Source organism: Mustela erminea, chromosome 12, assembly GCF_009829155.1.
Source record: "Mustela erminea isolate mMusErm1 chromosome 12, mMusErm1.Pri, whole genome shotgun sequence".
NCBI lineage: Eukaryota > Metazoa > Chordata > Mammalia > Carnivora > Mustelidae > Mustela > Mustela erminea.
In genome coordinates this window covers 70,669,184-70,813,362 of record NC_045625.1, presented here as the reverse complement: position 1 = coordinate 70,813,362, position 144,179 = coordinate 70,669,184, and the positions used below count along the sequence as shown (strand labels likewise).

Sequence of the window (144,179 nt, the reverse complement as noted above, 5' to 3'; positions counted from 1 at the left end):
AAAGATCCTCTTATGGTGAGATTAAAGAAAGCCCAAGAAATACTGCGCCTGCTTAGTAACCCAAACGAAAAAAGACCTTCTTTTCCGAACAATTTTAGCAAAAAGTCACGGCACTCATTCCTAATGAAATGTCTTGGGCAAGTTGCATGAATTGTGCCATCACCATACAAGTTACTAGGGCCAGAAGAAGGTAATACACTGGCCAGTCTAAGTCACGTGCCCACTGCCAGAGTCTGGGAAGGATCTAAAGCACATGACTGAGAGCTGTAGAGGGGAGAGTCCCCAAAGAAAAGCCAGAATCCAGTTACCATAGGAAAGTGAAACATTTCCCAGACAAAACTAACACCACATGCCCACCAGAAAAAGTACTCAGCAAATATTTGTTCATTGATGTATTGATTTGTAAGCCTGAGATAAGTGAGATGATGGTCAAGGTGATGTGTGAAGGGCAACATGCCAAGATAAAATGAGAAATGAAGCCACAGAGGTGGGCAGAATCCTGCAAGGCCCCTTGGAAATACATCAACAAAAAGGAGCTAGTCTTGACCATTTGCCCTATTTAAGAATTAATGGAGTCTAGGTAGGTAAATAATCCTGAGGGCTTGCTAAGTTCTGCTGCCTCCTAGGATATGAAAATGGTATCAGAAGGTGAACATGGTCTGCAATTGCCAAGAAACAAAAAGAAAAATAAATAAATGAAATACAAATCTTAAAATCAGTTCTTGGATCTCAACAGCTACAATTATGAAAACTAGACTATACATTAACAAGACTTCCATGTGCTACATAAAAAAAAAAACAAAACCTCCCTAAAAAGTCACAAGGAAAAACTACGTCTTGTTTGAACTATGAAATGATCTTAATTAGCAATAATATACCAATGCTTCAAAAGAAAAGAAATCGGTTTAGTCTTGTGAAAACAACGTCTATAAAGATATGCTTAGGGGCGCCTGGGTGGCTCAGTCAGTTAAGCATCTGCTTTCAGCGCAGGTCATGATCCCAAGGTCTTGGGATAGAGCTTGGCATTGGGCACCCTGCTCAGTGGGGAGTCTACTTTTCCCCCCATCCCTACTCATGTTCTCTCACACCCTCTCGTGCTCCGCTTTCTCAAGTGAATAAATAAAATCTTTAATAAAATATGCTTCAGCTTTGATAATAATTATATTTGCAAAGTAGGGGAACCTTTAAAAATGTGCCGATATATTTTTATTTTTCTGTTAAATGACTTCATTCACATGTTGTTAACAAACAATTTCTAATTAATGTGTATTAAAAGCTTGGAGAAGCTCATGGGACTAGAATCCAACCAGGGACTAGAATAAGTTTCAAGAGGGCTTCAAGTCCTACATGCCTCTGGGAAAGGCTACACCTACACAATCACCAACAACCTCACACGGCAGTCTTGGCTCTCACAATTCATGCCACTTGCCCAACTCCAAGACAAAGTCTATTTTTAGACTTTTAAAATAACTATAAAGCCATAATTTTTCACTTATTCATCTAGAAATTATTTTTAGTTCATACACACTCTGTGGTAGGAAATGGGATAGAAACATAAATGAAAAATGCCTTCAGCTCCTAAAGAGCTCACAGACTAAAGAGGACACAGGAACAAAAACTGTTTCCATGTAGTATGATGAGCACTGCACATGCAGTGTAAGAGGGGCTACAAACCCCTCGGACACCTGATCACACCATTAAGAAAGTTGGCCATTCCCAAATAATTCTGAATACATCAACTCCAAGAGTGTGTACATTCCTAATTGTTGTGTCATTTCCACTTGTAGAGATTCTCTAATGTACCAAAAGCAAAGAAAATTATGTTTTTTTATGGGAAAACTGCTACAGGCCAATCATTAACAGTGATTTACTATATCTGATGTCAAACCAAAGAAACCACTCTTTGCCATGGTAACACGGCCTGGACCTAAACATTTTTCAAACTATGAGGAGCAGTAGGACTGAAATGAATCTAGTCATGAACAAAAACAAAATGATTGAATGGAAACAGTTTGTACAAAAGCATACACTTGACATTTCCACTCTAGAAATACAGATTAAGAGGCTGTCTATCAGTGTAAATCCATTCAAAAGTTGAGACTGCCTTTCTCCTCCCTCGAGAAATGATTTGTAGGCATTTGTGGTGTTTCATTTTGGTTTGACTATTATTTCACATTTTACTTGTAATTTTCTTATGGAACACCAAAAACAGTTATTTGTTTTTCAGTCAGGTTTATTGAGGTATAATTTACAGCCAGTAAAATTCTCCCTTTCTAGGATATAGTTGTAGGAGTTTTAACAAATGGATACAGTCATGCAACCACCACCATAATGAAAATAAAGAATAGTTTATTCTATCTGAAAAATTTTCCCTGCCCTTGGAGGTCAATTTCTTGCCCCTGGTACATGTAAAATGTTTCCTGTCCCAACAGTTCTTACTTTTTCCATAAGTCACATAAATGTAATAAAAAAATTATGTAACCTTTTGAGTTTGGCTTCTTTCACTTAGCACAAGGCTCTGAGATGTATCCATTGCTGTATGTCAGTCGTTGGGGAAATGTTGACTGGGATATGCAAATATGCAAAGCCTGGCTCACTCACTGCTTATCACTTTGTCCATGGTTAAAAAGGAACAGACGTAAGTACAACTGTTCTCTGGCAGAGCAGCCAAAGGATGGACTCTCTTAAGGGATAATCATAATCTGCGATTACTATAGGCTCTAAATCATATATGTTCCTAAGACCCAAACCTTTGTTAGTCACATGACTGGGCATGAGAATTAATAAGGAGACACAAGGCAGAACTTGGGTGTGGGGTTTTTTTGTTTGTTTGTTTGTTTGTTTTATTGCAACAGTAGCGGCATACATATTTGTGACTTAACAGTACAACTTCGTTCTCTTATCGGACCAACCTTTTGCAAAATAGAATTAATGTTGATGCAAACACATTAAGTGACCTCTTAACAGGATCAGGAGACAATGGGAAGAGGCCCATTTCCCCAAACTTTAGTCCTCCAGTTCTACCTTCGTGATGTTGACTCTATCTGCCCATCACCCGTATCACTGTTTAGCAACTTATTATAGAGTCCATAGTTTTACTACGATTAAATTTACTAATAAATTTACTATTATTTACTAAGGTTAAATAAATTTATTAAAATTTATTTTCAAAAGGAACTTTTTTCCTACCATTTTTAGTGGAAAGGTTTTGCCATAAATAAAACTATGAAAAATATCTAAAACTTTAACTCTACCTCTGTAAGTCAGTGCACCACCCCAAATCATCCCGAGCTCTTGAGTACCACCAGTGGAACCCATGTGCACACCCAGAGATATTTGGAAACCAAGCAATGGCATTTCCTATCCCATGCTTTTATACGCTTTCTCCTTGAAAGGCAAAATCAGCTGAGAGCTCTAGTAAAGCTTTAAAAACAATTTTGAATTGCAAAACATGTTTTTCTACAATATCAGGCATTGGAGGTCACCAGGGCTGGTTTTTATGGACATATGGACCAAATGCATCTTCTTCGTTTCTTCAAAGTGGCCCTTCTGAGCAAGACCCAGGCCAGTATAATTCAGCAACACATCCCTCTCCACTAGTTTACAGCTGGCATGTGGTCTGTCTCCCAATTCTACACTAAAAAATGCAACATAACCTTGGCTCCAAAAGATTTAACAAGTTTATTCACCAAAGGGCATATTCATATCTTCATGCTGGTATACCCTTCTCATATATTTGATGATTGCTATAGGAATCTATATAAAGAATCACTGTTTTTGTAAGGAAACACATTACTGAAATCTCTTCTGACCCTGGTCACTATGCCCTTTGACAAGAAAGTTGACCTTCACATGTTAGTCATCTCATCTTTCTGAAAGGGACTAAAATGTTTGTCCTGCTTCCTGTTTAATAAAGTTATCAAAAGGATTAATGAGAAAAAATCTCTAGAATATCCCAAGCTTTTTCCAAAAAGGCAGCAGTAAAACAGCAGGTGCCTCTTGTGAACATACATTTGTCTTCTTCCTGTAAACTCGTCCTGAAGGACATCAGACTTCCAGCTTATATTTAATTGGCTGATTATGTTGTCATTCCTGAGCTCCTTGCCAAGTTACAGGGAAGAGTTTTCTTGGAAACCGTAGTTTCCAAACTTTCTCCAGCTATGCAGTTTAATTACATCTAGCAAAATGACAACAGAGCTCATAATTAGCCTGGAGATTAATTACTGCTGAATCAGTCCAAACACCACAGCTACCAAATTCAACACAGGTGCTTAGGCAAAGAGAAAAGAGTTTTCTCAATACCCAACAGAAGGTGGACATGGAAGATATGCTTTATGACTCTCTTCCCGTGAGCTTAAACATGCAACCTGTGCAAAATGCCTGTCTCTACAGCCAGGATGTCCCTGAGTATTTTAAAAAGAACCAGACTCACAAACATTCCAAACACTGGTACCATATATTCCGAAATGTACAAGGACTAGAGGCAAACCTTGTTTCTATGCAAATTTCTGCCACTTAGAGCTCTCTTTCCCCTTCTTATTTTACTGACGACTCTAAAGATCCTACATAATTCATCTGTGGTTTTTAAAACTATGAATGAGAGAATGATCTAGAAAAAGTTAACAAGCAAGCAAAAACTCATGCTGTGCCTGATGTTCATCCTGACTGCTGAAAGTGCCTATAAGCCCATAGGGTGGGCTACCATACTTTTAGACAGTGATCCACTGTGCATTGTCATATCATATTCGAAAGCCAACAACCATCCACTTGGAACTTCCTATTTCCTATCAGAGAATCACTGAAAGAGGTAAGGGATAGATTAACTAGGTAGAGGAAAGAAGGGGTTGATCCCATTTACAAATGCTATCAATTTCTTTTTCCCCTTTACCTATAAGACACTTGGGTAACCTTTAAATATGTGTATCCCTAGAGCAACACAAATTAAATTCCCCAGGTGATTCTAACATGAGTTAGAGTTGAGAATGAGTGATCTTGAGTAACTCAGAGGTTGACCAGATGGTACAATTGTACCTGACTCAGGGAATAGACAGAACATGGTAGTAGAGAAGGAAGAATTAGGTGGGAAAGAATGAAGTTACAAATTAGAATCCCAGAGGCCTGGATCTAAAGAAGATAAAGGTATGTGACAAGAGAGGAACATTTGATTCTTAAACCATGTCCTAATTAAAAGCTGATATGGTCATACTTAAGATGGACTTTTAATGGGTTTGTAGGAGGCATATATTTTGTGTTTTGATTTTCTCTTTGCTTATTTGTGTTTGGAGAAGTTTTTTTTGTTTTGGGGGGTTTTTGTTTTTTTTTTTTTGGTTTGTTTTTTAATCAATGTGTTCATACAACCCAAGGGGAAAGCCATGGAAAAGAAGAGGGAAATTAAATCTGGAAGCCTTGTGGAAAGATTCAAATAAGTAAAATGCATACAAATTCATAGGCTTAATGCTTGTTCCTAGCTTACACGGGGACTAAGGGAAACTGCTGCAAAGCCATTTGCTTGCACAAGACTGGAGGAGAGAGTACATGGCTGCCAGGAGAGGAATGTTGTCAGAGTGACTTCGGAATGAGCACAGCCGTGCTCTCCAGCACTGGGAGGCCCGACCACTGTGCAACCAGCCGCACCACCATCTGTACAGGGCTGCTTCTCGGGGCTGGGCCAAACCAGAGCTATTCCCCCAACCCCTGCCACCTGAGAGACTGGAGCAGGTAACACTCTAGAACACAGTTCTGTCCGCAGGGGTAGAGAGGTGTGAGGCCTAGGAGACAGACCTCAGGACAGCCTCCTGAGTGGAGGCACACATGCCGCTTCCACACATGTCCTGGATGTGGTAGGAGGTTGTGCTCAGTGAAGATATGCCCCCTTCACGCTCAGCTTCTGAGGCGACATTGCTCAGGACAGCTTGGTATAACTGATATTTGAAATCTAAAGAAATGGCTCAATTCTAGACTTTCCTTCCTACAAAGGCCATCAGCAAATCATTCATTTCTATGAGCTCTATTGTCTTCGTTTTGTAAATGGAGGTAATGTAGAATGTTAGAGTTCACCTAGTCCTACCGCATCATTTCAAAGCTGAAGAAATCGAGAATGAGAGTCTATAAAGTGAATTCCCAACTTCATCCAGCTAACAGATAGGGCTATGTAGGAGTCACACTCTAATTTCCCAGTTTGGGTCCAGGTTTCTTCCACAACTGCTCCATTCTGTCCCAATATTTCTCCTAACCCACAGGATGGGTTTAAGAAAGGACCTGGGGAGAGAATAACAGCTTCTGATTCAAGATGGTGGATTGAGTGCAAATGCTTTCCACTGCCTCCCAAAAGCCTACTGTAATCATGGAAAATATTTCAAAAGAAAGGGAAAGGGGAAGAATAGGACAGAATAGGACAAGAAGTGGGGAAAAGACATCAGCAATGAACTATGAGGTGTGAATAAATCCTGGAAAATTTGGATTGGATTGGTGGATAAAACTTTTCAAAAATAAAGAAACCAGGGGGGTGGAGTCAAGATGGCGGTGAAGTAGCAGACTGAGACTACTTCAGCTAGCAGGAGATCGGCTAGATAGCTTATCTAAAGATTGCAAACACCTACAAATCCATCGGCAGATCGAAGAGAAGAAGAACTGCAATTCTAGAAACAGAAAAACAACCACTTTCTGAAAGCATATTTTCCTGGGGTTGTTGCCATCCTTTTAGTGTTTTACTTACTACTTCATATACTCTTATCTGGACAAAATGACAAGGCGTAAAAATTCACCACAAAAAAAAGAACAAGAAGGCAGTACCAAAGGCTAGGGACCTAATCAATACAGACATTGGTAATATGTCAGATCTAGAGTTCAGAATGACAATTCTCAAGGATCTAGCCGGGCTCGAAAAAGGCATGGGAGATATTAGAGAAACCCTCTCAGGAGATATAAAAGCCCTTTCTGGAGAAATAAAAGAACTAAAATCTAAACAAGTTGAAATCAAAAAAGCTATTAATGAGGTGCAATAAAAAATGGAGGCTCTCACTGCTAGGATAAATGAGGCAGAAGAAAGAATTAACCATATAGAAGACCAAATGACAGAGAATAAAGAAGCTGAACAAAAGAGGGACAAACAGCTACTGGACCACAAGGGGAGAATTCGAGAGATAAGTGACACCATAAGACAAAACAACATTAGAATAATTGGGATTCCAGAAGAAGAAGAAAGAGAGAGGGGAGCAGAAGGTATACTGGAGAGAATTATTGGGGAGAATTTCCCCAATATGGCAAAGGGAACAAGCATCAAAATTCAGGAGGTGCAGAGACTGCCCCTCAAAATCAATAAGAATAGGCCCACACCCTGTCACCTAATAGTAAAATTTACAAGCCTTAGTGACAAAGAAAATCCTGAAAGCAGCCCAGGAAAAGAAGTCTGTAATATACAATGGTAAAAATACTAGATTGGCAGCAGACTTATCCACGAGACCTGGCAGGCCAGAAAGAGCTGGCATGATATATTCAGAGCACTAAATGAGAAAAACATGCAGCCAAGAATACTATATCCAGCTAGGCTATCATTGAAAATAGAAGGAGATATTAAAAGCTTCCAGGACAAACAAAAACTGAAAGAATTTGCAAACACCAAACCAGCTCTACAGGAAATATTGAAAGGGGTCCTCTAAGCAAAGAGAGAGCCTACAAGTGGTAGATCAGAAAGGAACAGAGACAATATACAGTAACACAGTCACCTTAAAGGCAATAAAATGGCACTAAATTCATATCTCTCAATAGTTACCCTGAATGTTAATGGGCTAAATGCCCCAATCAAAAGACACAGGGTATCAGAATGGATAAAAAAACAAAACCCATCTATATGTTGCCTATAAGAAACACATTTTAAGCCCGAAGACACCTCCAGATTTAAAGTGAGGGGGTGGAAAAGAATTTACCATGCTAATGGACATCAGAAGAAAGCAGGAGTGGCAATCCTTATATCAGATCAAGTAGATTTTAAGCCAAATACTATAATAAGAGATGAGGAAGGACACTATATCATACACAAAGGATCTGTCCAACAAGAAGATCTAACAATTTTAAATGTCTATGCCCCCAATGTGGGAGCAGCCAACTATATAAACCAATTAATAACAAAATCAAAGAAACATATTAACAATAATACAATAATAGTAGGGGACTTTAACACTCCCCTCACTGAAACGGACAGATCATCCAAGCAAAAGATCAAAAAGGAAATAAAGGCCTTAAATGACACACTGGACCAGATGGACATCACAGATATATTCAGAACATTTCATCCCAAAGCAACAGAATACACATTCTTCTCTAGTGCACATGGAACATTCTCCAGAATAGATCATATCCTTGTCCTAAATCAGGACTCAACCAGTATCAAAAGATTGGGATCATTCCCTGCATATTTTCAGACCACAGTGCTCTGAAGCTAGAACTCAACCACAAGAGGAAGTTTGGAAAGAACCCAAATACATGGAGACTAAACAGCATCCTTCTAAAGAATGAATGGGTCAACCAGGAAATTAAAGAAGAACTGAAAAAAATCATGGAAACAAATGATAATGAAAACACAATGGTTCCAAATCTGTGGGACACAGCAAAGGCAGTCCTGAGAGGAAAATATATAGCGGTATAAGCCTTTCTCAAGAAACAAGAAAGGTCTCAGGTACACAACCTAACCCTACACCTAAAGGAGCTGGAGAAACAAGAAAGAAACCCTAAACCCAGCAGGAGAAGAGAAATCATAAAGATCAGAGCAGAAATCAATGAAATAGAAACCAAAAAAACAAAAGAACAAATCAACAAAACTAGGAGCTGGTTCTTTGAAAGAATTAATAAAATTGATAAACCCCTGGCCAGACTTATCAAAAAGAAAAGAGAAAGGACCCAAATAAATAAAATCATGAATGAAAGAGGAGAGATCACAACTAACACCAAAGAAATACAGACAATTATAAGAACATGCTATGAGCAACTCTACGCCAACAAATTTGACAATCTGGAAGAAATGGATGCATTCCTAGAGACATATAAACTACCACAACTGAACCAGGAAGAAATAGAAAGCCTGAACAGACCCATAACCAGTAAGGAGATTGAAACAGTCATCAAAAATCTCCAAACAAACAAAAGCCCAGGGCCAGACAGCTTCCCGGTAGAATTCTACCAAACATTTAAAGAAGAACTAATTCCTATTCTCCTGAAACTGTTCCAAAAAATAGAAATGAAAGGAAAACTTCCAAACTCATTTTATGAGGCCAACATCACCTTGATCCCAAAACCAGACAAGGATCCCATCAAAAAAGAGAGCTATAGACCAATATCCTTGATGAACACAGATGCGAAAATTCTCACCAAAATACTAGCCAATAGGATTCAACAGTACATTAAAAGGATTATTCACCACGACCAAGTGGGATTTATGCCAGGGCTGCAAGGTTGGTTCAACATCCGCAAATCAATCAATGTGATACAACACATTAATAAAAGAAAGAACGAGAACCATATGATACTCTCAATAGATGCTGAAAAAACATTTGACAAAGTACAGCATCCCTTCCTGATCAAAACTCTTCAAAGTGTAGGGATAGAGGGCACATACCTCAATATCATCAAAGCCATCTATGAAAAACCCACCGCAAATATCATTCTCAATGGAGAAAAACTGAAAGCTTTTCCGCTAAGGTCAGGAACACGGCAGGGATGTCCATTATCACCACTGCTATTCAACATAGTACTAGAGGTCCTAGCCTCAGCAATCAGACAACAAAAGGAAATTAAAGGCATCCAAATCGGCAAAGAAGAAGTCAAATTATCACTCTTCGCAGATGATATGATACTATATGTGGAAAACCCAAAAGACTCCACTCCAAAACTGCTAGAACTTGTACAGGAATTCAGTAAACTGTCAGGATATAAAATCAATGCACAGAAATCAGTTGCATTTCTCTACACCAACAGAGATAGAAGAAAGAGAAATTAAGGAGTCAATCCCATTTACAATTGCACCCAAAACCATAAGATACCTAGGAATAAACCTAACCAAAGAGGCACAGAATCTATACTCAGAAAACTATAAAGTACTCATGAAAGACACTGAGGAAGACACAAAGAAATGGAAAAATGTTCCATGCTCCTGGATTGGAAAAATAAATATTGTGAAAATGTCTATGCCACCTAAAGCAATCTACACATTTAATGCAATTCCTATCAAAGTACCATCCATCTTTTTCAAAGAAATGGAACAAATAATCCTAAAATTTATATGGAACCAGAAAAGACCTCGAATAGCCAAAGGAATATTGAAAAAGAAATCCAAAGTTGGTGGCATCACAATTCCGGACTTCAAGCTCTATTTTTTTTTTTTAAAGATTTTATTTATTTATTTGACAGACAGAGTTCACAAGTAGGCAGAGAGGCAGTGAGAGAGAGGAGGAAGCAGGCTCCCTGCTGAGCAGAGAGCTCGATGTGGGGCTGGATTCCAGGACCCTGGGATCATGACCTGAGCCAAAGGCAGAGGCTTTAACCCACTGAGCCACCCAGGCGCCCCGACTTCAAGCTCTATTACAAAGCTGTCATCATCAAGACAGCATGGTACTGGCACAAAAACAGACATGTAGATCAATGGAACAGAATAGAGAGCCCAGAAATAGACCCTCAACTCTATGGTCAACTAATCTTCGACAAAGCAGGAAAGAATGTCCAATGGAAAAAAGACAGCCTCTTCAATAAATTGTGTTGGGAAAATTGTACAGCCACATGCAGAAAAATGAAATTGGACCATTTCCTTACACCACACATGAAAATAGACTCAAAATGGATGAAGGACCTCAATGTGAGAGAGAACTCCATCAAAATCCTTGAGAACACAGGCTGCAACCTCTTCGACCTCAACCGTAGCAACATCTTCCTAGGAACATCGCCAAAGGCAAGGGAAGCAAGGGCAAAAATGAAGTATTGGGATTTTATCAAGATCAAAAGCTTTTGCACAGCAAAGGAAACAGTTAACAAAATCAAAAGACAACTGACAGAATGGGAGAAGATATTTGCAAACGACATATCAGATAAAGGACTAGTGTCCAAAATCTATAAAGAACTTAGCAAACTCAACACCCAAAGAACAAATAATCCAGTCAAGAAATGGGCAGAGGACATGAACAGACATTTCTGCAAAGAAGACATCCAGATGGCCAACAGACACATGAAAAAGTGCTCCATATCACTCTGCATCAGGGAAATACAAATCAAAACCACAATGAGGTATCACCTCACACCAGTCAGAATGGCTAAAAATAACAAGTCAGGAAATGACAGATGCTGGAGAGGATGCGGAGAAAGGGGAACCCTCCTACACTGTTGGTGGGAATGCAAGCTGGTGCAACCTCTCTGGAAAACAACTTGGAGGTTCCTCAAAATGTTGAAAATAGAACTACCCTATGACCCAACAATAGCACTACTGGGTATTTACCCTAAAGATACAAACGTAGTGATCCGAAGGGGCACGTGCACCCGAATGTTTATAGCAGCAATGTCCACAATAGCCAAACATGGAAAGAACCTAGATGTCCATCAACAGATGAATGGATAAAGAAGATGTGGTATATATATACAATGGAATACTATGCAGTCATCAAAAGAAATGAAATCTTGCCATTTGCGACAACGTGGATGGAACTAGAGCATATCATGCTTAGCGAAATAAGTCAAGCGGAGAAAGACAACTATCATATGATCTCCCTGATATGAGGAAGTGGTGATGCAACATGGGGGCTTAAGGGGGTTAGAGAAGAGTAAATGAAACAAGATGGCATTGGGAGGGAGACAAACCATAAGAACCATAAGTGATTCTTAATCTCACAAAACAAACTGAGGGTTGCTGGGGGGAGGGGGGTTGGGAGAAGGGGGGTGGGGTTATGGACATTGGGGAGGGTATGTGCTTTGGTGAGTACTGTGACGTGTGTAAGCCGGGCGATTCACAGACCTGTACCCCTGGGGATAAAAATATATTATATGTTTATAAAAAACAAAAAATTAAAAAATTAAAAATAAAGAAAGAAAGAAACCAGTTTAAGAGAGTGCCTTCATCCATAAGAACATTATTAAATATATATTTAAGCAAAATATAGAATATAAAATTAATATTAAATGTATTAGATATATTTTATATAATGTAATATTATATATAATTTTTCATATGATAAACTACTATGGAGTCTTTGGAACTCATAGAGGTAGGCAAGATCTTTATATACAGACTTGGAAAGAGGTTAACATAATGTGAAAGGAACAAAGGACAGCATCAAAAGTATTTAAATAATACAAATCTTTTATGATGCATGTAATAAGTATGTGTAGTAAAAATGCAAACACAAGTGCTTGTTATATAAATACCTACAAACAGCTATAAGAAGCATTTTGTAGATAAAGAAATAGACACAGAGAGGTTAAGTAATGTGTCCAAGGTCACAGAGCTACAATGAGTAAGTGGAGGAGCTGGACACAAATTGAGACCATGTGGCTCCTGCACTGATGTGTAGGACACTAAGCCGGTCAGGATGGCATAGAGAGCTATTAAGGAACACAGACCCAGGTATGAATTAGGGAGTTGAGGAATGAAGACCTTCTATTTTACCTTTGTTTCCCTATTGTCTAGTAGTTTTCAATAAGAATGTATTATTTTTTTGTTTACAAAACTATCACACTATAAAATTAGTTTTTTGATGTAGGATTTTATGGATTATAGTACACATATGGATTCATGGAACCACCAGCACAACTGGGATACAGGACAGTCCCGTAACATCCAAAAAACTCCCCCTTTATTCTCACTTAGTTGCACACTCTCCCCCCCCAAACCCCTGGCAACCATGGATCTACCCTCCATCACTATGGTTTTTGACTCCTTGAGAATGTTATGCAGTACACAGTCTTTCGAGGTCAGCTTTGTTCACTCAGCATAATGCCTGTGAGATTTATTTAAGCAGTTGCATGCAACAGTCCTATGTTCCTTTATATCACTGAATAGTGTCCTATCACATAGACAAAGTGTCTTAACCCATTTGTCCACTGAAGCATATTTAGTGTGTTTCTAGTTTGGGGCAATTATGAAAAGAGATACTATAGACATTTGTGTACAGATTTTTTAAAGATTTTATTTATTTATTTGACAGAGAGTGATCACAAGTAGGCAGAGAGGCAGGCAGAGAGAGAGAGGGAAGCAGGCACCCTGCTGAGCAGAGAGTCTGATGTGGGGCTCAATCCCAGGACCCTGGGATCATGACCAGGGCTGAAGGCAGAGGCTTAACCCACTGAGCCAACCAGGTGCCCTTGTGTACAGATTTTTATGGAAACACAAACTTTCATTTCTCTTAGACAGATACCTAAAAGTGTTTGCTGAGTCTTACTATAAGTATATACTTAATTTTATGTGAAACTGCCAAACTGTTTGCCAAGGTTGCTGCACAATTTTGAATTCCAACCAGCAATGAATGAGAGCTCCTATCGGTTTACACTCCCACCAGCATTTGGGATTTTCAGTATTTTTATTTTAACCATTCTCATAGCTGCATAGTAAGAATATATTAGTTTTAAATTTAAGAAATGAAAAGAACTGAACAGCATTGGCAAGTATAAGGCAAATAGATGATCTCTTAATCTGCTGGTAGGTAGAAAAAAAGAACTATTTTCCAAATATTCCACTCCTACATCAAATATTTCCTGAGCACCTGTGTCTGCTGTGTTCCTCATGGGCATGTTCCAAAGCCTTAAGAATGTTTATGTACTTTATGATTTTACTTTTCATTTTGTCTACCCTATTTTCTACTTGTCTATAATGACCATGGTTTGTTTTTGTAAAAACACTAAAATGTAATAAAAGTAGAGCTCAAAAAAGATAACATAACTCTAAATAATTACTATTGATAGTAATAACTTGTTATTAGGAAAATATTGTCCCCTACGCACACAGAAGAGGAAGTCCAGATGGAGGGCTCTCGCTTACAGCACTGGGCCTGATGTTCCACCCTTCATCTCTGCTTTGTCATCCATCAAAATCAGGTAGAACAGTTTACTGCCTACAAATGCCTTGTGAGTACTTGACAATGAGAAATTAATTAGAGGAGATATAAGAGCCAATTGATTTTCTGGCTGCCAATTGTCCACTTTGCAGATTACTTATGGGAGCCAGAAAGAAAATAGAAAAAAGGCAAAGAAGTGTGCCTGGGCTGGAAGGCAACAAGGGGCTGCCCAGGAATTCAATTACAGTAATCCCTGCTGGCTCAGAACTTCCCTGCAGCTTTGCCATGTCCTTCTTGCCAAGCCAAACCGGGGCCACCTGGGCCAAGACTAGGTGTGTAATGCATTAGCATCCCAAAGACCTCTTTCTCCTGATTTTGCAGAGATTGTCAACATCTTCAATGGCACCGAGAAAGCAGATACAAGGAAGTCTCCTTTGAAAACAGAAATCCATATAACGAAAAGGCTGACCTACATGGCCCCAGACTGAAGGAAAATCAGAAATTATTCTCAGGAATTATATTTAACCCAGGAAACTGGTATATTTAAAGGAAGGCTTGCATTTCTCCCCAGGGCGGTCTTATGTTGGCTCCTGACCCTAATTCTCTTAAATGAGGTGAAATTTAACTAATTGTTTAGAAATGCTTTTGGTAATTCTTTTGTGCAGGGTTCTAATCATAGAGGCCTATGATTTGAGGTTTGGTTGAATATATGGTTTTATATTTTAGTCCCTATTTCACACTTAGGACACAGAGGGCTAGAAAAGGAAAGGACAAGAAATGACAATGTCAGACCAGAATCACAACCAGAAAGAATAGTTTCAGACATCCAGTCTATAACATGGGTCAAATTTATTTATTTCACACATTTTTTTATGTCCTCTAAGGGCAGCTATTCAAATGCATTGCTTTCTGAGATTATTGCCCTCACCTTCAACAAATTGTGTTTTTAATGACATTTCCTTGCAGAAATGCCCTTTAAGAAAAGAGAAGAAATAGGAAAGGAAGGGGAGAAAACATGTCATCTGCCGCGAAGTAGGTGGGGGAAACACTTTTTCATTAAAGCTGTTTTAAAGAACAAACATCTCATTCTTACTGAGTTCCAGCTGATCCTAAATATTTCACAGTTCTACCATATCTTAATTGTATTCTAGTACTCCTGTTATATAATACAGGTGCACATTAACTTCAATTCTTCAATTTTTAAAGAATCAAATTCAGCCACACTACTTTGACTACTAGTATTTACCCAAAAACTACTAATGTGGGTTTGGCTTTCAAAGTAAGTGAAACTAGAGGCCCCTGTGTGGCTCAGTGGTTAAGTGTCTGCCTTCAGCTCAGGTCATGATCCCAGGGTCCTGGGAATGAACCCCAAGTCAGGCTCCCTGCTCGGTGGGAAGCCCGTTTCTCCCTCTCCCACACCCCCTGCTTGTGTTCCCTCTCCGCTGTGTCTCTGTCAAATAAATAAAAAAAAATAAAATCTATAAAAAAAAGAAGTGAACGGGTCCAAGAAAATAGATGAGATTTCCAGAAGGATGGATTTTTCTAATTTCCAAGGAGTTCAATCTTGGCTATATGAAAATACATTTAAGTCCATTTATGACTACTTAAAATCCTATTTAATTTTTATATTATTACCTACATTTAAGGTAGGGAGCACCTTAAAATAATAGGTCTGACTGATGGGACCTGTCTTCCTTGAGTACTAGCAGAGTGACTTCCATGCTGAATAAATCCTCCTGGTTTCCCTACCTTTCCTTAAAATACCTGAATAAATACTTTTATCTGAGGACTTCATAAACAGTAATCATAACCAATAATTATTATGCCCTCACTACATGTCAGGCACTTTTTTAAGAGAGTAACATGTACTAATTCATTTAATTCTCAAACAAGCCTATGAGGGGATCACGGTTATCCTCATTTTACAGCTGAAGAAACCTAGGCAAAATGAGGCTCCTAGATACAGGATGTCAAAGTCACACAGCCGATAAAAGTGGAGCTGGAAAACCGACCCCATGCTTGAGAAACAAAACCCACTTGTGAGCAAATTATGTACAGCTTATGAAAGAGTTAATTTAAGGACACACGTAAACAGAGAAGGACACTCAGTGAACGACAAAGAATTGACATGGATAACCAGGATCTGGATTTCTTGTGCACTCCACCTCCCTGACAGCTTTTGTTAAAGCTATTAGCAAAAAGCGATCAGGAACCAGTCTTTGTCCTGAGCCACACTCCTGTCTTGTAGCTCTTCACCTCTGCAAGCTCCACATCGGACACTCATTTGTGCCGCTCTTATTTGGGCCACCCAGCACCTTTTTCTTGATAAGCAGTAGATCTACTGCAAGGAGTTTTAACTCCTTTCTACACTGCACAGATTTCAGTCATTAGAGGAAAGAGCTCGATTGCCCTGACTACAACAACTTCGTGTAACTTGCTAGTGTTGTAGCTATTGATTTCTACCTTAACAGCACTGAATGTGTGATTCCTTCAATGGCCATGCCTTTTGCGAATGCTTCTGAGAACCTGTGACTGTCCTCTGGGTTTTAAAGATCTCCCTAGCTTTGATAACACCCAGGTCAAGGGATGCCCATAGACCAGAGCTTCTTAAACACTAATAATGTTCAAAAGAATCACCGGAGATCTCATGAAAATGCAGATTCTGACTTCGTACCTCTGGGGTAAGGCCTGAGATTCTGCATTTCTAACAAGCTTCTAGGTAATATTTAGGCTGCTTCAAAGACCACACTGTACAGTAGGACTATCCATTTCTTTCTCAGTAGTTCCTTTTATCCAGCTATTAATGCCCCAATAGCCTCCTTCCATCTCCCACCCTGGCTACAATATAGAGACTACAGGATTTTCACATGCAAAATATGCTGTCTCATCAGAGCCCCTCACCCCCACCCATTTCTGTGGCCACCAACATGTATTGTTTCTAGGACCAAATAATCTAGAAATTTTCTCAGGGTAGTAATTCAGGGCAAATGAAAGACTGAGAAAACCACCATGACGATTACCCTTAGAAATACTTAATCCATAAACAGGCTGGGAGGCTGCCCTCTCCTCGGCTCATATTTATTCTTTTCTAGCAGCTGAAAGTATAACCAGGAGGAAATGGAAAATAGATGGGAGGAGGGCTTTGCCCAAGAGAGCTTTCATCAGTGAAGTACCAAAGTAATTACTGCACCTGACAAATTTCTACTCCTTGTTTTAGCCCAGTTTTAATAAAAGAAAGATTCAACAATGGTTTATATTACCTGGCATTGCCTTTAATTTCATCAAGCTCCAATATGAAGAACTGCCACATTTACGCTAAACTGCTTTTTTCTCCTGAAGTTCATTTGTGAAGGCAGCCACTGGGGCTTTAATCATCTTTTCTGCAATCTTTCATTTCTAACGCTCGGTGATTGACCATGGCTCTCCCAGGAACCCCCCAAAAGTAGGCAAATTCTCCTTTGCCTCAGTTCCAGGTAGTCAAAGGTAGAGAAAGCATCTACTAATTAATGAACTGAAAGGCCATTTCAAATTCTCTGGCTGTAAAGATTAAGCATTTCACATTCATTCACTGTGGGCCACATCCGAAAGGTAAGGTCCTCCGACCTGCTGGACCAGCCTATATTTCACGGAGGCTGGGAACAGCAGGCAAACTCTTGGCATTTCAGAAGTTCTGCTGAAATCTGGGGTAATGAAATGCTGCTCATGTTTGAGAGCACAAAGCCCTTAGAATAACCTTGTCAGTATTAAAGCAGATCACAAGAGTTCAAATCTCGATCACTGAGGTGCCATTGTCTCAAGAAGCACTTAGGAAAACCCTGAAAAATGTCTCATGCCTCTAGGATAACATCTTAGCATTGATGGTACTTTAAAAGTTCATTTCCTAGGACGTTCTCTAAAACCCTGTAGGCAGCAGGCCCATTGCTTTTGCATGATTTTAAGAGTGTATAAAACTCTAAGTTCTGGTTCAAGATGGTGAGGTAGGAAGATCCTGAGCTCACCTCCTCCCACGGACACACTCAGTAGGCGGCTGGGTATGGACAAATTTCCTCTTAAAATTACCTAAAGAGGACGCCTAGGTGTCACAATCAGTTAAGCGACTGATCTTGTTTTCTCAGAGTCTTGAGATCGAGCGCCGCCACAGGCTCCAGGCTCAGCAGAGTCCGCTTAAGACTGCCTCCTCTCCCTTTGCCCCTCCCCCCTAAAAAAATAAGTCTTTAAAAACAACAACAACAACCTAAAGGCTGGCTGAGTAAACCACACACCAGACAAAGCAGAAGAAAACCACATGGAAGTGGGTAGGAGAGACTGGGTGGGACACATCTGGTCCTAAACCTCACCCCGGTGTACAGACCCATAATCAGGAAAAACAAACAAACAAACAAACAAACCTAGAGCTTCTAGAGAGCAAAGGGTTTGAGCCCCACGTTGCCTACCTCAACTTTTAGGAGCTGCCCCCGTGAAAGGCGCCCCCAAGACATCTAACTTTAAAAATCAATGGGGGCTCACATGCCAAGTCTCTGAAGACGAAGCGATCTGAGGAACTTCTCCCGGAGCGCTGGCGCCCTGGGACCCACGCGACCCAGCACCCAGCTCGGAGGCAGTGTCTCGCGCCCAGACTTAGGCTCACCTGCTTACCTCGATGCCTCGGCCGGAGGGGCAGGCGTCTCACTGACCACACAGGTCCCAGACCCGAGGAACCGGAAGGGCCACGGGGGTGAGGGGCAGACCTGAGGGCGCCATGTTGGCGCTCCTCCTTGCCCGGGAGCGCGAGTGCGCCTGAGGGGAGCTGTACGCACAGTCGTGCCTCCGACGTTTGCGGCTGCCACCTAGGGGATGCCTCTTGATGGCCTGGCGCTGGAGGTCCCAGTTCCCGGGGCGATTGTGAGGACCCCAGAAAGGAGTCCATACCTCTGTCTGGCACCTTGATTTTTGCAGGGGCTGCCAGGGGACACCTGTACTTCCCTCTGGCTCCGGTGGCCAGTGGGGCTTATGCTCATGGGTAGAAAGTTTGTGAACAGCTACCAGCCCCACGACACACAGCATAGCCAGAAGTAGCCGGTCCAGGAGCTCATTTTTTAAGGCCTACGAGCTAATCATCATGACTGCAACCTGGGGGGCTGGCGTCTAATTAAACACGCAGCTGGGAGCTGATTGTCAGCCTTTCCAGAGGCCTCAGAGCGTGGGCGCTATCCTGGCGCTTTCTCTCCGTCTTGCTCCATAGGGGCAGTGTCTCCTGAAGTGGAGATTTACACACAGCTGGTGCCCTGGTTTTTACACAAGGCACCCCAGTTTTTGCAGTGGCCACTCAAGGAACACCTCTTAAAAGCCTAGATCAGGTCACTGGGGGCCTTGCATTCCTGGGTCCTATAGGACTGTAGCAACTGGAGAGATACTTCTTGGCAAACTGCCACCCCAAGACACTGCACAGACAACAGACTGTCTTTCCATAAAGACAGCCTCTTGGTCTGTCCTGGAGCTTCAGCCTGAGGGGCAGGCCTCAGACTTGCCACACATTTAGTGGATAATCAAGTTGCTTCCATGGAGCCAAGGAGCTTCCTTTGAGCACACACTCATCAGAGAACGGTTTGGACGAGGCCAAGAAGCAACAGCTGCTATTCATATATACTTGGCCAAATGTATCTGTCAGTTTACAAGTGACCTGAATTCTTTGGCCACACCTATTTATGGATATAATGTTCTAAATAGGTTAGGAAGCCAAAAATCACTGGTTTACAGCTCTTGCAACATGGAAGTCTCCTTCCGTACACACGAACTCAGTCTTCCCAGTACTTTCTGGGCATCCTCAGAGATGTCTTGCATGGGTTCCCAAAACATGTCCCATTTTTCTTCCACTTTGGCAGCCACCAGAATGTCAGGTGTCAGCCAAAATATCCAAGGATGATTCTGCTGCAGTGATACCACCATGTGCCCCATTAGAGAGCCGCCTTTTCTAGTGCCCAGTCCAGATCCTGAAGACGGCGTGATAGCCCCGTGTGCCCCTTGCTCTCCTTTGGGCCTTGTTCCAGGCAGAAATGCAGAGATGATCTCTCTTTCCTTATAACACAAACCTAGTGTGGTGGGCTGAACTGCGGGGTCAAAGCTTCTCGCCTCCATTTCTCCATCTGTGATCCATGTATTTGAATCAAAATCATTGCAAAAATCCAAAAACATTTGTGAAATTATGATAAATAATTTGGGGCCTGGTAGTAATAAAGTGGATTAAAGGTCTCGCTTAAGAGCTTAAATTTTGAGAGAGATTCCCAGAATGGTGACCGAGATATAGACTCAGTGACTATGTTTTCAAGGTGTACTGGGCACTTCCTATATCAAGCAGTCTGCCTGATAACCATGCTCACCCTTGAGCAATGAAGGCAATACTGTGAAGCAAGGAGAACAGGAAGGCGCAGCAGGGTCATATCATAACAAGGCAGAAAGGACATAGAGTTTATTTGTTGGTTTGTTTGTTTGTTTGTTTGTTTTTAACATTTCTTTTCCTTTCCTTTATGGAAAAATTTGCTGAAGAATATGAACTTATAAGGGCTCCTTCAAACCAAAGTACTATATATGCTCATATTTGAATTTGATATTAAATGCATTGCGTACTTAAATTCTTTCCTAGAAAATTGAATTTCTAGGAAATTCATACCCATGCCCATACAAAATTATGGGTTAATTTTGGGGCTAGCCATTTGTAGCCTCTTTTCCCCAAATACTGACCGGTCAGACATCCAGATGGAGAAGGGGGGGGTGGGGTGGGGGTGGGGAGGATTCAGGGGATGACAGCTCTCTCTCTCCTCTCCAAGACAGGAAGGGCGTACGGATATTATGGACTTTTAAACAACAGACGCCTACGTATTTTCGAAAAGGTATTTAGTGACTAAATGAGGCAAAATCTAAACATTTCTTCTGCCCTAATTACACATATTCACAAACAAATCTCCAAGAAATAGGTGAGACTCTCCAGAGAGCAAATACCTACCTCATAGCACATTTTGTAATCTTCATTTGAAGTGAATTCAGTATTAATAGTTTTGACATTTATTGCTGACTTGAGAATCTGTGGGGAAGGAGGCTACAAGAAATAAAATACATCTGACACTTCTCGAGGGGGGAGTCATATGAATCACCTGAGGAGTTTGTAGGAATAGAGATTATTGGTCTTCTTGTAGTTTTAATCCCTATTTGCAATTATTATGCATGGTATAATTCTATGCATCTATGTCTTTGCAATGCAACTCAGAATTCCTGTTCTGTTGCATCCTGCAGAGCTTCACCCTGCAATCTGCAAATGAATTGTGGGTGTGGGAGACAGTGTGAGAGTTCAGGATAAAGAACTCTAGTGTTGTCACTTGTTTCCACTTGCTGTCTTGCATTCCTGTCATTTGACATTTGAAGAGCAGACTCTGGATAGCTGCTGGTTCAAGGAGGATGAGAAACTCATGGAAAAGATCCAAACCCAACCTGAACCACAGCCTGTAGTCTGCAACCGAAGCCTAGCCTCCCCCAGTCAAATTTCACCAAACCCACAAACCTGTGAACAAGTCTGGGGGATGGTCAAAATGCAACCCTGTTGCAGAAATAGCTGAGCGTACATGCCACACCCCTACTCCCACATAAGACATCCATAGTCCTTCACCCTCACAGGCTGAATCCATGGACCTTGATTGAAGTTAATTTATGATCTACCTAAAAGAGTCTAGAAGCATCTTCTCAAATTTATGCAGCAGTGGGCAACCCCTACTACTTCAATTCTACAGCACGAACTTGTAGAATGGTAGGGAAATTTACTGTATGATTGTCTATTTATAATTTCCACTTTGTGCCAGTATATAAATTCTATTCATCTCTCCATTACTAGCTCATCATGAGATTACATGATCACTTAACACATCAATTCTTCAAAGGGGACAATTTCAATTACATGGAAGCTTCCCAACATTGTCATTAAGAAGGAAGCATGGTAGGCGGCAAAATCCCAGGCTAGATGTTCACACAGAAGAACTAATGATTACCTCCAAAGTCCACATTTCCTTAATTATAGCATCAGGTTCAGTAAAGTTAAAGCTTTGTCAGCCGTCTGCTAGAATCTCTGAGCTTGAAAGGTTTACGCAGTGATGGGGGAAGGGAATTTGTACCGTTCAAATTTGATACGTTGTACAAGGGAAGGTTACCATCAATAGGGAATGAAATAGATTTGCACTACAGTCTTCTTTTTAAAATAACAAATTCTCCCAAAAGAGAGAATAAATAGAAGAGCAAATCATCTCTGTCATTACATTTTTCTAAATTCTGTTCTCTTGTGATACCCAAAAAGAATTCACTCTACAGAGTGTACACTCAAACATGAAACAGCTTGATTGCTAGTCCTGAAAAATGCATAAATTAATGACAAGTCTCTACCAAGAAAAGACCAGTTCAATGATGTTTCAAAACAATGTCTTTTTTTTTTTTTTTTTGCAGGGCTCAGATAAGATAATAATTTCATCTAGTATTTCTTGGGCTGGATGTGATAAGCTATGACCTATAGAAAAGAAATACTATGGTTTTTCTATGATTATTTCCCCTCTGAAGGATAAATAAATCTAATCTAGACTTTTACAAGATACACTATTAAGCTGGGCTCAGTTCTGCTCTATAAACTGGAGAGTGTGGGGCTGTGGGGCTGGGAGAGGGAGGATGATAGGGACCAAGAAATTACCCAAAGTCTTTTTGCATCAGTACCAGATGACCCTGTCACTCAACTGACTGTATTTTCTTTCCATATTTGGGAAGGAGAGATATCTTTTCCAGGGAAGGCATTCTGGGTAAAATATTATTAGACAGTATAGCTCAGTGGAGAGGAATGTCAGCCAGGGCTGAGGAGTCTTGCTTCCTGTCTTAGCTTCACCACTAATTTTCCCTGTAGCTTTGGAAATGCCTGAGCCCCTCTGGGTTGCCATTTTATCACCTGTAAAATGAATACCCCTAAACTACCTCCTTCTAATGAGTGTAGATAATTAGCATAAAAAGATGTATAGATAATGCTATGCAACAATATTATACTAGCCAAGTGATGCTCACCAGAACAAAAATGTGTCCTCCTCCCTATTTGTATTTATTATGTGATCATATATAATTATTAATAAGGTGGTAGGTAATACTGGCCAAAAGACAAATGAGTCACTCTAATGGTTCTAACTAACTTTTATCAGAATTGTTTTTTCAGGAACAACATCCCGTAAGTTTTACAATCTGTCTGAGTTTACCTTTCTGGAGTCACTATCCCACACTGTTCACCATCTTTCTAGTCACAACCAGCTGTCTCATACCACAACTGTGTATCTTCTATTCTGGTTCATGCTCGTTTCTCTACCTAGAACCTTTCTACATTACAGGCCCAGGCAGAAGTTCTTTGGTGAGTACTCTCCCCCGAGCCCTGGTGCACACAGATTCCTTGAATGTACTTCCTATGTCTAAATTCCGCCCCTCCCCCAATTCTTCCCATCTTCTCTGGCAGTATGCTCTCTCAGCCTTCCTCATGGTACTGGCTACCCTCCCTCAAGACACACCAAATAGCCCTCACCTTGTCACTCAATTCAGACCAGCGCATTCCAAAACCTCTACACCTGACTGCCTTTGGCTTCAGCTGCTCCCAATGGAGGCTTCTACAGAGTCAATCTGGAAGGAAAAGTGGCTCTCCTTGAGGAAAAGGGTGATTAACTCCCTTCATGGGAGGGTATCCTCCTGAGGAACCCAGAGGCAGACACAGCTGGTCTCCACTATGAGTCATCACCATTTTTTTTTAAATTTATTTATTTGACAGAGAGAGACACAGTGAGAGAGGGAACACAGGCAGGGGGAGAAGCAGGCCTCCCGCCGAGCAGAGACCCTGATGGGGGGCTCGATGCGGGGCTAGATCCCAGGACCCCAGGATCAGGACCCAAGCCGAAGGCAGACACCTAACAACTGAGTCACCCAGGTGCCCCGAGTCATCACCTTTTGGAAGTCACCTGGACTGGTGTCTCCGAAGACCATGTTCTCTACCCATACTCAACCTAGGAAGCAACTCAAAGTACTGCTCTTAGGAGCCCAACTCAAACCAGTACCCAAATAACTTCCCCCCGGCTGTATTATTCTGAAAGCACACTTGCTGCCACTGCTCTGGGTCAGTTTTTTTAATATAAAAGAAATTCATATGAACTCCTGAAGACAACTAAGATGCTAACTGGCACAAAGTTCACCCCATCTCTCTGATCACCAGGTTTCTGCCCTGGTAGAGGGGATAGGAGATTCCACCAACAAAGAATAATTGTAAGTGTGAGTGTGTGTGTTTCATAAGAAAGCACATGACTAACATCACTTGCATTTATAAACAAAATCCCCCCAAAGACCTAAAGTGGGGGAAAAAAAACTGTGAATTTTCACAAGTGCACTTACTTGATGCATTGAGAGTCCCAATAGGTTCAGCTGGGGTGTGAGTGTCTCGGGAGAGTCTGGCTAATGTGATTCACCTTATCTGACTCTTTCCCATTGAATTAATGGAGGATTTAATTTAGATTTTGAAAAACATAATTGAAATATTCTTATGCACAGAATGATCCAATAAAAACAAATTCATTGCTACATCACACAAGTGTGAGATAGGCAAATCTAAAACCCTTCTACTGTCTCTGTGCACATTTTTCTAAAAACAAAGCAGACAAAGAGAGCATTTCTGTATCTTTCTCATAGAATGGAAACAGATGGTTTATACAGGGGCATTTTTTAAGTACTACATTCGTTCCATATACGCAAATTTAGGCTCACTGGTAAGGAGTTGATTATCCTGTTAATATCCTTATTATATTTCTATTTTTCTAAGTTTTTAATTTTGTCTTTTTCCCTATTACAAAAATGGAATCTTTGGAATTCCCAAATTCCTAAATCTGTTAAGTAGACAAGTAGATGTCCTGGATTTTCAGAACTCGTTTTTAATGCAAAAGGATAGAATGAATCTGAGATAAAGCCCTCCAACCCAGGCTTTACTGTTAACAACTTTGCCACTGACCCAGTGTGTGACCCACAGCACATCACTTACCCTTTTGGTGCTGTGTTTCTTCATCTGGAAAATGAAGGTACGATAATAAGGGCTCACTGCCTCACAGGGTTGCAAGGAAAAGTCATGATTAATTCATTTCCCACACTCAAAACCAGAATCGTACAGTACAATAAAATATAAGCAATGAGGACACAGGTGTTTTAGGATTCTTAAGTTAATGAGCTAAAACATTACTTAGCTAGATTTCCAATGCAATGGCAGACATATTTCAAAACTTGGGAATCATCAACCCTTAAAGTGGAAAGAAGATTCTCAATGGAACTTCCCGTGTATGACCGTCTCATCATGCACCAACTGCCTGAGCTCGGAAAAGACACTAACCCTGCCAATATTTCATTTTCCCCATCTTCAAAATGATGTGTTGGATTTGCTGTTGCTATGTTCCCTGCCATGCCGGAAGTTCAAGGATTTCTATCATTGTGAAGCATCTAGTCCTCTCTTCAGTACACATCTGTAGAAATTGCTTCATTTTACCTTACAGCTTACTTTTTGGTGCTCACATTTTTTTTTTTTAAAGATATTATTTATTTATTTGACAGAGAACACAAGTAGGCAGAGAGGCAGGCAGAGAGAGAGGAGGAAGCAGGCTCCCCGCTGAGCAGAGAGCCCGATGCGGGACTCGATCCCAGGACCCTGAGATCACGACCCGAGCCGAAGGCAGCGGCTTAACCCACTGAGCCACCCAGGTGCTCACATTTTTAATGGTACACTAGAATTTCTTCTATATACAGTAAGTTGGGATCCTTTTTGAAGACTATTTACTACATTTTTTAAATTATAAAATCCACAAGAAAATTATATGGAAATGAATTTAAAGAGATAGTAACATATTATCTTACGTCTCTTGTGAAAACAATTTGGTGCCGTTTCCTTCACAGTGTTATGTATTATTTTTACTATTAACATTGTAATAAGAACTGGTTTATGCTATGTATTTATCGCAAATTTTTCTTTGTTTTTATGGTCAGCAAGTATAGCTCTATCTCATTCTTTCTTAGCAACTGTATCAGATTCCTCTATAAGCCTGGACGTACTTTGGATAATTTTTTTTGTCTGATTTTCCCTAATCAAAAAATCTCCTGTTCAGAACACCCCTATACACATATCTTTGTGTAAGGAAATGAGTACTACAGAATAAATAATCCAACGTGGGAGCTTGCCATCATATTTTAGAATGTGTTTTGGCTTATTAATAAACCAACATGTGAATACCCACCCTTGAGTCAAATATGGCACAACATACTGTCCTGTGAAGCAAATGAGGGGTATGCCGAATATGTTATTATATATGATAAAAGTTAATTAGCCATTCACCTCAAAACGATTATATCTTTTTAAAAATGTCTACCTCCTTTGTTTGCTATAAATATTCATTTAGATACATAAAATATACTAAGCAGCATTTTGTCTGCATCCCATCAAGCAAATTCACTGAGGCGTGAGGGCTATAGAAGCAATGGAGCGGAAGGCCATGCTATTACATGGATAAATGCTCCAGAGTCACTGAAGCAAGACAAAAACAATCACGGGAACATGGATTTCAAAATATGCTGAAGCAACCATATTTGGGGAACTGGGGGAAAGGAAAGGGATAAGTAGGAAATAGGAAATACCATAAATAGGAAAAACCCAGATCCCATGATATTCCACGAAACTGAGTGTGTTTAGTCTGATTCAGATAAACTGTTACTGTTCCGCTCTCTGCCTCTCAGATATTTTAAATTCATCAAGAAGCCATGGTCAGTTAACAGATGTATATAACGGAACATTTTATGGGATGATTTTCTTTTAATCACCCAAAGGTCTAATAGGGTGGTTGGCCTGCTTCCCTAATAAAATTTAAATAGCTTTGCCTCAGGTCAAAGTGAAGTCGGCCATCCCACGAGGAGTTCATCTGTGACATCCGTAATAGCTGCCCAGTCTCAAGAGACTATTTGAGATTACTGCTTCTGTCAGAAAATAAATAAATAATCACACACACACAGGGAGGGAGAGAGAGAAAGCACTGCAAGCAGCAGTTTCCTGACCAAACAAATTCCAGTCTGTAGTCTGTGTCTTTGCCTTATTAAGGCCTGAAAGAGCAAGGCTGCCTCCTACGTTCCCCCACCTTGGCATATCTCACGCCTCCTTCCTCATCGGGCACAGAGGCCAGCGTTCTCCCGTGGAAAACCACAGCCAGACTCCAGCAGCTCCACGACTCTCTACAGGTCCCATTCTTATTCCTTCACTTGTGGCCTTGACTCTCTAGTGTGGTCCTGTCTGTTCCATTTCCTACCTCTCTGCTTCATCCACGCCTCTGTTGTATTTTATGCTTGGCCTTGAGTTCTCGTGAATTAATCCCTCAGGCTCATTCTCCAATGCTGAGCCGTGGTCCCAGGGCCCAAGTCCCCTATCTGGGAGAAGGTTGAAACTGCAGAGTTGAAACTGGCCAGTTACACGTGGCACATGAGTGCAAGGGTGTGCACGCGCGTGCCCACACACACACGTTAATGAATGTACTTAACCACGTATGGGTGAGCCTTCCAGGTTACATTGATAAGTCAAGCTCAAAGGACTTCCTCAGGCTTTGGTTTCTCTCCGTCTGTCTTAGATCTATTTTCTCTGTGTGGGTACCTTATTATGCTCCTGGTGATAAGGTGAGCTGGCTGTGGCAGTCCAGTCCTTCAAGTTCAAGGCCAGCAGGAAAATGTCTCTGACTCTGTTCCTGTGTTCCCAAGAACACATTTGATTATACTCTACTGGTTTTCAATCTGCCTCAAGACATTCCCTGAACCAATGGTTGTGGCCAGAGAATTGTAAACACTGATGCCTCCCAAAATCACAGGCACTGAAGCACAAAGATTGAGAATTGGAGAAAATCTCCAGGGAAACTCTAGATTTATCGCTGGAGGAGAATGAATACTGGGCTGAATGATCAAGGACTTTTACATGAAGACCACCAGATCAATTGCTTCATATTTTTGTGCCAATTATATAAATTAAGAAGCAGTTCCATCAAGACCATCTAACAACTTGCGGAATCAGGTAGTACGAAGCCTTAGCAATCACCTAGTTCCTGGCTGTTCAAAATGTGCTCCCCAGACCAGCAACAGAAGCACCAGGAAGCTTGTTAGAACTGCAGAAGCTCGGGCCCCCTGGGCCTGCTGTACCTGGATCTACATTTTAGCAAGACCTCCAGTGCATAGAGTTGAAGATTAATGGTCCGAACTTAACTCTCAATTTGATATGGAAACTGGGACAAGGCAAAGGAAGAGCCTTACCCACAGTCACACAACCAGTAAGTGTAGAACCAATGTAGGAAACAGAATCCACATCTCTGGTCAGGGGTGGGAGGATTTACTTCAAGTTCACACCATTTGCAGGGTGAACTTTTCAATCTATCATAATTATGTTTTTTAAATTATTTTTTGATATTAAAACGTACAAATCAGGAGATAAGTGAGTATAGCGTAACGCTTCAGAAGTACTGCACTGTGATCAAAGAGGCCTTGATTTGAATCTCAGCTTTAGCATTTTCTACCTCATAAACTTGGGAAAGTAATTTGACTACTATAAAATGCAGTTTCCTCAGGGTGCCTGGGTGGCTCAGTTGGTTAAGTGTCTGCCTTTGGCTCGGGTCATGATCCCAGGGTTCTGGGATCAAGCCCTCAGTCAGGCACCCTGTTCAGCAGGGTGGCTGTTTCTCCCCCTGCCTGCTGGTCTCCCTGCTCAAGCTTTCCTCCCCTCTCTCTATCAAATAAATAAATAAATTCTTTAAGAAAAAAATAAAAATAAATTTTAAAATGCAGTTTCCTCATCTATCTACATTATAGAATTATTATAGGAATTGAAAGAGATGAGGCACCGATGCATATTCCACACATTTAAAACTTATTTTGAGTACACAGAGCTCAAAATATTATTTTTTCATAGACTAACTTTTTTATCCTTTTGTTTTGTTTGTGTCTTTTCAGACATCAGCAATACAAAGTTGGATAAAAATGAGTGCCTGCGGGGGCATCTGGGTGGCACAGTTGGGTAAGCGTCCGACTCAGTTTCAGCTCGAGTCATGATCTCAGGGTCTTCAAATCAAGCCCCACGTCCAGCTCCATGTTCAGCGTGGAATCTAGCTGAGATTCTCTGTCCTTCTCCCTCTGTCTTCCCTCCCACTTGTGCTCGCTCTCTTTCTCTCTAACACACACATATACAGACAAATAAATAAATAAATCTTTAAAAAAAACAAAAATGAGTGCCTGCCGTCAAGGAGATTATATTCTAGGGGTGGCTGGGTGGCTCAGTGGTTGATTGCCTGCCTTCAGGTCAGATCATGATCCGAGAGTCCAGGGATCAAACCCCACATCTGGTGGCGCCCTGGTCAGCAGGTAGCCTGCTTCTCCCTCTCCCTCTGCTCCTCCTCCCCACCCTGCTCATGCTCTCTCCCTCTCTGTCTCTCTCTCTCTCTCTCTCTCTCTATCACTCTTTCTCAAATAAATAAATAAATAATCTTAAAAAGAAAAAGGAGACTGTATTCTATCAGAATAGATAGAATAGCAACAAAATGGACTGTGGCAAATGCAAAACCATCACATGAACAAAGTGCCACGAAAGGACAGAGAAGCAGCAACTAATTTTGCCTAGAAAAGGAGAATAGGGTTCTCAGAAAAGATTCCATAACCTTATTTACCTTGATGGGGGGTTGGGAGGTCATCAAGGTATTCAATTAAATTTAGTTTTTGAGGAATTAACATGCACTTGGTATTGACCGTTGAGGGCACTAAAATATAAATAAGATAACATCCCAACAGAATTACAGAATCGGAAAATACAGAGCTGGAAGGGGCATAGGCTGGAGGCTGAGATGCTGTCCTAGTACTTTCCCCACTCCGTTGCTACTGAGTGTATCCACAAAACTAGTTGTAAGCGATGAATGGGGCAGAAGTGATGTGAACTTTCCAGAACAGAGTATAGAAAAGAAAGCCTAAGGGCACATATTCCCCTGGTGCAGGTACAAGATGGTAGAATTTCCGTGATAATGTGTCACCCAAGTTACACCACTGTACAAGCTGGGAATTCATTTTGGTGATAGTAAATCACTCAGACTGGGGAGTTGCTTGTTACCATACCGTAACCCAAACATCCTGACGCACTCAGGATGATAATGTTCATGGAGCATGATACCACATTTTAAAGTGGAAGAAACCACGGTGTCAGAAGGAGTAGGAGAAAGGATTGGCCTCAGATAAAGTGGGAGGTGGGGGTTGTTACGAAACCAACCGAAATGTGTAACTAAGCTGTATTTTCTAATATTTTCCCTGCTCACACGTCAGTGTTTTTCAGAATTTAATCTTAAGATCCTACTAAGGACATACACCCTCATTTGGCCAACAAAACCACAGTATGTCATGGGGTCACAGCGGATGTCAAGGTTACAAAAACAGTTGCGAATTGCCTTAAGAAAAGCAAATCCATCTGTGTGTCTTTGCGTGCTACTTCAAAGCCACTCGACCGTCTGAAATCAGACTTCTTAGGATTAAATAGGCTACAAGTTTGAGACCTAGAGAATGTCACTTTTAACCTCTAGTAAAATTCCACAGCCAAGTGGTAAACTCTTCCCAAACGACATTTCTAACGAGAGGCCGACAGACTTCTAACTAAAGCAGTTCCAATGTGCCACTATAATAACCTACTTCTTTTGATTGCATTTATTTTTAATGATTATTTTCCCTGCATGCCAATCCAACCTGTGCTGCCAACCCAGAGCGAGGGGGAGGGGAGGAAGCGAGGGACCAGGCACATTGTCTTGAGCTGCACTGCCACCTAGAGGTTGCGCTGAAGAACTGACGCATTGCTATTCAGAAAGGCCTGTGGCCGCTGTGAAAAGGGGACCTTTCTCCACTGCACTCTGCTGGCTCAAGGAACTGAAACAAAATACCTGGTTGGGGAGGGGGGCGGGGGGCGGGGGGCGGAGCATGACCCTGTGGGCTTTCAGTGAAAAATTATTGCTTGAAGAGGGAGCCCCTTTAAGTCATATTTGCAACTTGCACTTGGGAAATGCTTTTCTCTCAACAGTTATTTTTAGCACAACGGTTACATTTGATTTGCAACTTGAACTGAATTGACAGAAAATCATTTGGAAGTGGATTGTTACAGAGTCTGAATAGGTCCATATGGTCGGAACTACAATTCAATTGCAAAAATAAAATTTATTCAGAACTTATTCAGGCTTGACTCAGAAGCCAGGAGGTGTACTGAGGGGATGGAAAGGACAACGCCAATGATGACTTGGTGACAGCCTAAATTCAGCAAATGAGAGTTTGACGGGAATATTCTTAATTGTTATGATTTTGAAGACAAACTGGAAATTCTTTCTCCTCAGGCAATGTCAACTTATATACAATGCTAAACATTTTGAATAAATGTTGGAAGTTATTTTCAACTGATTAATACAAGGAACACACAGATTCAGGGAAAAGATCATTTTGACAGGATTGGGGAAAGATAATGATTTAGTCAACATTATCAATGACACTGTCTGTTTTTTTTTTTAAGATTTTATTTATTAGCTTGAGAGAGTGCAAGAGAGCAAAGGGAGGGGAAAGGGAGGGGGAGAAACAGACTCCTTGCTGAGCAGGGAGCCCAACGTGGGGCTCCATCTCAGGACCCCAGGATCATGAGGTGAGCTGAAGTTAGACATTAAACTGACTGAGCCACCCAGGCGCCCCTCAATGATACTTTCCATATGAGACAGGCAGAAACAAAGACAAATCATTCAAGAGCTCACGAATTTTCAGTTGCAACCCCTTTGTGACATTTTAAGCCAATAATGATGGCACCTCTTAGAATTTAAGAGACACATCTATGTTCTAATTCTGGGGACGACCCATTTATATCCATTTATATACATTTATATCCATTTATATCATCATATGCCATTTATATCATCTGCCTGAGATCAAAAAGTGATGTCAAAAGGACAACAGAGAAAAGCCACAAAAGGGGGGAAAATGTATTTTACAACACAAAAAGCTTATTACCCCTACAAGTACAAAATTCAAAATTAGGCAAATTAATAATTCCACTCATTGGAAGACATGGTCATTTTCAGAAGGGCACAGTTAAAATAACTGTTTCCATTTTCAAGTACTTTAACTATTTTAGCACTTGACTCATTTAGCCCTCAAACAAGCCTACATGGTGCGGACTCTCACATCCCCATTTTACAGATGAAGACAGTAAGGTCCTGAGAAGTAAAGCAAACTTACAGGGAGAGCCTGAAAACAAACCCAGGTAATTGGTCTGTCCTCAGAGTCTGTACTATACTATTAAACTAACTCAATAAAGAACACTTTCTATAGGGCAGGCAACTCAAGAAACCTGCTGCTTTTTTCTGTGAGGTTGTTCAACATGGTTCCTCCACTCATGAAAGCCATTGACTTCCTGAGGTCCATTCTGGCTGCCACTCTGGAGCTTTCCTTTACTGCCTGGATGACCATTCAGATCAGAACACCTCTGATAACAGCAGCGATAAGCCTTATCAGTGTCCGGGCACCTAATGGTTTTTACCACTGGATCCTTCCCTGGAGCTAAGCCAGCCCATTCTTCAGTCACCCCACCAGGAATTTCCCTTTCCTGCCCCGTGTACGTGTGTGCCTTCCCCTCTCGGGCCTTGGGCAAAGGTGACTTTTCTGAGGTGAATTAGTATACCCTGTCTGAGGGAGATGTTCAATAAATATTTGAATAGGATCAATGAAGGTATTTCCGAAGCTTAATCAAGCCAGAGGCATTTTCAATATTGATGGAGTTCCTGGCAGCACTTCTAACCTCACCCAGGATCCCTGGTGGCTGAAGATGGAAAGTGGTCAATTGCCTACAGGCATTCACTGTTCTCCCTAAGATGTCCTCTGGGAGAACTGGAACACTAAAAAGCTTCAATAAAAAGGATTTTACTGGTTCAAAAAAAAAATTTTTTTTTTTCAGCCAAGGGAAATAAGGCTCATCTGCAAATGTCATTAAACTAAATGTCTCTTTGTTGTACCTTTTAGATCCTTTCTGGTGAGGGTGAAAGGGAGGTCATTTAATTGTAATTCCCAAAAGCTGCCAGTCTGCATACAACATGTTCAGTTGCTTTAATTATTAAATCTCATGCTATGAAGACATAATAAAATCTAAATTATCCATGGGGTTGGAGGAAAGGAAAGTAAAGGGCTATGAAATCTTTCCCCTGGCACACCCCTAATATTATCTATCAGGTTCAGAAGTATTGAATAAACAAAAGAATGAACAAAAGAACCCACAAATCAACCAATGAGGAAATAAGTGAATGAAGGAACCACATATTCTGGGTCAACCGAAGGGTGACATGTCATTAGAGGCAGCTGCTCTACTACACCCAGACAATGGACAACCAACCATGGAGACCATTCCCTTCTCGTACCTAGGTAGTGTCTGCAGCCAGGTACATGCTGTCTAGTGACCTGGCTGGCCTGACCAGGAGTTGGCGGGCTCCAGCAAGCTGAGCTCCAGCAAGCCAGAGAGCATTAACGGCACCATGCCCAGGAGAAGTGCCAGAGATAGAAGCCAGAGGAGTCTGTCTAAAGTGGGTTGTCAGGACAAAGGAGGCTGGTGGTGGGTATTGGGAGTCAAGAGAGCCAGAGTGAGGATCCAAAATGCCAACAAGCCAAAGGAGATAAGCCAAGCAGATTGGAATTGTTGGGCAGAAGGGCCATTTTTGCCAACACCAAGACCACCAGTATTTTGTTAGGATGAGTTTTCTTTTTGCTTTGTGATTTTTTTTTTTTTTAAAGATTTTATTTATTTATTTGACAGAGAGAAATCACAAGTAGATGGAGAGGCAGGCAGAGAGAGAGAGAGAGGGAAGCAGGCTCCCTGCCGAGCAGAGAGCCCGATGCGGGACTCGATCCCAGGACCCTGAGATCATGACCTGAGCTGAAGGCAGCGGCTTAACCCACTGAGCCACCCAGGCGCCCGTGATTTTTTTTTTTTTTAATGGGTAATGTAATGCCCATGAAGCAAACCTCAAAATGCTCCAAAGGGTATACTGAGGGGTAAGCTCATTCTCACCCATGTCTCCTAGCTCCCCAATTTTCTTCTGCTGATTTTCTTCTGGATCTTTCCACAGGTAGCCTGTACCTATTTAAGCATGTGTGTATATATCACAAACCATATATATGTATCAGTCTCTTTCTTTTTCACTTAAAGATGTCTTAGAAATGGTTCAAGGCTGTATATGCAGAGCTGGGTCATTCTTCTAGAAGGCTACGTAATATTCCATTGTACAGGCACTCCATAATTTATTTCCCCATTTTTAAAATGTGTATTTAGTTCCCATTCCAAACTTCGCTACAGCAGATATTGTCACAATGGTAGGCATTCTGCAGGAGTGTGGACAGATTTGTAAAAGGGAAACTTTCACGTCAAAGAGTATGTATATTCAGGTCCTTGAGAGCCAATGATCTCTGCACCATATTTTCCTCTTGAATCCTGACTAGAAGTATTTCAGAGAACTTTCCTACCTTCTTCTGTTTGATTTATTCAGTTTTATTCACCTTGGCCACAGACCCCAAAATAACCCAAAACAGAACACTCAATATCACAATCATTCTTTTAATAATTTAAAATTTTGGCGTTCAGCTCTCTGACGCCAATTGAAATTACTGCTTGATTCTAAAGACTTACTCACATTTCCTCTCCTCACAGTTTTCCCTGGGATCAATCCCCTGCATTGAAAGTGTAACACAAAGATGTCACCATAGGTATCACCTGTCCTTGATGGCGTCTTCTGAAAAGTGGATATCCTTGTGGGTTGGATGGGGCCATGACAAAGCTTCCTAACTTCACTGCTAGACTGTGAGTTCCTAGAGGCTAAAAAATTGTATCATATTCACCTGTTTCTTTCTCTCCTCCCCATCACATACCCCACTCAATGCTGCTGGCTATAGCAGGAATTCTAGAAATGTTTGGTGACTACATTATTTTCCTAGGGCAACTGTAATAAATTGCCATAACTAGGTGACTTAAAACAATATAAGTTTATTCTCTTACAGTTCTGGAGACCAGAAGTTCAAAATCAAGGTGTTGGTAGGGACATGTTTTCTCTAAAGTTTCTAGGGGAGAATTTGTCCTGTACTTTCTTCTTAGCTTCTGGTGTTGCTGGAAATGTTTGGTGTTCCTTGGTTTGTAGACACATCTCTATAATCTCAGACTGCATAATCACACTATGTTTTCCCTGTGTTTCTCTTTCTCTTCTTATAAGGACACCAGACACATTGGATTAGGGACCAGCCTCACCAAGCATGATGTCATCTTAATCTGAGTACCCCTGTAGAGACCCTATTTCCAAGTAAGGTCATATTCACTATACCAAAGCTTAGGATTTTAACATATATTTTAGGGGGATACAATTTAACCCACAACAGTGACTTAATGAGAAAAAATAAGTAAACCCATCCTTCATAGAAAAAAGAAGAGTAGGAAGGAAATTAAAAAGGAAGGGAAGGAAAAAAAGAAGGGACAATCTGGATTTTTCTTAAGACTTGAAGTATCATGTCAGTGGGGAAAAAGCCACATGGAGTAGGTTTTCTGATGAGTCACTACGTGATTTGTACTCCTTCATAGAACAGGTTCACACGCACAGTCCTTTCCGCCAAGATCAGTAGTTCATTTCCTAAGTCTTTGCCATTACATGGCTTACTATTAAAAAATTACCTGATGGTGAGTACTTTGCCTTAAATACCCAGAGTACGGTAGGTTAGGGTCCTATTTACTTGTTTGTTTTTGAGGGAAAGAATTTTACTTCTGTGCCTAACAGGGGAGTCACTAATAACCAGACCATATGCCTCCAGTTCTTCTCTCCTCTTTGCCTTGAAGCAGAGCCCCACACCCTCACACCCTGATCTCTGCACCCAACAGAAAGAAGAAGAAAAGAAAAAAAGAGAGAAGGGAAAGAAAGGGAAGGGAAGAAGGGATAAAGGAAAGAGAAGAAGACATGAAGAAAGAATTTCTCAGTTCCCATTCCTAAAAAGCAGGAGGAAGTGTGGAATCTTGAACTGTTGGCCTGAAGAGAGGAGACCTGGACTCTGTGCCCTGCTCTGAATCCACACAGATAATCACAGGCTATCCCTGAACACCAGTTACCTCACCAATTAAAAACAAAGTGTCGCCAGCTAGACCCCACACACGAACTTCACTGCCCACCTGCTAGTACTCATTGACCTTGGTTCCACATTTTTCCTTAAGCTCATCTCTCTAGTGTATCTCTTAGGCAGACATAAAGTGACGTTGCCCCTGGAGAGAAGGCGACGGCCAGGACAGAACCTCCAGCGGGTCCAGACCACTCAGACCAGTCTGAGCTTAACCCCTGACTCGCGCCTGTGCAGGTAGACCATGGAGTGACCTCTAGAAAGACCAACAACTACCTTTACCTCATTGTAATGCTAAAATCTCTGCCCAAGGAGGAGCAAAAGCCGCATTTACGTAACATACTATGTGTGTGCAGGAATGTTTCCTTAAGGGGCACGCATGACCTTATGCCTGCCTCTCCATATGATGACAAGGCTGCTCTATCTAAATATTCATCCTAACCCTAAATAAAAGGAATCCATCCACCCTTGCTCAGGGAATCACAGATTTGGAAATCATTCTCATTCTCCTTGATCTCCTTATTTGCTACAAATAGAATCTTTGTGTAACAACTCAACCTGGCACAGTTTCTGACTCACCAAGGAGTGAAATCACGTTGGTTTGGTTACAGAGGCGCTTAGCATGGATAAGCTCTAAAATCCCTCTCAGCACTGGCATTAATTCTATCCTGGACATCCACTCAATGGATTGGGTCCAGAGAGGATAGTGTTTCTTCTGGTATCCAGTTGGGAAATCAAGAACCAGTTCTAATGGGAATTTGAAGGCTTCCAATACTCAAGACTAAGGGAGAAAAACCTTATACAAACCATCCTCATTCTAAAACAAGAACTTTAAATGTCCTGGCCTGCCACAGGGAAAAAGGCATTCAGGTGGCTTCTTGAATTTGAATCAGAACAGTAGCCCCAGTAGTACAATGTGATCTGTTCTTTCTGGGCTCAGTGAGTCAAGACAATAGAAAGAAAAGATGTTTCCTGTTCCTGTGCAGTTTTTTTTTTTTTTTTTTTTTTTAAGTGAGATATTTTCTTCTTCAAGACCATTTAGACTCAATAAATTTGGGTGACCTTTGAGACGTACATTGTCTGAGATAGGGCACTATCACGGAAAGACTCAAACTGACCTGGGTTAAAAGCCCAACTCTGCCACTTAGGCCCTAGATCCATTTAGCTAAGTCACTGGGCTTAGTTACACCCCTTTCCTCATCTGCTAAAACAGGAGTTACTGTCAAGGATAACATGAGAAAACATGTAGAAAGCTTGTAGGACACAGAAAACACTTGGGAAATATGAATTTTCCTATCAACAATAAGAAATATACACCCTCTCTGTGACTTGCCCATATATGAGCAGACCACAGGTCTGGTTTATGCTCTATTGGTATGCTCTGGTAAATATCTCACACCCCTTAGGATAGACCATCTTCACAAGGTCATGCTATGATATATGTTTTTAGTAATTGATCTGTGTACTTGCTCAGTGCTCCCACTGAAATTCCATCAAGTCTACAATCTCGGGAGTTTTAAACTCCTCAAAGGGCCGTATATGTTTACAGCCATTTGAATAGCCTCTAAAATGGTAAGAGGACAGAGTACACATCAACCCAGTAGCTGATGGAGAAACCTGTGGGAATGCACATTACCTTTGCTACACGGCTGGAATTTCCAATGGCTCCATTTTCTCCAGTACTAAGGGGATGGCCTCTTTTGTGATCTTGCCAACTAAATGATACATTCTTCAGGAAGAGGGAATATACCTTTTTGTTTTTCTTTCTGCCCAGACTTTCAGAAAGTACTCCCCCCTAATCAGTGCTATATCAATGTTTAATTGGCCAACTTTATGTCAAGTTGTGGTCATTTACATAAACGTAATGTTTGAAATGATAAATGTTCATTTCTTATTTTCAGAGAGCATTTTGGAATTTTTTTTAAATCACCCACATTTTTTTTAGTGAAAATTTTGGGTTGTGTACTTATTTATTTAGGTTTTCCAAATTATAAGATTAAAAGGCAATTTATTCAGGAGTCAAGCATTCTTTTTTTTTTTTTAAGTCACCTTATACTTGCAAACTGTGAAAAGAAAAAGATAATTGTGTAAAATTATTGTGGATGTTGCAGTAGATAGAATTATGGTCCACCAAAGCACTGATCCACAGAACCTGTAAATATGTCACTTTATTGGCAAAGCTGGAAAAGACGATGAATGGATTATCCCCTAGAGCTACTAGAAGGAATGACATCCTACTGACAGCTTGATTTTAGTCCCTGGAACCTATTTTTATACTTAGGGCCTACAGAACTATGAGAATAAGTTAGTGTTCTTTTCAGTCATAAAGTTGGTGGTAATTTGTCAGATGGAGTAGGAAAACAGGACATTATATATATATATATATATATATATTTCAAAGATGCTTGTTGTATATATATACAACAAATTATTATATATATATAAACTAATTATTTTCTATATATATTTCAAAGATGCTTGTATATATATACAACAAACTAATTATTTTATATATATATATTTTATATATATATACAACAAACTATTTTATATATATATATAATAATTAGTTTGTTGTATATATATACAACAAACTAATTATTTCCGAGTTTGAGATCAAAATTTAGAGATGCCACATGTAAGCAAACTAGAAAGACTTATGAATTAATTGCATTTTACATTCTTTTTAAGTTTTGAAACGTAGCAGAAATGATCTTATCCAAAGGTCATGGGTAACAAGCATCAATAAGAAGGCTCAAGAACTCAGTGGAGATTATAGATAATAAGCAGAAACCAAGGGTAGCGAGGCCCTGGGGACTGTGGCCAAGGGTATGCCCTACAGGGTCTGGGATCCATTACTGTGGTGTGAGGAGTTTCTTAACCACTCTCAGTCTAGGTCACTCCTTTAGAGCACAGGGCTGGGTGGGAAGACAGTGAGAAGACTAAAACCCTGGGTTTTAGGTCATGGGGAGAGGGAACATTTGTTCCTTTCAGCTTCTCTCAGGATCCATGGGGTTTTGTTTCTCACTAACATTCATATGGTATGGGATTCCTGGTAAAGAAGGGGTGTTCAGATGTTGGTAGGAAAGGAAAAGACAAATGTCTAACCCTGCTTCTGATTGTCTGAATCATCCAGCATAGTATTTAATCAAGAAATTTAAAATAGTGTTGTTAAGACCCTTTTGTCTGTAGTCATAAAAACACAAATAAGTAACTGAAAACTTAAATAACTGAAAACATAATAAAATAAAACTTAAATAAGTAACTGAAAACATAAATAAGTAACTGAAAACTTAATGAAATTCAAATATTTAGAGAATGTTTTAAAATTGTGTTCCATATTACAGTAACATTCCTCTTTCCTCTTTTTCTCTCTCCTTCCATCCTTCTTACCTCTATCCCTCCAACCTTCTAGGTATATCATTTGAAAATTTGATGAGTTGGTTTCTGGAAAGAGGGTTTACCAAATATTGACAATCTGGGAGGATATAGTGTGAGCTGTGTACCGGATGTCTACAGCAAATATACACAAGGAAGGTGTACAGCTCGTGCGCTCGCTCTCTCTCTGTCTCTCCCCCTCCTTCCCTTCCCCCCTGCCCCCAGCTACCTATGGCCTCCCACTATCTCCCAAGAGAGGAAAAAAAAGAGAACACTCCTATGGAATGGGCAGTAGTCCAAGCAACAGGGAATGAAGCAGCAAGCAGGAACTCCACCAGCATAAGGCAAGGACAGGAGTACACAGATCAGGATCAGGGCCGGATTTACCCTACCATTCTGTCCTCAGTTAAAAAGATGATGTAATGGCACTCTGTGGTGACAGCTCTCTTAAGTCACACTGTTCCAATCGGGACCAGTATCCTCTACTACTACTGGTGACGTCTCTCAGACAGGGATCTTCCTTCACTGTCTCCCTGGGTATCGGACTTTACACCATCCTATGCTGAATGTCTTAACTCTTGTATTCTGCATCGCATACTTTTCCTTGGTTGGAGCAAGTTCTCCTCAAGCATCTTTGAAAAGGTATTTAGTGTATAAAAGAGAAGGTTTTTGAGACCCTGAATGTCTTGAAAATGTCATTATTACTGACCTAGTTTAGCTAGGTATAAAATTACAGTTTGGAAATAATTTTCCTTTGGAAACTATGGGTATTGCTACATTGTCATTTTGCTTCTGGTATTTCTGTTGAAAAATGTATAACCATTCTAATTCCTGTTTCCTATTTTTTTTTTCCTCCCTGCAAACTTGGAAAGTTTTTGCTCAGGGCAAAGAACCCTAATGACAGCATGCTCTATGTCCATCCATTCTTCTGGGTTTTAGATAGGCTTTTCCAATCTAGCAAGTCATGCCTTTCAGTTCTGGAAATTTGTCTTGAATTATTTGACCATGTCACCTTGTTTTCTCTGATGTCTCCTTGTGGAACAGCTGTTTTTGGACATTGGACTTCTTTCCACTCCTGGTTTCTGTGTGTTTCTTTCTGAATGACTCCTCAAATTTATCTTTCAATCTCTATACTTTTTCTTATACTTCTGCTCCCATGTTTTTCATTTTGAAGAGCTTACTTTTGTTCTTGAAATGTTCTTTATTGATAGTAACTTATTCTTATTTCATGGTTGCAAATAGTTTTGTCTCTCTCTCTCTCTCTAAATATATTCATGTTTTTTTTCTTTTTCTGCATGTACTCCATTTCCCTAAGTTGCTATTTTTCTGTCTTATTTGTTCTCCATTTTCTAAGCTAGAGACTTGCCACAAATATCCAGTGATCCTTGGATTGTTCAGGGGAGCTAAAATCCTGATGGAAAGTGTGTGGTGTGACTTGCCAAATTTGAACTTTACTATAGGGTGATGGGGGAGGGTTGTATTTTCTGGAATGATGTCTAACCTGAGACATCATAAGTTCTTCCCCTGTGGCTGGTCATACTCCAGGGAAAAGTCTTTCAGTCTTGGAAAGATAAAGGTTGTCACTGTCCTGAAAGCAGAGTGGGCTTTTGGCACCAAGTACCCAGAATATGTAGTATCACTTAATTCCCTCATTTTTTGAATAGTACCAACACTCAACTGTGTCTGGCATCCATCCCCCCAATCTAGCAGCTTTTTTTACTCCAAAGTCGCTGGACTTTGGTATGGATAGTAGTGGCACAGCATGGGAGAAAAATACTTAAGGATAGAACTGCTTCTCAAACTACTTTTATCCCACCTGCCCTCCTCCCACCAGTTATAGAGGCATATGCTTCCCTAGGTCCTCAGCCTTTTGGGAAATTCACAATGTAAATATAGATTATTCTCAGCCTTCTCCCATTCCTGGTTTAGGATTCAGCTTCCTTAGTTGTTAATTCAGCTCCCAATTTTCCTTCTACTTTGCAGCTTCATAGTTTTGTTGTAATTGTCCTCTGTTCTTGTTGGTCTAACTATCTAAAAGAAAATCTGTATGACTCTAATTTTAATGGTATTTTAGAGAGAAGAAAATTTAAATGATATCTTTCTCCAGAAAACGTTCAATATTTCTGATTCTTAACCCAATCTTATCCTCAATCTGGGGAGGTTTTTTCATCAACTTATTTTATTTTTGCTTTTGAAGGTTTAAGGGCTTTATACCTTCCTTACCTCCTCAGCCAGTATTCACAGCTATAACAGGAATCATTAAATCAGGCTAGTTTCAGAACTGCAGTTTTGAGGCAGGAGGTGGGCTCTAACACATTTCTTCAAGGGTCATATATTTTCCTTAAACTTCAGTGCACCTGATAGTCAAGAATGGCTGGCCACATGCATCCCTTTTCTTCTGTGATATTTATCTTGCTAATGCATAAAACAGTATCTAAGGTGTAAGCACCATGCTTTCCTTGCCTGGAGCCTTGGAGAGTGTATCAGTAGTAAGTAGTACATTAGGGATGCAGGACAGACCAGGGCAACCAAGCCTCTTATCCCATTTCCAGTTTCCAGGATGAAGCAGGCCTGAGCTGGAGCAGTGAGAAGACTAACACTACTAAGTCAAACTTGGACTTCTGATTACTTTATGGGAATTCTCATCTGAGCATACCTTCTTACCCACAGCCAGAGGTTCTTACTGAGGGTCATGGGCCCATTGCCAATGTCCAAATGGGCACATTTACACTATGCCCATATTTCTAATTTGGGACAAAAATTACATGTTTATTTTCACTAACTAAACTCTTAACTGAAATTTAGCATTTCATTTCACATAAAGTGCAACAAAATGCAGTAATATCACTGGTACCTATGACTGTACCACCAACAAAACCATGGATATTCAAAATTTACTCTAGATTGGTGTAGACATCTCAAAATACAGCTTACATTCATGACTACATCATAAGTACAGTGCTTGTTAGCTCTATCAACAGATCTTATGCCAATAAAACAATGCAAATACCGCATTATTGCAAAATTTTGAAATATCTTGAAAATAGTCTTTCAACAACATTGGTTTCCTTTATTAGAAACATTAATCTGAGTGGATCCTGGGCTTCAGAGGAGTCTGTGGTGTAGGAAAGCTGAGACCCTGACCCAGAGGACCCAGAAGAGTCATGAGCCTGCTGAAGTATGCTCCAGGGTGGAGAAAGTTTACTTGACTCAGTTAAGGTTAAAGGGCTGCAGGAGGCAGAAATCAACCAGTATGGCAAGTACACAAGTCAGCTGATCATTGCAACCACTGATGAAATGTTATGACGGGCACTACAGGGAGACATCATGGAGGAGAGGCTCTAGCTCAAACTTCAGGGTCTGAGGAACCTGCTGGGAGGAACTGAGACACCCAGGGTGGACAGGAATTAGGTCGGCAAATGGACACGAGCAGACAGACAGTGCTCCAGGCAGAAAGCAGAGCCTGAGTAAAGGGTGGGGGAGAGAGCGTAAGGCATGTCTGAGAACAGAGTTCCCCAAGCCGAAATGTAGACTCTGAGGTAGAGAAAGGGGAGGAGGAAGCAGAATGTGGATCCTCTTTATTTGTTCACAAATTTGTTGTCAACACCCACCAGAATATAATCTGCTTGAGAGTCTACCTTATTCCCCCTCCATTCCCGGTGTCTAGAATCATTGTGAGCAAACAGGTAGGAGAAGCCAGATCACAGAGGGTCTTAGAGATCATGGAAAGTGTGGGGATTTCATCTAAGAGGGAAAACATCTGTTTCTGGAATGACTGATCAAGAAAAGAAAATAGATGTGGTGAATGAAAGAACCCCTAAAATGACACTGGAACTATTCATGAGATGCCCCCTGAAGGGATCTTTATCCAGCTCTTAAGTTCTGCCCTACTGCACAGCAATGGGAGTGCCAGAAAACCTGCATGGAAAGTTTTTCAGAAAGCCAAAATCCAAAGGTACAGAGAAATCCTACAAATTTATATGTCAAATGCTATGAAATATGGCTCATGAACTGCCAGCCTGAGAGGTCACAAGTTAAAGGACATTACAACTAAACCCCTATTCTACTAAAATATAAGAAATATAAATTCACAAATAAATCTGATACAGATGCAGAAAAAAATAAAGGAAATTAGTTAACTATTTCTAGAATTTTGCATTTGAGAATCCACTTGACCCTGTAATTTTGAGTTGAGACATTTTTGCCCGTTTTCCATTTTCAGCTATGAAAACACATTTTAATATCTAGATATGGAAAGAAAAGTTGTAATTTTTACTTTAAAGCTTGCAAAATAATTTGCTTTCCTGGGAATTAATTCCCCTCTTGTGGATAGTTGGATATACCCCACTGGAGATCCTTCTCAACAGGTACCTGTCATGGTATAAACATAAAGGTTACTTTTTATTTAGTTCAAGAGCCCCCTTACCCACTACCATGTCTACCGTCATTTGCATTCACACTCTCAATCAGAGCTCTGGTGTTTTAATTCACCTTCAACTACTTGATCCAATAGACCTTAATAAATGGCGGTCCTTATACCTGGAAAGGAATCCCTTCACGATTTCCCATTTTAACTTTCAGACCTTCACTTCTCTCTCAATTATTTCCCCCTCTTTCAATCCATCTATACAATATTCTATGTCATGTGATACCCAATTTCATGTCCATTGAAATATCAAGAATATATATGGGAAGTAAACAATGAACTTATGTCAAAGTGAATCTTCTACAATGCCCCATCCCCCAGGTAATCTGGTAAATTTGAGTTCTGCTACTCATCCATGGCGGTTCCTAAGGTCCCAACTAAAACCAATGCAATCAATGGTGTTTCAAAACATCTTTTTTAAAAAAAGGACATTTTCATTTATTTATTTGAGAGAGAAAAAGAGCATGAGTGGGAAGAGGGGCAGAGGGAGAGGGAGAAGCGTACTCCCCGCTGAGCAGGGTCCCTCCCCCCCAGATGTGCGGCTCATTCCAGGACCCAGGGATCATGACCTGAGCTGGAAGCAGATACTTAAGCACTGGGCCATGGTAGTGCCCCCCAAACATCTTTTTTTTAATTGAGGGTGATCCAAGTGCCAGGGAACTATTCCAAACCCTTTATATACATCCCATGAGAATGGTACTTTTAGGGGGTGCCTGGGTGGCTCAGAGGGTTAAGCCTCTGCCTTCAGCTCAGGTCATGATCTCAGGGTCCTGGAATAGAGTCCCGCATCTGGCTTTCTGCTCAGCAGGGAGTCTGCTTCCCACCCCACCTCTGCCTGCCTCTCTGCCTACTTGTGATCTCTCTGTTAAATAAATAAAATCTTTAAAAAAAAAAAAAAAGAATGGTACTTTTATCTCTATTTTACCAAAGAGGACCCTGGGGTACACAGAGGGTAAGCCCCTCATTCACTGTTACCCCAGTAGTGGGATATGAGGCTGGGTTCATACCCAGGCAGGCTGGCTGCTGAGCTCAGACCTGTGGCAATTAAAATATGCTGCCTCTTATTACACCATCCGTGACTACTGCGTATGTGCCTCTGTGTGTTTGCAGAAACTCTCTGCAAAGCCTGCATTATTTAAAGTTAATTTTTTCTCAGCCATTTCAGCACTGAATACAGCAGAAGGGAGGCAGCAGCGGAAGAAGTGCTCAGGGCTCCAGGTATACGTCTAGTTCAGTAAGTACAAGGGCAGTAAGGACGCTGTTCAGTTAAAGAGGGTGCCGCACAGGTGAGAGCAGGCAGCCTCATCCTAGTTTATAGGGGCGGAGAGGGAAGACTTCCTGAAGGAAGTGATGTTTCAGCTAAAACAGGGGGATGAGCAGGAGCTGGGGCCATGTGGGGGATGGAAGGAGCAGGATGGGTGGCAGAGAAAGGGACTAACCCCTGAGGTCCTGAGTATGGCCAGGACACGTCCTGAAATTTTTCTACAAAAGCCTCACTGTTTCTAGCTGTCACACACCAAGCTGGTCGACCTGATGCCCCGCTGGCCAAGGTGACATGGCTGGGCCACAGTACCAAACGCCACATATTCATTCTTTTCTCCAACCAGGAGCTGCCCAGGCCCGAAAAGACACTGTTTTAAAGCCATGGTTTCATGCAGGCACACCCTAGAAATAAAGTTACTTCAGGGGTGCCTGCAGTAAAGCTGAAGAGAACAGCCCGACAGACCAAAAGAAGCATGCTTTATTGAATTTACAATGCAGAAAATATTTGTAGCTCCTTAGACATTTGTATTGCTATAAAAATTATATTTTATGGTATAATTATTAATGGTTTGAAGAGAAATAAACAGTATAAACGAAATATGGCTGATACTATGAAAATGTAAACCATGTAAATCAAAATCACGAAACAATTATTCTATACTCAGAGGCCTACTTAATATATACATATGAAATTTCTTACACACATATACAATAAAAGCCCACAAAAGCCTTCACTCTGAAGCTGATCACTGTACAAATATGAAAATAAATATTTATCTTTTAACCTCAATTTTATCTTCAGCAAGAGGGTTGTGTGACTTGAGTTTATGCAAATCACATTTGGTATTAAATAATCAAATGTCACATATGTCATATAAAGCAGCAAGTGGAAAATATAAATTATGAAAATGCATGAGGCTAAAAGTTAACAGTGAAAAATGTCTCCTTATCCAACATTCTTTTCCATGATGAAATTAAAATATTACCCAGTGTGTCAGGATACATTAAAAAAAAAAAAAGGAGCAGTGTATAATAGTGATTTTAAAAGCCCTCAAAGGAAAAACTGAGTCAAGATAAATTAGTTGCACAAGACTATATGAATGTCCCACATTAATTCTAGGCTAAAAACATTATTTTTTAATCAGAAATACACTTTGAAAACACCTTCCTGAAATGAAATGTTGGTGATAATGATGATTTCCCACAAATGCAGCTGAAAGAGCTTCTAAGTAGCTTTTCTTTAAAGAAGATTACTCACCAGAGCTCTATGTCTCTGATTTGGATTTTGCTGCCAAAATATTTATCCAGGTTTGACTAAAGATGAGTGCTTTGTCTATCAAAGGCACCTATATAATCTCCATCCCAAGTCAATTTGGGTGTACTAGCCATACAAACCAGACACAAAAGCCAAAGCAAGACGTGGATATACTCTACATACAAACCCTCAGACAAATACAGAGAGACACTCTGAGGGGAAATAAAGGCAACACAGTAACAACTATACTCACAGAGTTTTGTGCAACTGCACCAAACACCTGAACAACTGTCCCATATGTCAACACACAGAACCTTTCTAAGCCAGGTTCCAAAGATGCCGCAGAGGCAACCAGCAGTGGCAAAACGTGCATCTCACGAAGGCACAGAAATAACACCTCCCCCACAGCTCAGTTTGACACTATTCGACCAGCGAGGCGCTCTTTCTGGTCAAAAATGTAAACTTGGTGCGACCTAAGCCATTGAACAGAAATGCATGGTAGAGTCGCCAGGGATAGATCAAACTTTGCCATCAAAATACCTAGATGTCAATAGAGAGAAGGCAAGCATTTGCACTTGAGGATGTTGTGGCTCTTTATAATCTTGGTGTATAACATATCTGGTCAGTTTTCACTTAAAAGAAAATGAAGCTGGGGAATTAAAGATTTGATCATAAAAACCATAAACAGGGGAAAAACTGCTCCATGGAATTGTTTTAATTCAACAAAAAGGAATGTTATTAGCTTATGTAATATAATAAATAAGTTTTTAAGGTATTTCCGGAAGACCACTTGGAAGCTGGAACTATATGAACCAAGGTAAGTTCAAACCTCTAGTTGGGGATAACTTAATTGGTTCAAGGCCACTGAGAAACAAAAGCCAAAAACAAAAAACCAGGCTTTTCTAGAGTCAGGTGTTGACTCCTTCAGCTGTTAGAGACCTTTCAGTGGGGAAATCTGGGAGGCACTGCAGATTCTAGAAGGAGAGCAAGACCCAACACATTGTTGGTGAGGAGGAGTCACTAGTCACATTAAATAAAAGACTGTGATTTCCCATTCCTAAGGACAGTACCTCTTGTGAAGAGATGAGTTTCCAAAACTATACATAACATTTTTTTCACTGTTCATTATTTTAGGTAGTAAATGCTGGCCATGACAGAGTTCAGAGATTTGTACCATATTAGGGATTATGCTTGTAAATCATGGGAAGGTCTGAAACAATCATGCACATTTTCCTTGGGCAAAATGTTAAAAGTGGTAGTATGTTTTTTTTTTTTAATGAGATATAATTCACGTCTCATAAACTTCCCCCTTTTAACAATTCAGTGTTATTTCATGTATTTACCAAGTTAGCAGCCATTATAAAAGTATATATTCCAGAACATTCTCATTCTCCAAATAAACCACATCCCCATTAGCGGTCACTCCAGCTCCTGTCTTTCCCTAGCCATGGCCATGACTGGCTGGTATATATTTTTAAGTGAAGAATGACAGCTTTCCTGGGCATTGTACTTTTACCAGTATGTGGCCTCCTATGATTTTCATTAGAATTTTTAACATGAAACTTGAACCGCAGACTTTGTGGAGATGTCAGTACCTTTTTTTTTTTTTCTTTTTGTCACACGAACATTTTTTCCTCTGTATATAAAAATAGATTTTTCTGTCTCCACTGAAGCCTACAACATTATTTTTTCTCAATTAAATTCTGTTATTTCAGAAATGAGAAAAATCAATGCCCCAATATTTAAAAAGTCCGACTAACCAGAGTCCTTATTAACTGTGTGTCATCGTGGTCTCCTTCCCACTCCTTACAGTGCACAGAATCCAAGAGGCCAAGGCTTGCAAAGCCAAGCTGCTTATTTTGCAGGTGAGGAAATAGGTTTATCGTGGGCTGCTGACACATCTGAGACCACAGACAGCAAAGCTAGGATGATCATCCCCTTTTACTAGTATTCTAGTAACAGATACTTGGAAAAAAAAATGTTGTTTTAGGTTATCTACAAAGTCAGCTACCACGTGGATCTACATCAGGAAGTTTCTTCTACAGCTTTGATCTGAGCATATGATTTTTTTAACCATTTTTTTACATGTCCTCTTTTGCGACTCTTTAAGGACAAGACAAGTACCTTCAACCATGGGGCCCAAATCATTCACTGAAACATAGCAAAGAGCCAGGCCTCCAGAAGGATCTCAGAGCACAGTTCCGAGGCCCACACTGTCAGCTTCCACCTGGCCATGTCTGGAGGACGCACGCCTCTGTGAGAAGCAAACATGTCACAGACACCCAGGACTCTGGGCCTGACCTGACAGGCCAAGGATGTTTGGGATTTAACTACTACAACAGTTCTTCATCTGCGCTGACTTTCTGGAACTGGTCCCGGTCAGATTGGTAATGGATTTGCTGTCATCTTCATCGGTCCTTTTTTTCACTTCCCTGCGGGAAAGGGGCAGGAGAGAGAGGGAGAGAGAGAGATAGAGAGAGAGAGAATGCATTACTGAGGTACAAAACTAAACCACAAATGGTTCTGTAGAAATAAAAACAAGACGGCTGAGCACTTGCTGTATGTCATCCAGACACCATTCTTGCGAGGACCATGTGAATTTGTTGGGCCTCATTTTATATGTGCAGAAACAAAGGCAAAGAAAAAAAGGTGAAGCAAGTTCCCTTAGGTCACGTGGCTGGAGAAGCCACAGAGCCGGGCCTGGAACCACGCCTGAACTCTGAGCACCAGGCCATGATCACGCATGCACGAGGCAGGCACACACGAGACACACATGCACAATAACACACACATGTGCACACACACACACACACACACACCCTACTACTGCTCTCTCCTGTGGTCTCACATGCTTTACAGTCTGTCGCACGCACAGCTCACTCCTTAGCACTCTGGAACCTGGCTTCCATCGCCGACTAGTACTTGCTGACCTTAACAAGAGCAATGATGACTTCAAGACCACTCTTTAATTATACAGGATCATGGAGATAATGATGAATGCTTAAAATCCAGGGAAAAAAATCTTCCTTCCACCTCTTCCTAACTTTCCTTTAGAATTAAGAGCTAGAGGCTACAATGACAAAAGATCTTCACTTTCACAAGTGAAAACCTCCTAGGGATAGTATCTTTCCAAGTGTGTTCCCAGGGATGCCTGTGAAACATGCAGACCCTGAATGGCACTCCTGACTCTGACAGCGCATCCCCAGGAGGCCCCCAAACAATCCTTCCTTCCCCATCAAGCCTGGGGAGCTCCCACTATGGGCTGTCCCTTCACAATACTGGCTCTGTGACTGCTTATATCAATAGAATGCAGGGGAAATGGTGGGCTGGGACTCCAAGCCAAGCATTAATAAGGCCTAGCTGCTCTCAGTTGCCAGGGTCCTCAATGGAGAGGGCCAGCAGAGTGGCCAGAAGGACAAGGACCCTGGTGGCAGACACCCAGCCTCAGCTTTACCCCCATGGCCGCCTGACCGCAAATGCATGAGACACCCCAAGCAAGAACCTTCCAAGTAGAGGAACCTTCCATCTGAGATCTAGCCAATTCTGATAATTTCAAGAAACTAAAAAGTGGTAGTTGTTTCAGGCAACCACGTTTTGGTTTATTACAGAGCAGCAGATAACTGAACCTACTAAAAACATGCATATTCCTAGTACAACAACACTGTTCAATCAAAGTATAATGCAATCCACATGTACCTTAAAGTTTTTTAGCAGCCATATTAAAAAAATGTAAAAAGAAACAGGTAAATTTAATTTTATTAATATATTTTAACTCAGTATAGCAAATATATTATCATTCTATCATTTTATCAGTGAAAATAATAATGAAGTATTTTATGATTTTATACTGTCTTCAAAGTCTAGTGCATACTCAGTACCTACAGCACATCTCAATTTGGGTTCGCCACATTCAGGTGGCCCATGGAGGCCAAACTGGTCAGCAGGACTCTAGAATGTGCTGATATGTGCTAACTTTTGAAAACCTCTATACTATGAGTTGGAAAGAAGGTATCTCAGGAGAAGGAGAAAAAAAAAGGGAGGAATTAATTCTTGCTGAAGGCCAGCTAATAAATGCTATACTATATGTTTTCACATTTTTCTTTTTTTTTTTAGATTTTTTTTTTTTAAAGATTTTATTTATTTGTCAGACAGAGATCACAAGTAGACGGAGAGGCAGGCAGAGAGAGAGAGAGAGAGAGAGAAGCAGGCTCCCTGCTGAGCAGAGAGGCCGATGCGGGACTCGATCCCAGGACCCTGAGATCATGACCTGAGCCGAAGGCAGTGGCTTAACCCACTGAGCCACCCAGGCGCCCCTCACATTTTTCTTATTTAATGCACATAAACAATCACACAACACAAACAAACATGCAACCCTGACAGGTGACAGGGTAGTAGTATTATCCTCACTTCACAGACGAGGAAACAAAGACCCAGGAGAAGAAGGAAGGTACATGATCCAACCTAGAACACCCCATAAGACTCGTTCCAGACTCCTGACTTCCAGAACTGAAACGTAATACACGTGCGTTGCTGAAGCAATAACACTTGTGGGAATTTGTTACAGCAACAACAGAGAACTCATACAACTTCCAACTGCATCATCTCGGACATTTGGTCATTCAACAAATGCTCAATTTATGCCAAACGCTGGGACCCTCTATTAGTGAGCGCTGAAGGAGAGAAGGCTAAACAAATCATTCCCAGGTCCCGAGACAGCTGCTAAAACACAAGCACGGTACACCAGTCGTACTGGTCTGCGGGGAAGGAAAGCGTTGTAGAGATGGGGCTGCGTGGACACTTTGACACAGGAGGGACCTCTTGAAAGAACAGGAATTGACCTTCGCTTAATGAGGAAAGGAGATTCTAGGTGCAAGGAACAGCATGCATAAAGGCAACGAGACATAAAGAGCTTGGCCATAAGTGGAATTAAGTTTTCTGTGTCTACAGATTATCATTCCTTTGGGAAGTAAGTTAAGAAATGCAACCAGAAAGGTGGGTGAGGCCAGGCTGTGAGGGTTTGCACATGTTGGATACAGTCACGCCTCTGGAATTTCCTCTAGGTGGTGGGTGGGGATGTGGTTATGGAATTTTAAAAAGAGGTGGAGGTAAAAAATACAGAAATTAGAGAAGTCGAGCTAGAGACAGTTCTAGAAGCCCCGGGGATAGACGACATTAGGCAGAGAGAGAGTAAAGAAGAAGAGAATGTGGAATGCAATCCTGAGATTGCTGACAGGGAAGCAACAAGCTGATACGCTAGAGTGGTGGTAACAAGTCCCAATGTTGCCACTTAGTAGCTGTGTCACTTTGAGCAGGCTGATTAAGCATTCTAGTCCTCCACTTTTTTTATCTGTGCAATGGGTATACTAATCATAGCGCCTTCACGAGACAACTCACATCTCTCCCTTCTAGGTGGTCCAAAAGCCTCTACCAGCTACAATCATCTGATTGTCTGGTCAAATGTTTTCTCTCTCTCTCTCTCTCTCTCTTTTGTGCCCCCTTCTCATTACACTGCATGGCCTGCAAATATTCATTTCCTTGATACTGCTAATGAACCATGTATGGGGCCTCCACAGGCTGAGAGCTCACAATAATGCAGACATTTTACTGAACCTGAAAGCAAGTATTAGGGAGGAAAAATATGTACCCACATGGTCCATCTGGCCTTTGGTTTCTCTAATCCACCATAAGTACAGACATATCCTTCCCACTTCAAGGAAATCAGATATTTCAAACACCTACAATAGGCGTAAGCCTGGGAAAACTACACTTTCTCACCAAAACTACCATATGCTTGGCAAGTGCATGTAAGGTGACTCTGTCTCATTGGCAGATTTCCTCCCAACGGGCTGTTTCTGGGCTGAATGGAAATATCAGCCTGAGCACTTCTTGTTTTGTTTTTTTTTTTTTCTTTCAAATATCAGACCATTGATCAATTAAACACTTTGGAACTTGAATCTACTGCAAAATGTACAAAGCTTGTGGTTCTGATGCTGGCAAGCTCACTTGCCAATGGACAATGATTGCAATAAATGTCCTGTCAGCGAGGAAACTGCATTTCTAGGAAACACTTTTCTTGGGATTGAGAGGTTTCCAGAAAAAAGCAACACTAGTAGTTCAGGGTGTTAACCAAACATTCATGGCCTCCCCTCAAAACAGAATTCTGTTTCAGACAGTGCAAATCCATAAACTCGTCTAGCTCACGTTTTATGACATGAGACAGCATGAAAGCGGCCTGATGGTAATTGTCTTGCAAGATCTAAATTGAGAACATAACATATTTACATTATACGTAACTTTCTAAAGGATGTAAAACCTTTTTTTTGGATGATTTTATTTATTTATTTGAGAGAGAGAGAGAGCATGAACAGTGGGGAGAGGGAGAAGCAGACTCCCCGCTAAGAAGGGAACTCCATGTGGGACTCGATCCCAGGACTCTTGGATCATGACCTGAGCTGAAGGCAGACCCTCAACGGACTGAGCCACCCAGGTGCCTCAGGATGTAAAACTTTAAAAACGATAATTTCACCTGTGGCAACTCTACCATTTCCATGTAAGACTTAGGCACTTTAATAAGCAAATCTGAAGGCAGGATATAAAGCAAATTAAAATTTTTAAATACTTGCTTTATTTATAATTTTCATATTTAACACATTGCTAACATAACAAAACCAGGGAACTCACACCAGGCCATAATGCAACAACAACAATAAAATAACTCCCTGCTGAGTGATTCCCAAGGACGGACCTCGTGATCAAAAGGCCTCTGTGCACAGGTGTGCTGGATAAGGAAGCCCAAGGCTGTGTGGCGGCAGCAGAGAAAGCATAGGCAGCTCACAGCCTGGCCCACCTTTACGATACAATAAAGAGCATGGATTCAGCACTCTGGGTGTGACCTGGCAATCTGGAGTCACTTTAACTGTAATATGATCCTGCAAGATAATTAATTCAGCACAAAGTAGCGACTGGTATTCCGTGGCATACCGGCGGTTCTGTGTAGAACCACAGACTGGCAGAATCAGAGAGGACCTTGGGGGTCACTTCTCCAGCCCCCTCCCTCATTTTACAGACTAGAGATGCCGAGAGGGGGGAAGGACTCGTCCGACTCCACAGCTGTTTGAGGGGAGATTTAAGACCATACTTTGAACCTCCTGCACCGTGGTCCTCCATTAAGCGGGGCCGGAGGCAACAGCCTGGCAGGAGGCCTGTGCACAGCATCCTTCTCTGCTGGGCTGACCAACAGGTCAGCACCCCGCTGCCAAAGCTAGGGGCCCCATCCCTGCCCGCTGCGGTTCAGCTTTGGGCCCAGCGAAGCTTTACAGACCTGCAGGTCCTCCCCAAAACCCCCTAGCCCAGCAAGCAGAGCACTTCCACCCAGGAATCCCCGGGTATGTTGTAGCGAAGCGCCAGCACGAACACCTGAGAAAGGACCAACACCTACCAGTTCAGCAGTGAGTCCACTGTCAGTGCATCTCACCCAGTCTCCCCACCTCCGCCCCCACCACCTCTACTGAATGAGCCTTCCCTGGTCAAAATGGCCAGCAGCCCCTTCTCACCCACAGGTACATGGAATCCATTATTTCACCCAGCTTAGTTTACCTGGGCTCTTGTTTGACAAATGTGGTATGAGCCCATGATTCTCCTACTAATCACAGGCAGAAAACCATGTCATTCCCTTGAATCTACACATGCTTAAGTGTGTGCTTTTCTTCCACCCGATCTAGGTCACACTCAGAGTTAGCACTGTCTTTGCTTCACACAAAGATGATTTCCAGCATGGTGTGGGCAGGTGGCTCTCTCTCAGATTGATATCAAAGGAAATAATGTTCAGACTCAGTTCGAGCCCAAGGTATCTGCCAAGGCCTGCCACAGACTAATGTCAAGCAGACCATTTAAACTCCTGGGGCCCACTTCCTGATTTTCTCAAGTGAGGGCAAGAATCTTGCCCAAGGCCCCAGTCTAAGCAGCTGGTAAGCATTTTAAACACCGAATCATCAATAGAAAAGCAGCATTGGAACACTGCGATGTATTTTACTTGTCACTGAATAGGAGCAGAAGAAGCCATCTACCATACTAAAGCTAAGATTCTTATAAAATTTCACATATGATCAGAAAAAAACCTACACACTCCAAATTATGGCTTCACTTCATCAGTAATTAAAGATCACTGGCCTGATTTTGTTCATGCTCATTTTCTTTTCTTTTTTTTTTTCCTTTCTTTTTTCTTTTGGATATTTAATCTCTTCAGGCCAGTAAAGAATCATCTTTTCAATTGTGGCAGAAAACCAGGCAGAAGACATAAATTTAAAAGATAATGTTGTTATTTCTTAAAATTCAAATTTACTCCAAGGATTAAAAAACACTCACATTTATATCCAAGTTCCTCAAGGATGTAATTTTCATTCTAATCTAAATCCCAAAATGTTATTTATTATTAACACCACTGACTGAGCTTAATAATTACCTGAGTAATTATTTTAATAAAGTGCTTCCAACTGGCATGACACACAATTTGCTTTGTTGAGTTGCTTTTTTTCTCCTTTATCCCAGAAAATGTCATAATAGGTAGTTAATTTCATAATAGTCTCTTGTGTTTAAAATCTGGTTCCTGGAAATGATTCATACAAGTCAACTATTAGCTTTGTGGTGACATTTTGCAGAAATGTCAGCAACACCTCAGATGCACCTGCTTTGTTTGGCAGTAAAGGTACTTTGCCAGCGTTCACAGTGAATAAGCAGCACTACCAGTTTTTCTAAAATCCATGTTCAATTGTTTCTCTAACCACCAATGAAATACGAGACAGTGTTTTCCAATGTATATTCACATTACGGTCCAGAAATTGGGCATATGTACCAACTACGTGAAAATACAATCCTGCGTTCAGTTTTCCAAATATAAGACAACATTTTACCGAGCAAGATGGAGAACAGCTTCCACTATATTCGAGCCATCTTTGGCACTGGTTTCACAGAATAATGCCCCATAGGTCTGTAGAAAAGAAAGAAACACAATTAAATGAAGCCTTTACTTAAGGCTCCTGGAATTTTAGCTTTTGAAACCAACAAATAAAATAAACATATTCTCCTGTTGAGTATTCTAATGGCTAAGAAATAGGATTCATGGTTTTGATACTTTAAAAATAGTGAATTTGGGTCTAGTTATTCCAGACACAACAGCTCCGAGTCAGGGGACTTTTTATTTTGCCTTAAAAGCAAGCACAATAGGGGCGCCTGGGTGGCTCAGTGGGTTAAGCCGCTGCCTTCGGCTCAGGTCATGATCTCAGGGTCCTGGGATCGAGTCCCGCATCGGGCTCTCTGCTCAGCGGGGAGCCTGCTTCCCTCTCTCTCTCTCTGCCTGCCTCTCCGACTACTTGTGATTTCTCTCTGTCAAATAAATAAATAAAATCTTTAAAAAAAAAAAAAAAAAGCAAGCACAATACACCATTTCATGTTTTATTCTCCACAGTCCTACCAGTTGCTACAAATGTTCTCTATCGGATAATCTGAGAGAGGTAAAAATGGTAGCTTAAGGTAACCACTCACAAGTTAAATGTCCATCAAAAGTAGGTCTCCTTTGGGCCGGCAGCTAACTCGCATCCCTTCACACTATCATCTTTGCCTTCAAGATTCGGCAACCTCCATGTTGTTAAACCCAATGGACGCTGTCTAGGGCTCTGTTTTTCTATCTCCCAGAGGTTATGGATATGACCACTGATCACATCACTCTCCTGCTTCACACCTTTCAGTGTTTCCCATTCCTCTTCAAGTAACGCTCAGATGCTTCCCCATGGCTGACAAGGCCTCGTGTCCAGGTAGTCCCGGCCCAACTCCTAGCTTTACCCGCCACCCTCTTCCCTCGCCCTCAACGCTCTGGTTACTCTAATCTTCCCTCTCTTTCTCCAATGTTCCAAATTCCCCCTCACCTCACAATCTTTGCACCTGCTGTTCCCATTACCTGGGTTATGCCCATCAACCCCCTTTTCCAGGCTGACTCCTACCTACTTTTTGAATTTTTCCATAATCCTCCCCAGAAATCAAGATTCAGTGTTGTCTAAGCCTGGCATGTCTCTGTCAGGTCTTGCTATTAGGAAGCCTCACAGCCCTCTGTGTTTTCTCTGTACTGCACTTGCCACAATTGTAATTGATAAAGTTGTTTTTGTGCATCTTTGCCTGGAGACAATGTCCTTTCAGGAAGGAGAATTGCAGGGGCCTTGGGCCTGGGTGTAGGTGACACAATTCTGTGTGGGATAAGGGGAGGATGTCATGGCTGCTCTGGAGCATGGAGAGAGAGAACAAAAGGAGGGGGTAAGAGTCCACAGTGAGACATTTCCCCATGAGCCTGGGGAAAATCTATGAAAATTCCACAGAAAATCTATAAAAATTCTACAATGAATGTGAATGAATTTCTAGTGGTAATGCATAGCGCTGTTTCCAAGTTTAATGGCTAGGATGCTATGGGGTGACATGCAGGGTCTCTCCGAGGCTACGGGAGGGTAGGGGTCACAAGATGCGTAAGTGAGCAAACCTTGGGAACTCTGAAATCGTGAGGAAGGGATAAACCTGGCATGTGGTGGAGGATCACATGCTCTCTAAGGGGGCTTGTGGGACAAAGAGGCACGTGGATTACACACATTGCCCGCGTATCCACCAGAAATGAACTACATGAAGACATGGACTGTCTGTTGTGTGCTCCAGTCTTTCTTCCACACATAATCAAGTACATACGGTTAAACACGTTGAATGAATCTCTTCTGTGCTTCGCTGCCTAGCTCTGATGTTTAGCATGTTTGGTTCATAGTTTTAAAACTTAAAACAAGAAAGATTTTCCAACTTAAAACAGTGGCACTGACCCTTGTTTTTACAGTCCACGGGCCATACTACAGCGCAGGCTGTCCATGGGCTGAAGCAGAGCACAGAGGCAGCCGTATCAAATCCGACTGCAACGGCTTGGACTTAGCCACCCGCAGGTGCCTCTGATGCCATGTTTGGGAAAGACAGGTCCTACGGGGGTCCTGGAGCAGCCTCACACACTGGTAATAATGGGAGAATAAATGCTGCCCCTAGTAATAAACTGGATCGAAATGAGCCTCATGTTCTATACAAGCGCACAACCAAAAATAATTTTAGACTATTCAACTAAGCACAAATCTTAGAGAAAAAAAAAAAAAAAAAAAAGAACTTTCCAAATTCTCTTCCAGCCAGGTAACACACTGCCCTTTGGCACAGTAGCCTTCTGGAACTAAACCATGTTTTCTAAACAGGACACCCATTATTTTTCCTTGACGTGGATTCCAGAACTAGGAGGAGTCCAGGAACTGGCCGAGGGTGAGGAGGAAGGCAGGACACTTCTGGTTCCTTTGTCAACGTTCTTCAATGGGGAAAATTGCCCAAGTGATCATTTTACCTCCATGAGAGGTTTAATCCTTGGTACAATTACTTACATTCATTAAAGTGCGTGTGGCGAGGGTGGGAGTCGGGAGGGCACCTGGGTGGCATAGTCAGTTAAGTGTCTGCCTTTGCTCAGGTCCTGGGATCAAGCCCTATGTCAGGCTCCCCATTCAGTGGTGAGCCTGTTTCTCCCTCTCCCTCTGGCCCTCCACTCCCCACCCCTGCTCATGCTCATGCTTGCTCTTTCTCTCTCTCTCAAATAAATAAATTTAAAAAAATAAAATAAAAATAAAAAAATAAAGGGCAGGGGGACACTGGGAGTTCTGCCTGGATCAGAAGGCCAGTAGTCCCATTGGAATGGGTGAAGGGATGTCAAAGAACCTTGTTAAGTGAACGTAGATGGGAGTGAAGGGTCGCCAACTGCAAAGCTCTGTTCCAATAGCCCCATTTCACCCTTACCATGGCCAGTTTTTCTCCCAAGTATCCTGGGACACACTTCTGTTCCTCTGCTGCAGCAGCATCATGGAGGTCAGCCTTGTTTCCTACCAACATGATAGGAACACTCTCCTGGGTTGCATCCTGCCAGGGGAAAAAATGCTGTGTGTTCATCAAACACTGAATGAGTTCCACTGACAACAGCAGCTTCCACTCTCCAAATGCCCCGTGGGTTCTGCATGACCTGGAGGTCATACCTTCCAGCCTCAAAATCTCTCTACAGAGAGCCAAACTTCTTCCCATCACCAAGCGAAATCACTGAAATTCTGAGAGGTTAAACAAGAATTTGCAAACCAGGGCCTCGGTGCAAACGCTCCCCAACACCCCTGCCACCATACAAACAAATATGAACTACAGCGGCATGACCACAGAGCTATATCTGGCTGTGGCACCCACACAATTTTCTGCGACTTTCATTCCAAACGGTGCTGATAACAAGTCAACTTCATTATCTCAGGCACAAAGCACACAGGGAGATCCCTCAGCCATAACGGGATAAAAACAAAACGTGAGCATTCCGCACTCACTGCAGTCTGGTTCACAACAACAGCAAAATGTGAAGGTCCTAAAGGTTAACATTTTTCTTACGAGGAGTTAATTACCGATCATTCAAAGGAATCGATTCTAAGGCTAATGCTCCCAAATCCACCTTTGCAGGTCCACGTGAAACGTGGGGAACAGAGCTGCATCGGAGGCCACCACTCCCATCACCTGGCCTCTCACCAGCTGTGGCCCTGAAATCAGGCGAAATGTTTCATGTTTCTGCCTCAGTTTCCCCACTGGTAAAATGAAGGGGTTAGTAAGGGCACATCGCACCTCCACAGGATCTAATGAGAACACAGAAAGCTAGCCTAACTGGCCCAGAAAAACAGGGTTCTGGTTCCCACTCAAGAGCAGCAGCAGCAGCCCTGACCGTGACCCTCTGCCAGGCCTCCAGGTACCAGTTGTGCTTTCGGTTTGGTGCTACACCTGCCACGGGTTCAAGAAATGAGCCTTGAAACCGATGGCATTACATCTGATTTCCCTTCCCTTCAGACCATTCTCCTCCGACCAAGGGCACCACAGTGTAGTAACAGCAGAGGGGAGATGGGAATGGAGGGCCGTCCTTGCAACTAGGTGTGGTGTCCATCGATGTGTTCATTAACCCTGTTCTTCTGCAAACTGTTCAGGTTCTAAGGGGGCAACTTTGGAAGCCGCTCAACAAATACTCACTTAAGTGAGCCAAGAACCCAAGCATCTAAGTGACTTCCCTAAGGTATGTCAGTAAATACAGGCAACTCCTTCCAGTCTTGTCTCGAACAGCACCTTCCAGGGAGGCTGCCCTGACCACACCATCAGGCCATTTACTCTGCCCTCTTGTGTCCACAATATTTATCATTGTCTATCATTCCATTTATTTTATTTACTTGTTTCTTGCTTATTATGTTTCCCCTACTTGGATACAAGCTCCCCTACTGTGGGCGTATTCCAGGCTCTGGAACCTGCACAAAGGAGGGACTCCAAAAATACTCTGGAATGTGAAAAAGTCAGAGATCTCATGTCTCAGGTGTCTCCTCAATTCAACATTCACACAAGCATTCAACCAATACATTATTCATGACAGGTAAGTAAATGGCCATCATTTACTTTTACCCATGATTTTATTGTGCAATTTTGTAACTCAGTGGTTTTTATCAAAATGTATTAATTATTAATTCACCACTGACATTCCATTACCCCTCAGCCCTTGGGCCTATCCCAACAATTACACTCTCAGTTTCCATCCGTATCTCTAGTGGCCACATAAACTGTCCCCACAGAATGTCCTCCAATTAGAAAGGGCCATGACAAAGATTTGTCATGCCCTTTTTTCCCAAAGGTAGAAGTCAAAAGCCAAGTAGTATCTAATTTTTCCCTGTGACAAATTCAAGAGTTCATCTTGAATATAGTTTTTGTCCTTTTCAGACCCTGTGAAAGGTAATCCACAGAGCTAAAAAGGTCACTTACCACGCGTAGGTGATTAGCAAATGATGGTAAATGATGGGGTCCTGGCACACCAGCTGTGGTGGTCACTAATGGCTATTTCAACACTGTGACTGACCTTGCCTTTGGGCCGCCAGTCCTTGCGCATCATGCAAAGACTTAAAATGCAGACTACATCCAAAATTTTTAACAATAAAAAGTTTTGCTGTGGATTTTAAATTTTCTGTGGGTACGAGCCCACTGGGATGATGTTATTCTCTGGACCCGGGGAGGTCCGTCTGTTCCCGTGAGTAGACGCTTCTCCTCTGTGCATGGAATGTACCTCGGAACTCCACTCTGGACACCAAAAGCTTCTTTTCTCAACCTGCTGCTTACTCTGGCTCTTTATCACAGCAGCAACCAGGGCTGACTCAGGAGATCCAAGGCCCCCTGCAACCCTTCCCCTCTAAATAACCACAAACCAGGGTCATACACTTTCTCCAACTCAGGTTTCTCATAAAAAATGAGAGTAACATTATATTTCTTACTTCTTTCCTCAGATATGTTACAAAAATGTGTATAATATGTGGAAATTTTGTGAAGTAAAAATGCTACATAAACGTCAACCCATTTGCCTCATATTTGTAATAATTTTAGGTCATGATATTCCGCTAGGACAAAATGCACATTTCTTTGTCATTTTTCAAATCATTTCTTCAGTTAGAGAATATAATTCTATTTTCTTACAGGGTATAAATTAGGCCCAATGGAAGACTCTAGAAGCTAGGCTGATATACAGCAATCAGTTCTCTGTTTAGTCATTGCTGCACTGTTCAATGCCTATCAAAAATTAGAGATAATACACTTAACTGAAAAATTCTATTAGCCACTATTTTTTTTTCCCAGGAGAGTATATTCAACCACAGCTGGAACTGAATTTTATGTTAATTAATAACCCATTGGCAGCACACTAAGTGTGGTCAAAATCATTTCCTACTTCTAGAAATTATTTACCATGAAACCAAAGGATATGAAAGCTCCTCAGATGAAAGACACTACTCATTTAACAAAAACAAAAACAAACAAACAAAAAAAAGGCAACACAGTTGTCACCATATTTAAGATTAAGATACCACTTGGTTTAAAAAAAAAAAAAGTTTTACTGATTTTTGAGACTCTATAAAAACAATACCACTTGGTATTTCAGGGGCATCCAAATTACCAGCAGAATAAGGCTGAGGACACAGGTGCTAATGGAGCTGGGCCTTGCATGTGCTCATATCTGGCACACATGGGGGCCCCGTGCACACCAGTCACATACACACCACCCCAGGCATTAAGAACTGCTTCTTCTCAGGTTGCCCACATTTGCAGTTACTTCCAGAGGGTTTCTGATTTTATCTGTAAGAAAACCAGAAGTTTTATTCCCAGAAGCTCCCTTCAGTGGTAGCCACAGCTCTGGGGAAACTCGCCCGGCCACGGAGAAAGAGACCAATACTGCCAAGTACCATGAGACACTCCCCCTCTCATACCCAGTCAGTGCTCTCTAAAGGTGTGCAGGTGAACAAAGAAGAGAAACCGCTTCTTCTAAGATGGGCCATGACGCCCGTGTAGTTTTTTGTTTGTTGCTGTGTTTTGATATCTTACCTCAATCATGTCCACCCATTCTCGAACATTGAGAAAGCTTTTCTCACACGTAACATCGTACAACAGCAGAACGCCATCTGCTCTTCTGAAGTAAGACTTGGCGATACTTCTGAACCTGGCAAAGAGGAAAGCGTGTAAATACCAGTTCTAATCAGTCTGTTGCTCAGGTGCTACCTTTTCTTCATCTCTTTTTTCTCCTTTTCTAAGATAAGCCTCCATTTAGAAGAATCTCATGGCAACCTGGCACGGGGACAGAGCCACCTCAGAGGGCTGGAACGACTCAGTGGAGGGTAACAGAATAATTTGGGGTATGATCTACGAGAGCCAAACACTTTCTCCAAGAATATCTATGAACCCAAAGTATAACCAGGGCAAGGCTGAGAGTATAATTTCTAAAAATTTCAGCCCCTGCAACAAGCTCCCAAACCCATGTGTGGGACAAGGGAAGGAGGGAGGGAGAGGCTCGAGAGAGAACATTGTGGTCTGGGGGTGGGGAGGGAGTACTTGGGGGGAGGTGGCATGGAAGAGGGCCTAACGATGCAGAGTGCCACAGCATGCCAGCTTTACACACACGGCACGTGGCCGGTTCGCTAGCGCAAGAGCACACCCCAGTGTGCATGTCCCAACTCTAAACCAACGGCAACACTTGATAGCATCTTTAAAAAGGCCATGTCGAGTACAAATGTTTTTTAAATATTGAAAGTCTCAGAGTCCTAGAGAATACGAGCTCCCTGCAAGCAGCCTTTGTGGATTTGTGTCTGTTTCCTGTTGAATTTTTGGAGCCTAAATGGTGCCTGGTACGGGCACATATGGGTATGCAGCCCATACTCGCTAGCTGAGCAACTGGAGAGATGTTTTTCTGAAGAGTTAGGCAGGAATAAAACCTACACTTGATCCTTCTGGTCATCGGCAATGCATGCAGAAGAAGGCAAGGTCACCAGACACGAGTCTTCTACTTAGTTGGTGCCTCTGCCCTTGAATGGAGGGCAGCTGACATATTCCCTTTTCTGTCTTTTATTGAGCCTGGCTAAGTGCCTCCTCACACCGACACACTGCATTCCAGGAGTGCTGCCTGGCCTACGTTCCCTCGTTGAGAAAGGGCACTCTCCTTTTCCCAACTGAACAGCGGCTCAGAGGAAGCCTGAAGACCTCCACACACAACTGACAGGTAAATGAAGGAGAAAAGAATGTGGGGACATGCAAACATTCCCAAAATCCTAATGCACTATGTAATTACACAGTGTATTATAATTATAGGATTATGAGCAACAAAAACCACCAAGCGTCCCACGAGGCTCGTCCATGCAGACCAAAGGTGAGCCCGCAACGCTGTGGGAAGCACTTGCCTCTCCTGACCAGCCGTATCCCAGAGCTGCAGGACTGTGCGCTCTCCGTCCACAAGGAGAGTTTTCATCTGAAAATCGACTCCTGAAAGGGAATTACAAGAGAACACAGGGACCGTGATGTAAATAATTTCACTGGTTTTGACTCTCAAGCCCTCTGTGGATAAGACAAAAGCCAATAAGCCAAAGCTCAATGAGGTAGAGAGGGGTGAATGCAGCCTTCAAGGAGAGCGACCTTCAAACACTAATTACAAGTCCGAACACACATGTACTCGCAGAGGAACCCTCTGCAGGTTGGCTGAGTTGGGGAAGGCTTTCGGCTACAGACAAAAGGAAAATCTACATTCTGTTTGTCCATGTGATTACACAAAGTTGGTATGTCTCTGCGTGTTTATGTGTGTGTGTTTGTGTGCATGTGGACGTGTGGACTTGTGCATGTATCTGTGTGAGGATATGTGGGAGGTGTGCATATAGACCATGCTCTTGAGCAACCAAACAAAACGTGGCAGTCTTTTCAGGAACCAAATAAAAGTGAACTTGCAATTTGTTATCTTCAGGGGTATGATGAAGGACCGTGAATTTACAAAGACGCCCACTGTAAAGAGGGTATAATCAATCTATTCTAATATCTCTCATCATCAAAATAAGAACTCTTTAGATAAAGAAGAAAGGTGAACGATAACTTGCAAACCTTCAACTCCTTTTACTGATTAGTATGCAAATTTGGGAAATCAGGACACTTCCTCTCTTGTTCTCAGAAGGGCTTACTCATGGATTCTGCTGTAAAGGAGGGGAAGGATCAGACACCCGGCTATGATTTTGACCGTGACAAAGTGGCCACCAACAATGTCACTTTGCCAAGTGACAGCTTATCAGAAAAGCTTTCCCCGGTCACCCTGTGTAGAACTGCACCTCTCTCCACACTTCATCTTTTTTTCACCCATTGCTGTCCTTTGGGGTGAAGTTTCCTTGCAGGCTGGGATTTAGTTGCCTCTGTTCATTGTGTGTCCTGAGCACTTACAGCAGTATCGTGCTCCTAGGAGAGCTCAGGAAATGTCTGTTGAATAAATGAATCTGTCATCTCTGGCTCTAAGCTTGGTCTGGCTGCTCTGACTGGCTAAGTGGATACCTCTGTCCTTTGTCAGTCTTCTTTTCCTAAAGTTGGGCCATCACCAAAACAGAAGACCGTTCTGTAGATAAGGATACACACACACATACACATAAACACACACACACACCCTTATGTATTATATATGTAAACAGAGAGATCTGTGTATATAGTTTCTATGGAAAATAAAATCCAGCTAAAAGAAGGTCATTTCCTCATCACCAACTGGAGAAGGAACCATACCCAGGGTGGCACTTGTATTTCCTCGAAATTCATTCTTGCAGAGCCTCATGAGGAAACTAGACTTTCCCACTGCAGCATCCCCAGCAAGTACAATCTTGTAAGCCTTCTGTGAGCTGGAAGATTTATGGTCGCCATCCACCATGTCTGTCTAGGGAGACAAAGCCACAGTGGGTGACAAAGGTCGGGCCATTGTCTTCCTAATAAGTTATAAGGCACTGAAAATTCACAGTGTTCGTGAATATAATATCCCAGATACTACCTACCTGTGGTGACAGAGCTGAGATGGGCTTTCTTGAAGAACTGACGACGCTGCCCTCACTAGTGGACCCCTGGGGTTTCCAGTCTAAGATGGCAGCCACACCTTCGGCACCAAACGTCTCTTCATCCCTTATATCAGGAACCTGGTTTTTGTTATTATTTTTTTTTTAGTCAGCCATTAAAAAACAAAGTCTCTCATTACACATATATATTATGGATTAAAGAGAAGAAAAATACGCAGATGAATCTATAGTCAGTTCTGTTATGGAACAGAGGAGCCCCAAATGGCAATCTGTGAAAATTTTTCCCTACCCTGATTAAGAAAAATACATTCTACTGACTATGTTTCATATTTATAACCTTTAAGTAGTATTGCCATGACAGATACAAGTCAAACAGGGTGACAGATTTCTATTGAAGGTACGGCTCAGGAGACAGTGATTTCTGGGGCTTACGTCTACGTCTGAAGCATCACCCCCAAAGCTCTCCTGCGTGCCGTGTGACCTCTGAAGTGCCCTCTGGTGCCTGTATTCCACCTCCGAGTCATATTCGTTGGAGTCTCTCAGGGTAGACAAGCCGCTGTCAAAGCAACTCTCGGGAAGGCTGTCCACCTCACAATTCATCCTCTGCATAGGGTCACAGAGGGCCAATGAGTCACAGTCCTCATCCACGTAGGAGGAGCGGGATGACCTGGTGATAAAGGAGAAGACAGCTCTACCCGAGAGATCACAAAGCTCAGGACTACACAGCAGTGGACTCAAGAAGGCCAACAACTCTCCTTTTTGCCAAGAATCATAATGTAGTCCATGAGTATGCATCAGGGGAAACAAACAGCTCATTCTATGCAACAATCAATTAAGATAAAGACACTCAAGTCTAATATTTAATAAAAATGAAGCCATTTTTAAAAGTCACATTCTGTATTTCCTAATAAGAAAGGAATTGCAGTGTCCAGAGCATAAATGCAATCTCAAGTTAAGAAAAATGTATGCAGGACATGTGAACCTTTTTACTCTAATGTGGTCAGACCATACTCCAAATAGCTCGTCCATTTCTGGATAACAGCTCTACTTTTTAAAAGGGATGCTGACAACCTAGATGGGAAACGTAACCATGATGACCGTGAGAATCAAAACCCTCAGATACAGGAAACTGTGCCATGAGCTCAACTTCAGTCTTATTGGTGTCCCTCTTCAAATCCTCAGAGAAGCTGACACATGAAGATGAAGAATACATTCTCCTAGGTTGTGCAAGACAAAGTAAGGGCCAACTGATTAACTTTTCTAGGAGTCATATTTTTTTTAAAGATTTTATTTATTTGACAGAGAGAGAGATCATAACTAGCCAGAAAGGCAGGCAGAGAGAGAGAGGAAGGGAAGCAGGCTCCCTGCTGAGCAGAGAGCCCAATACAAGGCTCAGTCCCAGGACTCTGGGATCATGACCTGAGCTGAAGGTAGAGGCTTTAACCCATTGAGCCACCCAGGCATCTCAGGAGTCATATTTCTAATCAACATGGTAAAAATGACAGGCAATTAGAAAGGTATGATACCAGAATATGACACAGGGAGTTTTCTGCCACTAGGTATTGATACATAATCTAGTAAGATGCTTGTAGAAGAAGTTTCACACAGAGGTCTCCCTGATAAAGCCTGGAACCCCTGGCTTCTATGGATGTTTCCATTTGTGAAACTCTCTAACATCTTATAAGTGAGGGAGAAATTAACACCCAACAAAAGAATCAAAAGAAACTGCATTATTTCCCTATTTACTTTTGCTTTTCCATTTGATTTTCCAAAAAACCTGTTTATACTGAAATAATGGGGCACATGAATGGCTCAGTTAAGTGTCAGACTCTTGATTTTGGCTCAGGTCATGATCTCATGGTCATTAAGACTGAGCCCCACATTGGGCTCTGTGCCCAGGGTGGAGGTTGCTTGAGATGCTCTCTCTGCACCTCCCCCCCATCATGAGTCCTAGAAGAAGAAGAAGAAGAAAGGTGGGGAGGGAGAGGAGGAACAACAAGAACAGGAAGGAAGGAAGGAAGGAAGTAGAGGGAAGGGGAGAGGAGAGGAGAGGAAAGAAAAAAAGAAAAGAAAAGAAGAAAAACAAGGGCCACAGCCTGTTTAGCCTCCACTACACTGGAGCACCATCTTGGGTCACTTGGCAAACACTGTCTCATCAGAGTGAGGAAATGGCAGAGTACATAGTCCATAGAGATAAAAACAGTAAGAGATGAATATGTTCAGAAAACAGAGGGTGATCTCAATATAAATAAGTATAAGTGACACAAGTCTGAGAAGTCAAAAATATTTTGGTGCCGGGGTGCCTGGGTAGCGCAGTCGGCTAAGTGTCGGACTCTTGGTTTCGGCTCATGTCATGATCTCAGTGTTGTGAGATGGATTCCCATGTTGGGCTCCGTGCTCAGCTCTGAGTCTGCTTGAAGCTCTCTCTCTCTCTCTCCCTCCCCCTCTTCCCCCCCTGCTCATGTGCACTCTCCCCAAAATAAATAAATAAATCTTAAAAAAAAAACAAAACTATTTTAGTACCATTAGCAAATGCTTAAAATTAACTTAAAAAGTAAGAACCACAAAACCCTCCCTATATATGTTACTTAATTACAAAGTCTTTATCCTGGGGGCACATATTCAGACCATATTGTTAACTAGCTAGCTCTGTGTGTCTGTGTGCATACATACATTTTTTTGTTGTTTCATCATTTATGAAATTATCCTTCTAAAACTTTTAGCCACGCTATAAGGAACCTAAGAAAACCATTCTCATTATAACATAGTACAAACTACTGCAGCTCCATATCATTATTAATCACAACTGTTTTTAAAAACATTCAGATTTTTGATAAGAAGGGAAGAAGGGAAATAAAGAATCGAGAAATCACTTCCCTGAATATCTAGACTCCTAATTTAAAATACAGGTACACATCAGATTTTCTCAAAGTCAACATATATATACCCTTTAAAAAAACAAACTATTCCTACCTGCCCAAAATATATTTTCATAAGTAAGTCTGTGCAAATATAGGACAAACTATATTTTTGTTACAAATCTTAGAAAAATGCTAAACTAAAACAAGTATGCAAGTTAAAATCCAGTAAGGTCACAAAAGCAACAAAATTAAATTTAAAACATGCTTTTAAGTTTTTATATTAGCATCAAAAACTTCTGATACTAAACTTCTGATATTAAAATAATGACCTTCCAAAGAGGACATCAGTCCAGACCCTGGTGGCCCGCTGGTTATTATTCACGGGGATGAGAACAAGAGTGCTCTACTTCCGTCCCTCTGAGCCACTGGGTGTGATGACTTTGTCCCTTAGAACCTACTCTTGAGGAGTTCTTAATCCAGTACCAAGAGCCTTATTCATGGTGTGTAACCTTTCCCAAAATGAACCATGGTAAAATTTCTGAAATAATTTTCAGTAATGTATCTTTTCTCCTATGTGCTTAGAATTCGTCTTAAATATCAGTCCAGAAAAATCATGTTGTGCCCACAGTTTTTTAAATGTAATGTATTTTTCTCAATAACAGAGCAAATAAGCTGCTTACATGTCTACAAACCATCAACATTTCTTATTTCACAAATCAGTGACAATAAAAACATCTGATACCTGTATAGCATTTTCCTAAAAGTGATCACCAATAAGCCCTGGTAATAAACCTTCCTGACCATTTTGCTATTGCCAGGATAGTTAAGAACATTATTCTTTATTTTTTGGTTGATTTCAAGTTTTTATTTAAATTCTAGTTAGTATCTACCATATATCTATGGTAAAATTGGTTTCAGGAGTAGAATTTAGTGATTCATGACTTACATGTAATACCCAGTGCTATTTATAGCAAGTGCCCTCCTTAATACCCATCATCCATTAAGCTCATCCCCCACTGTTTTCCATCAACCCTCAGTTTGCTCTCTGTAGTTGAGTCTTTTATGATTTGCTTTCCTCTCTCTTTTGATTGTTTTTCTTCCTCTATGTTCTTCTGTTTTGTTTCTTAAATTCCACATATGAGTGAAATCATACGGTATTTGTCTTTCTGAGTTATTTTGCTTAGCACAATACACTCTAGTTCCATCACCATTGCAGCAAATGACAAGATTCCATTCCTTCTGATGGCCAATATTTCATTGTATATATATATACCACCTCTTCTTTTTCCATTCATCAGTTGACAGACATTTGGGCTTTTTCTATAATTTGGCTATTATTGATAATGCTGCTATAAACATTGGGGAGCATATACCCCTTCAAATCAGTATTTTTGTATCCTTTGGGTAAATACCTACTAGTGTAATTGCTGGGTCACAGGGTAATTCTGTTTTGACTTTTTGAGGAGCCTCCATACGGTTTTCCACAGTGGCTGCACCAGTTTGCATTCCCACCAACAGTATAAGATGGTTCCTCTTTCTTCACATCCTCACCAACATTTGTTTCCTGTGTTGTTAGTTTCAGCCATTCTGACAAGTGTGAGGTGGTATCTCATCATGGTTTTGATTTGTAATTCCCTGATAATAAATGATCTTGAGCAACTTCTCATGTGTCGGTTAGCCATTTTGTATGTCTTCTTTGGAAAAATGTCTATTCATGACTTCTGCCCATTTCTTAACTGGATTATTTATTTTTGGGTGTTGAGTTTGATTAAGTTCCTTATAGATTTTGGATACTAATCCCTTATCAGATATGTCATTTTCAAATATCTTCTCCCATTATGTCAGCTGCCTTTTAGTTGTGTTGACTGTTTCCTTTGCTGTGTAGAAACTTTTAATCTTGATGAAGTTCCAATAGTTCATTTTTGCTTTTGTTTCTCTTGCCTCCGAAGATGTGTCTAGTTAGAAGCTGCTATGGCCAAGGTTTAAAAGGTTTCTGCCTGTGTTCTCCTCTAGAATTTTGATGGTTTCCTATCTTACATTCAGGTCTTTCATCCATTTTGAGTCTATTTTTGTGTGTGGTGTCAGGAAATGGTCCAGTTTCATTCTTCAGCATGTGGCTGTTCAGTTTTCCCAACACCATTGATTGAAGATACTTTTTTTCCACTGGACATTCTTTCCTGCTTTGTCAAAGATTAGTTGGCCACATAGTTGTGGGTCTGTTTCTGGATTTTCTATTCTTTTCCATTGATCTATGTGTCTGCTTTTGTGCCAGTACCATACTGTCTTGATGATGACAACTTTGTAATAGAGTTTGAAGTCCAGAATTACAATGCCTTCAGCTTTGGTTTTCTTTTTCTTTTTCTTCTTCTTCTTCTTTTTTTTTTTTTAAGATTTTGTTTATTTATTTGAGAAAGAGTGCACAAAAGTGAGAAAGATCATGTGAGCATGGTGGGGGAGGGGCAAAGGGAGAGGGACATGTGGATTCTCCACTGAGCAGGAAGCCCAACCAGGAGCTCAATCCCAGGATCCTGACCCAAGGCAGACAGTTAACTGACTGAGCCACCCAGGCATCCTTTTGCTTTTCTTTTTCAAGACTTTTGAATATTTGAGGCATTTTCTCTTTTTATTTATTTATTTTTATTTTTTTATTTTATTTTATTATTTTTTTTTATTTCCAGCATAACAGTATTCATTATTTTTGCACCACACCCCGTGCTCCATGCAATCCGTGCCCTCTATAATACCCACCACCTGGTACCCCAACCTCCCACCCCCCGTCCCTTCAAAACCCTCAGATTGTTTTTCAGAGTCCATAGTCTCTCATGGTTCACCTCCCCTTCCAATTTCCCCCAACTCCCTTCTCCACTCTAAGTCCCCATGTCCTCCATGCTATTTGTTATGCTCCACAAATAAGTGAAACCATATGATAATTGACTCTCTCTGCTTGACTTATTTCACTCAGCATAATCTCTTTTCATACTGTTTGTTTGAGTTCTGTGGAAAATGCTAGTGTATTTTGGTAGGAATTGTACTGAATGTGTAGATTGCTTTGGGTAGCATAAACATATTAACAATATTTGTTCTTCCAATCCAGGAGCATGGAATGTTTTTCCATTCCTTTGTGCCTTCCTCAATATATTTTATAAATGTTCTGTAGTGTTCAGAGTACAGATCTTTTACCTCTTTGGTTACGTTTATTCATATGTATCTTATGGTTTTGGTATAATTGTAAATGGGATCTATTCCTTGATTTCTCTTTCTGATGCTTCATTATTGGTGTATAGAAATGCAACAGATTTCTGTACATTGATTTTATATCCTGTGACTTTGTTGAATTTACGTTACTGGTTCTAGTAATTTCTTTAGTTAAAGTATCATGTCATCTGTGAATGTGAAAGTTTACTTCTTACTTGTTGATTGGGAGCCTTTTCTTTTTGTTGTCTGACTGCTGAGGCCAGGACTTCCAGGACTATGTTAAATAACTGTGAGAGTGGACATCCCTGTCTTATACCTGACCATAGAGGGAAAGCTCTCAGTTTTTCCCCTTTGAGGATGATATTAGCTGTGGGTCTTTCATATATGACCTTTATGATGTTGAGGTATGTTTCATCTATCCTTACTTTGTTGATGGTTTTTATCAGGAATGTATGCTTTATTTTATCAAATGTTTTTTTGGGGCATCTATTGAGGGGGATCTTATAATTCTTATCCTTTCTTTTATCAACTGATTGATTTGTGAATATTGAACCATCTCTGCAACCCAGGAATAAATCCCACTTGATCATGATGAAAAACTGTTTTACTGTACTGTTGTATTCAATTTGCTAGTATATTGTTGAGAATTTTTGCATCTGCATTCATCAGGGATATTGATTCTTCTCTTTGTGGGGGGGGTCTTTGTCTGGTTTTGGGATCAAGGTAATACTGGTCTTGTAGAATCAGTTTGGAGTTTTTATTCAATTTCTATTTTATGGAACAGTTTGAGAAGAATAGGTATTAACTCTTCTTTAAACATCTGGCAAAACCCTTTCCCTGGGTAGCCATCCGGCCCTGGGCTTTTGTTTATTGGGAGGTTTTTAATTACTGGTTCAATTTCTTTCCTGGTTATGGGTCTGCTCAAATTTTCTATTTCTTCCTGTTTCAGTTTTGGTAGTTTATATGTTTCTAGGAATTTATCCATTTCTTCAGATTGCCCAATTTGTTGGCATGCAATATATAATATACAGCATTGTCTTATAATTATTTCTATTTCTGTGGTATTAGTTGTGATCTCTCCTCTTTATTTCATGATTTAATTTATCCTTTCTCCTTTTTTTTGATAAGTCTGGATATGAGTTTATCAATTTTATTAATTCTATCAAAGAAATAGCTATTAATTTCACTGATCTGTTCTATTGCTTTTTGTTTGTTTCATATTATTGATTTCTGTTCTAATCTTTATTATTTCCCCTTTTCTTTTGGCTTTAGGCTTTATTTTCTGTTCCTTTCTAGCTCCTTTAGGAGTAAGACTGGATTGTGTATTTGGAACTTTTCTTGCTTCTTGAGGTAGGCCTGTATTGCTATTTACGTTGGTCTTATGACTGCTTTTGCTTCATCTCAAAGGTTTTAGACTAGCATGTTTTCATTTTCAGTTGCTTCCATGCATTTTTAAATTTCTTCTTTAATTTCCTGATCTTAGTGATCTTTCCAGGTTTTTTCTTGTGGTTGACTTCAAGTTGATATAGCATGGTGGTCTGAAAATATGAATGGTATGATCTCAATCCTTTTGTACTTGTTGAGGCCTGATTTGTGACCCAGTATGTGATCTATTCAGGAGAATGTTCCATTGGCACTTGAAAAGAATATATATTAACCTGCTTTATGATGAACTGTTCAGAGTATATCTGTTAAGTCCATCTGGTCTAGTGTGTCATTCAAAAACACTGTTTCCATGTTGATTTTCTGCTTAGATGAACTGCCCATTGCTGCATGAGGATTATTTTAGCATCCCCTACTGTTACTGTATTATTATCAATGAGTTTCTTTATGTTTGTTATTAACTGATTCATATATTTGGGTGTTCCTAAGTTGGGGGCATAAATATTTACAATTGTTGTATCTTCTTGTTGGATAGACCCCTTAATTATGATAGAGTGCCCTTCTTCATCTCTTGTTATAGTCTTTGGTTTAATATCTATCATATCTGATATAAGTATGGGTACTCCAGCTTTCTTTTGATGTCCATTAGCATGATAGGTGGTTCTCCATCCCCTCATTTTCACTCTGGAGGGGACTTTAGGTCTAAAATGTGTTCCTTGGAAGGAGCATATAGATGGGTCTTTTTTTTTTTTTTAATCCCTTCTGATACCCTGTATCTTTTGACTGGAGCATTTAGTCCATTTACATTCAGAGTTATTATTGATAGATAAGTATTTAGTGCCATTGTATTCCTGTAAAGTCACTGCTTCTGGAAACTCTCTGATGCTTTCTAGTCTTTATTGCTTTTGGTCTTTCTGTCCCACAGAGAGGGTCCCTTTTAGTGTTTCTTGCAGGGCTGATTTTGTGGTCAGGAACTCCTTTAGTTTTTGTTTGTCTGGGAAACTTTTTATCTCTCCTTCTACTTTGAATGCTACCTTGTTGGATAAAGTATTCTTGGCTGCATATTTTTCCCAGCATGTTGAATATGTCATGCCACTCTCCACTGGCCTGCCAGGTTTCCATGGAAAGATCTGCAGAACCATGTCTCTGCACCTTCTACCTACCACAGTGTAGCTTCTTTTCTTCCTCTAGCTCTGCATTTTGTTCTCTGAGCATTTACATCTATTCTTGAGTATTTGGAAGATCTGTTATTTATCTAGCTGTGTTTGAGGGACAAGGCAAGCATTGGGTCCCCCCACTGCTCTGCCATCTTAACTCTCAATACATTTTTATTCTTTAGAACAAAAGTTTTCAAATGCAAAGGGAATGAATAGGAATTGGAAAGTTGCATTGGAAATGGAGAGCTAGAAGCCCATAGCTTATGCCTTAACTTCTACTTTCAAGGTTTTGATATCCCCCAAATTTAACTTTTTAAGTAATAATAATGGACATAGGTATTTATACACACAAGTAGACACATGTAATCTTTCGGTCCTTGTTGCCAGATCTCAGGTTACATAGGACCAATATATCACTTCATTTGATTCAAAATAGAACTAAATTCTCACTTCTGTTAAATCTCTCTGACTCTTTCAATACAACAGCTCACAAACGTCTGCTAGTCATGTTTCTATTTGTTTTGAAAGTTTCCTCGAACACAGCTTACATAATATTGTGCTGAGCTGTTAAACATTTGTAGATCATGCCAAGAATCTCAACATCTTATCCTATGTATATGGCAACATCCAACACTATAGTTCTGCTTGTTTCCCTCTAAGAGTTTTCAGAGTTCACTTCTCAGGAACAGGATGTAACAAGAGAACGAGGTCAGGGGAAGCATACGTAAAATCAAGTCATAACAATGTCTTAAGGAAATCACTTTGCCCTCTCTGAGACATTTCTACTTTCCATCTTTACAGGTTTCAGAAATTTTAAATAAGATAGCAGAAAATAGAAATTAGTGCCCCAAATAGATTCTACTATTTTAATTCCCCTCTAAGGAAATTTACTTTCCTTTTCACTCTGATCCAGAATTCAAATGAAAAGTAAGTAGGTGTTACCATACCTGTCAAAGCCCAGAGGATGAGGAGAATGACCATTAAATTTGGGACTGCTCCTAGAAATTGTATTCCCTGGTGATATATTACTTATGCGCTAAAATACATAAAATATATAAGCAACATTTTGTTATTCCATAAACACATAATACATATACACATATATATATAACACACTAATTAACTTCTAATGTAATTAAACGTTTGGTACAGTACATGAGCAAAACACCAAGATAACTCCTGTAGTACTCTCTTTGCATTGTGTCTTAGATCCAAATCCCACTGCATGAGCCATAAAGGGCATCCTGGTTGCCTGCATTGTCTAGGACTCTGCAATAGCAACATCTTTGGATTTATCTCTTCTCAAAGCATAATTTGGCTCAGTGACTGAGCTAAAGGCTAAGGCCTAAAGCTAAGGCAAACGAACTCTAAATTTGAAGCTGACCCCCAGAAGTGGGAGAAGAGGATTTCTGACAAATGCAGTCAGGAAAATTTCCTCAAAATTCCAAGATGGGCTTAGCTTGTTTCTGTAGCGGGGTTTTAAATCCAAGGCCCCCACTCTGATCATCTCACAACCTAAAGAATACTCATTGTGTCTAAACACACTCCTCAGCCAGAAGCACCTTCTCCCTCCTCTGAAATGGGAAGTATTTTCTTCCCACTTCGATAAGATTTCCCATTTTTTCTTCTATCATTGCTATCTGTGCACATCTGAACTCCCTACTACACTATAAACTCTTCTAGGACCCAGGTCACACCTTACACATTTTTCTCTGGTTTCCTTGAACAGCTAACAGACAGTTGGTGAACATCTAGGCATTTACCTCACAGAAGGGTAGCATATTCTTTAATTTGGGAAAATGTTACCTCCTCTATTTAAATGGAATAGTTTCACATTTTTGTAAGTTCCCCCTTTAAGAAAACACGTGATCTTCATCAAAACACTACTATAAGAAAGGATAGAATGTATTATAAAATTCTACTACATACCAAAGATCTGTTGAACTTGCTGTAACTGTTTTCAAGGGCACTCCTAAGGCCGTCATTACTGTCATGTAACTTCCGGTTAGCTGTTCTACACAGCAAATAAACAAACAAACAGATAAGGGAAGTTGGGGTAAAAGCCACCTTCTTCACAGGCTGAGAAGTTCAGAATACTGAGTTACTTACCACCTCTTGCAAATTTCTACCACTCCTCTTCAAACTTCATAAACTGAGATCATAATTCTCTACTAGAACTACAACTTAGTTAATGGATTACCTCTCTTTTAAAGGTCTCAAGGCATTTCAGGAATTAGCTATGTTTTTGGAACCCGCTGTTCCCTCAGGTAGCTTCACAGTATAAATAGGTTTCTTGAAGTTCTCTGTTTTCTAAATGCCTGGACCCAGGCGGCCCCATGTGCCGCTCTCTGTCCCTGTGCATGTGTCCCAGCCAGGCGTAGATGTAATGTGTTATGTCACACTTCTTTCTCTCGGCTACTCCCATGTCTTCCCCGTGGCCTGATGCTGCCCACCGGGCACTGTCAGGTACCGATGAAATGTTCTGATGTTGACTCTGGGTTCAAATCCCATGCAGGAATGTACCTTCCACATCATTGATGGGAGTCATCTGAACTGTCAGAGCGGCGGCAACCTCTTCTAAAAACTGAGGACAATAACAGAGCCTCTGCATGAGAGTGGTCAATCTGTCTCTACTGAAGGCTGATCCATCTTCAGATCTCAGCTTGGTTGCTGCACCCTCCAGAACACTTCCTGGACCTTCCTGGTTAGGAGGAAGCTCTGCACTATATGCCCCCAGTAGGCATACCCCTTTCCCCCATCCCACTTCTTTGGCATTTTAATGTTTATTTCTATAATAAGCCATCATTTTCCATCTTCTTCCCCCAGATGAGTCCCATAAAGAGACAGAGAGACTTTTTTCTTTTCTTTTCACTTGCCATTCTATGCTCAGTTCCTGGCATACCTGACCTGGAAAAGGTGTTGAATAAAGTCTGCTGGACGAATGAATAAATGAATGAGCAGGATCACTGTAACATGTCAACTCTGTATCTGCCACAGGTGAGACCTCACAATCATTCAAAATGGGGAAAACAAACTTGCCAAGTCTGATCCTCCCTCATGTGGGGAGACAAACCAGAACTTACATGGGTAGAAGAGAGCGCTGGGGTAGAGGAGGGGGTTCTTGTGGGGAAGCCCTCAGAGGCTGGAATTACGGTAACTTGGGTGTAAAGTTAATAAGCAGGTGTAATATTTCCAGTAGGGTTAAAAAAAAACAAAACCAACTAAGAAAAATAGCCACCTCACCAAGAACAATATATTGGGCAAGAATGATTGTGGGTGTCCGGTGCTCTGACGTGAGCGAACAGGATATTCCTGACACCCACCCGGTGTGCTTAGCTGCAGAGACAGCTGCTGAGGTCTGAGCCCTGAGTCTTTATGGAGGTGTAACAACATCTCAACTGACTGGCGAGGACTTAGAATTATACTCTAGTCCCTGGATTTGAATAGTTTATTTAGGATTAAAAGCAGGGGAAGGCCAAGTGCTGAATGCACCACAGCGAGAAGAAACCCACCTGGACCTGCAAACCCAGTCTTGAGAATATGACCACTCGTGTGACATGGGGCACATGTCTCATTCACAAAACATTAGGAAAATGTAAATGTAATGAGCGTTTTATATGAGAACTTACTGGAGTATTTCAATTTGCCTCTCAAGACTATTTCGATCTTCTGTGTACTCTCGGATTATTTCCAGATCCCTGTAAAACCATATTTTATGTTTGAACCAGAATTAGGTATGCAGTCCTGCCATATACCTATCCTCCAGAACCCCCTTCACCTTTCTCAAAGATCTGTGTCCTTGGCCATGGTTTTCTATCGTTCAGTCCCTCCATGTGGTCAGCAGCCCCACACGCCTGCATATCCCCCCTCTGCTTCCTGTGCGAGGTCTTGTTCTCCCTCCCAAAGCCAGCTCCATTCCTCAAAGGACCCCGACCCTTCACCTTCTGCTAACCCCCCTCTCCCCAGGCACTCATTACCAGCCCCTTCAACCCAGCCTGCTCTCTCTACTTTGGCCCTCCCCTGCTCTTTCCCTGCTTTAGCACATTCCCAGCCCAGCTGTTTTTCTCCCTCCTTGTGATTCCTTCTCCTTTCCCTGCCTGGCTCTCCCCTCCTCACCGTAAACCAAAGAGAAGTCCATAGGACCAGGTTCTCTCCATCTTTCATAAAACCATGCTCAGTGATTCCTGTTGCTTTATCACAAAGCTCTGGCCTCCTCTTGGTAATGTCCCCTAAGAACTTCAGTCACTCACCACCAGCCCCCATTTGGCCCCCGCCTCATGTCTAAGCAGACAAACCCCATCACTAGCTTTCAAAGACTCTCAGGCCCTGAACTGTCATCCACAATAACCTGTCCACTCACTCTCTTGGTCATAAAGCGAGAAGGTTCCTGGGGTGCCTGGGTGGCTCAGTCATTAAGCGTCTGCCTTAGGCTCAGGTCATGATCCCAGGATCCTGGAATCGAGCCCCACCTCGGGCTCCCGGCTCTGCTGGGGAAGCCTGCTTCTCCCTCTTCCACTCCCCCTGCTTGTGTTCTCTCTCTCACTGTCTCTCTCTATCAAATAAATAAATAAATAGGATCTTTAAAAAAATAAAATAAAATAAAAGGTTCCCAATTGACGATAGGAATTCAAGCTCCTTAGCCAAAAATGCTGGGCCCTTGCATCATAGCCTTAAACTGGCTTTTAAATTTTTAGATTTTGTTTAACTTTCACTCTTCCATTTGAAATACCTTTTCCTATCCAGATGTCTGAGCACTGTTCCCCAAGCCAGTCTTATCTGTCCCTCTGTTCGTGCCTCTGCCTTGCTTACTGCTCACTTAGAGCAACTCTGAGACTCTTAAGAGTCTCTGAAATGGAGAGACTAAAAGTCTGTATCTCATAGGACATTCTGTGGATTGCAAGAGTTAATGCTAGGAAGGTCCTATGCACAGTGCCTGCCAGATGGCAGGGCCGCCTGCGTAACCTCACTGACATTGCCCCTGACCTCCCCACCCCGATCAGCACAGGCCAGCTCCTCCCAAGCTAACCTCAAGTGTCTCCTCTCTATTAAATCTCTTCACCTCTTCTGAATAAAAAGGACACTTTATCTACCATCACATTTCAATGGAACCAATCAGCAACACTGCTGGGATTGTTTCTGACACTGCTCAGCTCCTACGAAGCTCCAAAACCCTTCAGCTTCGTGGCTTTCTCAAAGAACCTGAACTTCTCTTACAGCAGAGACCACATCTTTGCTTTTCTTTTTCTCATATATTCCACACTCATTACTCCTTCTATAAGTCAGGAACCTGTATACAATAAGTACTTAAATGTTTCACTGCTGACCATTACAGGACCTTAATTGTGATTAAAGTTTGCAAGCAAATAAAACAAAAAGCATGACATTTTCCCCAAGTGTACAAGTTTATATAGACACAAGCACACACATGTATGAATTTTGGATGTATATATTTCCATATAGGCATTTGTATGCAAATCTGTGAATGCAAATACCCACATAAGTATCCATATATATATATATGGACATATATGGGTATATGGATATATACGGATACATAGGAAATTGCATATATATATATATACACACATATATGTATGTATATGCATACATACATACACACACATATGTGTATGTACCTCTGTGTGTGTGCACTTCAATTAGCACTGACTGCCGACATTTTAGGTATACTCTTCTGTTCCCAATAATTCAAACATCTATTAAGCCCTGCACTCTCCAAAGCAGTCAATAATTACACTAATTAATATTTTTGTTAAAAAAATTTTTAAATGCAAAAATCACCAGGCAATAGGACACTGAAAGTGAAATCTTTGGAAAGCAAAGAACATACCAGCAAGGTCAATAAATAACCTTTTATGATTATGTAGCTGACTTCATTCACATGGATGGCAATCTACACAAACAACCCACTCAAACTAAAGAATAAAATGCCAAGTTTCATACCTTTCTGAATTCAGAGTCTGATCGGCATAATCACTTTTCAAAGCATCTAATTCACTCTGGAGGAAGGCTATGTTTGTCTGTGCTTCTAAAAGATCTTTCTTAACTTTCTGATTTTCCTGAAGGAAAGGAATAGCACAAGCATTAGATTTCGGGCATCTTCCACCCGGGAGAGTTAAGGGTAATGGGACCTCACACCCCACCCCCACACCTCCACAGTCCTTCAAATCTTGGGTGTTCGAAGAACTAGTTACCAATTCAAGGTGATTTGAAAATATCATAAAGAAGTAAAGTCTCAAAAAGCTAAATCTTTGAAATTGTTCTTTTTTTTAATGTTTGACATTTGGTGCCAAAAAACTCCAGTAAAGACATGACCGTGATGCACTTTAACATGTTACTGGCAAATTTACTCAGATCAAACACATAAACATCTGTTTTACTCCATGAGAGCTATGAATCTACTGACAAATACGCTGAGGAATTAACAGTATTTATCACCGGGTAGATTGGCTAATTTTTACAATAAATCTTATCACCTAACATTTGTGATTTTTGTACTTAAAAATAGTGTGGTTTAAAAAAAGTCTATGCTTTTCTTAAAAAAGAAAAAAAAAACAAACACTGGAGGCTTCCAGTACAAAATGATGGACTGAACACTCTTCTTTCCCTTTGAAGACCCCATTCCCATGAAATACCAAATAGCATGAAATAAACCAATACAGGTTACAAGAATGTAAGAGGGGCCCCCCAACACTCAAGTGAATTAAATACATTCCTGGAAGATGGAAACTGGATGGAAATGTGCTGACAGAAGAGAAGAGAGCAGGAGCACAGTAGGTCTGGAAGAGGCGTGGGGAAGGTTGTGCTGCAGAGCAAAGGAAGAGGGAATTAGCTAGGCAGCACCCACCCCCCAACAGGTGGAAATGGAGCTTAAAAACAGAGATTAAATTTGTGTATTAAGGCATGCAGCCTGCAGCCCCCAGGCCATCCTCTCTTATACTAATAAAGAATAGCAGATAGTCAGACTCCATTCCCAAGGCAGTAAGACAGGGCTTGTCTTTTAAAAAGAATTGAAGTGGGTGCCCAGCCGGCACAGTCAGTTAAGCATCCAACTCTTGGTTTGGGCTCAAGTCCTGATTTCAGGGTCATGAGATAGAGTCCTGCCTCACGTTCAGTGCTCAGCTGGAGTCTGTTTCAGATTCTCTGCCTCTCCTTCTGCCCCCACTTGTTCTCTCTCTCTTTCAAACAAATAAATAAAATCTTTAAAAAGAAAAAGAACTGAATGACCCCTATACAGTGTCCTAAGTCCTCTTACCATATCCCACTAATTCCAGTCATAAGCGGTCCCCCATTCCAACAGCCAGCTCCACACACACAGCTCCTAGGAAGACACCCTCTCAGGGGAGGTCCCCAGGTAAACAGATGTATTTACCTAGCTGCACAGGAATCCTACACCAGCTACCTAAAATGTTCAGAAATTCCAGGACGGTGTATGGGTAGTGAGTATAAAAAACAATCAGTCCAATAAGAAGTGAAATTTTGGAGACTCCAAAATTAACATTTTCCAGGAGAAAAAACAAATTCCATGCATCAGGAAGAATAAATAAGAAGTTGGAAGGCATCAGTAAATGAAATCCTGAAGATGCCAGAGTTTCTTTTTACAAGAAACCAAAAACTCAACCAGGAAATGCAAGAAAAATTAGCAACTCTACAAGAAAGTCATGATCCAAATACAGAGCTAACTAAGATGAGGCAAAATTTGGAACCGATGGCACATTCCAACTTGACCATGAAGCTAGGAGCCTTCTCTTCTGAGTGGTATGGGGATAATGAATGGAGAGAAAGAAATGCACTGGCAGCAAGCTGGCTCACTTCTGGGCTCAGCAATGAGAATATTTAGAGTCCTAACAAAGGAAATGTTCTCTAGTGGCTTTTAGCTTTTCGAGAGTCCACCTAAAAACAAAATAAAGACAACTTAATGATGATGATAAAACAGATACAAAGGCTGTCAATTTGGCCACAGAAAGACCAAAGGCAGGGTCAGGAAGGTGGGAGAGGGACAGAAGGAGGAACTCTGGAGGAAGAAAAGGGCAATTATCCCCTCACCCCACAGAGCAGAGCTGAAGTTGCAGGAATGCAGAGTTAACTATGTGAAGTGCAAGGGCCATGCCACCATTGCTGTGAATAAGAAATAAATAAAAGCATTCACCACAGGTGGGGAATCATTGAGGATAATAGCCTGAATAACATGTTTGTTCAAAGGTACATCAAAGGCTTTCTTTCACTGCAGTATTAATTTCTCTCGATCCCCGGAACACTGATAAACAGCCCAATCATGTCTAGTCGTTGAAGAGGAAATGTATTTCTGGGAATGAAAGGTGATTCTTACCATTGATAAATCATAAATCTGCTTTTTTAAGGCAGCCACATCTTCTTTTTGACTTAGGTGTTTTGATTGTTCTTCTAGCTGAAAGAACAAATGAAAGCTGTTCATGTACAAACTCACTTTGGATAGATTCAGTTAAGTTTATTAGTATCCTTGAATATATAGCTATAGGAATTCTAAAAGTCTTCAATTTTCAACATGATACAACTTTGTAAATCATTAAGCTACATATAATCCATGAGGATTTGAAAGCTTGGTTTCAATAATTTAAGCATTTAAAAAGGGTTTTTTTGTTTGTTTGTTTGTTTGTTTTTCTTTTGGCTTAATGAATTTCCTTTGAAACAACTGAACAGTCCTTTTGGGAAGCCATTCAACTACTAAGCGACCTAACTTCACCTTTTCAGTTACGTTGCATATGAGTCTGGACCTTTATATTCTCCTAGAAATTTATCTGTACTCAACACTTTCTACCCTGTATTATAATTATTTATGAATGCCTTACCTCTCCTACCAGAGTCCAAGACTTTTAACAGCAGTGTTAGCGTCAGATTCACTTCTTTTTTTCACAGTGATGCCAGTAATTGTTTATTAGAATAACTGAAATCAGTAACATTTAAGTGTGATAGGAAGCTAGTGACATATGCACCCAGACTCTATGGATATATACCTGAGCTTGCTTTCTGGGTGACTTGTCAGTATCACCAGATTAAACCAGCTCAGGAGCATCTCTAACATGGACAACTAAAATGTCTCTCCTACAAAGAGCCGACAGTCCCTGGAAACAGTGGGGATCCGTGGGTTTCCATTAACTGAGTAGTTATGCAGTGACCAAAATGAATGCTAAATTTCATCACACTAAGTCAAAGCTTAAGTAATCTGATGCTGGACTTTCTTCATCTTACCAGATGCTTCTATTAAAAGTTTTCACACGAGACGACTCTTTCCCCTGGCCAGCTCTGAGAAGAGACCTTGATTTTTTCAGATGCATGCCAATTTCAGAGAAGAAAAATGGGAGGGAAAAACTAGGTTCTTGGGGCACCTGGGTGGCTCAGTGTGTTAAAGCCTCTGCCTGGGATGGAGCCCCGCATCGGGCTCTCTGCTCAGTGGGGAGACTGCTTCCCTTCCTCTCTCTCTGCCTGCCTCTCTGCCTACTTGTGATCTCTGTCAAATGAGTAAATAAAAATCTTAAGGAAAAAAAAAAAAACTAGGTTCCTCAGAATCCATGGCTTAGGGTAACGGCAGTCATAATCAATTTGTAATCTTTTCCATAGTTTAAGCCTTTAACATTCCCTCACGTAAATCCCCATTTGCTCTCTTATAAAAAAGCCTCCCCAGCAGGCGGGAAGTCTAGTACAAGTGAGAAAGCGCAAACTGTGCAGCAAGACCACTCCATGGCTTACTGGCTGTGTGACTCGAGCACTCCGTGTCCTCAGCGGTGAAAGCAGCATAGTCACCTCTTCTCAGAGAAAGCTTGAGAATTAAATTTAAAAATTGTGAAAAAGAGCTTATTAAACTATAAAGTCAGTAACGTCTCAGCTATTATGGTGAGGCGGGACAGTCAATTATTAATCCCATTTTACAAATGAGAAACGAAATGATAAGATAACGAAGTCAATCGTCCCAGGTGTAACTGGCAGAAATTGGCAGAGCCGCAATGAGGACTCTGGTCCCATCACTTCTGACTCTTACTGTTCAGGGCCTATGTGGTCCTCATCATATGCCTCATCGTGGCAAGAAATTGTGTGTCTTTTCTGCATAACTTGCCTTTAGCCTAAAGATGTCAGAAGACAGGAAAATAACTAAGGACCAGGGTGAGGAGATCTGTGACTCTGGCATCAACAAGACATTGGTCTGTTCAAATTGTGCAATTCAAGCATCTTATGTCTGTCTAATGGCCTCTGTCAACTAGAGAAAAGGTTTACATTGATCATAATTTCCCAAGAAGGCCACTGGGGAGAATTTTTAATAATCCCAGAGGTTTGAACTGCAATAGACTATAAAACACAGCTAATCGTCACTTAATCTCATTGACTATAAACACTGGAAAGAGCATTAAATGCGATCACATGAACAACCAGAGAAGCAAAGTGCCACAGTCCCACTTTTAGGAATGATTCTGAAAGTATCCGTTTTCACTTTAGCTAAGGTATTTCCACTCGCTACAGAGACAACCCACACCCAAGCGGTGGATCCGGTACCAAGCTGCAGACAGCCTGGGCCGGCAGCGGAGAGCCAATGGGACGTACCTCTTCCCAAACTCTGCTCTCAGTGATGTCAACTTGGCAGCTTAAAATTGTAAGCTTGATGGGAGCGTTAACACCATGGAAATCAGCAAATATTACAGATTTGTGCCTGACCCCCTCCCCTCTCTAGAGCCTGTTGTTAAGTAGCTACCAGCACATCACAGGGTGAAGAATACCTTACTCATTAGAGACCAAACACAGCAAAGGCCAAACCCAATCACACCTTTGCTCACATTTCAGCAAGTTCTCTCCTACCTCCTGCTGATCGGGGGTGCCCTACATGTGGAACTTTCTGCACAGAACAAGAATATTTACTTTATTTAATAAATATTCACCAAATACTGGCCATTGCAGTTAGCTGGGGGCAAAGATATGAGAATATGTGACCAGTAAAGACAGGATCCCTCCTGTCATGAGCAGAGTCCACTGAACATGTGGGTCCTGAGGGTACCCGAGGAAGGAAAACTGAAGTTTGATGGACAACTGTCCAAGGGGTCAGAAATATTTATTAGACCTGTGCAGAAGAAAGGCTGCCCTTGAAACAGAAAATCAGGGACCTTTAAAAAACCATCTTTCAGGAAGCCCAGTTTGACTCTGAAATCTGATTCAAACTGCTGCTTTAATATGATTCCCAATGTTTTCAGTCGCTAAAAACTTAAACACTTAGATATACTGAGGCTATTCCTAGAAGCTTCACTGCCACAAACCTACCTTTTTAAGTTTCTTTATTGTCACCTGTAGATCTCCTACTTCTGTTTCATACTGACGTCTGAGGTCACTGAGGGCTTCCTCAGCCTTACGTTTTTCCTTTAAAAAAAAGGAAAAAAGATTTTACTGATTTAAATAGGTTTTTCAAATCCCAATTGAGCAAGAAATGTATTGTGTCAAACTAAGGCTGATCCCAAGTCTCCCACACAGGAAGGGCAAGAAGGGATGGCGGAAGTAAACCAAATGACTCTCGAGGTACAGCTCTTCTGGAACTGAAACCTATGGAAGTGAAAGTCGAAGTGCACATATCACCTGGAGAGACGCCCCTAAGACTATCACTCATGTTGTGACAGAGGCCAGAGAGCATCTATTAACTAGTTTAATTAATTACTGCTGTTGTTAATTAAAAGATACAGCAAGAGCCAAGGGCCCAAGTGCTTGCCTGTACCCCATCATGTCATCAGGGCCCAGGAAGGTCCAGTGAGTGTATCCTTCTTCCAAGAGCTTACATCTTACTTGAATTCAAATCACATCACCTGCAAATTTCTACGCTAAGTGCTTCTGCATGGGCTGGCTCTTCTCAGATGTATCCTGCCTGGATCAGAGAATGCCAAGAGGCACACCAGGAGGTCAAGGGCTGCAGCTCCCAGGAGCCCAGACATCTTCAAATTTCCCTTTCCTCTTCACAAAGCATGGTACAATGTTCTAAACTATGTTTAGAACTCAAATAAATTTTTATGTTAATAACCAGTGAAATTGAGTGTTCAGATATGCACTGATAGCCTCCTATATGCCAACAGTCCGGAGCACCGAGGGACAGAGCAGGAGCAATGAAGACCAATGAAGACCACCAGGCATCCTGGTGGGAGAAGACAGGAAGCAAAGATGATCTCAGGAAGCAATAGAAGAGGAAGCTAACAATGAGATGTGACAGGAAGTGAGTTGGAAGGTAAGGTAAGGCCTCTCTGCAAGGGAGACATGACCCCACGTCTGAACACCTGCTCGGGTTACACAGTCTTACCTCCCACTTACTGGCTGTCTAGCTGAGACAACTTACTTGAAGCCTCCATTTCCTTACTGGATTAATGTGAGGAGTATATTAAATTATCCAAGTAAAATAATCTATATAAATTAAATAATCCATGTAAATTAAATCTTCTATGCTTAGGAGGAAATGTCTGGAGAAGAACAACATTTTCACCCATGGTAACCTTGTTTTAAGTGAGTCTCTTGAGTTTATTCAGCTTTACAGGTGAGGAAGCAAGTGTTTCCACCTCACAGGCAGATGAAGACATGAAGCCTTCCAATGAGCATCTACCTTGGACAGGCTTTCTGGCATCTCGGCAAGTCTTCTCACTAAAACCAGCACCATCACACTAAACATAACAACATTTACGGTGTAAAAATATTTGGTTCAGAGCTACATCACCACTATGTAGCTCTTTCCATTCCCAACCTGTCACGGGCAGACACCAAGAGATTGGATGGGGGGTCGTTACAGTAACTTAGGTAGAAATGGTGGTGCTTTAGACCAACTCATCACAAACTTCCAGGAAACTGAAAGGGAAGGAAACCTTCCCAACTCATTCTGTGAGACCAGCACTGGCCTGAGACAAAAATCAAACACATTAAGAGAAACCCACAAACCAATATCTTTCATGAATATGGATGCAAAAATAATAAACAAAATTTAACAAAATGAAATAACAAAGACACAAAAATGAAAATACATCATAACTAAGTGGGGTTTATCCCCAGACTGCAAGTGTGTTTTAATACTTGAAAATCAATGTAATTACCACATTGATGGTCAAAAAAAGAGAAAAGCCATGATCATTTCAATAGCTATAGAAAAAGCATTTGATTAAATCCAACATTCCATTCCTAATTAGAACAACAACTCTTAGCCAACCAGGAACATGCTCAAAATTCAATAAAAGGCATCCATGAACAATATGCCACTAACATCATACTTCTTGTAAGAGAGAGAATGTAGATAAGGATGTCTGCTCTCACTTTCCTTGTTCTAACCAGTGCAATAAGGACAGAAAAATGAAGTGATCATTCACGTCAGAAAGAGAGACATAAAGCTGTCTTTATTCATAGATTATATACCATTTACCTAGAAAATATGATGGAATCAACCCAAAAGGCTACTGAGTGTGAGCAATGTAAACAAATATGATAGGGTTTAAGATCTATATGTAAAAATCAAGTGTATTTCTAGATATTCACAATGGGAAACCAGAAATTGAAATTTTTAACAACATTGTTTAGAGTAGCATTAAAATATCAAATACTTAGGAATGAATCTGAGGAAAGACTTATAAGATCTGTATGTTCTATAGTACCAAACATTGCTAAGAAAATTTAAAGAAGACCTAAATAAGGGGAGAATACATCCAGTTTATGGATCAAATTACTCATTATTGTTAAGATGCCAATTCTCCCCATATTGATCTATAAATGCAATGAAATCAAATCAACCCCCAGAAGGTTTGGGTTTTGTTTTTTTTTTGTTTTTAAGAAACTGATAAGCTGATGCTGTGGAAATTAAGGGATATAAAATAGCCAAGACAACTTTGAAAAAGAACAAAGTTGAAAAACTAATATTACTTGATTTCAAGACTTATTATAAAGCAATAGTCACCAAAACAATGTAATACTGGCATAAAGCAATCAATGGAACCCACCAGAGAGCCCAGAAATAAAGCCACACAAAAGCAGTAAACCAACGTTGGACAAAGTACAAAGGCAATTCAATGGAGAACAAACAGTCTCCAAGAAATGGTGCTGGAACAACTGGATATCCACCTGCAAAAAAATATGAACTTTGACCCATATCTTGAAAATGGATCCTAAATGTAAAATCTAAAACAAACAAAACCTACAGAAGAAAACAGCAGAATAATCTTTGTGACCTAGTGTTAGGCAAAGATTTCTTAGACGCCAAAAGCATGATCCATTAAAGAAAAATTGACAAATCGGACTTCATCAAAATGAAAAATTTCTACTCTTCAAAATACACTGTTAGGAGAATGAAACGACAAGTCACCATGTGGGAGAAAATTTTTAAATCAGAATATATAAAGAGCTCTCAAAACTCGGTAACAGGGATGCTTGGATGGTGCAGTCAGCTATGTGTCTGACTCTTGGTTTTGGGTCAGATCAGATCTCAAGTCCTGGGGTTGGGCTCTGTGCAGAGTCGGCTTGAGATTCTCTCTGTCTCTGCCCCTCTTGCTTGTGCTTTCTCTCTCTAATAAATAAATCAGTCTAAAAGAAAACTGTATTAAAAAAAATAATAAACCCTGCATAATAAGAAAACCACCTAATTTTCAAAGTGAACAAAAGATTTTAACAGACATTTCATGGAAGAGGATACACAGTGGTTGCCTGGCAAGGAGGGCAGAGGAGGGAGGAAGGGAAGCATGACAAAGGGGCCTGAGGAAACTTAGATGGTGGACGGATACACCCATTATCTTGACTGTTGGTGGTGGATTCCTGAACTATGGGCACACCCAGTGTTATCGCGTTCTGTACTGTAAATATGCAGCTCCTTGTGTGTCAATTCTATTTCAAGAAAGCCATTACAGCCTAAAATACTTACCTGGAGCAATGGACTAACACTGTAGGGGCAAAAGGAGTCAAGGTCAGGAAGAGGTGGATATGACCAAGGACTGCGAGGGAACATCAAGGAGACGGGGAGACTTTCTCTAAGCTTGGCTGAGTTTGGGAAAATGGAAAGGAGGGGCAAAGAAAGCGGATGGAGAGAAGGAAGAGTGATGATCACGCCGGACCAGAGCTGTGCGGTGCAGAACCACAGGGAGCCGAGCTGAGCCAAACAAGAAGTTACAGGATGTGGGGGCCCTGGTAAGCTCCAACACCAACCACAAGTCTGCTGGTTAAGAAGCAGTGAGACTGATGGCAGGAGAACTCGTGCACTTGTAAGTGTTCAATGAAGGAATGAGCACACAGATAAAATGCACGGAGAGGGAAAAAAGGCAGAAAAAAATACATGATTCTCCTGTTTCTAGACTACAACAAATGGAGTGCTATCAGAAGAATGGGATCTCCACTGCCCTAAAGCAGGCCCACGGACTGTGAGCCACTGGCTCTGTTGAACATGACATCCCAACAGTTACTCAACTTGCCAATAAGAGATAAGACAACGAAGAGACCTGAAGTCATATAGGGGTACAGCAGACCAAGGCAAAGGATCTGGAAGGACACAAAGTACGAAGAGCCACGGGAAAAAGTAGGCCGGCCACAGCCAGGATGCAGTCAGCATGCCTCAGGCCCGGTGCTAGGCACTCACGTCCACCATCAGGCTGGGCCTCCGTGAAGCAGGCTGGTGCATTACCCCATTCTAAAAATGGCACCACCAAGGTCAGAGGTCCGGTTATTTCCCCAGGGCCACCTGCCTGGGCAAAGGCAGAGCCTGGAAGCACATTAATGACAATCAGATGCCAATACTCAGGCCCTTTGCACTCCATCCTGCTGCCTCTTGGAGGTAACAGGGCAAATGAATAGAGAATGTTCAGCCCAACATTAGCCTTACAGGTAAGTCTATTTTCTATTTCCAGTAAACATTCATCACCCAGCTGTAGTTTATATGGAAAAAAGACAAACATTGCTTCTATGGAAATTGTTAAAGGTAAGGAAGTTTCAACTGTAGAGTTCAGTCATTGCTGAATAAAAGTACATTTTATTATAAAACACTGAAGTTCACAGACAGAATTTTAATTTCCCTGCAATCTAGATTTAAAGTTGGCAGTGGGCATGGTCGGGGAGACTGTGGCATAAGAGCTGAAACACCCTTCTCGACCCCAGGGGGGCACTGCCTTCTTCCTCTGGCCTCCACTCTCACAGCACCTCCACAGAGAGGCCCCTGACCCGCCGACCGCTTCTCCCCATCGTTGCTGACCACACTTGCTCTTTACTCGTAGCTACTGAAATTATCTACTTTATTTGATTATTTATTATCTCTCTCCCCCCTCGCTCTCTCCCCAAAACCATTACCAAAACTAGCCCTCATGGAAAACCCTGCCCGGTGCCTGGTCTGTAAAAAGCGATCCATCAGGAATCGTGGGAAGAAAGAGTCAATCCCACAGACTCACATCTTTACGCGTCTTGTGTTCTGCTGCCTGAATCCTCTGATCCATTTCCTCCTCCAACTCACTCAGCTGCATGGCTGCCTTGTCCTGGGCTCTGAAATTCAAGAGGGTGCACACCTTTTCACTGTAACATGCAGAGACAACTTCAACCTCGTCTATTTCAACCCCTATGTTACAGATGAGGAGAAACACTATTTTAAGGAATATTCCCTGTTCTTCCACATCATAAAACAGGATTGGCACTTTGACCATTTGCGTGTAAAATAACATTAAAACTAGATATTTAGTAAATGGTATAAATTAGACAAAATAGTGTTAACCTAGATTGTGGCGAAGAACAGCTAAAGATATCAAATCACTGGGAAGCTCTCGATAAATTCTGAAGATCCTTTCTGCTCCCACGACTGAGTGACAATCTTGGACCAAAAAAAAAGAACCGCACAGTAAACGGATCTTTGGATAGAATTCTGCAACGCTTTATAGAAAACACACAATGTTATATGCTACAGTTAGAAGGGGATAAAAGGAATCTCAACAATTATTTCTAATCAGCTTCCTAAAGTTCCAGAATAAAAATAGTCTTTACATTGTAGAAAAATTCTGTTTCCTTTACTAAACCCCAAATCACCTCTCTACAGATGAAGAGCACACTGATTTGCCAAAAAGTTAGAAATGGGAACATGTCATTGAGGAGAGTTGTGGCATAGTTTTCCTGAGCAACTGGCTAGTATGGAGACATCTGTCATACTCTACATTCTCTCTCTCTGATATATGTCTGATTATCTAAGTTTCTCATTCATGAGTCTTGCCTATTCAACTAGATGACAAGAGGTGCCACGGGATTTAGAGGGTCAATGACATGACATTGATAAAAAGTAGACAACAGAAACTAACATGGGGTGCCTGAGTGGTTCAGTGGGTTAAAGCCTCTGCTTTCAGCTCAGGTCATGATCCCAGGGTCCTGATTGAGCCCCACATCAGGCTCTCTGCTTGGTAGAGAGCCTGCTTCCCTTCCTCTCTCTGCCTGCCTCTCTGCCTACTTGTGATCTCTATTTGTCAAATAAATAAATAAAATATTTAAAAAAAAGAAGAAGCAAAGGAAGAGGGGTGCCTGGGTGACTCAGTCAGTTAAGCGTCTGTCTTCAGCTCAGGTCAGGATCCCAAGGTCCTGGGGTCGAGCCCCATGTCAGGCTCCCTGCTCAGTGAGAAACCTGCTTCTCCTTCTCCCACTCATCCTTGTGTTCCCTCTCTCACTGGCTCTCTCTGTCAAACAAGTAAAAAAATCTTTAACAAAGAAGAAGAAGAAGAGGAGGAGGAGGAGGAGGAGGAGGAGGGGGAGGAATAAACACAGGAAGGACTTCAATACCTCTTCACTGCAATGGCCAGGTTTTCCATTTCTGTGCTCTGCAGTTTGATCTCACGGATAAAGTTCCTTATAACATGCTCGTATGACTGAATAAGTCTTGGCTCCACAAGGTTGATGTTTAGATACAAGGTACTAACTTGCTCTTTTCTGCCAAAAAAAAAAAAAAAAAGCTAAATTAAACAAAATAAAAAATAAAAAGGCAAATTTTCAGAATACTTTCAGGAATGAGACACATAAGAACCAAACAAAGCAACAATAACAGAAGGACCAGAAAGGAAAGAAGAGCAGGCAGACAGTGATGCTATGGCACTAACCTCTGTACTACTCTTTTTTTTTTTAAAGAATTTATTTATTTATCTGATAAGAGAGAGAGAAATCACAACCAGGCAGAGAGGCAGGCAGAGAGAGGTGGAAGCAGGCTCCCCGCTGAGCAAAGAGCCCGATGCAGGGCTTGATCCCAGGACCCTGAGATCATGACCTGAGCTGGAGGCAGAGGTTTTAACCCACTGAGCCACCCAGGCGCCCTCTCCGTACTTTAAAAATGGAACAGCAAGTTTATTATTTTCTAGATGTATTCAGGTATGACTAATAAAAACTGTACATATTTAGGTTCCTCGGTCATGATTTAGTGTTAAAAGATGTAGACTGGTGAGGGAAGAGAAATGCATAGAGAGGGATTGACAGGAAGGGACATTTTTTTGTTATTACTGCAGCTATTTTTTTTTTTTTTGAAGATTTTGTTTATGTATTTGACAGACAGAGACACAGCGAGAGGGGGGAAAGGAGCGGGGGGGTGGGAGGGGGAGAAGCAGGCTTCCTGCTGAGCAGAGAGCCCGATACAGTGCCTGTTCCCAGGACCCTGGAATCACCACCTGAGCCAAAGGCAGACGCTTAACGACTGAGGCATCCAGGCGCCCCTTGCAGGTATTTTTTTTTAACAGAAAGATAAATAGGGGCATCTGATTGGCTCAGCTGGTACAGCGTGTGACTCTTGATCTCAAGATCATAAGTTCAAGCCCCACACTGGGCTTGGACCCCACTTGAATGAATGAATGAATGAATGAATGAATGAATAATCAATAAGTAGAAATAGAAATAGAACTTGAAAAAAGAAAGGTAATAAGAGGTACAGGATAAAAAGGTAACCATTAAACAGATGAATAACATGTTCCACTAATCTCTGATGAGACATAATTCAGCCTTTATGATCATAAGAGTGAATGTATCTGTTATTTTATAGTCAGTTAAAAATTACTTCATATAAATTCACATGTATTTATATGTGACAATCCTAGCTGTCATTATAAACTTTTATTAAAAGACACATATTCCAGAGTCGTTTCAAAAGAAAAACTGGGCAGCTCAGCTGCTGGAGGACAAAGGAGTGAGTCAGTGGGGCTAGCAGTGCTCCTGATTCAAGTTCAGTGGCTGATACCCTAAGGGTACAGAGAGAAGACTCTGTGAAGACACAGGAAGGTGGCCATCAAAAAGCCAAGGAGACAGGCCTCATCAAGAACAAATCCCACAGGCACCTTGATCTGAGACTTCTAGCCTCCAGAACCATATGAAAATTAATTTCAGCTGTTTAAACCACCAGTCTGGTATTTGTTACTAGACATTTCTAGGCAACCACAGCAAACAACAAAAGGCCCAAGGTCTCAGAGTGACGTAGTGGCAGAGCTGGGATTCCACCCCCGTCTGAAGCTAAAGACCACATGATTCGCCAGAACGTTGTTTTGCTTCCCAATTGTGTTAAAGCATCTGAGCCGTGGCAGAAGAAATGGGTTCCAAAATTAATTTGCAGAACTACGAAACCCTGAAAAATGTGAGTTATATATTAACCTAGAGGCTTGGTTAAGCATGGCCTCAAGGTGTGTCCGTGAGCTATAAACTTCCCCAGGTTTATGCTTATAAATAAACTTCTCCATCTGTGCAGAGGCCAATTATGATATAAAAGAACTGCTCAAGTGAAATATTATTAATAAAGCTGCAGGATTAAGTCACTTCATTTGATATAAGATGCAAGAAGCGACCATCATCCTTCTCATCAGAGCTGAATACAAACACTAGTTGCAATAGTGAGCTGTATTTACTGGAGCAGTAAGCAAAACAAAACAAAAATACTCTTGGACTGTCCCATGCAATTTCAATGCATAACAGGATCATTAACTTCTTGCCTTTTGTCAGTTACTGATCACCAGCAAGATACAAAACATAAAAACTCTCTCCTTAATAGGAACCTGCCTGTCAGAGGTGGCTATTAAGATACTGTCACCTAGAGTCCTTGCTTCTCGACTAACAGCACAACAAAATGTTCACAAGTACAGGTCACCAGATTTCAGGACTTTCTGCAAATTTCAAAAATAAGAAAGAAATACAATAATTTATAAAACTTTTGCTGGTCTTGATATTATAGAGTTTCAGAAATGGTATTATGAAAAATATCTGCCAGATATTTTAGCAGAAATATGTAATATGGTTAGCAGAAAATATGTGATGTGGTTAATCATTGTTCTATAGACTACATGAATACTCATCTATCCTGCTTCCTATTACAGGGCATAATTCCCAGAACCTCAGGCAGGTAGACGAGGGTCATGTGACTAGTTCTGGTAAATGGAACAGAAACAGAAATGGTGAGTTGGCCACTTCCACACTTGTTCCCTAAAATCCTTCATTAGATTCTGAGCTTCTCTTCATTCATATTCTCCCTCTTTCTCTCTCTCTCAGCATCTCTCCCTCCATCCCCCTTCCCGCTCCTTCTCTACCTTCCTGCATCTCTCTTCCTCAGCCCCACAGCTGAAGTGAAGAATTCCAATATGGCAAAGCCATGGGAGAGAATGTGCTTGGCTTCCTGAATCACCACCCTGAGCTTAACTGCTCAGCATGGCTGTCTGATCACCTCAATCTGAATGACATGCTAGAAGGAAATGTTTGTATTTTGTAAAGCCACTAGGACTTAGAACTTCTTTGTTACAGTCAGTTTGAACTTAAAAGGTTGGCATAATAGTTTCCTATTTTGTTTTTGGGGTTTTTTTTTTAATTATCCTCTTCCAGATTAAATTACTTCCTCATCTTTTTCCTTGATAGCTTCTTAACTACGTAAAAGCTTCTATGACCAGGGTAAATCTTTAGCACCACCACCCGCTCTCTCTCAGGGAACAAAGGACTACTCAGAAGCATCCTATACTGAGGCGGACACTTATTAGGCACCTTACATATGTAGTCCAGGCAGTGATCCAGAATTTATACCACTAGTCACTAAATCTTCATGGCAACCCTACAAAGAAGTTATCACCAGCATCCTGTTTACCAAAGAGGAAACTGAGGCAGAGACAGCTAAGTACTATCCTGGTAGCAGAGTCAGGATTCCAACTCAGCCCATCTGGCTCCAGAGTCCAGCTTCCCACAGAAGAACTAGCTCTTTGTGCCGAAACTAAATGCTGAACCGGTCTTAAGGGGCCCCAAGGGCAGGTCTCCACTAAAGAAAACTTAACATAACAAGATTTTTTAAAAATTGCTTTGGAGGAGGCTATGCATTATTGCTGCAAGGACTGTCCACATTACAAAGGGTCTCCTTTAAAGGATGACAGCATGATGAGGATTAAAATGAGGTAATCTTATAAAATTTGGTTTATCTACAGCTATTTGTTTGGAAAGCACTATTGTAAACAATAAGGTTTCCTCCCACCCTCCTCAGCCCCCATATATCTGTGTATTTCATTTGGTCTGTTTCTGTGAAACTAGAGAACCATGTGGATTATGCCAAGAGACAGCCAACAGAACACACTTGGCTATTCTGACATCTGATGAAGAAAACAAAACAAAAATTTTTTAAAAACACCTTAATGCAGCAAAAGAGGATACCTGGTCCCTCTCTGTGAACTTTAAATGCTATGCCTCGCCCAAGCAGCTAAACACATGCGGTCCTTCCACTCAACAGACTTGGTGCCAAGACAATCTTTGTTCTGCTCCTAAGAGTGCCGGAGGCATGGCCTCCCCCGGTGTCCCTGCTCCCCATGTCAAAGGTTAAGCAAGTAGAGAATGCACAATGCTGCAGACACAGCTCTGTTTCCTTCTGGCCTGACCCCAGGTGGCACATGTCAGGACTGAGAATAGTGCCTTGTGGTGACAAGGCCCAAAACACTTTTGATTCATTGAGTCTGAGACCTCATTTCATGCAGTTACATTTGGTCACAAATACCACCCAGAGAGGCTTACAGGTACATTTGAACAACACTAGGTAAAAATTAAGGGTCAAGCCACAGATTTTAGTCAATCAAGACAACACACATTCTCTACCCTTCTGTGCCAAGAAAGTCTCTAATACTAAAAACAATCTAATTTATGTCTGAAGGAAGAGAATGAATGAAAGGCAGAGAAAGACATCAGAGAAATACAGATCAGAGAAAAACACACCCTGAGTTACCAATTAGATTTAGATGTTTAAAACCTGGGCCTATAATATTACACAGCCATCAAAAAAAAAAAAAAAAAAAAAGAAAAGAAAAGAAAGAAAGAAATCTATCCATTTGAAACAACATGGATGGAACTAGAGGGTATTGTGTTAAGCGAAATAAGTCAATCAGAGAAAGACAATTATCATATGATCTCACTCTTATGTGGAATTTAAGAAACAAACCAGGGTCAGGGCACCTGGGTGGCTCAGTGGGTTAAAGCCTCTGCGTTCGGCTCAGGTCATGATCCCGGGGTCCTGGGATCGAGCCCCGCATTGGGCCTGCTCTTCCTCTCTCTCTGCCTGCCTCTCTGCCTACTTGTGATCTCTGTCTGTCAAATAAATAAATTAAATCTTTAAAAAAAAAAAAAAAAGAAACAAAACAGGGTCATGGGGAAGAGAAGAAAAAATAAAAGACAAAACCAGAGAGGGAGAAAAACTATAAGAGACTCTTAATCATAGAAAACAAACTGAGGATTGCTGGAGGGCTGGGGTAACAGGGTGCTGGACATTAAGGAGGACATGTGATGTAATGAGCACTGGGTATTATATAAGACTGATGAATCACAGGCCTGTACCTCTGAAACAATAATACATTATATGTTAATTAACTGCATTTAAATAAAAAAATTTTAAATTAAAAAAACCTGAGCCTATGCATCTCAATTGATAAATTACAAGATGATTTGTTAAAAAAAAAAAAAGACAGTAAGACAGTGGGGTTGGATAATTACTGAGGAAAAATTCATAACTTAGAATTTTACAATGGTCCAGGGGAAATAAGCATTTTAAGTCACAAATCTTCCCACTGAGGCTGAAAAGGCTATTACATGAACTTAGAAGAAAAACAGGTCCACTTAGGATGTATCCAAATTATTAAAGGGTGATATATTTTCACAGGATTGACACTTACCATATACAGATATATCTACATCAACGTGTATACACCGGAGTAGTGTACTGAGAATGCCTGGACACCTCAGCTCTACAGACACCTCTGGGCAATAGTCAAGCACAGAAGATGCTAAGGAGCATGGTGACCCAGTAAGATCGTTAGGAAAACTGTCTCTTAGATCCCGAGTCTCGCTGCATTAAACATTAAAACAGGGAGCTAGGATAGTCATTCAAACATAAGTCAATTAGATCTAAAACTCAAGACAGTTTTCTATGAACAAAAGCTAACAGTATAAAGTCCCAATATCTGCATCATCCTACACCAGCATCTGGCATAAGAAAACTGACATTATGACCCCACCATCTGAATGCAGGAAATTAAAACATCCATGCCAACTAAGGCACAGGTGCTAGATCCTGGAAGTAAAATGCTAAGATACAGACTGGGTTCCTTTCCCCCATTAGACCCACCATGAAGATTAAGTATAAGATATTCTGGCAGTATAGACAGGGGAACATGACCAGCACTTGGGGGATAGACTGAGGGATGAGTAGATGTCAATTAGGCAGCCAGTGGGAAAGGGGTGAGGGCGTGGTGGCCAATCCGAGGCACCAATAACCACACGCTGAAGTGCCAGGACAGGGGGCGGGTGGCAGGGGTAAGACAGCTGCTCCTGTAACCAGAAGAAGCTGGTGGGGCTGGACAGCCAGGAGCAGGGGAGGCAGCAACAGCATCAGACGTGGACGTGGGGTGAGAAGTCAGCAGGAGCCAGAAGGCACAGCAAAGACATGGGAGGAGACAGTTATTGAGAGGGTGGGAGGCCACTGGGAGTGTTACATGGAAGCAATGACCTGATCAAGTTTGCATCTTAACTACTCCCATCTTTATAAACTTTTGGCTGAAGCAGAAAAATAAGCACAGGATTTTGCAACAAGTCTTGGGAGATAAAACTAAATCTAAGTCCAGTGTCATTGAATCCAGAAATGTACAACTTCAGAAGTTTTCATGAACTTCGACTTTTGTTACAGAATATGTAAAATTATAGACAATTAGAATCTGATCATACAAACAGATCACCTGAACAGAATAGAGAGCCCATAAAGAGACCCGCCTGAATACAGTCAACAGATATTTGACAGAGGAGCAAAGGTAATACAGGAGCAAAGACAGTTTTTTCAACAAATGGTGCTGAATAACTGGGCTTCCTCTTGAAAAAGACACAAACATTAAATTATTCATCAAAATGAAGTCAAAATCGATCACAGACCTAAACATAAAATGTAAAACTACAGAACTTCTAGAACATAAGGAGAAATCTAGATGGCCATGGGTATGGTGACAACTTCTTAGATACAACACCAAAAGCATAATCCATGAGAAAAATAACTGATAAGCTAGATTTCACTAAAATTAGAAACTGCTCTTTGAAAGACAATGGCAAGAAAATGAAAGGATAAGCCATAGACTGGAGGAAACATCTGTAAAAGACACAACGGTCATCTAAAATACACCACTGAAACCCTTAAAACTCAGCAATAACAAACAACCTGATTTAAAAAATGGGTCAAAGACCTTGGGCGCCTAGGTGGCTCAGTGGGTTAAGCCGCTGCCTTCGGCTCAGGTCATGATCTCAGGGTCCTGGGATCGAGTCCCGCATCGGGCTCTCTGCTCAGCAGGGAGCCTGCTTCCTCCTCTCTCTCTCTGCCTGCCTCTCCTACTACTTGTGATTTCTCTCTGTCAAATAAATAAATAAAATCTTTAAAAAAAAAAAAAAGACCTTAATGGACACTTCACCAAAGAAGATATATAGATGACAAGCATATGAAAAAATTCTCCACATTATATGGCATCAGGGAAATGAAAATTATAACAATGAGATAGCACCACATACCTATTAAAATGGCCAAATTCCAGAACATGACAACATCAAATGCTGGTGAAGATGTGGAGCAACAGGAACTCTCATTCATTGCTGTCAGGAATGCAAAATGGTAGTCACTTGGGAGGACAGCGTGACAATTTCTTAAGAGACCAAACTCGCTCTTAACCACATAGTCCAGCAATCAGTGCTTCTTGGTGTTTATCCAAAGGAGTGAAAAACTTAGGTCAGCACAAAAACTTGCATATGAACAGGTCATATGCAACCCAGTTCGGTCATAACTGCCAAAACTGGGCAGCAACCAAGATGTTCTTCAGTGGGGTGAGTAGGTAAACTATGGTACATCCAGATGAGGAAATACTAACCAACACTTGAAAAATGAGCTACCAAGCCATGAAAAGACATAAAGGAACTTTAAGTGCATATTACTATGCAAAAGAAACCAATCTGAAAAGATTACATACGACATCATTCCAACTCTATGACATTCTGGAAAATGCAAAACTTGGGGACAGTAAGAGATCATTGGTTGCCAGGGACTGGTGGGGAGGAGATAGGATGAACAGGTGAAACACAGAGGATTTTTAGGACAATGAAAATACTCTGTAAGATAATATGATAATGGGTATGTATCACTGTACCTTTGCCTAAACCCATATAATGTACATGAGTGAACCCTAATGTAAAATAAGGAATTTGGATGGTTATAATGTGTAAATGTAGGTTTATCAATTATAACAAATATATGATTCTGATAAAGTTTTGCTGATGATGGGGGAGGCTATGAAGGTGTGGGGGCAGGGGGATATGGGAAATCTCTGTACCTTCCTCTTAATTCTTCTACAAACCTAAAACTACTCTAAAAAATAAATCTTTTTCTTTTTTTTTTTTAATCTGACAGTTTATTTCTCTTTTGTGGTAAGAAAAATGGGTCTATTCCTACTCAGGTGACACCAGCTGTTCTTTCTAGATGTGCTGAGCCAACCATACGGTCATTTGTCAGTAAGTGGAAAGGCTTATCCTTTTACTCCCACACACGTTAGATAAAAGTTACTGACTTCAAAACATACTTTTATTACATAGTACACATATTTTCAGAACAAGCCCCAACTAACTAGAAAATAATTGCCAACAACTAAATCTAGCTCTGCCCCTACAACAGGGCGGCAGTAGCTCTCTTTGTGAAGTTCACGTCTTTCCCTCCAGACACGATATGCTGTGTGTGCCTCTCTGCCCACCATCGGCCTGACGCCAGCTGCCTCTAACTGGAAGTGATTCTGGTCTGTGTTCTCACAAAAGCTCTTGCTTGTCATTAACTCAGTCACAAAGTGATTACCTGACTCTCCCTTCTAGAGAAAATAATGGTCTCTTCAGCTTGGTTCCACCATCCCCACAGAGACAAGCCAGTCCAGTGGCCCGGGCCCTCCTTGGCTCTGCTCTGCTGCTGCTCAGAAGATGGTCCAGCCCAGGTGTTCAACCACCAGTGCTGCACCCAGGCCCCCTGCCCAAATACATCTCCTACAGGTAACATTCTTTCGGGATTCCCATGGCCTTGAGACGTATTTTACTTCCCAAAGTACTTAGATGGGTAGCATTCCTGCCAAGATTTTAAAATGGAAACTCCCTGGGAGATGATTCAAAGTCTAGAAACGTTTCAAATTGCAAATTGCTTCCTATTTGAAATCACTGACATTTAGTAACTGGGAGTTTGCCAATAGAGGGAGGAAGACAGAAACAGCAAGAGGCGTGGCGCTAGAGGTTTGGGGAGGGCACACTGCGCCCTCTGAGGGCTGCTTCAGTCAGGAGTGAATAATGCCTGGGGGAAGTGTAATGGCCTGGCTAGATCAAATGCTTCCTCCTCACATCCTGGCTTTGCGAACCAAGGCCAAACACTTAGCCTCCTGCGCTTCATTCAGTTTCCTCAGACATAAAGTGAGGAAAGTGATAGAAGCTTCCACAAAATGTAATTCACCTGGACCGAAGCACACACAATCCAGGCACACTGTAGGGAACTGATAAATGTTGGCCATCATCACAATCTGTTAATGCTCTTGACTCCTCTGCCCTAATCAGTTAGAAAGATGTAGGTGTTTATCTCCTGTGTATCTCTGGGTTGTGTTTTGGGGAAAGAGTCAAAAGGGAGAAAGCAGTGTAGTGTGGAAACTTCATGGACAGAAATGTGGTCTTACAGGAGCCAGTGCAGGGAAAACTGAGAAATGAAAATTGGGTCATGGCTGAGGTCAGTCCTCGAAGCTCACAGTTTAAGGGTATGATCGCATGATTTATGAGACATACATATTTGGTCATTCAGATGACCCAAAATGCATTTCTTAGACATATTTGGTCTTCATCCACAATTCCTAAAAACTTCCAAAGCCATAAGGGTTAAACTGGTGATTTTTAGACACCCCCCACCCCAAAGAGGTGGATAGTTGCTAGGAGGGCCAACCGTGTGATTAAAGATTGAAACTTTCAGTCCCCTACTCCATACCCTGACCTTCAGGGAGGGGAGAGGGGCTGGAGGTTGAATCAGCCAAAGGCCAACAACTTAGCTTATCATGACTACATAATGAACCCTCCATATAAAACCCAAGAAAATATCTTTTTGGTCCTTTTGGGAGAGCTTCCATAGTTGGCAAACCAGAACACTTCATGTGCCACTGAGCCAGGCCCCAGACCCCACGAGGACAGAAACTCCGTATCTCTTCATACGGCTATTGGTCCATACTTGGCCTTACGTAAATGTAAGTAGTTGTCTCCCTGAGTTCTGTGAGCCTCTTAGTGAATTAACTGAACTTAAAGAGGTGAGTGTTGGAACCTCCAGTCAGTTGGAAGCACACATAACAGCCTGGGGCTTGGGACTAGTGTCTGAACTGGGGGATGGGTCAGTGCTGTAGGACCTATGGAATCTCAAGCTCTCTCCAAGTAGACAGTGTCAGAATTGAGCTGAATTCTTGAATACCTTGCTGGTGTCCAAGGATTGTTGTTTTTTTTTTTTTGGGGGGGGGTGTCACACCCACCCATATTGGAATTGGGTCCAAGTAGTCCAAAAGAAGGGGTCAGTAAAAGTTTTCAGTAAAGCACCAGTCAGAAAATATTTACAATTTCTGTCACAAATACTCAACACTGCCACTGTAGCATGAAAACAAACACAGACAACACACAAAATGAATAAGGTTAACTGTGTTCCAATCAAACATTATTTACACAAACAGGCCGAGGGCCAAATGGGCTCTCCTTGGATCCCCGTTATAGTCTGTTAACATAAGGAAGGCCCTGAGCACAGTAATGAGGATGGGGCAATGCAGGTCTAGCCTTCTATATACAAGGAAACAGGGCTTTGGTCACATCCTGCCCCTACATGCACATCAATTTATATTTATATATGGACACCACACTGTCAGTGTGCTCTGTATGTGTACACACACACGTGAGAATAGGTACCTCTTTACTTAAGAGTACTGAGAATTCATATTCAATCTCCCAGTATTTCTCTTCTATCAGTTTACCTGGAGTCAAGTTTAATGTAGGCACAATCTAGTAATGTTAGTGCAAGCTAGTATATTTACACAGAAAATTTCTGTTTTGGTAAGAAATATAGTAGTTGGGAAGAAAAGAGTGCCACATCAGTTCCTGTACAAAATTTTTCTTTAGATGACATCTGTCTCCTTCCTGGGTTTACCCAGGACAATCTCATTCGGTTGTCCTGTATTTTGTCCACTTTGCCTAAAAAAAAGGAAAATTCTGGATAAATGCTCATGAAAAATCTACATTTAGAGTAGGTAACTGTTAACTGGTATTGAACTCCATACTAATTATGTATTAAATTATTAACAGCTGCATTACAATAAGCCAAGGGAAGCTCGTGGATTTGCACCTTTTACCTCAAGCTTTTACCCGGGAGTGTATGACACACCCTTGGGGTGGCGAAACTTCTCATGAACACGTGGCTAAATGGGAAGACAACCAGTGATAAACCCATCTCTCCTTTCCTGACCCTTTTCAGACACAGCATAACAAGGTTTTTGCTTTCAGGAGCCAGAATAGAATACTCACTGATAAAACAAGTTAGACTTGGATAAGAGAAGCTGGAGACTGATAAGTCTGCAGGTCTCAGAGGGTGCACGAGAAAGCCTGGGGACGGCTGCCCTGCTGGCCGCCTGGGTGACCATCCATTGTGCTACTCCCTGCCAGGTGGCTGTTTGGCCAAATCAGTGGGAAATAAGGAAATCAGAGGCATAGGGTACAGAAAACAGAAGTCGAACCATCCTCCCACACAGCAATTGGAAGTATCTGGAATGCTCCTGCTACTGGAATTTAACCAGGTTAGTACAATTTAAATGTATGTAACTAGTTATTTTGTTGAATGGTAAGACTTTACTATTTTGCAATAAACCCTTCTGGCAACCATGACCTCGAGGAACAACAAAGGTGCACGCTTAATAAAAAAGTTAAGAACCAAATTTCCTTTCTATGAGAATGATGATGATAAATGTGTAACTTGCTCAAAATGTTTGTCAGCGGTCACTGCTGAGGGGAGCCCAAGGACACATGACACCTGAATAGAATGTGGTGTCCTGAATAGGGGGAAAACTGAGGAAATATTAATAAACTATGGACTTAAATTAATACTAATGTACCAATATCAGTTCACTGATTGTGACAAGTGTATAGCACCAATACAAGATGCAAATCATGGGGGAAAGTGAGTACACGTAATAGGGGAACTCTGTAATGTCTGCACAATTTTTCTGTAAATCTAAAAATATTCCAAACAAAATAATTTTTTAAAAGTTTGTCAACATTTAGCCTCCAACATGGTGGACCAGAACGATGCCATTAACCACACAAAAACCAGAAGACAACAAATTCCCTGAAAAAGCATCAGCATCTGTCTTTGAGGAAAACTGTTCAGGGTCTATGAGGTCACTCATGCATTGGCAGAATGAGAGTATGTAAAGTAGGACCTTTCCCTTCAATCAAAAGACATTGCTTCTATATTGGTTCTGTGCATTTTCACTTCAAGTTTCCTTGTACAAATCTACATGGTGAAGTGACAGGTGCTTACGTGCCATTAGCCAGAAAAGAACTGTGCAGAGGTAAGTGAGGCCAGTTTGTTACCATTCTGATCAATGCCTCGAAAAGAAAATCAGTTGAGTTCATTCCAATAATGGTTTCATTTCTTTTTTTTCATCCACTTCATGGCATCACAGTAAAGCTTTAAGAAATTCATTCTGCGGAAGAGAAAACTTCCGAACTTATTACAAATGTTACTGTAAATTTCATGAAATATAAAAGTAAAGCACTGTGGTTAAAAATTATCATAATTTTTACTAAATTAAGCCATCTATGAAGTAGAAATACATGTGGAAATGGTGCTGGTGCATTTGATGGCATCCAGACAGGCTTTGATATTCTACCAACTGAAAGAGAAGCTGTTGCTATCAGAATTTCAAATACATTCACACATATAATTACAGCATCTAAACATTTTTGTGGTGGTTACTTTTTCTCTGTGGCTTATCACATTCAGGTTTTGGAAACATTTGAACCTTTGAAGAACTACTTAGCAAATCATCCTATGTTTGTTGTAAACCTGCCCCCTAAGTTGGCATTACATTTTGTTCAAAATCTGTTCGAAAACTTTTATCAAATTTATAAAAACTGTCTTCAGCTTTTGAAGCTGTTAGCAGATTGGAATTAATTGAAAAATAAGCTTGAAAACAGGAAGGCACTGATGAACTAAACAGATGAAGTGAGAGCTCAAATGTTGTACAAATTCAATCCCAAAATTCCATAATTATGATTTGGAATATCTCAACCTCCTATTTTTATTTGATTACATTTATGCTCTGAACCAAAATGAAATGAAATTGAAAAGGCCTACAATTTTGAAGCATCTCAATATGGGAAAACATTCGTAAGAGTCATAAACGGAAACAAACTTATCCTACAAGTCTTATCTTGCAAAACTTAAGAAAGAAATCTGTCAAAGTGTTTGTCAAAGAAAGCTCTTCAAAGGGAGGCAGAAAACACAGAGCTTGTGACCATCAAGGGCAGAAATATTCACATATGTAAGTATCAACACTTCTCAATACCAAAACTAAGTTGAGAATATCCTCCATTTATCAGAATTTGCCCTAAGCTTATTGCCGAGTTTTCCCTATGACTGTATGTCAGCACTTGGACAGGGAATGTTTTCTCCATTAAAAACATGATGACCTTCAGAGAAGAGTCAATTGTTCAAATTAATAATCAAAATCTTCTAAAGAACATTACAAGCAATTTGATGGGGCAGAAAAAGCATGAAGACCACAATGAAAAAAAAAACATTCTTCAGGAAAGTACAAGTAAAGATAAGAAACCGATTAAAGTACTTAAGTATTTTCCAAAAGTAACTATTCCACTTACACAATTCTTTTAATCTTCACATAATTGGTCGCAACATTTTCTTTGCCTTAATGTATATAAAATATGTATGCATTTTAGAAATAACTTTTTAAAACGTTTTTGATAAAACTGTCAGAGGATCACATGTAAAATAAAAACATAATTTGTCAGACAATAAAAAAATGTTCTAATAAATTACATAATTTTAAGTATATTAATTCCCCTCATTTTATTTGCAAGAAAATTCTGGGTTGGGGGATAAATTCTACAACCACTCTACTTCCTATATCATTTCCTTCAACCTCCTCATATTCTAAGCACTCTTAGGTGCTCACTGTCCCCCAATAGTTTGCACAGTGTGCAACACATAATACATATATTTTCAACAAAAGAGACATTGTTCAGATCAAATATGTCATGGGAAAACACCTTCACCCCTCCTGGATGAATTACAGTTCAGTACTGGTCTCTGATCAAAATCACAGCCTCTTGTATTTCCTGTCCAGACACCAAACCCTACACATCAGTCAAGACTCTCCCCAAAGCTGCCTCCTTCATGAAGCCTGCCCTGACTGTTCCAACCAGAAGAAATCTTCGCCCCTCAGATCCCCTGCCACAATGAATCTGAAGCTCTGTGTACTGAGTGTTCTGCGGATGCTTACCTTCCCAGTTATCAGCCTCCATATCCCTTGCAGCACTAGAAATCTGACCCAATAGGATCCTGCATAAATGAAAGAGGACAGAGCCTAGGGAAGGAGGGCTCAGTGGGAGCCGAAGCAGAACGGGTGGAGCTCTATGCTGGATCTGAGGCTGGCCAAGGAAGGCCGTGGTGAGGACGGAGCAGATGAACTTTGTTGGTCAGGGTCGGGGACAAGACTAACTGTGGGAAATCTGACAGCCAAGCTGAGAGGGGCCAATCCCCTTCTGAACACTGAGAAAGCAGGGCATTCCAGAAAGCACGTCTGAACTCTACCGGCCAGAGTGTTCACTGAGGTTGCTAAAATCGAAACTCCAGCTGAATGGTTGAACTAATGTTGTGAATCCTGAATATATTTCCTCAATAATAAAGAAGGATGCATTTGTAACAGAGGAATATGTACTTTTAAGTTTCTAAACATTATGATACACATGTGAGTCCTTAAAGCACAGATTAAATGGCAGGATTTTATGTAGGTCAACACAGATTTAAAATATTGTGTTACACAGACAACCCACAATCAGCCTCTATAAAAGATAAGGATTTGCCTGTCTTTTTAAAAAATCCCCGTGGGGCGCCTGGGTGGCTCAGTGGGTTAAGCCACTGCCTTCGGCTCGGGTCATGATCTCAGGGTCCTGGGATCGAGTCCCGCATCGGGCTCTCTGCTCAGCAGGGAGCCTGCTTCCCTCTCTCTCTCTGCCTGCCTCTCCATCTACTTGTGATTTCTCTCTGTCAAATAAATAAATAAAATCTTAAAAAAAAAAAAAGACTATTAAAAAATCCCCGAAAGACTTCTTAATATTGCACAGAATCATGAGTACCACTAAGAAGCACATTTTTCTCTACTAAAATTAGTATATTCTGGGATATAAGTGCAACCTACCTCTGAACTCTGTAGCAAACTATATTTTGAATTTGTATATAATAGGCATTGAAAAAACCTACTACTAATTATTGATTGGTTGGCATTTAATGCTAAATTATTACAGATATCATGGAAAGATAACTGTTTGGTGCCTAAGCTATAGTCACATTTTCTTCAACAGCTGAATCTTGACCTTATGCTGGAGTATGGATGATACTATTGCAGATCATACCAGCCTGCTCTGGCCTTCTTAAAAACCTCTCTTGAGGGTTACAAGAGTTTGCTCTGAAAGATCATGTAATTAAATGAGAGAGTTTTTCCACGGCATCCTCGAACTAACTTAAATTAAAACTATTTGTACATATGGTAGTGTTTGTTGAGTTCCTGCACAAAAAGCATATCAAAGAATTTTTTAATCTACTTTTTTAAAAGAATCATTGATTTTTACCTATCTCCTTTCCTGCCTAACCGTCAAACATAAAGATAAATCGATAATGGCTTTCCAGTCTCTGTTTTATGCAGTGCTGGATCAAAAAGACCAAACTAAAGTCAAATTAGCTATAGAGATTTCCTTACAAATTTTCTAGAATGCTTGAAAGTAAAATGTTGTTGACATCATCAGTTTGACATTTCAACAGTTAAGACCTTCTGAGAGACCCCTGGTCTCATTCACTGGCACCTGGGGCATATTTTCCACAAGGGAGAAGCTTCCTGGGCTATACTTCATTGCTCATCAACTGTCCACTTCATTGCTTCCCCAGTACCCAGCAGGAAAGTTTAATTACTTTTTCATTTGATCTTCTCAACAACCGAAGGGTGATTTTCTGGAATGTAATTTAAAAAAAGAAGGTAGCCAAAAATCCTATTAAAACCTGACTTTCTCACTTTATACCAGGATCAGTTGCCCTGAAAACTAATCCACTTTTGAGTTCCCAGAGCTGCAGCCCACTAAAAGAGCAAACTACCTTCAGATATGCAAACACTATCTCCTGGAGGAATCTGACCTTAACCCCTCCTGAGAGCTGAGAAAAGAAAAACTGGTCTCTTAATTGAGTCATCAACTTAACTCACCCCTTCATCATATTAAAAAAAAAAGAAAAAGAAAAAGGAATTTCAATGCGCTGTGTATTTACATTTATCTCAGTTTATATTTTTCATCCCAAATCTTTATTCCCCCCTAGTTGCCTTTCTGGTTCCCTGTGGCATGAACTGACCTCCGTTCTCATCTGTGTGGATAACATCCCCTCTGGGCAGTGCAACTGGTCCAAAACCCAGAGACAAAATGGAAATAAATGCTGAATGGTTGCTTTCAATCCAAATACTAAAGAAGGAGCTGTAATAGAGTTATTATAATAATTCATTTGAGTGGACAAGGAGAACCCATAAAGCTGTAGTATCTGTTTACCTCCATGAATAGTTTTTGTAGCATTTCCTTAAGACTCATAAAAAAAGCATTACAAATAATTTCAGTGACCATCTGTTGGGCTGGGGGCCAATGAGACAGGTGCAAGCTCACACCTTGCCAGACTCCCATGGGTTCATCCAAGCATAAGCCCACATCCACTCTTGGCTAGACACCTACTTCTCACATGTATTCATAATAATATAATTGAATGTTCGTGCTTATCTAAGTGGCATAATTTCTACAAAGAAAATTTAGAACTATCATGTCTACTTTGAGGAACTTTTGAAATGAGCAGAGGGGACAAGGGGCTAACACAGGAATAAAAATTATTAAAACTAAAAAAAAATAATGACAATGATTTCAAAATGGCAGCAGTACCCCAGTCACCTAAAATTCAGAGATCTGGCATCACGAAGAATCCAAAAGAAGGCTGAAAAGCAAGAAAGAATGAAAAGCAGCCTCTGAGACACCCCTGCTCAGTACAGGAATAACCTGTGGGTACAGGAATAACCCTGTAGGGGTTTGAAAACACTATTCTAAAATATGGGATCATGTGCTTTGTGTATCTTTGGCAGACAAGGAAGGTGCTTTGGTACCCAGGAAGGAAGGAAGAACTGACAATAATGAAATAAAACTTAGCAACCTTACAGCAAGAACAGAAAATACATGTAGGAACCCAAAAAGCCAAGCTGAATGACCATCTTTGCAAACATGGGGTATCACTATACTACAGCCCAAGATGAAAGCTTCACGATCATGACCGTGAGTTAGCAAGGAAATCTTAAATTATTTTGAAATTATTAAAGGCAATGCACTGTATGTGTCCATACGTTTACCAAAAGACATGGGGCAGGCTGTTCATTTTAGGAGTAATGGCCACAATGCAGAAATTTCCCAAATGACCATTAGTAGAGAAATGGGTCAACTGTCGTATCTTCACACAGACGGATACACTACAGCAATGGAAATGACAGATGTACAACTCCAAGCTCATGAACATATGGTTGGGGACAGGAGGGTAAATACACTGAACCCCTCTATGTACAGTGCACTGTGTTCTATCTGACTTTGAAGAATACATTCACAAAATACACCCATATCCTTGGTGAACTATCAGTTACTTATCTTCAGGGTAAATTCAGTCATGAATATTTCACAACTCAGATTTCAAACAACCAAAGGCAACCCAAGGCAGAATTCTGGAGTACATGAAGTTCAGCTTTGCTACCTTCTATGTCTTCAACATGCTCTTTCTGGATCATTTTTATCTTTTCATACTGAACTCCCAGCCTAACTTGGCCATGTCCCACCGTCACTTTTCATTTCCCTGGCAGACTTAAAAACATGCACAAATCACCGAGGGACCTTGTTAAAATACAGGTCCTTCCGCAGGTTTATGATGGGGCTTAGGAGTCTGCAGTTCTAGAACCACTACCAGGTGCTGCCAATGCTGCAGTCTGAGGCCCTTGAACAGCAATACCTGAGAAAAGATGGGATTTAAAAGCAGTGTCTGCTGATGAACTAAAAAATGCCTCATTCTAAGAATATGAGCATGGAACCACTGGCATTCTTATGGCTGAATTTTAAGACCTCTATCTGGTGGAACACATCCGGGCTTCCCTATGCCTCTTAAATTGCATCCTTGGTAGCAACTACCAACTCAGGAACCAAAACTAGTGGTTGGAAATGGTAAAGAAAGAATTTCCTACTGTTTCTCATTAAAACTTCAGCCTTTGGACTTCTTGGCATAATGTCTTTCTCACAGCATTTGCAGGAGGGAGGGTGGGGATGAGGGAGAAGGAGGAGAAGGAAGAAAGAAGTGAGCAAGCAAGCGATGGTTTGCTCAGGCAAGGGCTGCAGTGTGCAATGCTGGTGGCTTCTGTCAGCTGCTCAGTTCAGACTTAGAGATACTGAGATAGAGTGGGACTGCAGGGTAAGGAGGGAGGGGGTAGAGACAAGCTTTAAAAATAAGCCCATTTGGGGGTAGCTGGGTGGCTCAGGAGATAAAGCGTCTGACTCTTAGTTTCAGCTCAGGTCAGGATCTCAGAATCTTGGGATTGAGCCCCACATCAGGCTCCCCACACAGCGCAGAGTCTACTTCTCACCCTCAGCTCCCTCTGTTCCTCCCCTTGATCATGTATACACTCTCTCCCACTCTTTCAAAATAAATGAATAAATCTTTTTTAAAAAGAAAAGAAAAATAAGGTCATTTCTTCAGGGTCCATATCAGAGCCATAAATACATGGAGGGCAAGCCTTTTCTTGGCCAATAGAAAAATGACAATAACATTAAAGCTGCCACAGAAATGTGGTATGTTGCTTTGGAGTGTTTCGGCATTTGGAAGGGGGTACAAGAGATGTACAGGGATCTTTCTAGATTCTGATAAATAACTGAAATATTTTTGGTACATATTTTACAACCTAGAAGCATTTAAAAAATGCTTTTTGCTCTTTTCAAAACTGATTCCCAAGACACAGGTAATCTCAAAAACTGAGAATATCTGAAAAAGTTTCTTAGTGGCTGTGGTTCATCTTATGTGTCAACTTGGTGAGGCTACTGTACTCAAATATTCGTCATACATGTCCAGATATTGCTGTGAAGGTATTTTGTAAATCAGAGTAGCATTTATATCAGTAGACTCTATGTAAAGTACATTACCCTCCATAATGTAGGCACGGCTCACTCCATTACCTGAAGACAGTAAGATAAAGACTGACCTCCGCCAAGGAAGAAGGCATTCTGCCAGCAGACTGCCATCATACTCTGGGGTAACATTGACTCTTCCCTGGTCTCCAGCCTCCTGGTCTACCCCGCTGCAGAGCTGGGACTCGCCTGCCTCCACAATCAATAAGCCAACTCCTTAAAGTAATTTCTCTCTCTCTCTCTCTCTTTCACACACACACACACACACACACACACACACACACACACACTTTATTGTTTCTGTTTCTCTAGGGAACCCTAAATAACATGGTGATTTGAATCATCACACTTTGGTGCTAAAAACACTCACAAAAATTTACCAGCTTCACAGAATATGCAAGCTAACACTGCCTAAAAGAGTTAAAGAAGATTATTCAACTTACTCAGTTGAATAAATTGGATTCAGTAAGAACTGAATTACTTTTCAGTTGCTGAGCAACAACTTTAAGTGTCATTCGGCAGAGTAGGTCACTTTTTAAGGCCCAAATGCTCAGCTAGATCATAATATTTTTAATTGTTGACAGGGCTCATTAGGATTGTAACAATCTGTCTGAAAGATAGGCAGACTTTTGCAGACTGACAGATTTTCACTGGCCTAGAGACAGCTTATTCACTGTAATCTATTAGCAGCAAGGTGATGCATTATCCCTTTAGACCAGTACAAAGCCTCCAAATCTATACACACAGAACCAACCTCACTCAAGATCATAGCTTTGTTCCTTGCTCTAGCCCCTTGTGAATCTGTACTCAAGACCAGGACTGCTCTGCCACAATTGTGTTCCTAGAGCATTAATTAGCTCATAGGTGAGTGATGCTAAAGTAGAACTTGTACTTCCCAACATATTAATGCTGTGCCTCCCCCTCCCGCCCAGTAACAGCCACCAAATGCAAGTTCATTCCCAAAGCTGAAGCAGCAGACAGCAGGTGAATACAGTGTGGGACACAACGTCCACTTGACTTGGGGCCTTCCTGTTGGCACAGACTGTCCACGTGCTTTGTCTTGGTTCTCTCAGAGCTTTATACATTTTGTCCTTCGCCCCATAACTCAGTAGCCACAACCTACACACCTTCCTCATCAAGCTTCCTTCATCTTCAAAAAAATTAACTACAAAATCCTGTATTTTTATTTTTTAAAACTATTTACAGGGATTCCTAGACTGTTATATTCTGTGTCTATTAAGACTCTAACATGAGGGCGCCTGGGTGGCTCAGTGGGTTAAGCCGCTGCCTTCAGCTCAGGTCATGATCTCAGGGTCCTGGGATTGAGTCCCGCATCGGGCTCCCTGCTCGGCAGGGAGCCTGCTTCCTCCTCTCTCTCTCTGCCTGCCTCTCTGCCTACTTGTGATCTCTCTCTGTCAAATAAATAAATAAAATCTTAAAAAAAAAAAAGACTCTAACATGACTTTTTTTTATTGTCCTAGTACCTTATTAGGATTGTTACTGTTTTTTTGAGTGCTCTGGTTACAAAGGTGTACAATACTGAGTGGTCAGTTTCATCCTTTTTTTTTTTCATATGTCCTGTGTATTTGCAGAATATTGCGTTTTTCGGGAATGCATGCACCATGTCCGAGCAAGAATGCCTACACTGTAATTCATTTGTTAACATCCCCAAGCGAACACTATCTGCCAGACGGAGGTATGTGCTGTGCCATGTATCCCTGAGGAGGGAAAGAAAAAGTATTTTGCATCACAAACACTAACACTGGTTTATAACACTTCTGTCAGAAAATATAACACATGAATGTCCTCAAGCATGGATATTCTAAGCAAATGTCCGGTGACTCTTCTGGAATTTGTCCAGCCTAGCCCAGAGCCGACTGTGACTCTGGTCTGTGGAGGCAAGAATTTCGAAGTGGCTGACACCACTGACAGCAGGCGACACTTTCACGCTGGCACGTGGGTTTTCGATGAATAACTCACTTGTGTTTTTTGCTTTATATCCAGACATTTAAAAAATATTCTCGATCAAAGATATCACTATAACAAAACAGCCACTTGAACATGCTCCATAATTGTATGATTGCAAATAATCACAATGGGGTTTCATGGTTGAACCTTCTCATAAAATGTCCCAAAACTAAATTCTAAAAAATTGAAATTGAAGGGAATGGTTGCCCTTGATATGTGTGTCTGTGTGTAGGGATGGTGCCCTTAAAATGTGTCAATATCTCAGAGTGCCTGGGTGACTCATTCAGTTAAGTGTCTGCCTTTGGCTCAGGTCATGATCTCAGGGTCCTGGGACAGAGCCCAGAATCCATATCAGGCTTTCTGCTCAGTAGGGAGTCTGCCTCTCCAGCTCCCTCTGCCCCTCCCCCCGCCCTTGCTCTTTCTCCCAAATAAATAAAGTCTTTTAAATGAATAAATAAAAGAGTGTGTCATTATCTCAAGTGTTTCTGCCTGCAAACCCACAAACAACAAGTAAGGGTACATTAAAGGGGCAAAACTTGAAAGAACCTGTACTTAGGACAGCTCAAAAACAAAAGACAAAAGCTAAGACATAGAACTTTGGTACCTTCTCAATTTCTTATCTCTGTAAAAAAATTTCCTATTTCTTTTAAGTTTTTTTCTTATGGTGAGAAACATACAGGAACTCTACCTTCTTATATTTATTTATTTATTTTTAAAGATTTTATTTATTTATTTGACAGACAGAGATCACAAGCAGGCAGAGAGAGAGAGGAGGAAGTAGGCTCTCCACTGATCAGAGAGCCCGATTCAGGGCTCAATCCCAGAACCCTGGGATCATGACCTGAGCCGAAGGCAGAGGTTTTAACCCACTGAGCCACCCAGGCACCCCAGAAATCCACCTTCTTAACAAAACTTTTACAGGACACTACTGTTGACACATTTTTGTAAAGCAAATCTCCTTTCATCGTGAATGACTGAGACGCGATACCCATCAAACAACAACTCCCCATTCTCCCCTCACCTTGCCCCTACACATACCTTTCTACTTCTCCTTCCAAGAGTCTGACTACTAAGGATACTTCATATAAATAGAATCATGCATTATTTGTCCTTCTGTGATTAGCTTATTTCACTTAGTGTAATCCTTTAAGAATTACCTCTACGATGCCTATTGTAGGAATTCCTTATTTCTTAAAGCTGAATGATATTCTATTGTAGGTATATATGTTTTCTTCATCCAGTCATCTGTCAATGGGCACTTAGATTGCTTCCACCTCTTGGCTACAGTGAATAATGCTACAATGACCAGAGGAGTTTCTGTAAGCTACGAGTCATCCACATGATTCCAAATGTGTGCAAATTAGTTTATATTTTATTTCGCCAAAATGAAAACAAAAACGTACAGTATTCTAAGATTCCCAAGTATACGTGTAAAAAGCCCAAAAGGTCTATAGGCCCTGATCTGAGAACCACTCAGAAATGTGCATAGGCTGGGGTATGTACCAGGAGGTATAGTTTCATTGATTATACTGCAATCCCAGGTCCTTCAGGTATCAACTCCCATCTACTTAAGAAACTGAGACAATACACTCATTGGAGGTCAGGGTCAAGTCTACAAAGTCTCTCTAGTGCCTAGGATGCTGGCAGGCACATTGGGTGCATGAGAGAAAGAACTGAAGGAACATGTCCAAACTACTGCATCTGTAGATCTTTTTATAAGACATACAAAGCCTTTTAAGGGTCAAAATTCACTGTGCTCCTTTTATAACTGCTCTGACAAAAAGCAATTATAATTTGGGAAATCCCAAATATTTACAAGCTGAAGCAATGGAATTCCTTTTTGAGGAACTAATAAGGAGATCATGTGTTATACATATATTCCCCCGTGACAACATTCCTCTGGAATATAGTGTTTGCTTTCTATTTTACAACCTGACATAAGACTAATATCTTCAGAGAGAAGGAGCCTGAATATCCATGATGAGGGATCTCTTCCCATTTCTCCCGTCCAACTACATACTGCAATGGGGAGCTGCCCAAGCTTTAACAAGTTACCCATGAAGTAAGAATGTATACTCTATACACCATTTTAGAAGGAAAAAAAACCCAGGCTTTTGAATCTCTTTCTCATCCCCGACAGGGTCCCATTTCTTCTGGCAGCCTCCAAACCTCCATTCAAGGCAGATCAGCGCGATACAGCTACTTCCATTTTCCAAATGAAGTTAAGATTATGTAACCCAGACAGAAATGAAGAAACAGGCAAAAATGTCTCCATTCTCAGAGTGACAGTAGTAGTAGGACCATGAGTTTGATCAGTGATTTAGAAGAGGAGTCAATCAAAACCTCAGTTTAAAAGACAGCTAAGAGAACTGTCTGTGGTTCCTGGAATGCAGTCTTCCCAGGATACCCCACTTTAAGTCTTTTTCTTTGTGTCCACACTGTAAGGGCAGGATAAATAATCTCTTATCAAAAACCTGACATCAAAACACTGAACCTCACATTCTGAGCAGGGCCACTAACCATCCAGCCAGACACATAATCCTCCAAGGATGGGATGGCCAGAACATGTTTCTGGGGGCAGGAGGCCAAAATGAAGTCATTTCCTTGAAATAAAATTCAGATATCAAAACCAGGAGGGACCACCAGCAAGTAGAGCTCGTAAAAGCCAAGCCATGTACAGACTCCCACAAAGCCCAGGAGCAAGGCTCATAAGGTCCAAAGAAGAGCTGTGGTCTTCTCAACAGACAGGCTTCTTCTACTCAGTAGTGGGGTAATGACACATAGAAGTATAGTAGAGGATATACTCAAGAGGAAAAAAGGAAAAGCAACAGACCAACAACAGTTAGAAAATATACATCTATAAAGACCCCCTTCTGAACCCAGAAAAAGCAGAGAATTCTGGAAAGAATGTGGTCAGAACACTGAGAGATCCCAAAGCCAGGGCCAGAGGTAAATATCACATATTGGCAAAAACACGCTTAATCCTCTTCCAGGTCTGGGGTTCCAACCCACTGCTATGCCTCAAGGCTGGAAAAAGTCTGTGCCTCCTTGGATGAACACCAGATAATATTCCTGGCTACTTGAGTGAAAAATGTATCTTCAAATACTACAACAACCATCCAAAGCACCAAGGTGCTCACATTCTAAGGATACTCAAGAGCTAAAATCAAATAGAGAAGAGCTGATTTTCCTCCTCCATCTCAAGGTGGTTTATGGCAATGAACTTGTTCAGTGGAAAAAGAGGGGAAACTGAGGCACTATCCAATCTGTCCATCTGTCTATTGACCTCTGTCTTTCCTTTCCCTTCACCTGTCTCCCTCTCCCACTCCACATCTCCAGCCCTCTGAGTTTCTGTTTCTCTGCCTCTATCTGCCTTCTGCCTTCCCATATTATGAAGCACATCATAGAAAAGAAGGGGCTTCATGAAGCAACCATGTTATTAGGGAAAAAGGCAATCAGACTGGAAAGGGCTAACGTGGAACCCGAGAGGGGGAAATGTAAAAGAAACCCTGACCAGTGTAGAAAATATCCTTCTGTCTACTTGTAGCTACTTGTTTTAAAAATGTACTGCTTAAGTAGGATTGGTGTTCAGCCACTGAGTTTTTTCTCCTGATTTTTATAATCATCACTACAGTTATATGAATATGCTGAAGTACACTATTTTTGACAACCCATACACAGCTCACAAGTGGGTAGTTTTGGTTCTTCTAAATTAAATTCAGTTTCTACATGATCAAAAGAAAAGCCTCCCCTTCAACAGTGTGTGTGTGTGTGTGTGTGTGTGTGTGTGTGTGTGTGTGGTGGGGGAGGGGCGGGCGGGGATCAGAAACTAAGAGATACAGCAGACCAGAGGGGATAGATTTTGGTGTCTGAACAACAGTGGCAGCCTAGCCCTGCCTGGCAGGTCACCAATCACACTAACGCCTGTTACATTACAAGCACCAGCCTGGGTCTGTCCCTGATCTGGCCACTGCGGCCATATCTATGTCCATGCACAAATCCAGGGCAGTGCTCGTGCCAGCCGGATCCCCTTGATTCTGTTTGTGAAAAACATGAGGTTCTAACTTGATTTATTGAAGTGAAATCAATTGACAAATAATACTTACAACTGCAAAAGATGGAGTTGAAAAAACTCTGAAAAACTTCAGGTCCACCTAAAGGTAAGAGTTTTGCCATCCCACTACCCTGGTAAAATGTTTATACACACACACACACACACACACACACACACACCCTCTATTTCCCTCCTTCCTTGCCAATCTTGGAACACCATGACCAGGTTACAGCAGAACGTTTAAAAAAAAGAGAGAGAGAGAGAGAGAGAGAATCAACAAAAGAAATAAAATACACATACCATGAACTGCATTCTCAGTATATGAATCAAGGAATCCAAGAACATCAGTTTATTCTGTTCATTTTGCAAACGTTTACTGAGCACATTTATTAAGTATCTACTAGGTACAAAACTCCCTTTCATAACACCCCGGCACAAAAAATTGGCCAGACTAGGTTATTACAAGTCTGTTCTCTCTGACCCAACATTTTCTCCCCACTTCATGGAGTGTTCTTGGCCTTGCACAATCTTCCTTCCTGAATTCTCTTCTATAACCCCATTGCCTTGCCCACTGTGGTTTCACCTGTTGGCTGACCTAATTCCGGGTCACCAGGAAGTGGTGATGGCCATCCTGCCCCTGCAGAAGATTTACACCTCCCTAGCTCAGGCTAACAGTTGCTTGACAGCTGAAGACATTCCCCTTTAGGGGAAGGAGTCTTTCAATCTTCTACCAAAAAACCAACTGAAGAGTCAGTTGACACACATCCCAGAGACTATTTTCATCCTTTTACAGTGCAACCTTATTTCTTCTCTAAGACCACAATATTGATGACTAGGGAGTTTAACCCAAACGTGTTTAATATTTTTAAACCAGAAGTTTGATTGGTTTTACAACTGGAAATTCTGTCAACACTACCACATTTTGCCTTATAGGAGCCAAACATTCTAATATCTGATAGTTAATCTTCTCAACCTGGACATGAAAACTCCCTGGATAAGCATTGGACAAGAAGCCACCAGGGGTGCCAGATGAGAAAAAAAGCCACCCGATGAAATGACACACGTTCCTAGAGAAACAGTTTTCCCACTGGAGGAAAACATGATATTTTATACTAAAATATGTCCCAATATATCGTGGAGTTAAAATGAACAAACATATGAACTTTTTAAAATAATGGAATTTCTTGCAAATAACCCTCTTATCTTTAAATGTTCTTTGAGGGAAATTTTTGAGAAATGTTTCACCCACACTATAAACTTCTTGAAGGCATGAACTACATCTCATGCTTCTCTTTGTCCCCAGAGACCTAGGGCAGGACCTACAGCAGTGTCTGGCACAAAATAAGCACTCATGAATGTCTGCAGAATTAATTTGGCTGAAATAATGCCAACAGCATTATCGATAATAAACAATTTTTACCGCATTCAGATGAGAGGAAGGGAAGGTGAACAGCTGTAGGAGGAAGTGGAATAGAAGCAATCGAATTTACCAAAAACAGTTACTGGCTGCCATGGTAACAATCAGATGAAGCAACTCAGTTTAGTTCTTTTCCACTTGAACAAGCACAGGAAGACAAATATTGTACTTGTTAATCTCCACTCACAAGGGGGTGTGGCTTAAAATACAAGTCTACCAGGTGACACTGGTGCCCATTAAATTTAATAATCTTTGAAGAGTTTGGAAAGGCATCATGATAATAACAATATCACCAATATCATGATATTGTTATTGTCATGATGAAACCAGGTAGTATAAAGAAGCCAGGTCATATTAAAATCTGGTTTCTATACTTAAACTAAGAAGACCATCCTAATCATTTCAAGGTTAAGTGTCAAATATTTGCTGCTGAGACTTAACAACTGTGAAAAGTAGATAGGTGTGTAGGTTCGTGTGTAAAACATCGCGTGGGTTCACCTTCCCTGATTCTTAAAATTGTTGCCTTTTGTAATTAGTTGGACCTAAACCAAGTTACAGATAAAAGATAATTCCAAGAATATAGTTTATAGCGATACTTACAACTTCATGGACAGATTGTATTTTAACTCATTTGTAAATAATAGAAAAGGTGAGTATCACACCCACTTTCTCTCCACCATCCTTCTCATACTTGCAGTGAGTCATTCTCCATGCCTTACTCTCCAAACAGGAGGGAGGAGCTGGGAGGAGGAGGAGGTGGGACTCCCAAGCCAGCAGGTTCAAGCTGTGATGGGTGAGCAAGACCACTGATCCTCCCAGGGCTCTGTGGTTTTGAGTTTTATGTCTAAGATATGCAAGCTGCCTTTCAACCATAATCCAAACAGAGAGCAGGAATACATTTTACAGCATTAACATGTTTCGAGTGTCTGAGGAAGAAGTGAATACAGCAGTTCAAGGCACACCATGACAGGAAGGAAAGCACGGACACAAACTACTCTTGAACAAAACCTAAGCATCTTTCCACGCCTGGCCATGCAGGCATTTCCTTTCCCCCCTGAGAATTAAGTTAGTAACTTGATATCATTTCTGTCGGAGTCATAGAGAATTATTATATAATTTATCATTTTATTCCATTGTATAAAAGAGTTTTTCAGTTCAACAACATATGGGATCAAATCCCTGCTCTTTCATTAATCAGTCAAGTTCCTTAACGTCTTACGGGTCTATATTTCTGGGTCTAAGTTTCTCCAATTAGAAATGAGAAAATCCACATCCCGGGGTTGTTGCAAAAATTAAATGAACGAATTCTGTAAAATGCCTAATACATGGTAGGTATCAATGAGTATGTAAGTCCAGCAATACAAATGCCCAACATGTTTCGTCTTCTATGTTGTAGGAAAACAACAAATACAAGAACTAATTTGACAATCCGCAGGGCACCAATTTGACAATCCGCAGCTCACATCTCTGGGGTCCGGCGGGGGGAGGGGGGCTTACTAGAAGGTGCGATGAGATCTGCTCTGTCTGGGAACAAACTCTTGATGCTGCGGATTTCACTGCGGCCCTGGTAATTAATAAAGTGACTTTTCCAAGGCTCAAAGGTGAGCAAGCAAAACCTTCTCCCCAAACCCTGACTCTGAACGCACTCCCTTTCTTCAACTCTAGGGGATCTCCCCTCGGAATAGTTGGATGGAGAAAAGCAACTCAGAAAGAAGAGCTGGGTCCGGTAGGTCTGCTCACTCTTAAGGGTTAAGAGGGAGACGCCAGCGCACCGGTGAGGGCAGGTAACACCCTCCTCACCTCCCGCCCGCCAACCCACACACGCACCTGGGGATGAATTTGGCCTCGTCTCCAAGTCGCGCCTGGAAGTCCTGCCAAGCCTGGCCGGCGCTCGCCCGACCCCAGGGGGCTGCCAACGTGTCCCCGTCGCCCTCATCCTCTTGGCTGTCCTCGGGGTCGGGTCCCACCCGGGCTGAGGCGGACGCGGGCTCCCAGGGAGCCCAGCCTCGGTGCCGCCCCCCGCGGCAGGACCCACGGAAGCCGCGCGCGAACTCCTGGAAGGTGATGGCGCCGTCGCGGTCAGCGTCTAGCCGCTGGAACACGGCCTCGGCGTCGGCCGGCCGCACACGCAGCTCCGCGCACAGCGCGCCGAACTCCTCGCGCTCCAGGCGCCCCGAGCGGTTCGCGTCGCAGGCAGCGAAGAGCGAGCGCAGGTGGGCCAGCTCCTCCCGGTCCCCGTCCGCCTCCATCACGCCCCGTAAGGGTAGCGCAGAGGGCTCCGGGGCGCAAAGGGGCGCGCGGCCCGCGGTGACAGCGGAAAGTCCGGGGCCACCTGCTGCCGCCGGGAGCCGCGGGGAGTGGACCTCGTCCAGCTGGTTGGGCCGCTTGTAGGAATGTCCGGGCGGGGCGGGGCGCCTGCGCGGGCCCGGGGCGGGGCGCTCCAACGCTGGTCCCGCGCGGCCCTTTATGGCCCGGGAGCTGGACTCCGCGTACAGCGCAGCAGCGGCCGCCGGAGATTGAGATTGAGCGCCCCGCGGAGCGGCCCTCACTTTCCGCTCGGCCTGGCTCCGCCCAGCCAGGTAGGAGGGGCGCCTGGCTTGGGCTCCCACACCTCCGGAGCCCGCCCAGCCCGGGTTGGGGCCTCTTGGACTTGGGACACCCGGCCAGAACCGGGGCTTCAGCGGTAGCGTTTGCCAGGGTCTTTGGAATAAAACACTGGTTGCTCAGGTAAAGCCAAGAGCTAGCAGGAGTGTGCGAAGCTACCTGGACAAAAAGAGCAAAGGAGGATAGGGGTAGGACTCCCAAATTGGTTAACCTTATGAGTATTTCAGTCTCTTGTAATTGCGGAACTTTGGTAAACGTCTGCATATACAAGTTTTCTTGCACACTAATCTACGAGATTTACCAGAACACCTCATTTTCTGATTTTACTGGCTTTCCTTAATCCATGCCCTCCCAACATTAAGTTCCAACCGGTTAATACACATCAGAAATCACATAGATCTTCCAGATCCCTGCATCCGAATAATTTTTCTCGGTCCTTGTCTCCACAACCTGAGAAAGAATTAGTAATCAAAATCCTTTGGCAGGCAGCGATAGTTAAAAACTAGGGTGATTTTTTTAATTTTTTTTTTTTACATAAATCTTAGGGAAATCTTATGTCCAAGTGCATGTTACCCTTTGTTTTTAAACACTTATTTCAGCAGTGCTATTGTTTCTTTAATACTGACTGCTTAATGGGTACTAGATCTTAAAAATTCGATCATTTTGATCTTTCTTTTTTTCAATCTTACCCTGTTTCCAAGAGACCCTTACTCTGTCATGTGATTTATGCGGATGTTCCCTCCAGTGATTCTAATAGCCTGTGAAAATGCATTTGGGTTATTTTTACTTTATTTACATTATCCATTCCCTCCATGCTTTAGACTTTCTTTTATGTACAGCCATTTCTTTTAGTTATGACTCTGTATTTCCATTTTTATCTCATTCTGGATTTTCTTCATTGCTTATTATTTTGATTTTTTTTTATTATGATTAAAATAAAGTAGGGGATTTGACAGACATCCCTCCAGGCTGGTGTTCTTAAACATAAGACTAAGTGCTAACCATCTGAGGAAATGTTAATTCTTGAGTAGTACAATAAACAGAGTCAATGCTCATAAATATCACTGATAATTGTCATCTATAAATTTAACTGGTAAATTATGAGAGGCATTCCATTAGAGTCCCTGATCTTAGCAGTCTAATTGCTAAGTGAATATAGTTCCAAGCAAGTGGACAGCTAACACATCAAAATGAATTTTATCATTATTGCAATATAAATTGTTATTGATTTTGAGTTCATGTGCCTTCCTGTTTATTCTAAAGATTGATTTTTCCATATAAGGGAAGAAGTGGCTAGCTAGATAATGCCCTTAAAGCTTTAGAAATAGACTGGTTCAACTCAACCTTTGAAGTATTATTATCATTATGCTGTTAGTAATTACTAAATATCTGTAGTTTTCAAAATAGATGAGTTAATATTTTTAAGTGTTTAGACAGAAGTGCTTTCTTGAAGTTGGTGTTGGTTGTTAGGGGGACCATATGTCTTCAAGAGGCTAGCATGGGCTTTCTTTATGGGGACAATGTTCCAAGAGGCTAAGTCCCAACACACAAATGCATTTCAAGCCTCAGCTTATGTCATGGTTGCTGATATTCCATTGATCAAGGCAAGCCAACATGGCCAGCAAAGCCAACATGGCCAACAAGGCAAGCCAACATACCCTCAATGTGGGAGGGGACCATACAAGATCACAGAGAGAAGGATTTGTACTTTATTAGGGGCCCTTATTGTAACAATGTATCATACTTAAAGTACTGGGATAGTCTCTAAGACATTCTCTTAGGTTCCTATCCTGCTGACCTTTTTCTGTTCATTCTACACAACCACAATTGAACAGTCCTTCTTAAAAACCAATTATTCTGTCACCTAGAGCTCAGTTATTCTCAATCTGTGATAATTTTGTTACCCAGGAGACATCTGGCAATGTTTGGAGACATTATTGGTTGTTACAATTTGTCAAGGGAAAGATGCTACTAACATCTAGTAGGTAAACACTAGAGATGCTGCAGAGCATCCTGACATACACAGGGCTAGCTTCCCATGACAAAGAGTTATTTGGCCAAAAATGCAATAATGGTTAAGAAAACCTACATCTTAGCTCATAAATTCCCAGAGGTTCCCCAATAAAAAGAGAACCAAGGGTTAACTCTTCATCTGGACATTCAGAGTCCTCTGGTCCCACTTCATATACCCAATATCTCTCCCTTTAGATTACATCAGCGCTGCTACTATCCCCTTGATTATGTAATTAACATAATAGCTCCTTATTATTGTCACAAAATGTAAATATTAAACTTAATTTTCCCCTCTTCTGTCTAACCAAACCATTTCCCAGCTTTCGAGGAAGAGCTGGATCCTTCTGTTCCTACCAAAGTTTCCACAATTTCATTGTGACCTGTCACAAAGACGTTACTTAGTATGAATTATGTCAGCTCAAGTAAGCAAGGCACAGGAATGCCCTTTTTTTTTCATGGTTTTACTTTTCAAGTTAAAGTTCTATTCTGTCTGGAATTTGGTTTGGGTCAGGTATGAGTTGTAGAATTAACTTTACAGTAATTTTTCTAGTTGTTCTAATACTGGTTATTCAACTGTCCTTTCCCCATGGATTTAAATGTCACTTTTCACATATACTCAATTCCTCCCTGTATTTGGGTTTATTTCTGGACTTTCTAGTCAGTTCTATTAAGGAATCACATTTTGAAGGAACTCTTGAGCTTATAAAAAGATTCCTGAAGTTCCTAGTGGGTTGCCTTTCATATTTTAAGTGTTTTTTATACAGCATTAAGCATATGGCAGAGGAGATCAGGGGAAACAGAAGAGGAGGTATGAAGCTTAAGACTAATTCATTAGGCACAAGTACAAACTGACAACCATCTGAAATTGTCATGTAAATCAGTGAGAAAATAATTGATTTATAGAAAGAGTAAGGAACCTCCAGTTTATCTAAAACATGAGATGCTTCTGCAAAACCATTCACAAGTTACTGAGGAATGCTTCTGAATATCTTCAGCAATATACTCAGGGGAAGGCCAGGGTTGTGTAATCTGTCTCTAATTTTTTTAAGAAAGAGGGAGAAGAAAGAAATAGGAAGCATTTCTTTTCTGTTCTAGCATCCAGAAACAGCTAGTGAGAAATTGGAGATAACAGAGCAACCTTTGAGAGCCAATGAATTGGTAGGTAAAGAGAGCTTGCCTGTATTTATTAGCATGACTTTGCGAAAGATCAGCTTGCTCTGTGGCTACCCAAGGATTTTAAAAATCAGAGATAATCTTGTTAGAGTGTGTTTCTTAAAACAGTGAAAAGATATTATGTGATCTAATACACTTCTAAAACACAAATAAATTTGGAAAAGAATCCTATTCTGCCCCTTCTTGGATGAGATAAAGAAAGCAGTTTATACTTGCTTAAGCTAAAATTTCCTAAATGTATTTGACTATGAAAGTAGGGTTTTGGGTTTGGTTTGGTTTTTGTTTCAATTTCTGAGGGCTTTACACCAAGTTAGTGATCTTGAGAACATTCTTCAGGAAACCAATGACCAGGGTAATGAGTCATGAGAAATTATTCCTTTGCCCCAATATCATAAATTGACCCAATTTCCTATAACGGGGAATTAGCACGATCCCCTAACTTCCTCTTCACTCAGTAAAATGGGAGAGGCTTTTAGTGGAAGCCTGTTGTAATCTACCCTATAGGATTTCTTTCAGGTACAAGAGCCTTCCTCAAAGTCACTTAACATTCCAGTTACTCTGCCCCAGAGAGATCCAATGAGCCTGTTAAGATGGGACAAGATAACCAAGTAATGGCATACCACTGAGGGACCAATTAGGAGGTTCAGAAATTTCTCAAACATAGGCACCTCTGCAAGACCTTGAGTCTTAGTTCTTTCATGGATATCTGCCATGGCTTGCTGTTTCTAAGGAAGTTACAAGAAAATTTTGAAGATTTTATAAAAAAAGAATGTGTCCACAAATTTATATCATAGTGATTTACTTGCTCGTTAAGTAAATCTGGAAAAAAGAGAAAAGAATAATGTAACACTGATTTACAAAATTGCAAATATGAACATTTTGTCAGATTTTTTTTTTTTTTTTTAGAAAATACAGCATTATGGATCCATCTAGATGAACTACCTCTTTGATTGCCTATTGTTTCTGTAATCAATATACAGCATTGTTGTGTGTGTGTACGTGTTGGCAGTTATCAGACTTTGGGAAATCATGAATTATAGACAATTAGTACCGAATGTCAACTCTGCTCTGGTTTGTGAAATGGTGTTTATACTGTTTAGAACACAATAGAGTTGGTTCGATTGAAATTGAAAAAAGGATCCTCTCTCTCTATTGAATTACCTTTGTCAGAAATCAAATGACTGTACATGTATGGCTCTATTTCTGGACTTTTTATTCTGTCTTCTTGACTTGTACATTTATCCTTTCACCAAGACTATATGGTCTTGATCACATTGCTTGATAGTAAGTCTCAAAATCAAGTAGGATAAATTCTACAGCTTTGTTTTTCTTTTTCCAAATAGTTTTGGATATTGCTTGGTCTTAGGTATTTCCATATAAATTTTAAGATCAGTTTTTCAATTTATACTTATATGTCTGGCATAGTGATCATGTTAAATCTTGTAGATCAATTTTAGGAGAATTGATATCTTAATATTAAGTCTGCCTATCAATAAACATGTTGTATCCCTCATTTATTTGTTTCCAGCACATAAAAATTCAATTGATTTTGGAATTTTGACAAACTTATATTCTGAGACTTTGATCAACTCACTTAGTAGTGATCTGGTAGAATTCTTAGAATATTCTCCTTACACAGTCATGTCGTCTGTGGGAAGAAAAGGGTAGTTTTACTTCTTCATTTCCCATCTGTATGTGTTTTCTTTTTCTTGCTTTATTGCACTGGTTTGGACTTCTACTACAATGTAGAATTACAATGGTAAGAACAGATCTCCTTGCTTTGTTTTTTTTTTTTTTTTAAGATTTTATTTATTTGTCAGAGAGAGTGAGCGAGAGCGAGCACAGGCAGACAGAGTGGAAGGCAGAGTCAGAGGGAGAAGCAGTCTCCCTGCGGAGCAAGGAGCCCGATGTGGGACTCGATCCCAGGACGCTGGGATCATGACCTGAGCCGAAGGCAGCTGCTTAACCAACTGAGCCACCCAGGCGTCCCTCCTTGCTTTGTTTCTAATCACGGGGGAATCATTCACTCTTCCACTGTTGATTGTAAAGTTAACAATAGAGTATTTGTAGATGCTTTTTATAGGGTTTAGGAATTTCTCCTCTGTTCCTTCATTGCTGAGAATATTTATCATGGATGGATTTTGGATTTTGTTAGATGCTTTCAGCATCTATTTAGAGGATAGTGGTTTTTTCCCTCCATTATCCTGTTAATGTGATGAATTCTATTGATGAATTTTCAAATTTTAGTCCAGATTTTACTTTCATGGGGTCTCACAGGGGTCTCACATGACCCCTCCCTCAGGACAGTTAGACTTCCTACATGGTGCCTTAGGGCTCCTACCATGAGTTTTCAGAGAGTCTTGGGCCAAGGCTGCAAGGCTTCTTACAACCTAGCCTCAGAAGTCTCCAGTGTTAGTTCAGCCACCTTCTATTGGTCAAGCTAATCACTAAGGCCAATGCCAACTCAAAAGGAGGGTAAATTGTCACCATCACTCAATGTGAGGAGTAGTAAAGAATTTTTGACCATCTTTAATCTACTACACCTTTTTTGCTTTGAGTTGGGCTTTATATTACATCCTTTTTGTTTTCTACATCTCTGTCTGAAGTGGGATGGGCTATTTTTCACTTCAGCTCTGTCTGCCATATTTACCTGATATTCCCCTCACCTGTTTTAGACCTCAACTTAGGTATCATTTCCCTGACTTTCCAAAAAGAGATTATGCTTTCCTCCTAAGTGTCCCCATAGAACCCCATTTGCACCCCCATACCTACTGCACATGCGGATCTGTCCTCCAGCCATATTGTTTCCCAAACATTAAGCATTCTTTTTTTTTTTTTTTTTTTCAGACAGAGATCACAAGTAAGCAGAGAAGCAGGCAGAGAGAGAGGGGGAAGCGGGGAAGCAGGCTCCCTGTTGAGCAGAGAGCCTGATGCGGGGCTTGATCCCAAGACCCCAGGACCATGACCTGAGCTGAAGACAGAGGCTTAACCCACTGAGCCACCCAGGTGCCCCTAAGCGTTCTTTTTAAGACGCTGTACTTCATCTACAATATTCCCTCTGCCCAGGATCCTTTCCCTATTTTGCCACCATGCAATCATATTTCATCCTTTAAATATCCTTTCACAAAGTTAGGCTTCCCAATTTGGGAGATAAGAAAATTAAATCTGAGGTTGAGTGTTATGACTAAAATCACACAGCTACTCAAACTAGGATTCAAACCAGATTGCCCGACTCAAGTGCTCCATGGCACTTGTACATGGCACAAGTACCAAAGGCTCTCTTGCTTGGCCCCATCCCCTATGCATTCTGCCCAACAGTCAGCCTTGAGGCTGTTCGAGTTTACTTTGCCTGCACATCTAGTTAGCTGTAGATACCAAGCAATTTGTATCTCCTCTGAAAGTAGTGGTGGTCAAGCCCCCTTGCGCTCGCTGTAGAACAACTCTGAGTTGACCCGTACAATCTTCATCGTTGGGACAGAGACAAAGTTACCCACTGGGTGATGTTACTTGATGTCAGTGGTGCACTGTTGCTTATCCTCCTTCCTTTGACTGTTCTACCTGCCCCACTTCCCTTACCTTCCATGTCCATGTGAATCCTCATCCCAGTGTCTGGGTAACCTGCCATACAGTGTACACCTACGTCCTCGGCATGAAATAGTCACTACAGAGACTCAAGTCAAAGGGCATGACCCTGTGGGATATATGGGCTTCCCAGAAGTCACTACAATGCCCTGATACAAGTTCTAAAGAAATAAAATATTGGGCATTGCTGTATTACATATAAACCATGATGCATACAATTAAATATATATAGCATATAAAAGGAAAATATTCCTTCCAGAGTTAACTGACATATGATTCTCTCTTAACACACTGAGTGACTCAAAAGTAGATTGCAATTTACCAATTAGGAATCTCAGGTAAAAGTTTAAATTCATTATAAACAAATAGTACAAACTGGCAAGAAAATACCAATATTTAAAATTTTATCATTTTTTATTTTATTATGGGGGGTAGAGATATTTGACATACAAAAATGGATTATTTTTTATAAGATCTCAACATAGTACCATGCAATTATTCCTTGATTGTCTACCTCTTAAGTCAAAAATAATATATATCTTGCTTTAATTGGGAATATTTCTGGGCATATTTAACTTAGTATATTGTTAATGTCTTTATTACTAGAAATTCTATTTTCCTGAAAACATTAGCATCATATAATACTTGGTCTCTTTTGAAAGTCTCTTTTATTTTGCACATGTCAGAAGTTACAATGCAGCCATATAGATGGAGAATCTTCAACCTAAAAAAAAAAGTGAAGAGACAAGACCCCCAATTATGTAGAGTGGAGACAATAGAGCCTAGATTCTAAGCATGGTAAGTGTATGAAAATTATTTATGTTAAGTACTTTATGTTTCTCAAGGAGAAAGATAGCATCAAACTTGAGAACATCAAGTACATTTTAAAATTCTGTCACCTAGGGGCGCCTGGGTGGCTCTCAGGGTCCTGGGATCGAGCCACACATCAGGCTCTCTGCTCAGCAAGGAGCCTGCTTCCTCCTCTCTCTCTGCCTGCCTCTCTGCCTGCTTGTCATCTCTCTCTGTCAAATAAATAAAATTAAAAAAAAATAAAATAAAATTCTGTCGCCTTAGTGAGGAATGGTGAGAATATCTGAAGTTGAAGACCAGCTATATTCTGAAGGAAAGGGTATGTTCTGTGCTACTGTAACACTCACTGTCCATAAATAAAGTTTTATTGGAACACAGTCCTGTGCTTTCACTTTCATGCTAGATGGGCCCAGCTGAGTAGTTGCAATAGGCACATCTGACCTGTAAAACCTAAAGTATTCATTCTCTGGCCCTTTACAAAAGGATTTTTCCAACCCTGCTTTATGTGAAGTAGTGAGGGAAGGACATATCTCACATGTTCTCATAGCACAAGTTAACAAAATGCTCTCGCAAAGGATCTCCTTGTTTTCAAACTAATCCTCTACCTCGTGCTTCTGAAAATTCCTCAAATCCAATAAAAACATAATATTTCAACTTACAGGGAAAGAAGTGCAGTCATCCCACAGCAATAGTGGTAGCATGAAGGAAGAATGCGGAAACTCCATCAACAGTGACTCATTTAGCATTTTTTTAAAATAAGGAAATACTGACCAGGCAGAATCTTATGCAATCAGCTGATATGTGTGACTGTTAAGGTTTTTCGTTTCTCAGTATTATAGAAAAATCCAGTAATAAATTCTTCTCAGGATGTATTAATTTTGCCTTTGATAAAGAATTGCCAGGCCTAGTTTCAGAAGGCAAAAAGGGCCATGATTTTTATGGTGCTTCCCATTTTGCTCTCCCTGCCAGTAGTTCCAACTTCAGTCTTCACTCACCTTGACCCCACTTCCATTTCTCCTGTTTCTCTACTTGGTTTCTGAGCAAACTTTTTTTTTTTTTTTTTACCATAATTTCAAACTGCTCAGCTGTGTGTGTGTGTATGTGTCTGTGTGTTTACCTATTAAAAAAAAAAGTCCTAAAGCCTTTGGAAAGGAGGCAGTATTTAAATTTAGGAATAATTATAAACAACTATTAGGCAATTGTGTGCATTTTAATGTTGATGGTACTGGAACAATAATCATGTCAGTATTCCCTTATTAGTTTACTACTTGTTTTTTTTTTTAAGTTTTTTTTTATTTATTTGACACAGAGAAGGAGAGGGAGAGCAAACACAAGTGTGGGAGCAGCAGGCAGAGGGAGAGGGAGAAGTAGACTCCCTGCTGAGCAAGGAACTGGACATGGGACTCGATCCCAGTTAACAGACTGAGCCATACAGGTGCCTCAATCTACTACTTGTTTTAGAACTGTCTGGGACACACTCAACTTTTTCCCAAACTTACATTCTAACAAAAGACAAATCATGTTCTAAGATCACAATGGATTTCTTCTTAGGAAATCCTATGAATTTGATCTCAAATGCTCAAAAATTACTTTTAGCCCCAGGGAATGCAATGTGTGCATTGTTAGATCAGAGACACATTTATATTCATTGAAAATAATGGAGAATTGTACATTTCTATGTGGCATGGAAGTTCCCAGTTCTATAATAGGAGATGGTAAAATATTTATCTTTTTTTTTTAGACTAAGAAAGATTAAAGCTCCTGTTACCAGAAGTACAAAATGGGAAAAACTAGATCAGTCAGATAGATATCTATAAAATTCAAAAACCCTTCCTTTTCCTCTAGAAAGTATTCTATAATTCAGTATTCAAAGGATGAGATATTCAAATAGGTCTCTTCCACCAATACCCTAGAGTCTCAGCTTAGCAATGAACTAGGACACTAATTTTTTACTGATGTAGTAATTGGAAATACAGAATTAGGATTTCTAACACTCTTACATGTATTCTTTAATGTTAAAGAAGATGGGTGAAGAAAGTGAAATCTAGCTTAAAAAGAAAAAAAAAAAGTAAGAGGTCGCATTTGCACCATGCAATGAGATATTGGAAGAAGACAGAATTATTTGCCCACCAACACATTTGTGGAGGAATGCCATACTTTAGGATTTTGGAAAATAATGTAAATTCCATTATGTCTTCTAAGTTCTCAATTCATATTTTTAGTAATAAATAAATTATTAGTTAATTTTCATAAGACATAAATGATCAGCAAACTGAATTTCCTCAAACTGTTCCATTATTTTGTTTGTTTTGAAACCTAAAAAGTTCTGGGGTTCTATACAGAAGTATTTGTTCTATGGATTCCTCTATTTCCTGAAAGATTAACTCATTATAGAAAACTCAGATTTCCTCCAAAAAGTTCAGATTTCACAGAGGAGACTAGGATTAATCAAATAATTCTTGAAATATGGGACATCTGAAATGGTAGTTTCAACTCCAAAAACTCCTCAAATGTTTTTTTTCCCCCGCTGGCTTGTATATCATTCTGGTAAATGGTATCTCAAGGACAGAGGCCAACATAACTGAAAAATATCTAATGTCCCTCAAGTATTTTTTCCTCAACTTTTCAATGAACTTCAAAGTACCAGGAACTAATATATTTTTTGTGATATATGAGAAGTCATGAAAACTTGGTTTGGTCTTAAATAAAGTTCCAGAAGCTACTTTCTGGGAAATATTTAATGATAGCTAGAATTCTGTGTTGATAAAATGGAAGCAACACTGAGGATTTATAAGTAATAATACAAATATTCCATACTAAACAAACCAATGCACAGCTGATATCAAGTTTTCATTTTGTGATGACATTTAAGACTGAAAGAGAAACAAGTGGACAAAAATAAACATTCTCTTACCATCTACAGTTTTCGCAAAGTTTTTGAACCACGTCCAGGGTGACATTCTTGCAGAAACTGAGTTTCACATGTTCCAAACTAATGTGACAATAATTAGCCAATGAATAAACTCTGGGAAGGAGAAAGAGAACAAAAAGTTATGAGAATAGATAGTGAAGTATACTTTTTTATGAAGTTTTCAAAAACTCAACCCCCAAATTTACCTTGGCCTTGCGGGTTCACTAACCCCACACTATCCCTCCTCCCCTACCAGTCCTGCCCTCCCATCCAGACAGAGACTGCAAATATAGTTCCCTAACAGCAGCACATGCAATGAACACACCGAATAAAATTTCCAGACCAAAAAACAAAACAAAAAAAAGTAAAGAAGACATGGGCAAAGATCTAAAGATGTCAGATTCTACTTGGAGATACTTAGAGAAAGGGTAATAGTAGATAGATCCAGAGGGTTATTACAGTGTTGCCATTTTGATGGGTATTTAGTTATAATGAAGTAAAAGTGATCATTATCTTAACATCTGGCACCAGACTTACTCCCAGAAGGGACCTGTCTTTGTTTGGGCTAATACTGTGCTAGACGTTTGTAGGAGGAAAGGGCCTGCAGAACAACATGTGATAGTTCTGCCACTCTTCATGGACAGGGATGGGTTTTTCTTCCTCCTGACAGCTGGGTAAAGACCATGGAGTGGGGAGAGACAGAAGGCAGAAAATGGGGCGAGGCCAGAGCTGGCAAGGTAAGGTTGACGGGACACTTGAGGCTGTGAGAAGGTGTTCTCTTTGTTGTGATGTAGACCTTTCTTCGGGTTCCCCGAAACATTTCTACTGAGGTTTATTTCACTCACTATTGAGATAGAAGAGGCTGAGTTACCATTATGCATGTGAGAGGGAGCAGGACCCCAAGAAGCACAAGACAGGAGGGGACCTGAGAGTGTAAGTCCCACCCCAGGATTTGTCAGAATCATGAGGATGGAATTTTGGAAACGTTGAAGAGTCTACCTAGATCTCGGGAGTAAAATGTCCACTCCCAGGACAAGGGATCCATGTATAACCTAAATTGTTAGTCCTCACGGGATGACTCCTGGACCAGCAGCATCAGCATCACCTAAGAAATTGTTAGAAAATTTGGGGGAGAGGGGCTTCACTCCTGATCCACTAACTCAGAAACTATAGAGTTGGGGCTCACCAGTCTGTGTCTATAGGGGTGTGTGTATGTGTGTGTGTGTGTGTATTTCTGTTTAAGATTTTGTATATTTATCTGAGAGAGAAAGGGAGAGAGAGAGAGCAGGAGCACATGGAAGGAGGGACAGAGGGAGACGGAGAACATCTCCAGCAGACTCTGCTCTGAGCACAGAGCCAGAGGTGGGGCTCAATCTCATGACCCCAAGATCATGACCTGACCTGAAATCAAGAGTTGGATGCTCACCTAAGGGTCCCACACAAGCCTGTGCTTTAACAAGTCTTCTGAGTGATCCTGATGTACATAAAAATTGAGAACTACTGATCTTATCGATGGTTCACAGCCTTGGCCACACAGCAGATCCACCTGTGATCCAATGATTAGCAAATATGGATGCTAGAGAATCATTGTCAGTGATTCTACCAATCTAAACAAATTGTACTTCTGAGAAACAGATTACTGAAAATAAATCTATAGGTTAAAGTCAAAAACCTCTGGTAAGCAGGAGTTTTTACTGACCTTCTAGTTGGGCTTCCTAAAAATAGTAATTCTGATTTAACAGAATCCATGTTCAGTATTTGTGCCCTCTGTAAGCATTAATTCTTCTGTCCATTTCAGACTTTTCTGTTAGGCTAGTTACCAGGTCTCCATCTAAAATTGGGGGACTGTAGGAAAGCAGGTAAGAATGGAGAATAGCAAGAAGGGGGGAAAGTTAGGGCAAGTAGGTTTGTAGCAAACATATTCGCACTATCCCCAGCACTGTTGGGAAATGGGACAGTCATCAATGTCAGAAACATGAGATGGTCCCATGGAGATAAAGCCATGCCAACGTTAAAAGCAAAGGAACTTTCAAACTTAAATGCTAAGTATTATCATCTTTGCTCTCCAGATATAGACCCAGATAGTATGTGTGGCCTGTACTCACTATCAAGGATGATCTGTTTGGGGATTTTGAATATTTTACATAGCATACCATGGAGAGTTCTCCTAATGTTAACAAGGGCAAGGGGAAAAGCTTCCTTAGACAGTCTCTGATATAATTCCCCATGTTTCATACTGGTGAAAGCACATTATCTGTAGTAAGAAATCTATGCTTTTCAATGTTAAAAGAACATTATACATACAAAAAATTCCACAATTTCTGTCCTCATCTTTAAAATGGACATTTTCTTAGGGTACCTGGGTGGCTCAGTCAGTTAAGCCTCTTGCCTTCTGCTCAGGTCATGATCCCAGGGTCCTGGGATCAAGTCCTACATCGGGCTTCACTGCTTGTCTAGGAGTTTCCTTCTCCCTCTCCCTCTGCCCCTCGCCCCACAACTTATGCTCTCTCTCTTTCTCACTCTGTCTCTTTCTCAAATAAATAGGTAAAATCTTTAAAAAAGAAAATGGACACTTTCTCTAGTTTTCAATTAATAACAGAAAAATCAGAGGACTTTAAATGTCATGATAATATCCATAAATATTGAAATTCTGATATCTCTTGGGGTTCCACTGAATGATTAGACCAGTGCTCTCAAGTCTTCCCTATAATAATTATGAAAATTCAAAGTTCTTTACAATGGGTTTATTCAAACTGAGTAATGATAATTTTTACTTTCTAAGAAATAACCACCTTAAATAAGTAGCATGAGTGTATGCATAGTGAATAATACTTATGATTTGAACAAAAACAATTTTAATGGTATTTATAAACAAATAATAATGCCTAACACAGAGTGCTTTTCATATTTAAGGCCCTTAAATCTTTTCCTGAGTTAAGTCACTTAGTCCCCACAAAGACCCTGAGGCAGGACCTATCATTTTCATCTTCATGTTACTGATGAGGAAAGTGAGGCACAGAGAGGTTTAGTATCTCATCCAAGGTCACCCAGCTAATAAAAGAGCTGGGGTTTGGGTCAGGGAATTGGGCCCCAAAGTCCATGCTAAATCAATCCTGCCTCTCAAATGAAACAAATGATTTAGTCTACTTGCACAAGAAGAATTATGTGAGTGTTTTCCTGAACATTTTAGTTAGAGATCTTATCGCCTCACAGGAAAAAAAAAAGTAATCTGCTTCTCATTCCTGAGTGTCTATCAGTAAATGAGTCGGCAAGACTCTGTTTGATAATTGTTCCTGTTCATTTCTGGTCCAAACCTCAATGATAATATAAAAACCACAGGACGCAGACCCAGGTTTCTGTTGCATGTTTTCATGAACATGAGAACAGTGTTTCATGTTTTCCTCTAAGAAAACAAGTTCACTAACGTGAGGAAGGCAATGTAAGAACAGGTTTCACATTGCTGTAAATGTTTCTCTCAGGTTATTCAACTACTTCCGGAAGTCCCCATTGCTTTCAGAATAGAACATTCTTTTCTCTTACAATCGAATAAATCCGGCTCAGATAGGCTCTGCTGTAGAGGTACCCCTGCTCCGAGAGATGCAGTAAAACAATGAGACACCCATGCCTGTCGTATATTTGCCTACTTGATCACCTCTCTCTAAATTAAGCTACTGAATGGCTGGCTTGGGGACAGTAAACAAGGCAACATAACTGGTTTTGTATTCACATTTGAATTAACTGAATGTTTTATTGGAGACAAAGTAAAATAGAAAAGGAAGATCCTGAGGCAGCATGAAGCAGATAATCCAGTAAGAGTGCCAGGAGAGCCAACAAAAATGGGGGTGTTGCCATAGTTACCAATAAACACACACACACACACACACACACACACACACACACAGCCTACAACCTCCGTGTCGGTAAGATAGTGAAAACCAGCAAAATAAGCTCTCAAGTGTGGGGTTGTTCTCTCCTCTGTACTTTAATTAGTATGATCCAGCCTTTGGAGACAAGCCAGAATGAAAAAAAAAAAAATGTCTTTAATTCTGCCTGTTAGTAGGTTCTAGCCTTATGAAACCCTCTTTGAAGTGAAGCCTCTGGTACATATCAGTGTAATTAGGGACACAGCAACCTTCTACCGTGAAGGTAGTCTCCTAATTAGGGAACTGACCTGAGCTGTGTATCATTCATGCAGGCCCCCCACCAACAGTAACACAGGAAAGACTCGGGTTCCAGTCAAGTCACACTTTTGTTAGTTCTGTATCACCCAGACGGGTGACTTTTGTCTCAGAGACAAAATCAGTAAAAGCTAACAGTGGCTTATCATTAGTCCAGCACACTGTATATTCACTTTTTATTTTGTTATATTTCAGTCAGACATTTATAAGTGAAATCCAAACACGTATAGTAAGCTGATCAGTGGGATCATAAGCGCAGTCTTTATCCAGATACTCACAGATAAAAGACAAAATGAAAGAAAGGTCAGCGGGCGGAGGCGGGGTGTAGTTTCCATCTGTAATGTGGCTTAAGCATAAATAAAAACTGGGCCTGAAGGAAAAGTAGGCCTCAAGGCTATAATGAAGTACATTTATGATGTCTTCCTTTCTATTCTATTCTACTGATTTTTCCCATGTAGAGATCTGTAGGATCTGACAAGCGTCCTCTGTCTACCAACTGCGGCGTCCATTATGATCATAGACAGACGTGATTAGCAAGAGGGATGATATTGGTGAAGTTGCAAAGAGGAGAGGAAGCATGTCGGTTCTGTAAATCCAGCAGAAGTGTGTGTGGGCCCAGTGGTCTGCTAACCCAAGGGCATAGATCTGTGGTAAATACTGTTGTAAATGAATGGAAAACACCAGGGTAGTTTGAATTCATGTCTATTTTACATGCCCCTCTTATTTCCATTCAGACCCATTTCCAGACCCTGCATCTAGTATATATATGCAATTCCACAGGAGGAAACCAAGTATAACCTTTATATTTTTTGTAGACCAACAGGGGGCCACACCCTAAAATACCACCATAGAACAAATGCATCGATAAAAAGGGCTTCGTGTGTGACTCTTCCAAACTGATAAATGATTGTCTCATATATTATCTTTAATCAGAGATTTTAAGTTCAACAGATGTTAACTAGACTTATTGTGGTGATAATTTTGCAGTATACAAATACTGAATTTTTATGTTGTATGCCTGAAACTCATAAAATGTTATTTATCAGTTAAACTCCAATAAAAAAATAAGTAAATCAAGCAGCTTAGCTCTAGAAAAATAAGACAGTATGTATTTATCATTGTAACACATTGTAAAGTGTGTGTATTTTATACATATTCGGGTATTGTGCTTTAAGTTATATTCAGTGTATCAAGAAATCCTGAGAATCACCTGGAAAACTTTTCATGAAATGGTATACTGGAACAAATACTTAACAAAATTTTTAAAAAATTGATCATTAATACCATAATATCTATAAAGAATATTTATAAATCTATGAAGCTACACATATGTATGTTTCTTTTTTTTAAGATTTATTTTTTTGAGAGAGAGAGAGAGAGACAGAGCATGCATTGGGAGAGGGGCAGAGTAAAAAGTAGAAACAGGCTCCCTGGTGAGCAGGAAGCCTAAATCAGGTCTCAGTCCCAGGTCCCCAAGATCACAACCTGAGCAGAAAGCAACCACTTAACTGACTGAGCCACCCAGGCACCCCCAAGATATATGTTTCAATAGTACAAGGGAAACCCCACAACACAGAAATAAATAAAAGCAAAATACCATTAAGGATATTAAAAAAAGGGGAACCTGCTTTTCCCTCTTCCTCTGCTGCTCCCCTGCTTGTGGTCTCCCTCTCTCTCAAATAAATAAATTAAAATCTTAAATATATATATATTAAAAGCATTGAATGTCAAGAAGCAAGGGGCGCCTGGGGAGCTCAGTCGGTTAAGCTGCTGCCTTCGGCTCGGGTCATGATCCCAGAGTCCTGGGATCGAGCCCCGCGTCCGGCTCTCGGCTCAGCAGGGAGCCTGCTTCCTCCTCTCTCTCTGCCACCTGCTTCCCTTGCCTACTTGTGATCTCTGTCTGTCAAATAAATAAATAAAAAATCTTAAAAAAAAAAAAAAAAAAGAAGCACCAGCAAAATACGCTGTCCATAACATTGGCTCTGTATGTACCAGAGCACTGAGGTCTCCACTGGCGAGGCAGGCAGGTCCACACACCACTGTTGGAAGAATGCACTGTACAGCCTTTCCGAGAGCACTTCAGCAATATTAATTTGAAAGCCTTAGAAATGTTAATTTCCTAATTTTTTGAACTAGTAATTCTATTTTTTAGGGCTTTCCATGAATGAAATAATAAAAGATGCAAATATTTGCCTATGAGGATTTTTTTAGTATGTTATTTTTTATAAAGAAAATCAGAAGCAATCTCTACACCCAACATTAAGATAATTTTTTTTTAAGATTTTATTTATTTATTTGGCAGACAGAGATCACAAGCAGGTAGAGAGGCAGGCAGAGAGAGAGAGAGAGGAAGAAGCAGGCTCCCTGCTGAGCAGAGAGCCCGATGTGGGACTCGATCCCAGGACCCTGAGATCATGACCTGAGCTGAAGGCAGAGGCTTAACCCTCTGAGCCACCCAGGCACCCAAGATAATTTTTAAATTAAGTATAGCATATTTATGTAATGGGATATCAAGCAAACATCAGAATAATATTTTTGAAAATTAATGGTTTATTAGGAGAACATGGCATAAGTTTAGATGGAAAAGTGACAAACGACTATATTTATGGGATGATTTATATTTAAGTACATTAGGTGATTTGTAAGAAAGCTTTTGGAAAATATAAGCTCTTTTTTTAAAAAAATCACAATGTGAATGCCCACCTGAATCCTACCAATCCTTCAAGGATTATCTGAGGTTAAACCATTCTCCAGAAATCACCCCCCCTCTTAAAAGATGTGTATGCTATTTAGATTTTTGCATGTGTGTGTGTGAGAGAGAGGAGATACTTTTCTTAAATTAGGTGGTAAGTACCTTGAAGGAAGTACTTGTCTGGATATTGTTTTCTATCCCTTACTGCAAACAGCTCACCTAATTATTTTGAATTTATGATCTTTTTAAAGTATGCCGATTAAACTCGATGGCAGGAGTTTGTTGCATCTACTCCCAGAATAGTCAGCTCTTGTGATCCTAAGAAGTTAAGACTGAACCACAAAGCAATCTTTTATCTGAAAATTTTTAAAGATATGTACCAGTAAGAGAAAATAAGTACAAGAACATTATTCGATGTTTCCAGGAAAATAAAATGCTTCCAGTAAACCATTCCCTTGTGGAGGCCAAGAAAAACAAGGCTGTACTCACCTCAAGTCTAGCACTGACATAAGTACAGCCATCTTGACAAAGCAAAAGCTGGCACCTTGCACCCCCCTCTCCACTCGCTCCCCTCCCCTCAGTAGTATGTATGAACAAATAGTTAACTTGCAGAAATCACAATCCTGCAAGACAGGAGTCTCCCTTGGTTTACAAATGTCTCAATGCAAAATCTCACTAACAAGGACGCTTGATAGGAGGAATGTGACATTCCACCAGGAAACTCCCAACTGTCTTCATATTAGAGGGAAAAACGGCCTTGGCTTGATAATAAGTAGGCCTCCAATATCCTGACAGTCTTCTTTATCCCGATAGCCCTTCTGAACACCCCCTTTGTCCTCACCCATCGCTGAGTCCACCCTTGCTCTGCCTTTAAAAACCCTGACTGTAATCTGATTCAGGGTACAGGTCTCTACTCTGCTGCATCAGGTACACTTGGGCCCAAGCTTAAGCTTGTCAAATAAACCCTCATGTGATTACATTGCTGTTGGCTCCTTGGTGGTCTCTCAGATGTGAAAACTTGGGCACAACAACCCTGTCCTCCGACTTCCCTGAAAACTAAAAATAATAATAGTAATAATATCTAGAAGCTGGAGAATCTGTTGACTTCTTGTAATCATTAAAAAGTTGATTCTCTGTAAGTTTGATTATTCTAAATTATTTTATAGATATAAAATCTCAATTTTCATGAGACAAAATAATTTAAGCATCCTTTGCAATGTTGCAAAACTTCAGACAGTAATTATTAAAGTGTGTGTGACCCTTCACATTCCAAACCAATATCCCCTCTATGTTTATTTTATTGTTTTTATTTTTTAAATATTGTCAGGTATCTTTGGCAAAGAAGATTTTTTAAGTAATCAACCCTGATTTGGAGCTAACCCACTAATGACCCTGTGGTGTAGTAAATGTATTAGGTGTTATGAGAGATGGAATGAAGTACAATTAATCCCTTAAAATCATTGTTTGATGAGATGGCCCATTCAGAGCTCAAGAATATTTTTGTTCAAATATATAGCTATAAAAGCAACCAGATGTGATATATGGGCTTAAGCAAGAACCGTCATCAGTGTGTTACTCAGAAAGTGGAAATAATGCCAGCTCTGAACACTTCTCCATGAGTGTTAATTACATGGTGTATACCAAGTTACTCCCAAACTTAGCTTAAAATAATATCACATAATATCTCTGTTTCTCTGCCTCAGGAATCCAAGTACAACTTAGTTGAGTGGTTCTGGCTCAAGGTGCCTCATGAGATTGTAGTCAGACTGTTGGGAGGGCTGAGTCTCATCTATAGGCTTGGCTGTGGGAAGATTTCCTTCCAACCTCACTCACATGGTTATTGTTCCTTTCTGGCTGTTGCCCAGAGAATTTAGTTCCTCACCGTGTGGACTTCTTCCCAGATTGCCTGAGTGTCCTTATGATGTAACTGCTGGCTCTCCCACAAGAAATAATGAGTGAGAGAGAGAGAGAGAGAAAGAAGAAAGCTGCCCTAGATGGAAGGCTCAGTCTTTTATCACCTTGTCTCAGATGTGAGATGCTATCACTTCTGCTGTGTTCTGTTGGTCTCCGAGACCAATGCTAATACAGTGTTGGAAGGACCTACACAGGGCATGAATTCTAGGAGCTGGGAATCTTTGGGGGCTAGTTTGGGAACTAGCTACCACAATGATAGAATATCGTCTATTATTAACTGTGATCAAATATTAAGAGTCACTGAAATAGGCATTTTGTCACATCCCTTGACCTGCTTGGGGCCCAGGAATGCCATAAGCAAATTCAGATTCCTTTTGGCCTACCATCTCATGGTCTACATTATAGGCTGCATTTAAGGTGCCCTTAAAATGATGAACTGAAGTGGATAATTAACTCATGATTCATTTTTGTAAAGCAACTGGATAAAAAAGGACAATCTCATTTCCCTACCCTCTTCTGCTTATTCCTGTAGAGCTGAGGTCTAGATATTTGAGCTGGCGGCAGCTTCTTGTCAATACGTGGATTCCTGCATTGTAATCTGTAGGTTTTCACTCACATCGGGATACCTGTAGAGTTTAAGTAAATGGATTTAGTAGGGGCTTTTCATAAATGGGCACACTTGAGGCACCTGGGTGGCTCAGTGGGTTAAAAGCCTCTGCCTTTGGCTGGGGTCATGATCCCAGGGTCCTGGTATCAAGCCCTGCAAAGGGCTCTCTCTGCTCAGCAGGGAGCCTGCTTCCCCTCCTTCTCTCTCTGCCTGCCTCTCTGCCTACTTGTGATCTCTGTCTGTCAAACAAATAAATAAAAATATTTTTTAAAAAAATAAAATAAATGGGCACACTCAGTTTCCCCTTTCCTAACTAGCAGATCAAGAGTTGGTGTTTCTAGGGGTGCCTGGGTGGCTCAGTGGGTTAAGCCTCTGCCTTCAGCTCGGGTCATGATCTTAGGGTCCTGGGATCGAGCCCCACATCGGGCTCTCTGCTCTGCGGGGAGCTTGCTCTCTCCTCTCTCTCCCCTTGCCTCTTTGCCTGCCTCTCTGCCTACTTGTGATCTGTCTGTCAAATAAATAAATAAAATCTTAAAAAAAAAAAAAAGAGTTGGTGTTTCTATATGGGGAAACATTAATGTCATATTTAACTGAGTCTCTGAGAGGAAAGGACACTTCAATGGAATTTGCTGTTACAAAGAAAGCACACACCTACGCAATTCAAATCACATTGTCCTTTGCCCAAGTCTTATATTCCTAGAGATAGAGATCTGTCTACACTGCCCCCTACATCTATTTAGTTAACCATCATGAGCTCTAAGTATTTAAACAAGTTTAGTCTTAACCTAGAATTTTATAGATTGATCTGATCTTGAGAGTTATTTTGAAAAGTATTAAAGATAATATAAGCAAGATTTCTATGACCAGAGTTCAAATAAAACTCAAATGTTTTTGCAGCTTTCTTTTAAGTATTTTTAAGTATCAAAATCAAGATATAGAATAAAGAGGTTTCTAATCAAAAGGTATTTGAAAAATCATTGTCAAATTTTTGCAAGAGCAAGAACAGCTTCAGCTTTCATAACAGGGAAAGGCTTGTAATATAAACATCTACTCAGATATGATGGTAACTATATTTTAACATTTTATTATCTGTATTATTTATATTCTTTGTTATTAATCTCTTTTTTTGTTGTTTAATGTCAAAAGTCACCTTGGAGAGTCAGTTTACAACCCTTCAAGCTCATGAGACAAAAATCACTTCCAGGGTCTTCTCTTCTAGAGTCTTATTTCCAGAAACCACCACAGGTTCCGTGCCTGGCTTCTCCAAGGAAGCAAACAAGCATTTCAGAATGCCTTTGCTTGATTTGCATGAAAGCCAGCAGTAGATGCTCATAAAAAGGGGGGCATTTCTAGCAGCAAGAATGACATTGTTTGCCTTTTACTCCCTTTTCCCTCTTTTAAAGGAAATAGGACATTCTTAAGAAATGAAAGGCTTGGGGCACCTGGGTGGCTCAGTGGGTTAAAGCCTCTGCCTTCAGCTGGGGTCATGATCCCAGGGTCCTGGGATCCAGCCCTGCATCAGGCTCTCTGCTTAGCGGGGAGCCTGCTTCCCTTTCTCTCTTTCTGCCTGCCTCTCTGCCTGCTTGTCATTTTTGTCTGTCAAAGAAATAAATAAAATCTAAAAAAAAAAAAAAAAAAAAGAAAAGGAAAGGAAAGGCTCACTAGACAGGTACAGGGGCTGGAGTCAAAAGTGCTGGTTTTGTGTCCTTGTTCTCTGATGCATCCCATGACACTCAAGCTCTCCCCTTGCACAAGGCAGACTTCCATAAAATTAGGGTATCCTTATCTACTTAGGTTGCAAATGAAATATTAAAACCAGCTTTCTATTAGGGAAAATACGGCATAGGATGTGCAGCCAGATGACTTGGTGTGGAGTCTCACAGTGCCATTTACTAATTATGCAAATCTGGACAAGTTACTTAATTCCTTTAAACCCCAGTTTCCCTTGGGGAAAAAATAATGGGAGTAGCTGTTTATCATTTAGTTATTACGGCGGTCAGTGTATGTGTCTGTGAAAGTGCTACTCTGATGGAAGGCAGTATTATTAAAGAGGTGGCATATTGCTGGATTTCCCAGCTCTTCCTCTGTCCCCCATGTTTTCAGCAGCAGTGGCAGTCCCTATTCAGTGCAACTGTTCCTGCTAGTGGTGTCATCACCCCTTCCAAAGCTCTCTTTCATCAGAGAGAGTAGTTTGTAGTGAGCGATGCTCAGTTGCTAATACTCATTCGTTCTGATGGAGAGAGCACTTGGTGGTCAGATGACCTGGGATCTGATCCCAGTCCTGCCGTTGCCCGGCCGTGGGAGCTTGGGCAAGTCACAGCACCCTCTCTGGGTCTTGATACTATCCTTGTTATTTAAAGAAGTGTTTGGATTAGGGAAATCTTTAAGGTTTTCTTTGGCTCAAAAATTCAAAATCTATAATTATCATAGATGTTATATGATAAGTTATTAATATTTCCTTAAGTGCTTCAACTATAGAATGGCCATTTTATTTTAATGACCGTAAAACTTTTTGACAGTCCTCCAACTGCGAGGTGAGATCTATATGCCTTTCCCTATAAAAGTGGGCACACTCATTATCTATTTGTATCACTAGAGCACAGAGGAAATGATACTACATGAATTCCAAGGCTACGTCATACAGAGGGATGCAGCTGCCTCCTTGCTTCCTAGGTACTCCTGCTAGAGCCATGAGTTTCCATGTAGAAAGCTGCACTGTCCTGGGCAGTCATGCCATGAGGAAGGAAGGCCAAACCATAGGGAAAGGCCATATATAAGCTCTTTGGAGGACAGTATCCGTTCAGTCCAGAGTTCAAGTCATTCCTATCCAGAAGCCAAACATGTGAGTGAGAGATTATTCTAGACCCTTTCAGTCTTCCCAGTTTAGGGAAGAACAGACATCATATAGAACAGAGATAAGCAATCATTTCCATACACAAACCAAAGAATCTGGGAATCTAATAAAATGGTTATTTTGTACCACTTGATTCCAGGGGCAGTTATTATACAGAAATGGTAACTGGAAGAAAGGCTAATAATACCATATAAAATAAAGATAGGAGGTTGTCCTCCATGTCCTTTGCAGCTGTGGAATTCTCAGTTAAAAGAAAGTGAAGAAACTGGTCGTGAGATGGGAATCAGTTAAGCACACGGTGCTGAGGCTCAGACCTTTCCAGCATCAGCTTTAACACCGTGTCTCTCCCTGGTGAACACTCTTGGCTAAGTGGACTTCTGTTATAGATGGTATTTTGCCTGACTGCTCTGCCTTCCCCTGACCTCTTGTCACCATCGCCATTCTTGCTTACATTTGAGGGTAGAAGGACGAAGAGGTTAGAACTATTTACTGCTGTTGTTAAGACAGGCCCGTTAAGGATATAGAATGGTCACTGTGCTGTTGTTGGAATCCTACCCTAAATTTGCCCTTCAAACAACCTTTGATTAGACCGAATCTCACACTTCCTCAAACCGTGCATCCCGTCCTTTCTGTTTCGTTCCATTCCAGTCAGTGTTGATGGGTCAGGTCCCTTCACAGAATGATGCCGGCTTTTGCGCTCTACACAAAAACATATCAGGCAGAACTCTGGCTCCTAATTCATCCATCCACAAGTGTGTATTGGTTTTTTCAGTGACTTAAATCAAGAAAAAACACAG

The 144,179-nt window shown here is 41.0% G+C and overlaps 1 protein-coding gene and 1 long non-coding RNA gene across 7 annotated transcripts; one reads left to right on the top strand and one right to left on the bottom strand.

The window, feature by feature from the left end:
• Nucleotides 1–46,769: 46,769 nt before the first annotated feature.
• LOC116570487 (ras and EF-hand domain-containing protein) lies at nt 46,770–120,573 on the bottom strand. 6 transcript variants are annotated; one of them, XM_032307672.1, is made up of 18 exons: nt 119,872–120,572; nt 91,376–91,522; nt 90,013–90,103; nt 84,899–84,994; nt 81,948–82,025; nt 79,562–79,677; nt 77,230–77,298; nt 75,530–75,614; nt 74,548–74,636; nt 65,437–65,671; nt 64,987–65,124; nt 64,724–64,871; nt 63,376–63,457; nt 62,030–62,144; nt 58,406–58,525; nt 55,471–55,547; nt 48,863–48,993; nt 46,770–47,948 (listed from the first exon to the last, which is right to left on the bottom strand). In XM_032307672.1, exons 1-17 carry the CDS (start codon nt 120,291–120,293, stop codon nt 48,888–48,890), a joined length of 2,214 nt encoding a protein of 737 aa, XP_032163563.1. In that variant the 5' UTR covers nt 120,294–120,572; the 3' UTR covers nt 46,770–47,948; nt 48,863–48,887. The 6 variants fall into 6 exon arrangements, with proteins under 6 accessions (XP_032163563.1, XP_032163564.1, XP_032163562.1 ...); XM_032307673.1 differs by having other exon boundaries at nt 47,891–48,993; nt 81,948–82,018; nt 84,895–84,994; XM_032307671.1 differs by having other exon boundaries at nt 47,891–48,993; nt 119,872–120,571.
• On the top strand, nt 98,317–110,096 carry LOC116570512. Its single transcript, XR_004277461.1, has 3 exons — nt 98,317–98,374; nt 100,350–100,351; nt 110,025–110,096. It is a non-coding gene; the product is annotated as an uncharacterized LOC116570512 (long non-coding RNA).
• Nucleotides 120,574–144,179: the final 23,606 nt, after the last annotated feature.

Bases quoted from the DNA above. Each gene is read 5' to 3' on its own strand.
- LOC116570487 (XM_032307672.1), bottom strand. From the start codon at position 120,293: ATGGAGGCGGACGGGGACCGGGAGGAGCTGGCCCACCTGCGCTCGCTC. The intron at 77,299-79,561 runs GTATGAAACTTG...ATGGTTTTACAG, and splicing joins CAGACTCTGAATTCAGAAAG to GGATCTGGAAATAATCCGAG. The intron at 63,458-64,723 runs GTATGGTTCCTT...ATTCCCTTTCAG, and splicing joins AAATACAAGTGCCACCCTGG to GAGTCGATTTTCAGATGAAA.